At 40.0% G+C, this 144,179-nt stretch overlaps 1 long non-coding RNA gene across 1 annotated transcript; it reads right to left on the reverse strand.

Moving 5' to 3' along the window:
• Positions 1 to 10,824: 10,824 nt before the first annotated feature.
• LOC140905855 (uncharacterized) lies at positions 10,825 to 72,479 on the reverse strand. Its single transcript, XR_012156965.2, has 4 exons — positions 72,436 to 72,479; positions 15,130 to 15,185; positions 14,765 to 14,836; positions 10,825 to 11,193 (listed from the first exon to the last, which is right to left on the reverse strand). It is a non-coding gene; the product is annotated as an uncharacterized LOC140905855 (long non-coding RNA).
• Between the last annotated feature and the right edge of the window lie 71,700 nt (positions 72,480 to 144,179).

A 144,179-nucleotide genomic window follows, 5' to 3' on the forward strand; every position in this document is an offset into this window, starting at 1 on the left:
TATCTGCCCTCTGCTAGACAGCTGTATAAAAGACATAGGAAGGTATTGTTGATGGGGCAAGGCCAGATGGATATAGAAAAGTAGTGGGAGATAGATATATTAGCTCCAGGCTAAACAAATCCCTGGTACCAGGATAAGTGAAATGGCAGCTGCTCCAGGTCAATTAAGACACCTGGGACCAATTAAGAACTTTCCAGAAGGCAGGGAGAATGCTAGGTTGATTGTGATACCTGAAGCCAATCAGGGGCTGGCTGAAACTAGTTAAAAGCCTCCCAGTTAGTCAGGTGGGTGTCCATGTCAGAAGCTGTGGGAGGAAGCCTTGCTGTTGGAGAGACTGAGTAGTACACACCATATCAGGCACAAGGAAGGAGGCCCTGAGGTAAGGGTGAAGTGAAGCTTAAGGAATTGAGGGCTGCTGTGGGGGAAGTAGCCCAGGGAATTGTACATGTCATGTTTCTAAAAGGTCAGCTACCATAGCTGATACTATTAGGGTCCCTGGGCTGGAGCCCAGAGTAGAGGGTGGGCCCCTAACCCTTTGCACCCTGATTAATCACTGAGACTGGGAGACAACAGAGACTGTGCAAGGACAGATAACTTCTCCTCACCTCCCTTGCTGGCTTATGATGAAAATGGCTCAGTAGACTGGGACCCTTGTCTCTAGAGAGAGAAGAGTTACTTGGAGGGTCACAGTGAGCCTCTGAGGCTAGCGAAATCCACCAGGAAACACGGGACCCACGGAGGCAAGGACAGAACTTTGTCACAGTATATAAACAGGTGCTGGAATGAAATAGCACTTCTCAAGTGGCTCTGCAGCCAATTCACAGCTTGCAGGGGAGAATTCCTCTCCTGCTTTCCCTGTACATCTCCCAAGCACTCAGCCTGGCTACTTAGGCTAGACATTCTTTCCTCTGAGAGTGGTATTCCCAGAAACAAGTTTGGGAGGAGACTCTTTGGATTCATTTACCTGCTTAATGCACCACAGAAAATTAATACCAGAGTGAAAAAAGCTACCTCTCAACCAAAACATGACCATTTGTCTATGTCTGTGTTTTCTCAATTAACAGTTTTATACCAGCTCATTTTGTACAGTGAATCTCCATCTCTCTGTCCAATCTATACACTCTAGACAAGAAAAATGACCTACAGTGCACACTGTTGATTTTTGTTTATTTATTTAAAGGGCTTTGTGAATTATGTTGATGTTGTACTGAACAAAGGGTATGGATGAATTTCTGCCATAACTCATTGATTGTTTGGTTTGTGGTGAGATTAGCTTCACGTACAAACAAGCTACACAAAAGGGCAAGCCTGTACTCTTTACTCAGACTCCTCTGAAATTCAGTGGAAGGTTTGGCTGAATAAAGGTGGATGGATAGAATGTTAAATATTATCTTATATAAGAGATTTTAATTTCACCTTCTCATCTTCCAGAACCACTTCAACAAATATGGGGAGCAGTTCATTTCATAATTCTGAAAGATTTGTGGATGGCACATACAGAAATTGATACATTATCTACTGAAATATATCTTGCTATATAAAAAGAATGCACTTCACATTGAAATAGGCTGCATGGTGACTACAATTAATAACAAAGAGTGAAAAATATTCTTTTGAAAAAAAATCACTCATTGGTATATTAACTATTTGTTCTAATTGAAAATGCCTTCACATTTAGAGAGAGTTCATCACGTATGGATGGATCCTGCACCCACTGAAGTCCATTACAAAACTCCCATTGACATCAATAGATGTATGATAAATCCCCGCTCCCCTCAGTGTAGCTGATCACTTACTGAATTAGGCATCATCCTTGTTTAGCATCTGAATAACACCACTACTGGGCTAGAGGCCTTATCCAACTCTTAAATGAAACCAATGGGAAATTTTCTTTTGATTGCAATGGGAGCTGGCTCAGGACTTTAATGCTTTAGAGAGGAAAGACAATATAAGATCAAATTGGAGTGGCTGGGTCCTGAACAGTTTGAAAATTTGGCAAATAGTCTGCTGTCCAAAGAGCTTCCAAATAATCATAGAATCATAGAATATCAGGGTTGGAAGGGACCTCAGGAAGTCATCTAGTCCAACCCCCTGCTCAAAGCAGGACCGATCCCTGACTAAATCATCCCAGCCAGGGCTTTGTCAAGCCTGACCTTAAAAACTTCTAGGGAAGGAGATTCCACCACCTCCCTAGGTAACGCATTCCAGTGTTTCAACACCCTCCTAGTGAAAAAGTTTTTCCTAATATCCAACCTAAATCTCCCCCACTGCAACTTGAGACCGTTACTCCTTGTTCTGTCATCTGCTACCACTGAGAACAGTCTAGAGCCATCCTCTTTGGAACCCCCTTTCAGGTAGTTGAAAGCAGCTATCAAATCCCCCCTCATTCTTCTCTTCTGAAGACTAAACATCCCCAGTTCCCACAGCCTCTCCTCATAAGTCATGTGTTCCAGTCCCCTAATCATTTTTGTTGCCCTCCACTGGACTCTTTCCAATTTTTCCACATCCTTCTTGTAGTGTGGGGCCCAAAACTGGACACAGTACTCCAGATGAGGCCTCACCAATGTCAAATAGAGGGTAACCATCACGTCCCTCGATCTGCTGACAATGCCCTACTTATACAGCCCAAAATTCCATTGGCCTTCTTGGCAACAAGGGCACACTGTTGACTCATATCCAACTTCTTGTCCACTGTAACCCCTAGGTCCTTTTCAGCAGAACTGCTGCCAAGCCATTCGGTCCCTAGTCTGTAGCGGTGCATTGGATTCTTCCGTTTTAAGTGCAGGACTCTGCACTTGTCCTTGTTGAACCTCATCAGATTTCTTTTGACCCAATCCTCCAATTTGGCTAGGTCCCTCTGTATCCTATCCCTACCCTCCAGTGTATCTACCACTCCTCCCAGTTTAGAATCAAATTCTATTACAGAAAATAGTGGGAAATACCATTTCCCTTTCCCATCTCTGCTCACTTGTTTTGTCTGCTCTTTTCTTAGCCCTTTGTCACAAATCTCGATTACACTTGTACTTATCTTCCTCTTATTCCTCCGGTGTCTGTGTTCCTTCTCTTCTTTCTTTCTGTGGCTATAATACATTGTCCCAATAACATTGTCAACAAGTGTTAAAGATCTTGTAATCCTTACATCAAGTTATGTTTACTCTTTCTAAGAGTATACTCCAAAATAAAGTATTTGGGATGCACACATGTATTTGTGGCTGACAGTCTGGGTGTACACTAATGGTTGTATATATCAAACGTGTTTCTTTTTCAGCCATGCTACAGCTGAAAGGCAAGGGTGTGACATGCCTGTTCTTGGACTGACATTCATGCTTCATGATATAAGTGCTGTAACCCTTTGCTAAATTTTGCATAAATTTCTGAAGAAGAGCTCTGAGAAGCTCAAAAGCTTGTTTCTTCCACCAACAGAAGTTGGCCTAATAAAATATATTACCATAGCCATCTTCTCTCCCTCATATTTTGCATACACAGTTTTCATTTTCTTATGTTTTTCTATGTTGTTTATATAAGATGTCTTTTTTTAAAAGACTCATTATGCTTCTTTCAAAATCAAATTCTTAAAGATATTTCTAAATAAGTAATATATATTACAGTTATTTGGAGAAGTGATTATCATTATTGGAATTTTCTCTGTGTTGGCAAGGTAAATATGTACAGGTTTCCTTTAGATTATGAGATTAGGATGATACCTGTCCCAAACTGCCTAAAATAAATTACATAGATCTAAATCTTTGGAGAATTCCCAAACCCACAGAAGTAGCTTGCGTGCTAATGTTTGGAGACATGTATCCAGCCACCTTCCCTGTGGCAACACCTCCAAGGAGGCTACTGTCCATCTGTTACTCTCCCTATAGGCTAGATTAATTCTCTCAATCAAAATGAACTTTTAATGTGAAGTTATTTTATACCTAAGCGAGAACCAGAAGAACATGCATTAGTAGGAAATAGGATAAAAATGTCTCAACTTGTGCAAAACTATGCCTTCCCTCTACCATTCTCCCAATGGGACTATAATTAATTGGGTGCAGTGGTCATTCTTAAAACTTGCCAGTTGCCTTATATAATTAAAGGTACTTTCTGTTCAGACCAGAAGCAGGATTATCATTAATTAACCATATAGGAGAGGACTAGAAATTTCCAAGAAGTACCCCTTGCTACCATAATCCATACAGAGGCGGTTCTAGGGTCAGATGAGCAGGGCAGTCCCTTCCAGGGGCCGCCATTTCACTATGTTGGCTGGCTTCTTCTTTCTTTTCTTTTTTTTCCTTCCCCATCAGATTGGTTGGCTGTTGGTAGGGTTCTTTTTTGTTCCCCTCAGATTGGCCAGCTGTTTCTGCCCTGGGGTGAGGGAACCAAAAACATTTTATATCTGGCCTGCAAAATGGCTAGGGCCACTCGTGGATTAAGAAGTTATTCATTTTGTGCAATAATGATGGTTTGAGATGTATGTGTCTATGAGTGCTCCACTGTAGGTATGCTTGCATCACTGAACTCGTGGGCAGAGAACTTCAGTAACAGTGTGTCCATTAGGCCTATAAATGCGCTGTCTCTCCTCATACCCTGCCATGAGGCTAGTCAGTGTGTGCAGGCTAACCCCCCCCCCCAACCTTCCCCACCCCGTTCTCTACTGCAGAGTCATTGACAAGAAGTCCTCTCAAGTAGACAGGAGAAGGGTGGTTGAGGAGCACCCATAGGGGACACATCTCCAAGAACCATCATTACTCCACAAGGTGAATAACTTCTTCTTCAAGTAATATCCCTATGGATGCTCCACGGTAGGTGAGTCCTGAGCAGTATCCCCTCTGGAAGGATGGGATTTCCGAGTTGGGTCAGTTACAGATGACAGAACTGTGGAGCTAAAGATGGCATTGGAGGTGGAGTCCCCAGCGATGTCATGCATTAGTAGGACCTCAGTTACACGGTGGTCCCTTGAGTGCCAGAATACTGGCAGTGCTGACTAGCTCGGAGCCACGGTGGGTGGAGGAGAGAGGGGGGCAGGATGAAGATCTCGTCCACACCAGTTGTTCAGGTACCAGATGAGGAGTTGGTACAGATGGACTTTGCGTACCGGTGGCACCTGGGAGTGTTTGCTCCCATCCTTTTCCCTAGGTGCCGTTGACTTGGTGCTTATGCCCATAGGGTGGACACAACAGCAGTACCTGCCACTGTAGTCTTCCTTGAGCCATGGTACCAGGCTAGGCCTGTCTCAGTGCCAATGGTATGAAGGATACCAAGCGTGCAGGGGATCATTTGTAAATGGCTCTTGGTTCACTGTGCGAACGTCTCATTTTCTTTTTGATTTGTGAGAGGGGTGAGCATCTGATTTCTTCACCCCCTGGCCCTTGGATATTATGGGCTGTGGGAAGACTCACATCTTCATGGAAACTCTTAGTGTGGGTCCGGAGAAGGTCTGAGAGCTGCCTCCATGAATATAATCTTTTGCCTCAGCTCTCTGTCCTGGAGAGACCAAGGTCTAAGCTGCTGGCAGAGAGTGCACTTTTGAGGAACATGTCCTTTCCTGAGGCAATGAATGTACCGTGACTGCATGTCTGCAAGGGTGATAGCCTCATTGCAGATGAGGCACTTCTTGAAGCCGGGAGAACCAGACTTGCCCTGGTGGAGGGAGGGCGTGAAAGAGCTCACAACGAGAAGGGTAGAAAGAAAGTACACTAAGTATATTTTGTGTTTTATTTTTTGAAATATAAGGATAAAAATAAAAGATACTAGACTAACTACTACTAAAAACTTGGTTCTAGACTTCAAAGAAAGTATGATGCAATAGTTATTAATGTATCACTAATAGTGCCATCTCTAGCCAGGGACAGCTGAAAAGGTAAAGGAGGTGAGCCTGCACACGCTGATTAGCCTCAGGGCAGGGCATGAGGAGAGGCAGCGCATGTGCAGGCCTAACAGACAATGCTATTGAAGCTCTCCAATCAGCAGTGCAGGGACTCAAGCAGCACATCTATAGTGGAGCACCCATAGGGTCACTACTTGAAGAAGAACCATAGTTTGGTCACCTATAGATAGAACTACTTTAATGAGCTCTACACAGGGGCAAAACTTCCATTGACTTCATTGAAATCTGAATTTCACCCTTTCAGTCAATCTGGAAACTTTAGCTACTTCAGAAATTGATGGCTCATGTGGTAAATTGTGTATCCATGGAAGTACAAGATACCAGTTAGAGCTGAGTGAATATTTGCTTTTTAGGTTTGATGGCCAAAACAAAAAATCCACCCCTACCCCGCCTCCAAAACTATTTTCCTCCAGTTTTTCTTGCTGAAACAAACAAACAAAAAACTCATTCTGATGAAACAAAATGTTTTGAATGTTAGTTTGAAATAGCACTTCATTTAGAAAATTCAAAACTAAATGCTGAAATGGTTTGTTTTGACATTTCCAAAACTAACCATTTCGACATTTCTGAAATTTGTTTTCCAGGGGTTTTGTTGTTCTTTTTGGATGAATTCCCTGAATTCAAACCTGAATTTGGCAAACAGGTTTTGTGCCCCTGGAAAATATTTTTTGGCATATTTACTATTTGCCCTCCCAAAAAAGGGTGCTCAGCTCTTATACCAGTTCTCCTGTCTGTAGTGACTGCCTGTTTGTTTCTGGTTCATATATAATGTATTGATTTCTACCTACATAGCACTTGACAGCATAGAGCTCTACTACTTGAGTTAAACGAAAATCAGTGTTAGATGCTAGCGACAGAGGTGGGAGGGTATTAAAATAACTTCTTAGATTTATTTGCTTTTTTAAAAAATCCCCTTTTTTGCATTCCTCTTAGGCTTTGTCCATCTTTCACTTACATTCTGAGAGAAAAATTTTTATTTTTGTGTGAGCTAATGATAATCCTAGTGAGGAAAATCACACAAATATGTATGCTAATGGGATCATAGGTGCTGACTCCATGGGTGTTCAGGGGCTGAAGCACCCTCAAACAAAAAATAGGGGGTGCTCAGCACCTAAAGGACTGGCCAGGGCTGCTGCCCCACCGCCCATCAACTGTTGAGTGGGGCCACCCATTCTTCTCTGCCTCCTCTTCGTCTCAAGGCAGGACGGGGCAAGAAAGGAGCGAGCAGAGGGTGAGAGGTGCTCCGGAGATGGGGAGGAGCTGGTGTGGGGCACCCACCAGCAAAACCAAAAGTTATCACCTATGAATGTGATCCTAACAGAGAAGACTAAAAGAAAGTCACCATAACCTTCAGAGAATATTAATTAGGAAAGTGTTCATTCATATATAAGGCTTTGTTTGTTTTAATAATAAATAACACTTCATACTTATATTGTTTTATGCAGTGTAGTTCTAAGATATTGGTCTCATGATATTAGAGAGAAGAGGTGGGTGAGGCAATATCTTTTGTTGGACCAACTTCTGGTGGTGAGAGAGACAAGCATCCAAGTCACACAGAGCTTTTCTTCAGGTCTAGGAAATGTACTCTGAGGGTCGCAGCTAAATGAAAGATGGAACAGATTATTTAGCATAAATAGTTAGCACAAAATCCAAAGGACCGTTCAAGGTAGAGTGGCCCTTTTAACACCACTGCAGTGTAAGACAAAAAGGGGGTTTAGCGGGTTACAAATTAGTAGGTGGTGGTAGTGGTTGAAGTTGTGGTGGAAATCTATGAGGAAGTTTAAGATGTCTGTCTAGGGGATGAAAATATCATTGATGTATCTCAGGTAGTAGGCATCCTTCAATCTCGAGAGACCATGGGTATCTGCCCCTGAGAGGTAAAGAATTTATTCAGTTGGTTTTATGGCAGCCATGGCTGTGGCTGAAGAGACACACTTGAGAGAGACGATGTCTGCCATATCTGTCACATTTAAAGGTGATGTTTTGACCCTTTGCACTCTGCCTTCTGAGAGCTTTTTTCTCCTCTGTGAGGCTGGACTGCTTCCTCTCATAACTCCAGAGACCTTTGTTAAGCTCTTGTTTCCAAAGGCTGCGGTCTTGAGTGTGACCTTCCCAGTTGTTCACATCCATGTGCATTTCTTTGAGGTCTTGCTTGCACACATCCTTGAAACACAATTTTGGGCATTCTTTGGATCTTTTTCCAGAGGCCAATTCGCAGTAGAGGATGTCCTTTGGGGTGTGCCCATCATTGATTCAGCACACATGCCAAGCCAGCAGAGGCATCTCTGTTTGAGGAGTGCTTGCATGCTGGGTATGCTGGCCCACTTGAGCATCTCAGTATTGGTGACTCTGTCCCTCCATGAGATGCCAAAGATTCGATGAAGGTAACACATATGAAAGCTGTTGAGCCTCTTTTCCTGATGAGTATAAGGTCCATGTCTTGCTCCCATACAAAAGTGTGATAGTAACACATGCACGATACACACAGATCTTTGTGTGTTCTGTCACTTTGTTGCTTTGCCAGACCCTCTTGCTCAGTCTAGATATTGTTATGGTGGCTTTTCCAATGCGGATGTTGAGTTCTGTTTCAAGATTGACTGTGATAGTTGACCCCAGGTATGTGAACTCGTTCACCACTTCAAGTTCCTCAACTCCTTGGCACACTGTTAGACTTATTTAGGTTTATCATAAGCCCGAAGTCTTGGCAGGCTTTGGGAAAACTGTGCATGAGGTTTTGGAGATGAGCTTCTGTGTGTGTTGTCACTGCTGCATCATCAGCAAAGAGGAGGTGTTGCATAAGGGCCTCCTGAGTCTTGGTTTTATATCTGAGTCTTGCAAGATTGAACAGTTTTCTATCAGACCTTGTGTACAAGTAGATTCCCTCAGCTGAGGAACCAAAAGCTTGTTTCAGTAGCAAGGGGAAGAAGATCTCAAACAGAATTAGGGCAAATACACGGCCTTGTTTAACACCTCTATGAATCCGGAAAACCTCGAGACTGAGTTGTTGTATTGAACTGTCCCATATATGTTTTCATAGAAGGATCAAATCATGCTGAAGAGCTTGGGGGGAAGTCCAATCTTTTCTAGACACAAATAGTCCACTTCTACTGATGAGGTCAAAAGCCTTTGTGAGATCGATGAAGGCTATGTAAAGGGGCTTTTTGGTTCTCTTCATTTCTCTTTTAGTTGTCTCAGTGAAATCATGTCAATGATAGACCTTTTTTTTTTGTTGCCTCCATTTTTTTTGTAGTTGTTTGCTAAAAAATTCCAAACATTTTTTGAACCAAACTGAATATTTTCCCTAATTTTTGTTTGCTGGCCAAACCAGAAAACCAGTTATTCACTGAGCTATACTAGTGAGTTTTTCTGGGATCTCTGTAGAATTTTTACTAGTCCCAGGCATATGAATACAACACTCAGATGTCCCTAAAAATACCATTGCTTATTATATTTAACTAAGGGCTTTAGAAGTTGATATACCCCAAAATATTGCTTGGTGCTGAAGTGTGGTGAAGCAGTCTACAGTCCTGAGGTCCTCTAACTACCTTTTAAAAGGTAGGTGAAAAGTCCTTCAGAGTAGCAGCTGCTTTTTAATAATAAGTTACCTGTTTTTATCAATGGCTCAGCTACTTCACTGTTTAGTTCCTTCTGAAGCCTCAGGTGAATATCTCCTGTTACTGATGATTTTTTTGTAATTTAGTTTCTTGAGCTGTTCCATCAGTGGAATTTGTGATACCGCTAACTCTGACAGTAGCTCATCTTCATTGCCTGAACAGTGTAACCCCCAGGTAGATATTTCCTCGTCATTGTCTGTGGAGACAAATGATGTAAACTAAAAATCATAAAGCTCCTCTGCAGTTTCTTTAAACTCTGATTGCTCCCTGTGTTCCACAGTGGTCTAATGAAGATTGATCTATGAGAGGAAAACCACTCCCAGTAGGCTATCAGCATTGTTTTGTGAGGTCATTATGGGATTCTTCCCATTCCTTACAAGCACACTTAGTGCTCAGAGAATTTGCCACTCAACTTACTGTTAATCTGAAGTGGACTGAAAGAAAAACTGATCACAGGAGCACTCTGCCTCTGACACCGAGTAACATGGACTGAAAAATGAAACTTCTTGTTTAAAGGACAAGAGAAAAAAGTACATGATTCTTCACTTCCTGATTCTCCACTCAGCCTCATGCAGGCCTGTCCAGATGACACCAGAGTGGCAATAGTGATCACAATGGAGCTCTCAGACACCAAAACTCTATTTACTGGAGCGTATGTCCAACTGGCATGAGAGACTGGTCAAACAGGAGCAGAATTGGCATGCAGACAGTATATTTAGACCTAACCTCTCTTTCTTTTTAATATGTATTCACACACTTATTCTGTTTCCACTCTGTTGCTGGCTTCACACTTCCTTTGTTCCCTTTTACACTTTTTCTACCTAAATCACTTCCCTCATCCCTCACCAGTAACCTTATCACACCAGTAGAATTACTCTAGAATTCACAACTTTCCATGTCCCAAGATAAAAGCTTGTTTCATTGGTAGGATAATAGGGGAAGAGGAGACATGGGTTGCATTCCTGGTTTGGCTACTGATCCCATGTGTGACCTTGAGCAAAGCAATTCGCTTTATGTACTTCAGTTTCCCCTCCCATTCTTTGCATCACCTATTTAAACCTCTTTGACCGGAGGGAGTGTCTCTTACTATGTGTTTGTACAGGGCCCAGCACAATGACACCCTGATCTTGGTTGCAAGCTCTAGGTAACACTGCATTATAAATAGTAAATAACAACAATAAAGTAAATCCTCGAATAGCAAAAAATAGCAATTCTGAAAAAAAAAAGAAGCTACAAAACACAAACACAGCATTGTTTTTACTTCCCAAATGGAATTCTTTTCAAACCAAACTATTTTAATATGGACTCACTCTGTCACACAGTCTTAGAGCCTTAGATAATAAAATGCATTAAAGAAATTTTAAAAAATTCAGCAGCTGGGATCAATTTTAGAAATATTTTGTGAGGCAGGTTCCCATCCCCAAATCAGCTATTCCTGTTTTCTGCAAGAAATTTAATATGCTTCTCTAAGCTTCAACTATTTTACTCAGAATCATTTTTATCACATGAATTAAAGCTACACTTTGCATAGATATGAATTGTCATTCCACAAGAAATTATTCTGGACAAAATGCTTTGCATTTTCCAAATGCGGAGATTGAGAAGCTTTTAAGTGTAAGCTGCAAGGCAGAAAATGACCTTATGAATCTCTCTATTCAGAACTCCATAACATCCTGAATGAGTTCAACAGCATGCAGATGAGAGCTGTAAAAAAGAGACAGTTGATTACAAAGCTTTTAAAGGTTACCATGAAAAACAAATATATAGTCCATTTATTTTTAAAAGTACATGGGCACTTTCAATGCTGCAGAATGCCTTTCTCTTGTTGTGCTTCATATAGCACTGCTATTCTAGGCAAAACATGTCAGGCTATAGAGTAAAATGCTGAATAAATAAGTTTTGACACTCACTTCAAAATGTGTGGGGAAAATTTATGAAAATCATAGTTGTAGTTATTATTTCACAGTTCAAACCATTTTATTGCCATAATGTAAGTAATTTCTGTCTTTTCCAGAAAAAGATTATGCTTTATTGCAGTTCCACTGTATGTGTGATTATAAGTATGTGATTTGTCTTACAGAACACATTCCAAGGCCAAAAGGGACCACTGTGATCATCTAGTCTGACCTCATATGTAACAGAAGCCATAGGACTTCCCCAGAATAATTCCTACAGCATATATTTTAGAAAAAAAATCCAATCTTGATTTAAAAATTGTCATTGATGGAGAATCCACCATGACCTTTGGTAAGTTGTCCCAATGTTAATTGTCCTCTCAGTTAAAAATGTACACCTTATTTCCATTCTGAATTTATCTAGTTTCAACTTCCAGCCATTGGATCATTTTATACCTTTCTCTGCTACACTAAAGGGCCCATTATTAAATATGTGTTCCTAATATAGGTACTTATAGACTGTAATCAAGTCATCCTTAACCTCTTTGTCAAGTTAAATAGATTGAGCTCTTTGAGTCCATCACAATAAGGCATGTTCTAATGCTTTAATCACTCTCGTGGCTCTTCTCTAAATCTTCTCCAGTTTATCAACATTCTTCTTGAATTGTTGACACCAGAGCTGGACATACTCTTCCAGCAGCAGTTGCACAAGAACCAAAGACAAAAGCAAAATAACCTCTCTTCTCCTACTCAAAATTTACCTGTTTATTCATACAAGGATTGCATTATCCATTTTGGCCACAATATCACACTGAGAGTTCATGTCCACCTGATTCTGACACATACACCCCAATCTTTTACAAAGTTATTACTTCCATGGATTGTGTCCCCCATCCTGTGAGTATGGCCTACATTCTTTGTTCCTAGATGTATTTATTTTCAATATGGCTAAATGTAATGTATTGTTTGCTTGCATTCAACTTGCCAAGTGATACAGATCACTCTATCAGTGGGCTGTTCTCTTCATTATTAACTGCTCCCCCATTTTTTGGATCTTCTTGTACCCAATAGAGATAACTTTTGCATTTATTTTATTTAGCAGCAACAGAAGGAAACTACAGTTCTGTATCCCTCTGAGACATTGTCTTCAGCAGTCACCATAAGGCTTGAGACCTATGAACTTTGGCACAGATAAAAGACACAATGCTCCTAAGTTTTGGGGAACTGGGAATAGAGTTTAAGAGAAGTTTGTACATAATGACAGCAGGCAACCACAGAAATATTAACTACCACCAGCTTTTGGATATTTTAGTATAGAAACATCTGCAGATGTCAGAACACAAGAGTAAGATGGTAACTAATTGATGTATATGATAATAAATTGTGTTCATTAAAATACTAATCTACAGGAGAAGAGCACCCCTACATTAGTAGGGTGAGGAAATACAAATAAGGAAGAGGGGAGAAACTCCTACTTAATAGGCATTAGGCATAATGGTGTCGGTGTAACCTATTATAAAAGTTGTATCCCAGCCTCTGGACTTGAGGAGGGAAAAATATAGCTCAGGGGTGCGGGGCAGGGTGCGTGTGTATGCCAGAATGATGGCTACTGGCATAGGTGATGAGGAAGATAATGGCTAACATTTCAGGCTGTTTTTCAAGGATAGTGTGAGTAATTGGATGTTCAGATGAACATTCTCTACTATCTCTATCTACTTTGCTGGGTTGCAATGTTTGTGACTTTGCTAAACCTATTAATAACACTATTGCAAATACAGAAGGGTTCGCAAAGTGTGAGTGTGGTAACTGTGCACATTGGGTTCCCAACTGAAGAGTAATTTTAATAATACTGGGCCTGCTCTTGGAACAAGAACTTGTCAGACCTCAGAGTAATAACTGGGAATTCTTCCGTGAACAATATAATTGATACACAATCCATAGATCAGGTAACATTCTGACAACTTTACCAGTGATGGTTTTATGTTTTTTTCCAAGTCATTGATAAAAATGTCAAATAGCACAGGTCCAAGCAAACCAATTCCTGTATGAACCCGCTAGAAACATACTCACTCACTGAGTATGCATCCAATTAAGTGAGCTGTAGCTTATGAAAGCTTATGCTCAGATAAATTTGTTAGTCTCTAAGGTGCCACAAGTACTCCTTTTCGTTTCACTCAATGACGATTCCCCATATACAATTATATTGAGACCCATAAATTAGCTAGCTTTTAATCCATTCAGTGTGTTCCATGTTGATTATACACTATTCTAGTTTATCAAAATGTTGTGCTGTACCAAGACAAATGCCTCATAAAAGAAGTCTAAATATGTTATATCAGCACTATTACCTTCATCAGCCAAACTAATCATCTCATAAAAAATATATTAGGTTAGTCTGACATGATCTATTTTCCCTTTTCCCCTCTAACCCAGATAATTTTTTAAACCAATATTGTCATCTTCCTCATTTGTAGGATTGTAACTTTGGAGGCATGTAGTAAAGTGTTGTGAGCTCAGAGCTCACAAAAACTACACCGGACTGTGGCTGGGCTGCTCATGAAAATATTTCCTATGAGTTTTTGTTCTCATTAAAACCAGTTGCCTCACTTCTGTTCATGGTCCTTGTGTTCACTTTTCAGAAATTTCATTCAAGCAATTATCAAACTGGCAGGAATGTTCCGCAACACAGCTAATTGTAAGTGATTAGTACAATATATTCATAGAACGTGAATTTTCAGTATGTAATCATGACTATTTACAGAAATTCTGGTTTTAAATTGACAACATCAACTGGAGTATCAGCTTCTAATCAAAAAATTTTATAGCTGCTTTTGTTAGTAACTCCTAAAATCACCAGAGCAGAAAGACTGTAAATAGTAAATAGTAGATCAGTAAATATATTTTTCTCCATTTTTCCTGTGTAGTTGCATATTTGAAGTCACCTTTTTTCCTGTAGTCAGTTTCACTTTTTTGTTGATGATGAACTACATCCATCTCATGCATTGCTCTAGCAAAACCATCCACATAGACTTCCCTAGGTTCTGACAACTGAAATAAGGTGAAATTTCCTTTTAAAATTTCACAATGTATTGTCGTGTGTTTTTCATATCACCACAAGAGGCACAGATACTAACTTTGATTTGTGATGATGTTTCCTATGTAAGGAATTTTGGTCCGAAGAAAAATTTACTCTCCCCCGCCCACCCAAAAAAAAAAAAAAAATTCTATGTTTACCTCATCTCCTGAGTTAGTTTGTCCATAGTTCAGGAAAGCACTTGCACATGTGTTTAAGATTAATCATGAATTAGGATGATTTCTTGCATCAGGGCACCACTAAGTGAAATAGTCAGCATATATTAAGTTACTCTCTTCTTGCTCACCTCATCATCAAAGAATGATGCTTTCAGATCCACAGTTGTAATTAGTTGTATTTGTGGTTACAAGTAGCCTAACTTGCAGTCAAAGAAATGAAAAATCATTAGAAACAGAGAAGTATATTTTCACAATGTTGCAGATGTGCTATTCCCATTTTAAGAGTATCAGTATTATTTATGAATAATGTTGGTTAATGATTTTATATTTTCCAGTGAGAGAAAAAAGGATTATAGTGACATGAATTGGTCAGTGCTTTTGTGTACTATTGTCCTCAGTTGTTTGTCATATATCCTATATTACTAACATCTGACTTTATTTTTATTTTGTAGCACACTATGCTTTCGTAGCAGCAGAATCAGTTACAACTCACCTGTCACGGTGTAGTTCAGAGCCATGATATGTAGCAGAAAGACAACTGTCAGTTTCCTAAGAGATAAGGATCTGTTTGTTACCAAACATTTAATTTGTAAAATCATGAAGAGAAACTGCATCATTTCAAATACATTCTACATTTTAAAAACTAACCAGATACAAATTTACACTAGCAGCGGTGTTAGTCTGTATTCGCAAAAAGAAAAGGAGTACTAGTGGCACCTTAGACACTAACCAATTTATTTGAGCATAAGCTTTCATGAGCTACAGCTCACTTCATCGGATGCATTCAGTGGAAAATACAGTGAGGAGATTTATATACACATAGAACATGAAAAAATGGGTGTTATCATACACATTGTAAGGAGAGTGATCACTTAAGACTGGGAGTGGATGTGTCATTACACAAAGTATAACTATTTCCCCACGTTTATTCCCCCCCCCCCCCGCCACACTGCTCCTCAGACGTTCCTGTTAACTGCTGGCAATGGCCCACTTTGATTATCACTACAAAAGGTTTTCTACCCCCCACCCCCCTGCTGGTAATAGCTCATCTTAAGTGATCACTCTCCTTACAATGTGTATGGTAACACCCATTTTTTCATGTTCTGTGTGTATATAAATCTCCTCACTGTATTTTCCACTGAATGCATCCGATGAAGTGAGCTGTAGCTCACGAAAGCTTATGCTCAAATAAATTGGTTAGTCTCTAAGGTGCCACTAGTACTCCTTTTCTTTTTAAGTTTACTCTCCCTCTCTCATGCATCTCTATTGAGGAGATCTGGAAGATCTGAAGCTTGTCAGAGAGAACAATGAGTTATACCGTCTAATCAGGCACAGGATTAGCAGGGCTCTATGGGAACCCAGTCCAACTGCTAAATGGAGAATAATTACAATAACAGTATACACTTTTCTAGTGCCTTTTCTCCAGGGACCTCAAGGTCCTTTACAACCATTAGTTAAACATCACAATATGAGTTTGAGGTAAAGTAGATAAGTCCTACCGTACACCTTTTACAGATGGATATACACTAATTGTATGGGCCCCATTACTGTAATATTTGAGCCCATCACAATCTTATTTGATTTAGCCTCACAATACTCTGTGAGGTAGGAGAGTGCTATTATCCACATGGCGATGTGAGTCAGAGAGAGATAAAGAGCTAGATTCACAAAGAAACCTGGGCATGGTGACCCTGTATGTTTCCACATCTAACTTCTAAGTGACTAGAAAATCACTGGGATTCACAAAGTCTGAATTTGGCACTTTGGGTCCAATACAACGTATGGAGAGAGATAGGAACTTCAGAATAGGATTCACAAAAGCCAGCATGCTAAGCAGCTCCTCACTTTAGCTACCCAGTGGGGAGATGCTAAACCAAGGGATGTGCACTCAGCCCCACCCTCTCACAGAAACAGGCAACAAAGACCATTCCACAGGGCAGGTCTGTCCTAAGGATTAATGGGGCCCTATGCAGTATTATTAAACTGGTGCCCCTATGCCTGATGGCAGCCTGGGCTCACGTGTGTATTTTAGATTAGGGTGGTCTTTTGAAAGATTTATTTTAAAAGTATGTCTGAAGATCCAAGCATTTAAGGCTAAAGATGAATACTCAGTTTGTGCATCTAAAAATGTATGCAAGGATTTTTTAGAGATGTGATTTTATAATCTTCAGCAACACACTAATGAAATATTTTTAAAGCAAATTTTAAACTAAGGTTCTGTAGACTAACATGTTCTGAGTAAATATGATAGTAATGCACTGCTGTTTTTGTCAGTAAATTCAGAAACTGACAGTATATACCTGGGGATTGGCAAATGCCTGTTAAATGGCTTCATTGGCTCTTTAACAGTTTCAGTGTTGTTCTAATAGGTCTGGCAGGCTGGAAGCCTTTTTCACTTTTAAGTACTAGATCCCCTCTGGAGGAAGACTTGCCAGGCTGCAGTAGCTAGCTGTGGTGGGAGCCTGCAGGAAGGGTCAGAACAGGGATAGGAAGAGGCGGAAGGGTGGACACTAAGACCCAGGGTTGCCTCAAATTTTCAGGTGCCCGATGCAGCCACATACCTTGTGTATGTCTAAGGAGGGGCCTGCCACAGAGAGGCACCTCCCTCTGTTTGGGATTCTCAGTATCAAACCCTTTCTTGGCATTAGGTGCCTACATCATTCTGGCAAGAAGCTAGGTGCGAGTAGAAGGAAGAGCACCTCCCATATATCTTTTATCCCAATAGTTAGGGTGCTTACCTGGAATATGGGAGACCTGCCCCCCCCCAATTCAATTCCCTCCTCCCACATGAGGGGGAGACAAGATGTGAACGTAGACCTGCCACCTCTCAAGTGAGTGCTCTACCCACAGGGATATGAGATATTCCAATGGCGAATTTAAACAGTTCAAGAATTCAGTCTTCCTGCCCCAGTGGTCTCCACCACCTATGGAAGTGCTCTAACCATCAGGCTACAGAGTCTCATGCTTGCATTATCTCTCTCTCTGATCTAAAGTTTTGTGCATTATTTATCCACTGTGAAACAGCTTCAACAGGAGAAGGGGCTGCAGTGTGCATGCTGAGAGGCAGAAACATAGGTGCCTAGGGAAGTGTTGCTGCAAAAATGTAGGCACCAAGCATCTTTAGGCACCTACAGAATGTGGGAGCAGCTTACTGGGGGCTTTGGGAATCCCATTGAGACCTGATTCTAGGAGTTAGTTGCCTAAAGTTTTTAAGTCACCAAATTAACTTACCCTAGGTTACACAGGAAGTCTGGGGTAGAACAGAGAACTGAATTCAGGTCTTTCACCATGCAGGCTACTATCATAACCACTGGACCATTCCTCCTCCCTAGGATTAAATGAATAAACAGAGATAGAGAGGTTGTACAAAGTCAATGGCAGAGCTAGATAGAAACCAGGAGTACCAGTGCCTTGGTATAAACAGTAGGCCATACTACCTCCTTGGGTAGACCTAAGGTTAGTGTACAGGGTGATGGGATAATTTTATCTATACACAGAGAAAAATAAGCCTAAAAGTCACACATCCAACCTGGAGAGCCTGATGTGCAGGCCCTAGGTTTCATAAACTGACTAGATTCCCCATCTTCCTAGCTGGAAGAGTCACAATTAATGCTTGAATGAACATGGGGAAAGCTGAAATGGAAAGCAATGGAGTGGAGAGCAAAAAAGAGAGACTTTAAATGCTTAAGATTCTATCTTTGGGGATATGATTTCCACAGAATATCAGTTCACAACAAAACCATGAAACAAATCAGAAGAGACAATTTACATTTAAACTAATGCAACCTGAATGTTAGGGATATGGAACAGGTTAATTTCCTTTTTATTTCCATCTGCCAGAATATCTGTGTAAAATTGAATAGTGCCGTCCATCACCATATTATCTGAGCATATTCCACATACAATCAACAGCAATAGTGAAGTCTCCAGTGGGCTTCAAGGAGTCTCTGTCACTTTCCCTTTTGGGGGATAAGAACTCTGCTTGGGGTAGGGATATTCTTTTTGATATTTTAGTGTTTACCTCTTTTGTTCATGATGCTTTGTCAGTGAGAGTAAGAGAACATGAGATTATATGGGTGGAAGGGAAGGAAGGAATAATAATCCCTACCTCTATCCTTCATCTAAATGAAAGTGTTGGTTTGAAGCAACAACTGCTTTCTTATTTTGAGCTAATCTCAGATCATCCTAAATTTGTATTGGAAGTAATGAGTAACAGTCCTTCTTTCTGATTGATTGAGTCATCAATACCTCTCTATTTATTTTTATCATGCTTTTCCAAACACTAACAGCAAACAGATTTTCTCAATCAGAATTTAGAGTAAGAAAAATTATCAAAGCAAGAAAGAACATAAGTAAAAACTCCATGGGGATGTTCCAAAGTGCACTGAAGCCAAGAGAAAGACTCCCATTGACTTCAGTGGGCTTTAGATCAGTAACTATAAGAACACACACTGTATGCAAGTCTCCTGTGGAACAGTAAGTAATAAATTGAACATGAAATCAATACCTGTCTCTCTGTCAAGATTAGCCTAAAGAACTTTAAAAGGTAAAGTATGCAGAAAACAAAGATATAAGAGTTGCATGGCTAAATATACCATACTTTGTGGGATAGCTTGTGTCTGCTTTTGACTTGTGTATTTGACAATCCTAATTAGTGCACTGTATGCTAGAATATTTCCCATAAACTTTTCAGAGTTCTTTATTAGGTTAACAACCTTAAAAATACATCAAAGTAGATATTACAATCCAAAATGGACACAGATGGACAAAGTTCCTATTTAAGGAAATTGTTTGGCAGGTCTTAAAACATATATACTTTAGCTTACCTGAGACGTTTTAGGAAATCAATTTCAGTTCTCTAGGTTTTACTCAAATTACTATAGAATCCTATCTGTTTTATCCCTATTACATTTGATAGAACTTTTCCATAAGTGATATGTAGGTAACATATCACTTGGTAGCTCCCAATATACATTTTAACCTTTAGTCCTCTGTGGTACATTGTTCCTGTATACTATAGACCTCTTTTTTACACTTGAAACAGGTGAACAATTCTCTGAGGTGTCTCAAAGATTGCTATGTTTAGAAATAGAGGACCTTGAAGGGCTCCTGATGTGTCTGTTGCTGAGAATATAAATTCTATATCTTCATAATTGGAATGAGGTTTCAGTACAGATATTTTTCCACACAGTTATACATTGTTTTCCCATAAGGGAGGCATAATGCCATGTGTTATTTTTATGGCTAATGCCATCACCTTCTAGGGTCAAAGGCCAGAGTGGTATATCACTTAATATACAAAAAAGTATGTGAACAAGTAATCTACATGAGTTTATGCATGATATTTTAAGTTCTAAATTATTAAATAGGATATGCTACATAGATGTGTATAAAGCAAGTCTTTAAATCTGTTTATAAAATTTAAGATAATTTATGTTTTTTACAGTTTTTCTCACTGAGAGCCAAATCATGGTACTTACTTCTTTACTACAGTAAAGGACTTCAAATAGAAAAAAAAGGTGAGGAAGACAGGAAAAACAAAAGTGGAAATTTAAAAAAGCACTAAACACAAGGCACATTTCCCAAGAATCCAAACTCAAGTGTTTTAATGACTGCTGCTGGAAAATCCTCCCTTTAAATGACAACTATGCACCCACAAAAATAAAGCAAGGAATACTTCAAGAGATGAGCTCACTTTCAAAAAATAAACTATTAAGAACGAGCTCCTGACTGCAAGTGAATAGCTGGAGATAGGCAGGGATAATGTAGGCATACCAGAAAGGAAAAAGAGAAGGAGTACTAGTGGCACCTTATAAACTAACCAATTTATTTGAGCATAAGCTTTTGTGAGCTACAGCTCATTTCATCGGAAAGTATCTGTTAGGACTGCAAGTGAAAAGAGATTAAAAAACAAATCACATAATGAGTGTTGATTGGCTACATCCCTGCACCCTTCACCATGCCCCAGACTGAGAGGTCTCACAAAGTTCAGAACATTCTCAGCACTTCCTTTTTCTTGTAAAATCCACAGGTTTATCATCTTTAACTCCTGATAGATTTTTTTGTAATAGTAATTGAAAAAGATTCTGTGTATGAGCTAGCAAAGGAAAACTGTAACCAGAAAACAAGATCACCTACTCTTGGTAAAAAGTCCCCAAGTTCAGCGTAGTTCACACTGAACATAGAGTAAAATGCCACTATCCAACCCTCTGGTGCCTTTCCTGAGATGGCAAATTACAAGGGAAGTGCTCTACTTACAGTCACAGTCGGCATCCAACATGATAGCACCCACCAACCGAAAGCAAAGCTGGATAGACAAAATACACAATAAAATATACCCAGCGCATAACCAAAAGTCTCAATAACATTCTAACAGATCTGTGCCTGATGGCATCATTGGCTATACATCTATGGCATGTGAGACCTCAGACCAAGAAGCCTGATTCTGCTCTCACCTGGGTATGAAAGAGGTTTAAGTGAAGAATCAGGCCCAATGGCTTTCAATTTAAAAAGCAAACATACAATAACCAAAAACAGCACTGAAACAGAACAGCTAAACTAAAGACCTGATCCAAAGCCCATGAAAGGCTTCCACTGACTTCAGTAGGCTTTTGACAAGGCCCTAAATCCCAGTTTACAACATGTGATTAATTATGAGTTGGTTGAGTTCAGGATCCTGACGCAGGGAAGAAAGGTAAGCAGCAGGATACAGACCCTGGACTTCAGGAAAGCAGACTTCGACTCCCTCAGGGAACGGATGGCCAGGATCCCCTGGGGGACTAAATTGAAGGGGAAAGGAGTCCAGGAGAGCTGGCTGTATTTCAAGGAATCCCTGTTGAGGTTACAGGGACAAACCATCCCAATGAGTCGAAAGAATAGTAAATATGGCAGGCGACCAGCTTGGCTTAATGGTGAAATCCTAGCGGATCTTAAACATAAAAAAGAAGTTCACAAGAAGTGGAAGGTTGGACATATGACCAGGGAAGAGTATAAAAATATTGCTCGGGCATGTAGGAATGATATCAGGAGGGCCAAATCGCACCTGGAGCTGCAGCTAGCAAGAGATGTCAAGAGTAACAAGAAGGGTTTCTTCAGGTATGTTGGCAACAAGAAGAAAGCCAAGGAAAGTGTGGGCCCCTTACTGAATGAGGGAGGCAACCTAGTGACAGAGGATGTGGAAAAAGCTAATGTACTCAATGCTTTTTTTGCCTCTGTTTTCACTAACAAGGTCAGCTCCCAGACTGCTGCGCTGGGCATCACAAAATGGGGAAGAGATGGCCAGCCCTCGGTGGAGATAGAGGTGGTTAGGGACTATTTAGAAAAGCTGGACATGCACAAGTCCATGGGGCTGGACGAGTTGCATCCGAGAGTGCTGAAGGAATTGGCGGCTGTGATTGCAGAGCCATTGGCCATTATCTTTGAAAACTCGTGGCGAACCGGGGAAGTCCCTGATGACTGGAAAAAGGCTAATGTAGTGCCAATCTTTAAAAAAGGGAAGAAGGAGGATCCTGGGACCTACAGGCCAGTCAGCCTCACCTCAGTCCCTGGAAAAATCATGGAGCAGGTCCTCAAAGAATCAATCCTGATGCACTTGCATGAGAGGAAAGTGATCAGGAAAAGCCAGCATGGATTCACCAAGGGAAGGTCATGCCTGACTAATCTAATCGCCTTTTATGATGAGATTACTGGTTCTGTGGATGAAGGGAAAGCAGTGGATGTATTGTTTCTTGACTTTAGCAAAGCTTTGACACGGTCTCCCACAGTATTCTTGTCAGCAAGTTAAGGAAGTATGGGCTGGATGAATGCACTATAAGGTGGGTAGAAAGCTGGCTAGATTGTCGGGCTCAACGGGTAGTGATCAATGGCTCCATGTCTAGTTGGCAGCCGGTATCAAGTGGAGTCCCCAAGGGTCAGTCCTGGGGCCGGTTTTGTTCAATATCTTCATAAATGATCTGGAGGATGGTGTGGATTGCATTCTCAGCAAATTTGGGGATGATACTAAACTGGGAGGAGTGGTAGATACGCTGGAGGGGAGGGATAGGATACAGAAGGACCTAGACAAATTGGAGGATTGGGCCAAAAGAAATCTGATGAGGTTCAATAAGGATAAGTGCAGGGTCCTGCACTTAGGACGAAAGAATCCAATGCACCGCTACAGACTAGGGACCGAATGGCTAGGCAGCAGTTCTGCAGAAAAGGACCTAGGGGTGACAGTGGACGAGAAGCTGGATATGAGTCAGCAGTGTGCCCTTGTTGCCAAGAAGGCCAATGGCATTTTGGGATGTATAAGTAGGGGCATAGCGAGCAAATCGAGGGACGTGATCGTTCCCCTCTATTCGACATTGGTGAGGCCTCATCTGGAGTACCGTGTCCAGTTTTGGGCCCCACACTACAAGAAGGATGTGGATAAATTGGAGACAGTCCAGCGAAGGGCAACAAAAATGATTAGGGGTCTAGAACATATGAGTTATGAGGAGAAGCTGAGGGAGCTGGGATTGTTTAGCCTGCAGAAGAGAAGAATGAGGGGGGATTTGATAGCTGCTTTCAACTACCTGAAAGGGGGTTCCAAAGAGGATGGCTCTAGACTGTTCTCAATGGTAGCAGATGACAGAACGAGGAGTAATGGTCTCAAGTTGCAGTGGGGGAGGTTTAGATTGGATATTAGGAAAAACTTTTTCACTAAGAGGGTGGTGAAACACTGGAATGCGTTACCTAGGGAGGTGGTAGAATCTCCTTCCTTAGAGGTTTTTAAGGTCAGGCTTGACAAAGCCCTGGCTGGGATGATTTAACTGGGAATTGGTCCTGCTTCGAGCAGGGGGTTGGACTAGATGACCTTCTGGGGTCCCTTCCAACCCTGATATTCTATGATTCTATGATCACTTTGGAGCTAAAAGAGATACCCATATTTGAAAACTGAGGCCAGTTTTAATAATAGGAGTTTTAGCATTTAGAGAGGAATGACTAGTGTACACTGATTCATCTACTGATCTTAACACTACAACTGCTTTAAGGATAATCCTGTGAGACCTATCTCTATCTGACAATGATCAGGCAAATTACACCTGTATCACGTGGTGTAAAAAATATCTGACAACAAAGGGCAAATTGAGCCACCCAAAACCCTCAGTTTGGAAGAGAAACCCACTGGCAAATGAAACCATTGACCATTACGACCTACAGTAGAACTTCAGAGTTACTAACATCTTGGGAATGGAAGTTGTTCGTAACTCTGAACAAGATGTCATGGTTGTTCTTTCAAAAGTTTACAACTGAACATTGACTTAATACAGCTTCGAAACTTTACTATGCAGAAGAAAAATTCTACTTTTCCTTTATTTTTTAATAGTTTATGTTTAACACAGTACTCTACTCTATTTGTTTTGGTTTTTTTGTTTGTTTTTTGTCTCTGCTGCTGCCTGATTGCATACGTCTGGTTCCAAATGAGGTGTGTGATAGGCTGGTCAGTTCGTAATTCTCCTGCTTGTAACTCTGAGGTTCTACTATATGTAATAAGTAAGGCTATGAGTCAGTCATGAGTATTTTTAGTAAAAGTCATGGACAAGAAACAAAATTCATGGGCCCCTGACCTGTCTATGACTTATATTATAAATACCCCTGATTTATACCCTGGGGAGCCGCTGCTCCAGGGGGGTGGGGTCAGTGGCACCTGCTGTTGGGGGCCATCCCAGGATCACCGCCGGGGGCTGCCGAGCAGCAGCTGCTCCAGCCGCCCCCCAGGACCACTGCTGGAGGAGTGAGGGGGGCTACTGATTGGGGTGGGGGACCAGGGAACTGCTGCGGTGGGGGCAAGGCCAGCGGCACCAGATGCCCAGGGCAGCCTCAGGACCACTGCTGGGGGCCGCTGAGCAGCACCTACTCCAGCCACCACCCCCGTCCCCCAGGACCACTGCTGAAGCAGTCCCTGGGGCCAGCTGCACCAGCTGCTGCTTGTGCTGTCCCTGGGGACGTTTAGGTCTGTCACAGTTCTCCAACAAAAAACTTCAAAAACAGACTCCAATGAGAAACTGTAGATTCGGAATTAATTTGTAAACTGGACATCATTAAATTAGGCTTGAATAAAGATTGGGAGTAGATGGGTCATTACACAAAGTACAAACTATTTTCCCATGCTAATTATTTCCCCCTACTGTTACTCACACCTTCTTGTCAACTGTTTGAAATGGGCCATCCTGATTATCACTACAAAAGCTTTTTTTTCTCCCGCTCATAATAGCCCACCTTAATTGATTGGTCTCATTACAGTTGGTATGGCAACACCCATTTTTTCATGTTCTTTGTGTATATCTATCATCCTACTGTATTTTTCACTGCATGGATCTGATGAAGTGGGTTTTAGCCCACGAAAGCTTATGCCCAATTAAATTTGTTAGTCTCTAAGTTGCCACAAGTACTCCTTGGGTTTTTTTGCTGATACAGACTAACACAGCTACCACTCTGAAGTAAGTAATTAGTAAGTAGATGGCACTTCATAGAAATAATATGCCAGCATGAAGCTTTTGAATTATAGCTTTTGAAAACTCTCTTTAAGATATAAAACAAAAAAATCCCCTGAAGAAGAAAAAGTTCAAAAATAAAATATTCCTGTCATTGCATTTAGATAATGTTTTAAATACTTTTTTACTAAATTAACACATTGTAACCATAATGCTACATTTTAATATCAATAACATTCACATCAAACTCTGACAGCCAACACATGTTTTCTTCATGAGATGCTGCTCCTGTCAGAGCAGTCTTTTTTCTTTTGTGAACTACAAAGGAAATATAAATAACATGATACACTCTTGCCTAACAAAGGTGAAAATGAAAGATACTGAAAGTGTTCAAATGTTCTCGTGTGCTAATAATTTGTTTTGAGTCAAAAATAAACAAACACTTTCTATACCATTCACCTGATATATATTTATTACAAAGTTTTGCAGGAGCAATTTCCATTCTGATGTGTTCTTTCACAGATTGTGTTGTCAAAAAGTGAAGGAGAATGGAGAACTGAGGATCAAGAACAGATCATTTACAGATTGAGCAGGATAATCTATTCATAAAGTTAAAGAAACATACCATAACTTTCACAGCTATTATAAGGAGAGACGCTACACTAAGTAGTTTCCATAAGAAGATTCTATGAAATCACATCCACAAACTTTCATCCTTATAAATGCATACAGATTTAAATCAAAAGGAGACAGACAAAAGACTATTTGTATTGGCAAAAGACATGAGGTCTGAAAACACTGGTTAGTTCATACACCGGAAAAAAAAAAGAGTAGTAAATGTCTGAAAATTTATCTAGATCCACCTTAGATGGACAATAGTATACTGCAAACTTCAATCATTTAGCAATTATGCTAACTTTTACTCAAAAAAACAAAAAACAGAGACCCCTTTTCTAAGATATGTTGCTAAAAGCATGGTCAATATATACTACTGAGGATAGATGGGATGGAGAACAGCATTTTTGGAGAAACACACTCACTTTCAGATTCACACATCCATAAATCAAAATAAAGTTTAAGAAATACATTTGGCCTTAAGCATCTACTTGTGAATCATTCAAATATAAATTGTATGTAGCTGAGGCCTGACCTGGCATGACATGAGTAATTAACACATGGAGGGAGACCTCATTTCTTGAAGGATAATATTAGGAAGGTAAACAGATCATTAGTTTGAAAAAAGACAATGTCTGAGCCAGCTAAGATAAGAGGGAGAACATCCAGGTAACCATTTATTGACAAATGGACATGGTAAATTAGGAATGTAGAGATGAGGTAAAGGGTAGGTTGAGCATGGACAGTATATGGACAGAGCATATTGCACAGGGATTGGTACCTGCAAAGTAACCAAGCCAATCCAAAAATTTGTGATTTAATGCATAGTAAATGCAATGAGATGTGTAAATGTATGTAATGGGAGAGGGTTTCTGTATAATTTTGGGTCTGTGGTATGCCTGGCCCCTACACTTGAGTCTGATCAACATAGTGTGGTGTTTCTGTGTGCCAAGTAAAGGAACCCGAGTGATGAAATCTGGAGTCAAACTGAGTTTTTGGATCCCAGAGAACTAGGTGAAATTTTCTCCCAGAACTAGACAAGATGTTCTGGATAAGCCAAGTGGAAGAAGTGTTGGTGGGAACCCCAACAATGTTAACATCCCAAGCACTGGTTTTGGAATGGATGGTAAAACAGGAGTTACCATAACAGGTCCTAATACATGTCCATGCTATTATATAGCATTATTGATATAAAGGTCATTGTGACTTAATATCAGATCCTTTCAAGAAAAGTATTTTTGCACACTGTGGTTATTTAAAAAATGATACTAGGATAGAGATAATTAGGTGCTGGTGGTATTTTTTGTTGTTGTTGTTGTTTGATCATTCATAGTAACACCAAGAAAGAACAGAAATGCCATGCTCTGTAGGTGCTAGTACCAAACAAGCTATTTAAAGGCCTTTCACATGTGAAATATACAGACATAATTCTGGATTCTCCATAAAATACATGCATTAAAAGTTATTGTGCTCTCCATAAATCCCACCATCTCAGGGACATTTTTCCATCACAAGCCCTAATTTGGTATGAGGTTTTATAAGTCCAGTCTTTTAAAGTGTGTGCAGCTGATATGCTGCTTGCAAGTGATCACCCGAGATGTATTTTGTTTGTTTACATGTTACCAAAGCCAGAATGTATTATAGCACATTTATTCACTTGGACAGTATTACAATGCTATAATTCTCCAGGTTTATATTTTTGGTTCTGTGTCAAAACTGGAGGGTCAGGGTATATCTACACTGCAATTAAAAACTCATGGCTGGCCCATGCCAGCTAACACAGGCTAGAGATACGGGACTGTTTACTTGTACTATAGACATTTGGGCTTGGGCTGCAGCCTATGCTCTGGGACCATCCCACCTCACAGAGTCCTAGAGCCCATATTCCAGCCTGATCCTCTACACTGCAATTAAACAGCCCCTCAGCCCTAGGCAGAGTCAGCTGGCAGAGGCCAGCCCTGAGTTTTAACTGCAGTGTGGACATACCCATAAAGCCTGATTTTTTCTCACATCACTTTTACAGTGCTGTAATTCTACTAGTTTCAGTGGAGTTACTCCTGATTAATACTGATATAAATGAGAGGAGAGACACTTCTTTAGAATTTAAGGTGAATTGAGCTCTCTGTATGGGGAGCGGAAGAAGCAATGGAAACTGCCGGCTGCTTGGTAGCGCCAAGCTACCTTTTCTTTCTCAGAGAGGGAGTCAGTTATGCTGCACCTCTTGTAGGAATTCAAAGTTCTGCTCCCCCATTCTGGTATCAAGAGACATAGCGGCGTGCCCTCTTCTGGTCAGTTCTGCACTCAGTGTGCCTGAATGGGATCAGCATGAGCTGGACCAGGCTGTCAGCAGAAAATTGGGCAGTACGGTTTACTGGCCCACTTTGAATCTTGCCCATGTGGTACTTGTCTTCCTTTTGTTCTAGCATTGATCCTAACTGAAAACATGTTGGCTCAGGGAAAGGGTCTAATTTTAAGACAAAGGCCACAGATTTCAGAAGCTTCCAAGGTAGGACATCAGCTTACAGGCATTGAAAACATGAGTAACTACAAGTGGCGACCTCTCCTAAGAAAGGTTTCCTAACTTCCAGGCAATGTTGCTGGCAACTGATTGAATTGAAGCTTTTAACTCTGAGTCACTGGAAAAATGTAGAAGCATTTCTGATTTGGAAGAGGGGGGGAAAGGAAAACACCACAGAACATGACACATTTCTGATGCCCTGATAAAGGAGAACAAGATGTCAACAAAATATAATAGACATTTAAAACCCCCCAAAAGTCCTTGCTGTTTCCTTGAAGATGAACGGATTTTGAAAAACTTGACATTTCTTCCTGTACTTTTACTAAAAATTCAAATGTTTGAGAATCTTGACTCAAAGTTTTTATTTCTATTTTTCACTGATCACTGACACTTGTCTTAGCAACTGCCACATTTTATTTTTCAGAAGGGTTTTGCTGTTTCAAATGGCTCCAGTGAAAATACAAGCAAGAGAGGAAATCCTTGCCCTGTTGAAGTCAATGAGAGTCAGCAATGACTTCAGTGGGGCCATGGTTTCACTCAATGTACCACTTGCAAAGTCTCACATTAAAAATTATTCAAGTGAGACATTCATTTAAAATACTTAGAATTATTGTGAATATCGTGTATGATCTAGGAATAAGTGCATACATTTCATTTTAGACATAGCTGGAAAGCGTATTTCTGAATTACATAAGCGAGTAAATAGATTTGATAAAATTAAGGAACCAGAAGCTATGAATGTCAAAGGCTCCTATCTGGAAAGAGCTGATATGAGGTCATAGTTTCTTAACAGACAATTAATAAGATTTTTTTAACATGCTGATAATGTTCTTCTATTACATAATTTTATTTTAGGAGTTATGTGTTACATACACAAATAATAACGGTGGGTTTCTTTTTCTTTCTGACTTTTTACAAAGCTATTTATTTTTAAATGATTTTAACAAATTCAATCATTTTCACAGTACATGGCTAGTAGAAAACAAGGGCAGGCCACAGAGTTGCAGACACAGATCTGAATTTGACTGATTAAGAGCAAAACATATTTTATTGTCTTTATCAATTCTAAACCCTGAAAAATGGAGAAAGACCCGTATTTGCTTTGTGGCTGCCAATGCCCCCATAAAAACATGCTTAGAAACCAGTGAAATATCACTGAATTTTTGAATACTTCTCATATTAAAAGTAGGAGGTTGTTCAGATTTTTCTGAATCATTTCTTTATCCTTGTATATTCTTAAATAGATAATAACAGAACTTTGTCTCCAAGGATTTTGTCTTAAAATTAAGGGCCAGATGTTTCTGTTCTGAAATTGAACCTGCTGAAAGGGAAAACTCCACTGTAAGTCCTACACTCTACCTCCCCACAAGGTCTCTGCTCCTGCTTTGTAATAGGAGGGATTTGTGGAGACAAGGTAGGGCAGGGCATTGCATTATGTGGATCACTAAGATCCATGAGAGAAGTGGAGGGCTGCCATATGGTTGAGTAAATTCCTGTCCGAGAAGGTCATGCTGGCTGCATGCCAGATGTCAAAACAATTGGTAGGAGGTATGGTCCGGCAGATTTTCTGACAGAAGAAGAAAAATCATTTAGTTAGTCTGTATGGACCCTTCAGGGGGAGGGAAAGTGGTACTGTTCAAAATGTTTTGTCAAAATTAGATTTAGAAGAAGAACAGAGAGGAAATTGATGAAAGTTGTTTTCTGATTAACTCTAAGTGGAACCAAAAACTTGGGCTTAACTGGTGTGTGGTTGGAGGGCTGACTACTTAGGCTGATACAAGAGCTTTTTCAGCTCCTCTGTTCTGTCAGGAATACAGCATTAAGAACATTGCCCCACCAACCACTCGTTGAAGCCAGGGAAAGATTGAAATTAAACTTATCTAAATTAGTAAAAATGGAGCGGTGATGCTGAGTCCTAATGTTAAGATACATATAAATGTGCAATTGTTTATAAGTTATAAGGATTTAATAACTAATAAAGACAGTTTAAAGTGGTCACAGCTAGAAATAACAAGATGGTGGTTGTGGAATAATCCGGCCTATTGAAAACAGGCAGGTTAAGGAGTGATAAAGGTCACTCCAAAACCTGAAGGGAGGGGTCACTCGAGCATGGTGCAGGTTTTCAGTCAGGTTCAGCTTTGATTGACAGAGGAGTTCAGCAGCTGTGATTGGTTCATAAGAACAGACTAATCAAGGAAGGCTTAAAGATGATTGGTGGATGGGTATGCTAATGAAAAGGATTGAGGAAATAACCAATCAGAATAGGTCAAAACTGTATATAAGGCAGAGAACTGACTGGCTTGAGTCAGTCAATATAAGAACAGGTGGAGAAATAGGAGATGAAGAAAAAAGATTAGAAGAGAGCTGAAATAACTGAAGAAGGTAGGAACTGTGGCAGCAGCAACAGCTAAGAAGTGACATGACAGAATAGAAAGACCATTTGACAGAGCAGAGGGAAAAGAAGATGGCAGAGAAGTGAACATCATGGTCACAGTATGAGGAACCAATAGGAAGTATGTGTATGGATGCCTGGGATAATAAAGTTGGATGTTTTTGTGTGTGTGTGTGTGTGTGTGTGTTATTACTAACTGTACAGTTTTAATGTTTAAGAATTTGCTGTCAGCATCCTACATGGGACTGATCATTGTATGTAGAATGGATTCAGAGTAGCAGCCGTGTTCATCTGTATCTGCAAAAAGAAAAGGAGTACTTGTGGCACCTTATAGACTAAGAAATTTATCTGAGCATAAGCTTTTGTGAGCTACAGCTCACTTCACTTCGCATGCATCCTATGAAGTGAGCTGTAGCTCACGAAAGCTTATGATCAAATAAATTTCTTGGTCTCTAAGGTGCCACAAGTACTCCTTTCTTTTTTTGTATGTAGAATGTAACCATTTAAAAGCTATTTCCAACTGTATAGTATTGCAGTATTGGGTATTTTGATATGCATACCTGTTCAAATGGAATTTATATTTGTTTCTTTATATGCTTTTAAGGTTTATTGTATCAGAGAATATTGGAATATTGAATAAAGATTATTTTGTTTTTCAAAGAATTACTGTCTGAGTGTCAATCTTTCAATTACAAAAGTGTATACATGTCCTCCCAAAAGATAACAGAGTTAGTCTATCCTGGGGAAGTTTTCCAAGGGTTAGAGTGAAACACTTAATTAAATTCTGGCAATTCCTCTGGTGTGGCCTATCTTTCACCTACCAAAACAGACAAATTGACAAGTCACTGCTGATATAGACAGGCTTTTGTGAGGGTGTCTTGAGTCTGATTTTGGGGGTCACAAGACCAGTGGTATCAGTCATATCACTCTAAATTTAAATCCCCTACTGATGTTAATGGAACATCCATTATGCATTGTGGGGAGTATATATACCTGCATTTATATAACAGCCCTCAATTGTAATAAAACATGGAATTCAGCCCTATCATTCAAATGAGTTTGAAAACAGATTTAGGTAAAGTGGTCAGTTGTTGCCAGGGAGTTAATGGGTCAAGCTGTGGGATGGACTGCTGATTCCAACTATCTATCAGTACATCCACCCATCCACTTTACAACTGATTACTGCCTAAGAAGGAGCATCACAAATTCTCAAAACAAAAATCTTAGGATTTAAAATATCATATTCAGTTTGTTATCCAACAGAGATTTAGATATCATTTAAGTGCTTAGTATTCCTCTGTGTACTAAAGTGTATCATCTTTATCCTTTCAAGGCAGGTTCTATTCAACTGTTATTATTTTTCAGTATTTGTACATAGCTTACTACTAAAGTTGGAATCAGTAACATCAATAAATAAATATTATTCTTTTCATCTATTTCCCATGGATATGAGAAGACTCACTTATTTTAAATAATAGGATTATTTATAAAATTAACAACTTTACTCAAAAATAAAGTTATTCAAAAATGTTGGTGGAGGCAACTATGACAGGTTCTCCCCCAGGGTGCCAGCTGAAACTGGGGTACCACTGAGCCCCCCAACCAATGAGCCTGGGCTTCCTCTCACGCTGTGCTGCTGTGACAAGCTGCAGACCTGATCCCGGTCCTACACTTCCACCAGGATCCACACAGGTAGGGTCACACCCAACTGCAGTTACATGCAGGCTCTCTGACCAGCCACTGCATGAACCAACAATAGAAAGGCTACAACCAAGATAACGTCCAGCTCCCCAGGCATGCACCCCCTCTGGAGTACCCAAAATTATACTGTCCTTCACTGCACAGGAAACTTTACAGTGTAAGCTCATAGAGTTCACCTCTCCCTCAATGTGGAGAGGAAATACACCAAACCTGTGCTAAATTAAATTGAGATTTTTTTCCTCAGATACCTCACTTAAAGGCACACTAGGTTTAATTTAAAACATAAAACAGGTATATTACGTACAAAAGATAGATTTTAAGTGATTATAAGGGATAGCAAATGGATCAAAGCAGATTACCTTGTAAATAAACAAAGAGGCAAACTAAGTTTAACATACAAGAAAGATAGGAATTGAATTAACAATCTCTCACCCTGATTGATGATGCAAGCAGGCTGAAGATTCTTAAGGGACAAGCTGCACTTGCTTTACAGCTTGGAATCCCCAAGTCTTTCATACTCAGGATAGAAACCCCTTTAGCCTGCGTCCAGCACTTCCCCCAGTTCAGTCCTTGTTCCTCAGGTGTTTCCAGGAGTCCTCTTGTGTGGGGAGTGAAGAACAACAGATGATGTCACACCCTGCCTTATATAGCTTTAGCATATGGTGGGAACCCTTTGTCCCAAACTCAGTGTGTGGAAAAACACTGACATCCCAAGATGGAGTCCAGAATCATGTGGCTTGGTTACATGCCCTTGCATACCTGGCTGAGTCATAGCAGTCATTACTTACAGGCTGTCTGGAATGTTCACAGGAACGTTAAGTTCTTCCAGGGTCCATTGTCTTTGCTGATGGCCCATCAGCACTGTCTGGCTTTTTCACTGTTGTACCAGAAAGGCTAGTTGTGGGTGTCAACCAGAGTAAGCAGGATTGAAATACAGATACACAGTCAATATTCCTAACTTTAGATACAAAAATGATACATGCATACAAATAGGATAATCGTATTTAGCAAATCATAACTTTTCCAAAGACACCTCACATCACCTATTTTGTACAAAATGCATCATCATTATGCCATAATCATATCATAATAATATCCCTATGAAGAATACGGGGTGCAGTGTCACAGAGACAATGAGGGAAGACAGCCAAACTTGAATTTTTCCAAAGCAAGCTGTTGTTATTTAATATTATCAAGGGATCAAAAGTACTGTGTTTGGCAAGGTGGTAAGGCTGCTGATCGCATAGTCATTAAAGGAACTCAAAGCTACCCATATGATATCCTTCCGGGATTTGTTAGGGTGGAACTTCCTTGGGTTGTCTGTATTTGATTTTACTACAAGCAAAATTCCTGTATGGATCAAAGACCAGAGTCCTGATATGTGTGTTAAGCTGTTAGAATTTAAGATTTCTATCTTTTTTTTAAAAATTTCTTCATGAATGTTGGTCTTACTGTTTGATCTTTCCTCCCTCCAGGCTATTTAACTGTTCTAAAACCAACTCCATGCTACAGTTCTATTGGGAATTTTTTTTTTTTTTTGCTGGTAATATCTTTGTTTGATGTTTGTTTGAAGTGCACTCTTGTTGTTGTATTGTCTGTCTGAAAGAATCATTTAATGAATAAATCCCACAGCTAAACCTTTTCAAATTATGCTATTAAAGTAAGTTTTGAAAAGGGAAGAACTCTTCCCCACCCTCCCACTATATTCAAATAAATTTGAGGTTCTTATTCAAATGAATAAGTAAAACAAAGCTTTCAGAGTCAGGTATACTGGTGGAGGCTATGCCATAGGAGACAGGTCTCTGTTAAGGGTGCGCAGAGGTGTACCAGAAAGCAGTGGTTCTCAAACTTTTTTTTCCACGGACCAGCTGAAAATTGCTGAGGTTCTCGGCGGACCACTTAATGATCTTTCCAAATGTCATTTGTACCATTAGCTAACTATTGTAAAGCTTTGAATAGAAGTACTTCATAAAAAAACTTAATAATAATGAACTTTTTTGTTCTACAAATAAAAGCACACAACTGATATTTTAATCTCAGTAGTCTTACCTTTCTAAAGCAATGGATGTGCCCTCTCTCCCCCACCACAGCAGCCACAGAACTGAGGCCAAGGCCACCACCTCACCTTACATGTGTGTCTTCTCCAGGGTACAGGAACCTAATTTGTGGAACCATGACTTTGTGCACCTTAGAGAGAACTATCCACGGAGCACCAGAATGGAACTTGTGGACCACAGTTTGAGAACCTCTGCCATAAGGAAAGCACTGGGGGGCATTCCCTCTGAACTCCCTGGTGTGTTGGGTTGAGTACAACATACTACACCCCTTTAACCAAAGCTTGATAGTACACTGGGAGCTTGGGGGAGAAGGGGCTCTGTTTTTTCTCACCCCTGCTCCGTCCCTTTGGGGAGCATCTCAAGAGTTCTAGTCATCTGAGCACAGGAAATGCAAATCTGATCTCACTAAGGGCAGAGAAGTGCCTTCCTGCCTCGTTTCCTGCTGCACATCTGTATAAGGGCTGGCCAGAATCTAGCCCGAAATCATTCTCTAACAAAAGAGGGGAGATCAGTACAGAAAGCTCTGCCAAGCGATAGTCTAAATAATACTTAGTTCTGACATGAGTGCTGAGGACTGGACTAAATAACCTCTTGGGGTCCATTCTAGTCCTATGATTCTAACTACTGCAACCAATCTGATTTTCTGTCAGAGAGGTTTTAAAAAGTAAAATCGTAGGCCAACCCCCCTGCATTCAACCTCTCAATCACAGGAAGCAGAGACTACATAAACTGCACAAATCCAACATGTATACATGGAAAGAGGGAATGCCACTCCTGAAGCATTATACTTCTCTTTGGGAGGTACTGGGGTGGAGAAAGGAATCCTTCTTGACCCTAGCAGTGATCATTAGCTTGTAATGCTGATGCATGGGAGATGATTATTTCCAACCCTTGTATTGTGATGGACATAGGATATCTTGACTTTAGCAAAGCTTTTGATACGGTCTCCCACAGTATTCTTGCCAGCAAGTTAAAAAAGCATGAATTGGATGATTGGACTATAAGGTGGACAGAAAGCTGGCCAGATCATCGGGCTCAATGGCTAGTGATCAATGGCTCAAAGTCTAGTTGGCAGCTGGTATTAAGTGGAGTGCCCCAGGGGTCAGTCCTTGGGCTGGTTTTGTTCAACATCTTCATTAATGATTTGGATGATGGGATGGATTGCACCCTCAACAAGTTTGCAGATGACACTAAGCTGAGGGGAGAGGTAGATACGCTGGAGGATAGGGATAGGCTCCAGAGTGACCTCGACAAATTGGAGGCAGGGGCGGCGAGTTGTATGGCCTGTGATGCCCAGGTTTGAGCAAATTTACAGCCCAGGGAGCCTGGATCCACCAATGTTCTGGGCCGGGTCTCTCCCCTGGCCCTGCCTGCCGCCCCTCTGCAACTCCTCTGAGCGTCTCTGCCTTCCCTAGGTGCGCTCCCTCACCAGCTGCTGCCCGTTACAAGGGGAGGTGCCAGGGGGCAGGCTGAGGCAGCTGCTGTGCTTGCGGAGGGAGGAGGGAAGGAGGCACAGAGCAGCCCTCCCCCCCCCAGCAGGTGACTCCAAGTCAACTCCGAGGGTGGGGGGCTTATCCTGGCTCGACCTCCTGAGTAGCACCCTGATGCGGGGTGGGGAGGACTTGGGTGAGTGTTGTGCCGTGGGAGGGGAAGGGTCCACCGTCCCCCAAAGCTCGCTGTTGCTGGTGGGGACAGGGCTGGGAGGAGCCCTCCTCTCTGGCCCCCTCGCCAGCTCCGGGGCAGCCTGCCTGCTGCACCCCAAACTCCTTATCCCTGGCCCAAACCTACACCCCCTCCTGCACCCCAACGCTCTGTCCCAGCCCAGAATCTGCATGCAGCACCCAAACCCCCTTCCACACCCCACCCCACACGCCCTCCTGAACCCCAACCTACCGCCCCATCCCAGAGCCTGAACCCCCCCACACCCAAACTCCCTCCCAGAGCCTTAGGCAGGTGCGGGGGCGGGGCAGGACTTGGATCCATTCTGGGCATCACCAAAAATTATACAAACCTGCTGCCCCTGATTGGAGGATTGGGCCAAAAGAAATCTGATGAGGTTCAACAAGGACAAGTGCAGAGTCCTGCACTTAGGACGGAAGAATCCCATGCACCGCTACAGGCTGGGGACCGACTGGCTAAGTGGTAGTTCTGCAGAAAAGGACCTGGGGATTACAGTGGATGAGAAGCTGCATAAGAGTCAAGAGTGTGCCCTTGTTGCCAAGAAGGCTAACACATTTGTGCTGCATTGATAGGAGCATTGCCAGCAGATCGAGGGAAGTGATTATTCCCCTCTGTTCGGCACTAGTGAAGCCACATGTGCAGTATTGTGTCCAGTTTTGGGCCCCCCACTACAGAAAGGATGTGGACAATTTGGAGAGAGTCCAGCAGAAGGTAGCAAAAATGATCAGGGGGCTGGGGCACATGACTTTAGAGGAGAGGTTGAGGGAAATGGGCTTATTTGGTCTGCAGAAGAGAAGAGTGGGGGAGGAGGGAATTTGATAGCAGCCTTCAACTACCTGAAGGGGGTTTCCAAAGAGGATGGAGTTAGGCTTTTCTCAGTCGTGGCAGATGACAGAACAAAGAGCAAGTTGCAGTCGCAGAGGTCTAGGTTGGATATTAGGAAAAACTAATTCACTAGGAGGTGGTGAAGCACTGGAATGCGTTACCTAGGGAGGTGGTGGACCCTCCATCCTTAGAGGTTTTTAGGGCCCAGCTTGACAAAGCCCTGGCTGGGATGATTTAATTGGGGTTGGTCCTGTTTTGAGCAGGGGATTGGACTAGATGACCTCCTGAGGTCTCTTCCAATCCTGATATTCTGTGATTCTATTAAGGTGAATGGCAAAAGTCATATAGACTGACCTGGAGCAGTATCAGGTTCAATATGTAAACCATCCATTGGCAAGACTAAATACAACAGTGAACTGTGCGAGCTGTTAACACTTAGGTGCATTGTAGAGAAATGGCTGTTTGAAGAGAACTGTGCTAATGCAAACTAGGAACCTTTTAGTTCACACCTGCACTATTCACATAAGGGAGTAACAGTGCAGCACTTCTGCGCACACTGCTATTCATACCCCTTTAGTTCAAACTGCAGGGCACTGTAGACAAGACTTAAGAAAGGTTAAGTCCTTGTTTGGTCTAGCTCTCAGAGAGGTTTCATTCTGTCCTCTGTTCTGGTTGTGTTTATTGATATAGATGAATAAATACCATAAACTGAAGTTTCTGATAGCAGCAACTTGCTTGTCTGTGTTTTAAATTAATCTTCTATACAAAGAGACTATAAACAGGCATGCAATGCTATTAATCATGCTGACCTTTCTAAATAGTAATAATAATGGTTTAACCCATTTTTTTTCTTAACACAGGATAGGAGACAGAAAATAATTATTTTTCTACAAGCTTTTCAAAACATTTTGTAACTGTTTCAGTTGATGCTGAAAGGAAAAAAAACATTTATTCTAAATGAAAACAATAGTCCATATATAAGTAGTTGTTCTATGTAAGTGTGGATATATGCACTGAATGCTATGAATTTGTCAAGGAATATTTTCCTTTTCATCCAGTCTTCCAGAATTACAAATTAAAGCCATTGTTAGGTTAAAAATAGTTTGGAGTTTCCCATCTCTGAATAAGATTCACTTATTTCCCATCTGACTAACTTAAAGTGAGCTTAGCTTTATCTTGGATGCCTCCAGTAATGCTTCCCCCAAACCCCATGTTCAAAAATATTTGTTGTTTTCAGTATTGCTGTGTGAATAACTTAAATTATTCCATAAGTACTTGTTTGGATTTTTAAATACATTTGGTCCAAACACCTTTCATATTCACTTTTCTACTTCATAAAGTAAATTTCCAAGCATATGAAAGATTTGAAGAAATCTAATTTTAGAATCACAAACATACACAGGTTCTGTCAGGGAATAGAAACACTAGTATGAGCACGGCTATGGTACTCGCATGGACCCACAGTATGCCAACATTTTTATGGCTGACTTAGAACAACGCTTCCTCAGCTCTCGTCCCCTAACGCCCCTACTCTACTTGCGCTACATTGATGACATCTTCATCATCTGGACACATGGAAAAGAAGCCCTTGAGGAATTCCACCATGATTTCAACAATTTCCATCCCACCATCAACTTCAGCCTGGTCAAGTCCACACAAGAGATCCACTTCCTGGACACTAATAAGCAATGGTCACATAAACACCATCCTATACCGGAAACCTACTGACCGCTATACTTACCTACATCTCTCCAGCTTTCATCCAGACCACATCACACAATTCATTGTCTACAGCCAAGCTTTAAGATACAACCACATTTGCTCCAGTCCCTCAGACAGAGACAAACACCTATGAGATCTCTATCAAGCATTCTTAAAACTACAATACCCACCCGCTGAAGTGAAGAAACAGATTGACAGAGCCAGAAGAATACTCAGATGTCATCTACTCCAGGAAAGGCCCAACAAAGAAAGTAACAGAGCACCACTAGCCATCACCTTCAGCCCCCAACTAAAACCTCTCCAGCACATCATCAAGGATCTACAACCTATCCTGAAGGACGACCCATCACTCTCACAGATCTTGGGAGACAAGCCAGTACTCGCTTACAGACAGCCCCACAACCTGAAGCAAATACTCACCAGCAACCACACACCAACAACAAAAACACTAACCCAGGAACCTATCCTTACAACAAAGCCCGTTGCCAACTCTGTCCATATATCTATTCAAGGGACACCATCATAGGACCTAATCACATCACATCAGCCACACCATCAGAGGCTCGTTCACCTGCACATCTACCAATGTGATATATGCCATCATGTGCCAGCAATGCCCCTCTGCCATGTACATTGGCCAAACCGGACAGTCTCTATGCAAAAGAATAAATGGACACAAATCAGATGTCAAGAATTATAACATTCAAAAACCAGTCGGCCAACACGTCAACCTCCCTGGTCACTCCAATGAGAAATTGCAGAATTGGAATTAATTTGCAAACTGGACACCATTAAATTAGGCTTGAATAAAGGCTGGGAGTGGATGGGTCATTACACAAAGTAAAAACTATTTCCCCATGCTAATTTTCCCCTACTGTTACTCACACCTTCTTGTCAAGTGTTGGAAATGGGCCATCCTGATTATCACTACAAATGTTTTTTTTTCCTCCCGCTGATAATAGCCCACCTTAATTGATTACTCTTTTTATAGTTGGTATGGCAATACCATTTTTTCATGTTCTCTGTATATATATATATATATATATATATATCTTCCTACTGTATTTTCCACTGCATGCATCTGATGAAGTGGGTTTTAGCCCATGAAAGCTTATGCCCAAATAAATATGTTAGTCTCTAAGGTGCCACAAGTACTCCTCATTCTCTTAATATGAGACGTTACTCACCAATCAAAACTAATCAGCACTGTCTGAATGCCCCATAATGAATACTGGGAAAGAAAGTGTTTACAAGCATTTCATGGAGCTAAAAATATTCACAGGTCCCATGTCTTAAAAATCTTATTAGTAATTGCCACACAGCCCTGGTAAATCTCCCCTTCCTGGACACTCACCAGGCTTCTGGGTTTGGATTTCACAATGTTGGGCCCCAAGTGCTTTAAGTTTTCAGAGTCTGCGTGGAGTCCAGGCCCTGCCTCTGGCTGGGGGTTTATAGACAGATCCACTGTCTAGCACCCTTTCCTGAGAGTTAAGATCTTGAAGTCCACAGAACTAGACCCTGATATACCAGTTGCTTTAAATACACTCTTCCCAGAGCTCCAACATTGTGGGCACTCTGGATTACATCTTCAGGGACACTTGATAGGTGTAACTATAGTCTTACAAAGCTTTCTAAACACATTTACTCTGTATTTTGAATAGCACTAAAGAGATAAAGATCCAAACAAAAAATAATAAAACCTACATGCATTTCCCTTACTCAGTTTCCTCACCACTCTTCACTTAGGTCAGAATCCCCTAGGGTGTCCAGGATGATTCTCCTGCAGCTCATGGCTTCTCCTCTGAGTCATGGAGTCAGTCATGTGCCCTTCAACAACCTCCTGTCTCTTTTGTCAGGTTATCAAAGTCCCTCAGCAGGCGATCCATTGCTTAGTTATCTCCCACCTGGAGTTCAGACTTCAAACATTGATTTGCCCCAAGTGGCAGCCATCTCTGTGTCCACGGATGTTCTATTTAATGGACTATCATTAAAGTTTAATAACTCTTCACTTGGCCCTGTTCCAGGAACAAGAATTTCTCCTGCCACATGCTGTAGCTTTAACCAGAATTCACTATCTGTACATAGACAAATCATAAAAATCATCACAGCAATTTAGATAAGGAAATTTGATTTTTAAGAATAATCTATATGACTTTTAACCAAATAGTGTTTTCTAAACTAATCTGCCACCTGATTCTCTTCATTCTTACACCAAGTTAATAACATTGACGTTGGTGTAGTTACTCCAGATTTACACCAATGTGAGACCAAACTAAGCACCGTAATTTGCTTTTTACTAAATTGTTTGGTTACTATTTGCATAGAAACATCCCCTTATTGAGCTTTTCACAAATTTAATGGTCTATGTTATAGATTCATCCAAGGCCAGGAGAGACCATTGTGATCATGTAGTCTGACCTCCGGTATAGTAAGGGCTATAGAACTTCCACAACAATAATTCAGGAAGCATATATTTTAGAAAAACATCCAATCCAAAAAATCCAATGATTTTAAAATTGTCAGTGATGCAGAATCCACCACAACCCTTGGTAAGATGTTCCATTGGTTAATTACTGTCATCATTTACACCAATTACTCTCACTATTTACACCATATTTCCAGTCTGAATTTATCTATCTTCAGCTTTTTCTGCAAGATTGAAGATCCCATTACTAAATATTTATTCCCCATGTAAATACTTATAAATCAAGTCACCGCTTAATCTTCTCTTTGTTAAGCTAAATAGATTGAGCTCTTCAAGTCTATCACTATAAGGCATGTTTTCTAATTTTTTAATCATTCTCATGGCTCTTCTCTGAACCCCCTCCAATTTATCAGTGTCTTTCGACATGATATGATGTCATTGATATGACATGATGCAGACTATGTCAGAAACATTCTAGTCCTACTCCCTTCTAGCTATCAAATCTGAAGTAGACTATGATGAAAGTGAATAATATTAAACTTTTTAAAAAACATAAAATATGGAAAAGTTCTGTTTTATCATAGCTGCAATATTTTGGGCTCTACTGGTCTTGTACTTAACTTACAAATACGCAGCAATATAATGATTCATGTCATATTTGGTCCAGTCTTCACACTCTTACTCAATCCACTGAGGTGAATGCAACTACTTGTATGAACAAGAACTACACATATGAATAGAAGTTTGCAGGATTTTTCCTTTAATATATCTTCTCAATCTTTTCCCTCCCAATCCTACTATTTTACTGGTGAAGGAGGTAATACTATTATAAACTATTATTTCAGTCACTGTCATGTGTAATTTCTATTATATTGCTATGAACTGGGTGGAACCTTGTTATGAGTTGAATGAAAACCCCCACCTAAGAAAAAAGGAGCACATGAACTGCTGTAATAATTGGGCCTACAGATTTTCCTTGCTTGTGAGCTCCACTATAAGAAGTGAGGGGAATTCGTAAGATGACGGAATAACCTGTAATAAAAGTTGATCAGGAAAGGTATAATGCAAGTAAGAAAAACTGAATTAGTCCAAAAAAAAGGCCTACTGATACAACTCAAGGGCAGTGTTAAGGTCATGCGTGTTAAACAAGAAATGTGGATTCAAAAATTAATGAATCAAAACTGGTGTGTCAGAAACTAGGTCTAATTGATGGACAAAATTATGTGGGCATGAGGGATTCCACCCACCACTCCCCTTTGGGGTCCTTAAGGACAGACTTGGGGAGATAAACTGGCTACTGGAGCAAGTTTCACCATCATTGCTGCCACCCCTGTCATCTCCTGGCATCCCAGGCCTTCATCATCCTGATCCTGAGAGATCTCCTGAACAGACTGGGCCAGCGAGAGGGACCCAGATGCCATTGCCACCTCTACTAGCTCTAGCTGAATCCCAAACACCACGTGGGATGAAACTGGATGGGACTTTAACAACAACTGCAACAACAGTTCCAGCCCATCTCAGCTAACGTCTTCTCGTTTCCCCAAAAGGACCATTATTACCACCTTTGATAAGAGACTGTCGAAGGTGTTTTTTTTTTAAATTTTCCCTCTAAAACTAGCTCCAGCTAAAGAGATAGGGAACAAGGGAAATTGTTAAAATGAAAGCCTTACTTAATACTTTACACTTCAAATGCTTGAACTGTTTTTCCATCTTTTCTTTATTTTCAATACAAGGTTAAAAGGATTTTTAATGGTGTGTTTGCCATGTCCCGCAGCAGACTGAGGTCTCTGTATAAAAAACCGTGGACCTTGTTGAACACTGTTTAATGTTGGACAATGACTGGGTTATGGTAACATCTTTGGCCCCTCTAGTCCATGTAAATTAATACAACAGAACCTGCCCATGAGTATGGGATTCAGTAAGTGTATGTGGGAGGGCAGTACAGAAAAAACTGGGAAAGTGAGACAGGGAGAGACAGCCCAAAGGAGCAAGCTGAAAGCACAGTGGCTGACTCTGGAAGAAACCTGGGGACAATTTTTGTGTCAGGATGCAGGCTGCAAAGAGGATTCTTAGCACTGTGAGCAAAAGAAGCTGTTTCTTGCTAATTGATTTCTTCTCTGCTCAGAGGCACAGAACTTTGTACATTCTTTGTAAGTAAACTAAACTGAATCAAAGAAAAATACCAGACTCTATCAATTTCTACTTCTAACTGTAACATCCCCAGGGCTCTGAAACTTTGACCAGCCACTCAGGTCAAAAAGGGGCAAAATTATGCTTCTCAGTGACATTAGATTAATAGATAATTTTATACCTCTTACTGAAGTGGTTCTTATTAACAATGAACTCTTGAGCCTTTTTCTTTGAGCAGTGAAGTTCTTAATGTGCTGTAATTGCTTTGACCTTTAACAAGACATTCTTCAAGAATGCTTTCACTTTTCTGACATTCCTTTAAAATACACAACTTGCAATATGTCTAACTGTATAACTATTCCAGCTTCTGTTTGTACTTCAGAAACATGAATAAAGGCTCAAGAACCTATTTTTTGGCTGAGGCATGTGATACCAATAGAATTACGGACATCTGTAGTAAAATAAATTATGGCAATTGACTTCTTTATTCAATGTTGGTTGATGGATAGGACTGAAGTGGAGATGAGAGACATGAACTGGAAGATTAAGACATCCATTCTAATATTCAGGAGTTATATCTTGGATGGTCGCATAGGCCCTGATTCAATAAAGTACTGAAATATAGTCCTAACTTTAAGCATAGTGAATATCCCACTGACTTCAATGGTCCACTCATGTACCTAAAATTAAGCATGTGCCTCACTAAACTGAGGCTTGATATATTTTCTCATAACTTTATTGCTGGCTTATGCATTTGATATTTGTCCTATTGAATTAGGGATATCTATGGTATACATGTGGAAGTCAGTCAGTTCCAACATATTACAATTCTATCCAGAGAATAAAGTCCCTCTTGTTCCATTTAAATATTTCCTTTCATCCTTGTTAGAGTTATTTTATTATTTACATGCACCTAGGGACAGACTGAACCTGGTCCTTGGCCATGTTATATTAATTTAGATGGAAAAAAGGGATGCAAACAGTCAAAGGGGTTAATATGACCCTGTTCCTGTCCAATATTAAACAGTTTGGTATACAGAGACCTCAGCCTGCTTAGTACCATGGCAAACAGTATTGAAATACTTATAAATGTTTTATTAAAAACACATAAAAGAAAAAGACAGTTAAAACATTTAAGATGTAAATTGTTAAGTATTCGAACAACATTCCTTGTCCCCTTTAGCTGTAGAGAACTTTTAGAAGGCGGGAAAAAACACAACCTTTTCTGACACTGTCTTATATGATAACTGTCGTTTTGGGGAAAAAAGGGGAAGAGTTAGTTGAAACAGCCTGGAGCTGTCATTGTGGCTTTTGTTGTTGAAGTCCAATCCTGTTTTCTAGAAGACAAAACAAACATGCACAGGAAGGGAAAGAAAAGAACAGCAAAGACAGAATATGCAACTTCTCTCTTTGGTGTTCACTCTCACCTGCAACCTCAGGGCTGGCAAAACACATGCACAGCACACAGTCTTATCCGCCACTCCGAAGCCTGGCAAACTTGTATCAGCATCAAGATGTTTGGGCAGCTAAATGCAGTGCCCTTTCTGGTCACCTGATTATGACACTGTTGCAAAATATACAGTCTTGGCCAGCTAAACCAGACACTAAATAGAAGGAAACAGGAGAGAGGCAGGAAAGAAAAGAAATGAGGTAGAAAAGGAAAGGACACATGGAGCAGGGGATGGTTGGGATTTAGCTGGATCCAATACAGGTGGTGGTGTCATATGTGTTCTTTTCTCTGGTCTGGTCTGGTTGGAACATCTCTCAAGATTAGGATGAAGAAGGTGTGGAGAAGTGGCAGTGGTGCAGCTATGAAAAGCTTCCCCTTCTCTTGTCTTTCAGTCAGTCAGTGTCACACTAGCCAGCTTTCCCCACACTCTCTCTTCTTCAGGACCCCAAAAAGGAGTGACAGGCAGAATAGTCCATCTTCTCATGATTTTGTTCCCCAATTAGGCCTAATTTCTGAGGCACCAATTTTGGTTCATTGACATCCAATCCCACCCTTTTTTTTTTTTTTTTTTTTGTTTACCAGGCATGATTTTAACAGTTTTTTAATTATATTAGTAGTATTTTAATTATATTATATTGCTAATTCAGTCTGTCTCCCTTTTCCACTCCCCCACCCTCAGCATTTATTGTTATTGGTTATTGTGACTTTTTAAAAAACTTTTGCTCAGTTTTCACTGTTGAGCTCACAATTAGGGCAAATCTGTAGGCCCAATTACAGCAGCTCTTATGTCACCCACAGAGAAGCCTTGGGCAACTTCAGTCTATGAACACCACCGCTCCCCGTACTCTATTAGCAGCCACTGGCATTAGAATCCCCCACTCCCGCAATGTCTTTCAGAACTGGCTGGCCATGAAAGAATGCATGGTGCACCATGGTAAATATTGTGGGAGAACTCTCACTCTCCCTGTAGAGCAACATATCCCCCTGAGCACAAACCCCAAAGGAGTAGAATTAGTTAGATCTGCATCCAGAAAACATTTATGATTGAGTAATGTGGGGAAATTTATATTGAAACCATGAAATATGAACATGCCTTAAATACTTCAAGGGATTTTGCTTTGTGAAGAGATCGTTTCAAGGGTTATTTTATGCCATGAATTTTTAAGCATTTTCTAGCAGACTTCACAGAGAATTCTGCTTAAAAACAAATTACATGGTATGATCTTCGATGAGTCAATTCCTGGATAAAAAGTATGATTTATATGGACTTTCTCACAACCAATCTATAAAATATTTTCTGGTTTTGTTTTGAATTAACATTATCTTTTTTGCTACTGGATCAGAGATGGGGCAGTGTCAAGAGATTTTGTAATGATATATTTAATTTTATTTTTTTTTTTGTTTTGACACATTTAATAAATGTGGGGCTATTGGAACTTTGTTCAGATCTTTCAGATGGTATTTATCTTTTGTCATTCTGTTGAGAATCTCTTCTTAAGTTTCCCCTTTTTTTCATTGATGCTTCATAGATTATGTAACATTTACTTCAACATCCTGTGTGGCTTTCTATAGAGCCAGTGTATTTATAGTCACTATATTGAACAGCTGATAAAAACAGGCAGTAATGTAACCAAATGGGAATTTCTTCTGTCCTTTGTTCAGTGTCCCGTTGTTCAATAATTTATAATATCTGATATGAAGGAAAACTAAAATATTGGATCAAAGATGTGAGTTAATCATTATGGATTAAAGTAAAATGACAAAATTAAACTACTATATCTGTGCTCCACATATGAAAAGATGTGTAACAAAATGGCTAAAACATTTACAGTAGAAGTACTTCTTTAAGGGGAAGTGTCCTATATGGATTGAAAAGGGAAGCTCTAATTTTGACTCTGAGCAATCTGAATTCTCTCTCTAATCTTAAACCTGCAAGCATACTGGAAAATTTTCTCAGTGTTTTAACATCCATTGCTATATTTCCTTATAATTTGTACTAATAAGACCTAGGGATCAAGGCTTTTGCCTGAAAGGGATATTTAGGCATTTTACAATTTCTGGATGAAATGGGAAGATTTTTTGCAGCATACATTGAACTTAATGATTTTAGTAAAGATTTGAGCTCACATAATAGCCCCAAAAGAGATTAGTGTATACATACTTTTTTTTTCTCTATGCCATTGAAGAGTTACATACAATTTTATTTCAAGAGAAAGTATTGAGTTCTTCTCCTTTTGTCAACAGTATTCAAATTAAATTCAGTGACAGCGGAAAGATGTCAATAAAACAACTGACAACAGGTAGGGAGATCACTTCTCCGTGTTGGGTTTTTATCTCCTCATTCTTTAGATTGAAAGTCTAACTTTAATAGATCCTTACTACAGAGGGAAAAACTAAACTGTGAAGGTCACTTGCATGCCCCAGCAGGGAGAACAATTTTTCTTTAAGTATATGTTGACATTTAGTGCCTGAACTATTTAATTCTTTCAGGCTTCAGGAAACTGTGATTGTGCTTTTCAGAAAGTGTTATCACTAGGATGCGCTGTGGGGATGAGCACCTTGGAAATGCCAGAAAATAAATACAAACGAAAGCACTTTCAAGGACTATTGTGAGCCATCATTGCTAAAAGAGCAGCAAGGTTCTGTTTTATTTTTTAATCCTAACCATGCTTACTTTGATCCTATTATAGACCCATCAACACTTTCATCTCAAGCAGCTGCACATGCAAAAGCAGAATTTTCAGAAACTATTATATTTAGTCAGTACTAGAAAATCATGAAATTTTTTAATTCACCAACAAGTGCAGTTTCAGGGAGATTAAAACTATCATAAATTCAGCTCAAAATTGGCAAATAGTTTTGGCCAAATACAAAATGAGAAAAAGTTCAAAACCCAGGCAAAAAATGGTTCATTTTGACATTTCCTAAATGTAGTGTTTTGACTTTTCATTTTGAAAAGGATTTCAAAAGTTAGCTAGATTTGTTTGAAATTTTGTTTTAAAAGGACAAAATACACATACAAAGTGTAAAGAAATGAAAGGTTGAACAGGTTGAACAAGAGATTTTGTTCAACCGGAAATGTTTTCCTTGTTTGTTTTTTTCCAGCAAGAAAAATTAGAGAATTTCAGTACCAGTTTGAAACAAACACCCCAGGATCTTTCCTGGAAAAATCAGTTATTCACTCAGTTTTAGTCAGTACAAGTAATGCCTAGATATATTAGTTATAAAAGCTATTGCTAGGGTTGAAAGACTTGATTTTTTAAGTTCAGTTTTAGTGTAAGCTGAAGGGGCAATGTCCAGAAAGAAATGTCAGAGAAACAGGCGGAGATGCAGGAGTGGATGGAGGAAGACCATCCTGGGGCACAAAGATAGATTTCAGAGTAACAGCCGTGTTAGTCTGTATTCGCAAAAAGAAAAGGAGTACTTGTGGCACCTTAGAGACTAACCAATTTATTAGAGCATAAGCTTTCGTGAGCTACAGCTCACTTCCTCAGATGCATATCGTGGAAACTGCAGCAGGCTTTATATATACACAGAGAATATGAACCAATACCTCCTCCCACCCCACTGTCCTGCTGGTAATAGCTTATCTAAAGTGATCATCAGGTGGGCCATTTCCAGCACAAATCCAGGTTTTCTCACCCTCCACCCCCCCACACAAATTCACTCTCCTGCTGGTGATAGCCCATCCAAAGTGACAACTCCAATTGTGTTTATCCACAATTTATCCAATTGTGGATAAATTGGAGAGAGTCCAGCGAAGGGCAACAAAAATGATTAGGGGACTGGAACACATGAGTTATGAGGAGAGGCTGAGGGAGCTGGGATTGTTTAGCCTGCAGAAGAGAAGAATGAGGGGGGATTTGATAGCTGCTTTCAACTACCTGAAAGGGGGTTCCAAAGAGGATGGCTCTAGACTGTTCTCAATGGTAGCAGATGACAGAACGAGGAGTAATGGTCTCAAGTTGCAGTGGGGGAGGTTTAGATTGGATATTAGGAAAAACTTTTTCACTAAGAGGGTGGTGAAACACTGGAATGCGTTACCTAGGGAGGTGGTAGAATCTCCTTCCTTAGAGGTTTTTAAGGTCAGGCTTGACAAAGCCCTGGCTGGGATGATTTAACTGGGAATTGGTCCTGCTTTGAGCAGGGGGTTGGACTAGATGACCTTCTGGGGTCCCTTCCAACCCTGATATTCTATGATTCTATGATTCTATGAACTCTTTACACAATGTGCATGACAATCAAGTTGGGCTATTTCCTGCACAAATCCAGGGATGTGAGAAAACCTGGATTTGTGCAGGAAATAGCCCAACTTGATTGTCATGCACATTGTGTAAAGAGTTGTCACTTTGGATGGGCTATCACCAGCAGGAGAGTGAATTTGTGGGGGGGGGGTGGAGGGTGAGAAAACCTGGATTTGTGCTGGAAATGGCCCATCTGATGATCACTTTAGATAAGCTATTACCAGCAGGACAGTGGGGTGGGAGGAGGTATTGGTTCATATTCTCTGTGTATATATAAAGCCTGCTGCAGTTTCCACGATATGCATCTGAGGAAGTGAGCTGTAGCTCACGAAAGCTTATGCTCTAATAAATTGGTTAGTCTCTAAGGTGCCACAAGTACTCCTTTTCTTTTTTTAAAGATAGATTTGTGAGCCATTAACACAAGATGGTAATTGAAGGCAGGTGAACAGATAAGATATCGTATCCTGTGTGCAGACCTGAGAGAGGGGAGGCAGATAACTTACTAAAAAGGATGAACCAGAGAGATAGGAGGAGAGCCAAGAGAAGAAGGAGTCATGAAAGCCTGGGGAAGACAAGATGTCAAGAAGGGAGGTATGACTGATGTGGCCATACTTGGGGTAGAGATCAATGAGAATGGAGTAGTGAATCTTACATTTTAGCAGGAAGGGATGATTGGAGACCCTAGTGGGACAGTTTATTTGGAATGAAAAAGGCAAAAACCAGAAAGAAAGGTGTTAGACGTGGAAACTAAGGCAACAATTGCAGTTGGCTCAATTGAGTCTGGAGATTAGTGTTGGAATTATACATTTTTTTCAAATAAAAAGGCTTTTCCATAGTCAATGACCTTTTTAGAAATACAAAATTATTTTTGTCAAAAACTATTGATATAGACAAAATCTTTCCTTTTCACAAAAGGAAATCATGCCTCACCTCCTCCCACCCACTCCTACCCCCACTATTTATTTTAAAAATATGGGTTTTGGTAAATGAAAAATGTTCAAAATCATTTTAATAACATTCTTAATAATGTTTTCTATAAACACTTCAAATAAAAAAGTGCTTCACAATTACCATGCCCACATATATAAATATATTATTTTATCTCCAGTAAAGCTGGTTGAAAAAATGTGATGGGCAGTAACTAGAACTGCAGTTAGGGTCAGGGGATTGGTTGACTGATTGAGTGATTTATGAATGAGGATGGAGGAGACCTGCTCATGCTTGTATTGTGAGGGACAGTATCAGAAGAGAGTGAGAGATTAAAAGGTAAAGAAAAAGAAGGTCTGTGAGTGGGGCAAGAGGAGTCAGGGTGAGATCACTGAGAGAAGTGAGAGTGTTGGAGAAGGGGAGATGCAAAGTATCAACAGTGGTGAGAAGGGAGAAGGAAGAGGGTGTGTTGGGGAGGAGGAAGTTGCAGCTATATTTCTTTCACGTCTTCTTATTTATCTCACCATTAAACTTCTATAATACGTAGTGTTTTTTACTTTTTCTGAGGGTTACAGTTGCTGTAGAAACCAGTAAGGGTCAAATTTTGAAAGTGCAATTTTCCCCCTTAATAGCAGTTCCGTATTTAACCATTTCAAAAGTTAACAGTATTAACCATTTCAAAAGTTTTTGTAGGATTTATACAGGCATGGATAATTGTAACTTTAGTCATTTCCTAAATAAAACTATTAGTATGGGTAAGACTTTATACTTGGGATTGTGGATGTGGCCACTGTACTTGGTGTCCATGTGTTACTGGAGCCTCTACATTTGAGAAAAGCACTACAGATGATTTTCACCCTGAGCTTGAAACTGTAGCAACAGGAGCTGAACCATTGCAGGTTAACGCAGAATCATTAATTCAGTTCATAGAAAGAAAAGGCTTTAACAGAGAGGTATGCCTGACTAATGCATTGACCTCACATCATGCCTCCCAAAAGTTTCATGGTTTGCACACAAGGGCATCTCCAGTCATGCAGCATATGGAAGCTGAGGGTGCTCAATACTCCTCAGGAGGCACTCAGCATCTCACAGAAATGAGCCTTTTAATGGTATCCGACATGTCTACTTGTGTATGAAGAAGTAACTCCTTCCACACTCATCTAAATCAACCAGTGTAGTAGAAAGCAGTTTTGGTCCCTTGTCAACAGCCCATTCTATTATAAATCTTTCATCGGAAAGCTATTAAATAATGCTTAAGGAGGCTAGTATTTAGAAAACTGGCATCTTCCATATACTGCCTGCTCAATTTTTTTATCTAAATGTGAAGTGTGCACATGGTGCTAGAATGAATTGCTTCAATTTTTTTCCCCAACATATATTATAAAAGAAGAAATCAAAATGATGATATATTCTTCTCTGCTAAAGATAGATGTTGTAATAGCAAGGATCAGATGCAGATTACAGGTAAGACAACATGCTGACAATATAGGGGCACTGTGAAACATGTTAGCCCATTCTAATGTATGTATTTTGGACAAGAATCTCTAATGATTCAGTTAAAACCACATGCAGAAAGAAGTTGAGGATTGAACCAATTTTTTCAGCTTTCAAGTATAATAATCCTCCAGGTTATATACAGAAATAACTTTTTGGGGTGGAGGACTTGGTGACATAGAGCTGTGGTTCTCACACTTCAGCCCATGAGCCACTATTGAGCTACAGAGAACTTCCATGTAGTCTTCTGTCCCACGAGTGAACACTGAGGCTTTCTCCTAGTTGATCCACAGCGTAGTCCTTGTTGTGCATCCAGAGGCCTTTTTACCAACCAAACTGAAATCAAACAAACCAAAGCCACTACTCTGTGTATCTTCCTTTGTTGGGCATTTCTTCTGTGTAAATGTATATGAGGCCAAATTAGCAAATTATATGCAAACTAAAGGTGTACAAACAGGCAGACAGGCATAACCAGACTGCAAAGCAGCCAATAGAGATCAGCACAATGAAAGCTACAGGCAAAGAAGGGGTACTTGATACTAATAAATATAATGCCCGATATCCAGGGAGAGGAAATCACTGAGTTTCTGAGAATTCACCCTCATCTTCACCCTGAATTGGACAAAACACTGGTTAAACCAGCCAACTGTATTAGCATAATTCAATGAAGTACAGATGCTGAAATAAGTAATTTCAACCTATTGGAGGCACCACAGTCACTACTGGCTTACTATCCCATACTCTCTCTTCATTCCCTCACAAACATGTTGACCAAGAGGGATGACAGAACAGAACCCAGCCAGATCCTAGAGGAAGATGAATAACCACTCAACTCCAACTCTGGGTATCATCTCAGAGAAGGAAGAACTATGCCAATGACACTTCAGGGTCATGGTACTGAAAAGCAACTAAGGAATCAGTTGTAGACAATTGGGGCCCAATTCTTTACTGGCATCTTGTATAATCATTTAAAACCTGTGCAAAGTGGATGTAAAATACCACCAAATCAGAGTGCAGCCCACATAGCATATGATGCCCCTAATTTTCCTCTATTGCAGACAGTACATCATCAGCCAACATCTCCAGTGAATGCCAAATACCACATTTGTGATCTGGTGTTTCCATCTTGCCTTAAACCCTATGACTAAACCTTCAACTGACTGGGTTCAAGGAAATCTGAGCTATTGCTAGGGTTGGATGACATCACTTTCTCTTCAACATTCTCTAGAAAGAGGAGAAACTAGAAAAAAACAACTGTTTTGATGCTGGGGTTTTTTTTACTACTTTCTTGCCAAAGGCCTAGGCATTGTTTCTCCCAGAGAAAATGGTTGATCTGACTGAAAAATTTTTACCAAAACATTTTTTAATTGATTTGTTCAGCTACATGGAAATTTTTTGTAGAAAATGTTTGATTGATTTTGGGGGATGGAGTGGGGGAGGTTGAATAAGCATAAACCAGAAAAAATAGTTTTTCAATGAAAACCTGAAAACAAAAAGACAAACATTTTTTGTTTTTACTATCTCTTCCTCCCTGCCCCCCTCCCCGCCCAGGGCAAAAAATAAAATAAGGATTTTCCCAATTCTAGAAACAAGACTCTCCTCATGAAGGCAGAAATTGAAAATACTCAGTATGTATTTATTTATTTATTTTCAACAATGTATTGGGGCTGTACAATATTCAAATATGAGCACAGCTCCTAACCAGAGTTTGGATCCACTGCCTTACCTTTATGTAAGGATGGATATGGGTCCAACTGTTAGTTAGTATAACCTTGAGCTCTTCCAGAATTTGCAGAATCTCACTGAGTGGTACAGGTTGAAACTCTAGCAAATAAGGCCCGATGTTTGTTCATTCCAGAATCAGAGATCTCCTGACACCACCGTTAGTGCTATGACAAGCACTAGAAACAGAAAATTAGCAGGGTAGACTTGCCTTTGCAGGGGAAAAAAGGTGGGTACAAAATTTTCATTGCTGCTTAAGAAAAAAACACCAAGTATTTCTATATCTATACCAATATCTCACATTCTGTACTTGGTCAGCTGGCTGGTTTCATTTCTGTCTATTAGGCCATAGTATGTTAGTATCTTCTCCAATAAAGCTGCACATTTCTTTAGAGATTCTCTGCTTGCTTGAATGATGTTCTTTGTGTGAATGCTCACAGTATTTTACTTGATATTAATTAACATGATGTTTGTGAAAATTAAGCCATACTGGGTCAAATTCTTCAATTCTTAATTGTGTTAAAACTCCAATTAAAAACTAATGGTGGGAAAGAGCCTGCTTGAATAAGGACTGCTGAATGACTCCCGTTGGAATTAAAACTATTAAAGAGTGCGCAAAAAATTACTGCTCTATGAATATTAAAAGTTACAACTGTGCTAATAAGCAGTTTTATTCTAGAAGTCTTAACTAATGTGAACATCAATATAGAAGGTGTGCTGGCATATCCAGTCAATTAATTTAGAATTGGGTTATTGCTGTACTAATGAGTTGACGATTCCACTGCCTTTCTTAATTCCCCACTCTGTTCTTTTAATAATAGATCTTGGGCCTGATCTTTATTCAATGTAAGTCAATGGCAAAGCTCCCATTGGCTTCAGCACAAGTAGAATTGAGCCCACAGTACGGTCTGCTTTTTGTGACAGCATTAGAAAGGGACTGTGAATTTCTCATATATGTATAAACGATTAAAAACCTAACGGCAGGAATTAGAATGCTAATGGGTTTACAAGACATTTCTATTTTAGTACAGTAAAGAGGGAGAGGAGCTGTGGAGAATATAAACAGGTTACATATGACTCCATCAACTACTGTCAACACCCTAAAGAGGTTGACACAGTAACTGGGAGTTACCAGGGCAAAACGGAATTTCCAGCCATTCCCCCTTTGCTGTAGCCCTTGCCTACAGAGTAGCCTTGGGAGGGAATGGCATGAGAGTTGCTATAACATCTCTACACCATTGGAGGATCCTTCTTTGCTGGGATAATTCCCCCATGGCTGGCTAAAGCTTTGGAACCACAACACAGCATCTGCCCCTTCCCATTTTAGGACACTAAACTACTCTACATATTTGGAAACGCAGTACAATTATTATCTAATTAACAATTATATGGTTCCATATTTGTTGCATATTGCTTTTTCTCCCATGTGTATGGAATTTAAAGATATGGGATGAAATCCTGATTTACTGAAGTCAACAGGGGTTCTCCTACTGACTTCAAAGAAACCAGGATTTCACCCATGAACTAAAAAACCTTCACATGCATGGAAGTTCTTCTGTCAGTGCCTACCACTTGTTAAAATATTATAGTTTTGTAAAGTTAACAGAAGTTTTTTATGATATCGCATTGCCTATAACTATCACAAGTAAATGATTTTAGCAATTTCCATCTATCACCAATTACAATCAGGAGTATGAACAAATACTCTATTCCAAGTGATTGCAGAATCCTCTATCGACTCCCATTTTCCCTGTTTAGTCTATCAAAATATTTACAATTGATACATTCTGGTTATGAAACTCCATACTATTTGAGGGAGCAAGGATCTCCCAATACATGAAGACCTAAATAATACTGAGATTCCCACTCAAATCTAGAATACTTTTTGGCTTTCAGTGCAAGAGTTCAAAGACTCCGGGTTTGCCCTCTGAAGGTCAATGGCAAGAAAGGTGGATGGATGCTAACATTCCAAACAAACTTTTCATGATTGACCCAACTGCAAAACCCAATGCTTATTCCCTCCCAAGGAAAATATAATCTACTTTGAACTGTACCCACACATCACATGGCAGATGTGGCTACCTCCTCCATAAAAGAGGTACTGAAACACAATCCTATTTGTGGCTGAAGAAACAGATTTCAAACTGTGGAAAATCTTGTTAACTAATGTTCCAAACAATCATATCCTGGTGGTATGTCTGCCATCCACTCTGCAACACCTGAAGCAATCAATTGGATCACCAGCTTAAACCTGAACATCTAACATTAGTTGTTTTAAGCCATAAGGAATAAGATGAATCTCTTGCTTTTTGAACAATGGCAATAATTGAAACTGGCTGTTGAAGAGGTTATTGAGAGTTCTTTAATGTTTAGCATTCCTATCACATTTTTTCCCATTTCAAATTACAATTCATATTTTTTAGAGTGTTCTCTGCTGTTTTCAGTAACCACGTGGAAATGGTGACTAACCAGATACGAATCTTGCCTTGACTACATTTCTATTCTGTACTATTCTGGTTCTTATACCATGCCTACTCCACATGAAGGGTCAAATCATAGTCCCTTTATACACAATGGGAGCTTTGCCATGGACTGCAGTGGAGACTGCAGGCCCAAATTCTATGAGACAGACACTTTCCAAAGGTCTAGTTAAGATAGGTATATTGTTGTATTTATTACGTTTGCTGACAAATTCATTTAGAATTTGCTAAAATTTTATACAAGAATTTTATTTGTAAGTATTTGTAGCACAGCATACTGTATGTTACTTCTGATGTACTGAATACTGAAACAGTTTGTGAGTGGAGGAAAGTACCACAGATGTGTGTCATTTATTTAGGATCAAAAAGCAATTAGAACAAAAAGGAAAATGTAATTCTCAGAGAGAACACTTGTGGCATAACAAGGATATCACAGAGCTAATAAATGAAAGTAATATAGATTTCCTGCATCCATTCTGGCCCTTTTAAAATATTTGGATGAGACTGCAAAGTCTGAGGCTTATTCAGATACAGCGTGGTTTGAAGGCTTTGCATCTATCTTTTCATATTAAATTGCTCCCTATAGAAATATGCTTAGCATTCTAATTATACAAAGGAGCATGATTTCTCAGCATATAACCAGAATAACTTTAATCCTCTTCTTTCAAACTAACACCCCAAGAATGTTGGGGCAATACATTATTTAAGCTGATGTGTTGGTTTTCATTAAATGTAATCATATAATTTTTGAGGTTTGATGAAAAAGGACACCACATTCAACATGGATCAGAATTTGACCTATGGTGAGAAATGCTGCAGATAACATGGAAATCAAATTTGGAATAAGTATAATTTGAAGAGCAGAATTTTTTATAAAGTGATGAAGAAAAAAAACCACAAACTTGTTCCATAAAAATATCAATTTGTGGTGTGTTTTTCTCTCAACACAAGAAGTTAGACAATACATTTGAGAGATATTGTGTAGTTTTGGTACTTATCTGACTAGTCCTTTCAAAGAGGACAATTGGAAAGTGCTAGTTTACACTCCCTTTACTGATGTACAATGTTTAATCCGAAAGATCCTTTAAGCAAACTAAAGGATTTGTAAACCTTCAAAAAAAAAATCTGCAATATATGTCCCTTTATAACTAGTGAATATTTTTCCTCATTACCATCCTCCCTAAAGCTTCATGTATACTGTGTTACTCACAAGAAGTGAATTATCTTTTGTGAAGTGGGGGGAAAGGGGAAAACAAATGAAAATCACAAATTAATGGCATAAAAAAAAAGACATCCACATGCTAAAATTGACAAGCTGCATGTTATTATTTCAACCCTTCACTTTCTATACCCCTTCCTGAAGCAGTTTGTTATTCTCAATCACTATGTTACATCTACAGTAAAACTAGACTTCAACCCTGCAACTGATAGTATGCAACAAGCCACTGGGGCTCCATGCAGGTGGATTGCTGCACCTGCAGAGATCCCTATTGACTTTCCTAATGCCATCAGTTGCAGGACCCAGGCCTTGCAGAACAGGAGCCAAGTAATGTGAATTTGTTACATCTATTACAGCAGTGTAACAGGGCCCCACTGGACTAAGTGCTGGACAGACTGTATAGAGTGCACAATACTATATGAATAATAATAGTAAATCCAATATGCCATATGCACCAGAGTGCTGAAACTGTGACACTTCTTTACTTAGTATTAATGATTTAAGAAGTCAGAGAAATAACCATATTAATTAAACTACCTGATACGCTTTAGACCCTGACCAAACTGCCCTCAAACCTAGCAAAAGGGCCCACATTTTCAAAAGTCCAGCAGTGTCATGCCCTTCCCCTGGACATCAGTACCAGGTGTGGAACAAGATACTGATATGTAAAATAATTTAAAGTAAATATATTCCCATTATTCAGTGATTTGTCGGCAAAACCTATCTTTAAGCAAAACTAAAGCTTTAAATGATGAATAGCCTGGTTGAAAGCACATTAAAGCCAACGGAAATCTTTCATTGGCTTCATATACTTTGGATCAGGGCCCACAGCAAAAAATTTCATAACAAGGACACATTGTTGCATGCACAGTCCAGTAGAATACATATTATAATGTTGCTCTGGATATTTGGCTGAAACAACATCACAATCCCTTGGATGCTTAATAATAGCTATCCTCTAAAGGTTACTCATGCTACCCTAATTGCCTGTTTTGAATCCATGTTTGCAGTTCTCAGTACTCACTGTGTGGGGTGCATTGCAAAATATAAAAAATCAGGAGACTTGGCCGGCTCTCGCCATGGTGCTGAGTGGTTGCTCTGCATAGAGCTGGATTAGTGGAATCCCCACTGGATTCAGCACAAGCATTTTAACAGCCCTTGTGTTTTAAGTGAATTGTCATTGGACCGGAGTTGCATGCCAAGCAAGTTAGATGTAACAATTCAAACAGCACAGTTTAAAAAGCACAGCAGGCTCTCCTTGGAAAAATATACTGCAACCCCTTCATCCAGTCTACACTGGTACAGGGATGGCAAAAGGGGAGAGTGGCTCCTTTAACAGTCCCCCCATGAGGGACTGGGAGAGAAGGTTCACCCATGGGGTGGGAAAGGCATCACCTGAGTGGGTGGGTGGACCTGTGGGGTTCAGATAAACCATTGACCCCCATGTACGTATGGGAGGGTATGCAAACCCTATCCCTCCAGCCTGAGTCCCCACTCAGATCTTATTAGCAGCTCTCACCCTCCCACCACTGGCATTAGCATAAGACAAGGTTTTGTGGTCTGCTGTGGGAATTGCACTAGTGATCTTTTTAGGGACTGGGAAGGAATTTTTCCCCTCACCATCAGAGTGGCTGGGATGTGGTTGTCTTTTTTAGCTTTCCCCACAGCAGTTCCAGGGCACAGTGGGATAAGTCAGGATATAAGGATGAAAGTTATCAGAGCTTAGCAAGTGGCTAAGTGTCCAGTGCAGGTACTAGTTCCATAGGGTGTCTGATTCCCTGATAAAATGGATTTGGAAGTGGACTTAGAGGAACATCATCTACCAACGCTGGGGAATGGGGTGAGAGCTCCTGATGTCTGATATAGTAAGAAGATAGCCTCATTAGCCCAGCCCTTTAACCATCATATGAAGAGTTCCAAGCAATGGTCTGGTTAGCAGCTGGGGAAGGGTGGGGAGCTGACAGCAGCCCTCCACCAGGTGGAAACAATTAAGAAAGGAATCATAACCAGCATGGAATGCCTTATTGCATTCAATAGTTTTCAACTGAGTTAAATTAATAAAGTCACTGCCCAATTAAGCCACATCCATCATATCTTGTCTTTCTTCCTGAATCTGGCACAATAACACCAGAGGTGAGGGTCACCCTGTTGCAGTGTAAACAATGTTTTTGATTTGTCACCATAGGATACCATCCATAGCACTATAGTATAAAACAGGCATGTGATATTTAATATGGCAAGGTTGGTACTATGGTCTTTTAAGTGTACATGGACAGAGAAATCTTTTGGCCTCAAATCTTTTCCAAGCCACCCAAATGACTAGTAATAGCTACATCTCACACCTTCAGTCATCCACCTTCCAACTTCCAGGGCCAGATCCTTAGCTATTGTAAATCAGCATAGCTCCACTAAAAACAATGACGTTAACTTGATTTACACCAGCTGTGGATCTGATCCACAGAGACTAAGGGAAGCACCATACACAGATACAGGTCACCTGCTGACCTAATTCTGTACCCACAAGATAAATGCTCAATCATATCCTAAGGTGGGTGAGGTAATATTTTTTTATTGGACTAACTTCTGTTGGTGAGAGAGACAAGCTTTAGCGCTTACACAAATCTCTTCTTCAGGTGTGGGACACTTACTCAGGCTATGGCTACTCTAGAGAGTTTACAGTGGCACAGCTGTACTCTGTGTAGCCACTCTATAATTACTCCAGCCCCCACAAATGGCTGTAGCTATGTCGGCGGGAGAAGCTCTCCCACCAACATAGCGCAGTTCACACTGGCGCTTAAATCAGCATACGTTAGATCACTCATGGGGTGGTTAATTCACACATCTGAGTGACATAATTTATGTCAACTAAGCTGTAGTGTAGCGATAGCCTCAGAGTGTCACACCTAAATACAAGGTGGAACAGATTGTTTAGCATAAGTAGTTGTCAAGGTTCCTTCCCCACTCTGAACTCTAGGGTACAGATGTGGGGACCTGCATGAAAGACTCCTAAGCTTATTCTTACCAGCTTAGGTTAAAAACTTCCCCAAGGTACAAACTTTGCCTTGTCCTTGAACCCTGCCACCCATGCTGCCACCACCAAGCGTGTTAAACAAAAAACAGGGAAAGAGCCCACCTGGAGATGTCTTCCCCCAAAATATCCCCCCAAGCCCTACACCGCCTTTCCTTGGGAAGGCTTGATAAAAAATCCTCACTAATTTGTACAGATGAACACAGACCCAAACGCTTGGATCTTAAGAACAATGAAAAATCAATCAGGTTCTTAAAAGAAGAAAGATAAAAGAATCACCTCTGTAAAATCAGAATGGTAAATACCTTACAGGGTAATCAGATTCAAAACAGAGAATCCCTCTAGGCAAAACCTTAAGTTATAAAAAGACAGAAAAACAGGAATATACATTCCATTCAGCACAGCGTATTTTACCAGCCATTAAACAAAAGGAAATCTAACGCATTTCTAGCTAGATTACTTACTAACTTAACAGAGTTTCTGAGACAGGTGCCAGCGAGGTTATCTTAGCTTCTTAACCCTTTACAGATGAAAGGGTTTTGCCTCTGGCCAGGAGGGATTTTATAGCACTGTATACAGAAATGTGGTTACCCTTCCCTTTATTTTTATGACAGTAGTTAACACATATTTCAAGGAACCATTCAAGGTGAAGTGGCCTGTTAACACCCGACCAGTCATAGGAAGAAAAGGATTTTTGTGTAAGCTCAAAAGCTTCTCTCTCTCTCATCAACAGAAGTTGGTCCAATAAAAGGGTATGTCCACACCCACTTGTTTCTCTAATATCCTGGGACTGACATGGCTACAACACCATGGCATACGACCATCTCCTAAAGCATTTTCATATACAGTACCAAAACAGAAAGGTTTGTAGCTGCAAGCAGATATAGTTAGTGGTGGCCTAGGGTAAAGCATGTGCTATATGGTAAGTGCGGTTATGCTACAGGTACTAATTGTCTATTCTTTTTCATCTGTGGAGGGCACATTTTTTCTGCAGGCACAGCTAATTAGCAGCATAATTAATCTCCTATTTAGCATACCTGGCCAGTCTGACCCTTAAATTAAGCCCCCCAAAATGTCCTTGTAGCCATATTTCCTTCCTACCTTATCTTCCTCAGGGAAGCAGGACTCCAGGAAGCCTAAATCTGTATCCCAGAATTAGATACATTTTTTTTCACATTTCAAAATCTGTTTGATGAACTGAGTGTACAGAAAAATGTACATAAGAAAGAAAAAAATAGGAAGACAAGGTTAGAATAATAAGTCCTGTGATAGGGCCACCATGGTAGGAACTTAAGATAAACAGAAGTTGAAGGCAGAGCTGCAAATCAGAAAAGACAGAAATGACATACATCCAACACTCCCAAAGGCACAGGCCAAACAGACTATCCACCATGAGTTGACAAGTGGAGCATCAAATCTGGACTTTGCAACAGTATGAACAAAATCCTAGATACTACAACATGTAACAATTGAGCTCACTGTGCATGCTTTGAGAAATAGCTCCAGTGCATGTGTTTGTGGGTGAAAACCAGCATGTTCTTAATAAAAGAAGGTTAGTCTCTGTCCTCATCCTACTGTAGGAGAGTGGATTCACCTCTTGTGCACCCTCCTCATGACTAGGCATGCCTTTGCAACTCTTTCCTCTCTAGCAATTCCTGCTTACAGTCCCAGGACAGTCTCCTCACAACTCAGCTCTCCAATTGGGACATATTTTAGTTCCTCCCCTTCCAGAGTAACAGAAAGTACAATCTGATGTCCTTACATCTGTTCCTCAGCCTCAATGCTTAGCTCTGTGGGGTCCTAACATCCTTCTCTCAGAAATTTAAACTGTCCTCATCCCCTTCTATTAGGGGGCTTCATGACACCTATCCAGTTGCTGCTATGGGAACGCAGACCCATCCTCTACATTGCTTTCCAGTCCAGGCACCCTATGATGAGCCGCCAAGGTTTGCTCCTTCAGGCACCTTGTCACTACTTTGATGGATGTTTTCCTACTACTAGCCTTTCTTCAGGATTTTTCCCCCAGTTCCTTCCTGGGATCTTTGTAACAATCATGACCTCCCAGGGCTTTGCCGCTGAAGTCCAGTTTCTTCCCTTGCATCAGGATCAGCCACAGGAGCTTGCTCCAACCTGTACCTTCCAAGTACCTTCCTTGCCACAGGTTTCCTTACTGGCCTACAGGAGACTTCCTATTCACCACAGGTCTCTTTACTACCAGGGGAGTAACTAAGGAGTTCTTCCCTCTCTCTGCAGCTCCCTTCTGACCTAGACCTTCTCTCTTTATAGCATCACCCAACTCTTCCCCAGCTGGGCTTCATCTTTAATTGGGGATGGCCCACTCTCCAGGATCATCCAGGTAGGTTAATTGGCCTCAGGCTCACCTTAACCCTTACATCACCTTTGTGAGGTAAATACCTCATCACACATATCGTAATATTTCACTGTATTATGTCCTCCTCTATAACCATGCAGAGGTGTTAACTGTCTGCCATACACTTTCAGTCTCCTCAAAGATTCTCAGACTCATGTAGACAATCTCTAACACCATACGGAAAAAAGTCCCAATCCTGTGAGATTCTGTGTGCCCTCAATTCCCAAATATGCCCACTGGGAACTCACTTTTCAAGGGAATAAATGAGTTCCCAAGATTCAAGGAAATAGAGAATTGAGGCCCAGAAAATGATAAGTTCTCTGTACCTGCGGCCAGGGTATTATGTTAATTTTGAAACCTCCCTAATATTTGTACAGTGTTGCTGGCTTAAAATGTTAAGAAGTAGGCAGAGTTTTTGACAAAAAATAGTTGCACAACATGCTCTTGACATTCAGTGCAAAAGTCACCCTCCTATGCAGTTTCAATAAATGTAATGAAAGTCATGCTGAATATGCAGAGGCATTATTCACAAATATGAAAATATGAATCATACCCTTGTGCTCACAGGCATTATTGCAAGTGAGCTGGAATGAGTAGATATGACATTGTTACCAAGATAATACCTTGAAGTCTAATCTTATTTATGAAAGCTTCATTGTATCAATTAGCAAAACTGAGTTAGCCAAATATAAACCAGCACCTTATGATATACCGTGGAAAGATTATTATAATACATTTCTTTCCTCCTATAATAACAGCATTTTTCCTTTTTAAATAGGCCAGTAAATATTCTTTAAAGGTGGAAATGCTTTGAATGACCCTTCTCCTCCTCCTCGTTGTCCATGCAACATAATATTAATCCACAGATTCCCTGTAAGGAACAAGTCTTAGGCAATATTTATTTAATTTCATCTGGAGGATATTATTACAGTACAATGCTAATGCAAAGTGGATTTATTAACTGGATGCTTTGATTTATTTTGAAGATCAGGTAGTTGGTACAGTGTATGTAACCCATGTGTCTAATAGGGAGATATCTCTTTAAGAGATCTGTAGAGAAAGGGGAAATTGGGAGGGAAAACTATTTTTTTTTATTTTAATTGTATACTCTGAATGTTGTTTGGTTTTAGCCAAACTGTTTTAGTTAACCTGTGGCAACCAGTATGGTTCATCATCTCTTCTCTTATTTAAATGTGATGATGGGGAAAGAGTCATTTATATTTTGCTATGATCAGTTTTTGTGTTTTTCTTGTAACAGTTTTTTTTTTTAAATCTATATACTTAAATTGACTGGTTGGTTAATTAGTTAGCGAACTAGCTAACTAAGTGATTTCAGCAGAGGAGGAAGAGTCTCCATGGATTGCAGTTGGAGGTTTCTACAAGCAAGAGTGTTGCAGTGTTTTTGATGCAACAAACTGTATAGATTTTGCTGATTGAAGACTATAACTCAGACTCAGGTGAACACAACTTAAGCTTTTGGGAACTCTGAGTTACTTCTCACTGTGTTTATGTGGGGACTGACCTATCTAGATTTAATTTATTTTCTTTATGTATGTTCATGTATATGTGTGAAGATAATGTATGTGGATTATTAAGTAGCCATGTGATATTGTAGAAATTATTGTTATTTTTTGTTGTTTCTTTATCTTTATAAAAGTTAATTCCTCTTGTTCTTTTTGGACTTGAATGTGTAGAGGTTAACCTGTGCAATCCTTGCTGAAAATCTTCAATGACTAAATTCTGGGTCTCCTTGTGCTTTTCTATGGAAATTGTTTTTAAGTACTAGGAGAAGGGCAGTAAATTCACTTTAGCCAACCCAAAGTTTCCATGTAAATGGAACCTTTATCCATGGATGGATAAAAAAAATATTTTGGGGGGGCGGAATAAAAATTCAGATAGTATAATTCAACTAACAAAATAAACTTTTTCTTTTTAAAAAATCAGTTTAAAATAAAACCTTAATTTAATACAAAATATATTAAGGTTTAAATTTATTTTAATCTATTAAAACATTTAAATAAAAAAAAATGTTGAATCCACAACTGAAGCTCTACCAAAAACTTTGAGTTAAAGGCTGATTTTCTATATGAAAAAAGAATCAGGGGAAAACATCTAACTATTGAGGTCAAGCTTTATAAATATGGCACAATAGATCATATATTGTATTAAGGGCTTGATCCTGTGGTGGACCCAGAGACTATGCTATTGGGTACAAGAGACTGGCTACATCATCCCAGGCATTGGGACTCAGCCTCTGACTCCAGGAGACACCATCATGTATCTCATCAGGTCATGGACTAAGCACACCCTTGGTGGTCTAGTACTCCTATTTTATACCTTCTCCCTACCTGGGCTCTGATTGGCTCAGTTATCAAATTATGAATATTTATGACTCCATCCACCATGGAAACCTACTCTCCACCTCATGGAAAAACACTGATGTGCTCTGTAACCAGCAGCCCTTGCTTCTGGATGGTTCTGGGCACTTCAGGTAAATAGCCTTGCTCTGTCTCCTTGTATGTGTACACGGACAGAGATACAAACAAACATAAATCTGTTAATTTCTCAACTGCCTCCCTCTCTGTCCCTAAACAAATAAAATGCTGCAGCACAAAAGGCATGCAGATTACACAAGCAAATGCCTTGGGTTGTGAGTTCTTTTGTTTTTCTGGGGATGGGGAAGTTATGTAGCAAGAGAGATGGAACAGAATGTGGAACCAGAAAGGAATAACACTGGTGTCAAAGCAGGACACTGTGGAGGAAGGAACAATATTCTTGAGAGTGGAACCTCTAATATTGACTTCAACAACTGGGAACTGGAGGGGGCATGGCTATAGGTTGTGTTGGGTTTTTCTTAAAGCCCTATTTGAGAATATTTTCAAGAAATTCCTGTACCTCTGAGACAAAAAGGAACACATTAGAAGTATGATCAGTGCAACAAAGAGATTTAAGGCCTGGTTATCAGAATGAAACAACATTATGAAAAATGCTTCTCAAAAGGCAGAGTCTTTGAAGAAGATAATGTGGACATGTCTGAACAATCTGGTTCAACTGGTTAGTGAACTTGGTTTTGCACCATTCTTATGGCCTGCTTACCATGTCACAGTATGCTAGTAAATGATGACTTAGATTATTGTCATAAATTTGTATTTTGGTGGATTACTTATTAATTTCATATTTTTTTCAAAATATCATTATGTTGTGGGAGTATATATCAATTACATTTTTACAGTTACTGCTGAACTTCTGAAATTTTTTTATTGCTCACTATAATCAGACATCCTTGGTGAAGATTTCCTGTTTAAAAGTAAAACTGTATTAAGTATTCATGAATTTTAACATAAAAAGTCAAGCTGTTTGGTATATTGCTAGAGATAAAGTTTTAAATAAATGTATATAATCCTTATGGTTTGTTAATAATTTGCCTTGTGAAACTTGGTTTAGAATAAAATAATACAATGTAAACAGTGGGACAAACAGCTGAAATAAGAGGAATCTTTCGTTTACAATCTCATTTTTTTTAAAGCAGTGCACTGAGTAATGGTGATTCAGAGTGGGGACTTTTTTTTCACAGTCCAGTAAGGGATTCTGAACATCCATCATCTGCAATGCCTTCAGTTTGCTGCCTATTGCTGATGCTATTGAAATTTGGAAAAAAACATCAAGAGACACTGAAGAAATATCAAACAGCAAAGTTAAATTGTGGGCAGTAAAGAAGTGGGTGGATCATTACTCCACTTCATTTTCTTGCCAATATTTCCAACCCAAAGAACCAGGGTAGATGCCTAACTGCTGAAGATGCTGCTGCTGCTGTAGCTGCTATGACATTGGCAACTCATCAATCATACCAACCATAATAAATTTCAGAGCTGGAAGTGAACTATTCGAGCTGTACATGTTTGCTGATGAGGCTTTAAAGAAAGTCACACCACAGTGAATGGGTGGAAGTCACTAGCTAAGCTAAGCATTCTGGAACCTGAGTTTGTTGAAGTGCTAAACCAGCTTTTGACAGCAGTAGCCTCTTCTGCAGGCAAGGAAAGAATATTTCCTTCATTTGGACGACTTCAGTAAAAGTTCAGAAATCATTTGGGAGTTGAAGAAGCAGGAAAACATTTCTTTCTCTTCCTGTCTGTGCATAAAAATGAGGAGGGAGGAGATGAGATCTGTTAGTTTTAAACATTTGAAGGACAGTGTAAGTAACTTAGGAGACCATTGTATCATCTTCAAGAGACTTAAGCAAATAGGAACTTTAAGAGCCAGTCACTTTCACTTAGGCATATTTAAAATTTTTCTCATGCTGACCTGAAATAATCAATGACTAATTGGGCATGGCTGGCAAGACTGGCAGGGAGCTGTTGGTAGGGGAGCCTTGGCCCTCCTACTCCACTGCGTTCTGACCCAGGGCCCTTTGGGGCTACCAGTGATCTGGAACCAAGGATGCTTAAGGCTGCTCTACCTGGGCCACTTCTTATCTCCTCACCCTACTTCCTAGGGCCAGCTCAGTCCCAGACTTTCCCCAGCTGGAGTAGTCCACATCAAGAAAGTAAAAAGGGATTTCCAATGTCCATGGTTCATATGTAGGGGAGAGGGGAATGCTGCCCTCTCTAACTGTTTCTGGGGTGGGTCTTCCCTGCCCTCAGTGAGGGCCCTAGAGATGTCAGCCTTCCTTCTGCTCTGCGCTGCTGGAGCCGCTGGTTGCATGTCTGCTCTCTTCCAGGTCTGCCACCAAATAAGCTGTTTCCCTGTCTTTTAGCCCAGCGGTTCTGAACTCGGGGTACATGTACCCCTGGGGGTATGCAGAGGTCTTCTAGGGGGAACATCAACTGCTTTAGTTATTACCTAGTTTTACAACAGGCTACATAAAAAGCACTAGGAAAGTCAGTACAAACTAAAATTTCATGCCAGACAATTGGTTATTTATACTGATCTATAAACTATACACTGAAATTTTAGTACAATATTTATATTCCAATTGATTTATTTTATAATTATATAGTAAAAATGAGAAAGCAAGCAATTTTTCAGTAATAGTGTTCTGTGACACTTTTGTATTTTTACGTCTTATTTTGTAAGCAAGTAGTTTTTAAGTGAAGTGAAAATCGGGAGTATGCAAGACAAACCAGCCTCCTGAAAGGGGTACAGTAGTCTGACTACAGCCTATGTCAGCAAAACTTATGTTGCTCAGGGATGTGACTATTCCCCTCTTCTCCCCAAGTGACATAAGTTACACTGACTTATGCACTCGTGTGCATGGTGTTACGTCGGTGGGAGAGCTTCTCCTGCCAACATAGCTTCTGCCGTTCACAGAGGTGGGCTTTTTCATGCCGATGGGAGAGCTCTCTCCCGTCTGCATGCAGCATCTTCAGCAGACGCACTGCTGCGACTCCCCTGTATCAGTACAGCTGCGTCACTGCAGCACTGCATATATAGACAGGGCTTTAATTCCTCCACCAGATGAAACCCTGGCTGTAGGTGTGGCAGGACAGTGCTGGCTGGACCCAATGTAATCCCTTAACCTCTTCCTGCCCCATGTGGGGTTTGTATACCCCGTCAAAGTATCCAAAACATTTAAGATTGTTGTGTTTAGCAAGAAAATTATTTGTATATGCTGTTTTGTGTGTTTTATTAAATTCCAGTTACCATGATAATGCACTTGACATGTTAATTATCTAGTAAATAACCCCCAATATATCATTCACCATTTTCTAACATACTAAAATGTACAATTAATAAGAAGCTGAAAATATTAAGCCATATAATTTCTTAAATGTGTATAGTTAAAGTGTACCCCCATAGGTAGCAAAAAATTTACTAAATCTAGTTCAAATGTTGTATTTAGTTGTAAATCAACATGTTTAAATTGTTGTATCAACCAATGAGAATGCACCTTTCTTCAAAAAATAAGCGATGTACAAATGGAAAAGTTGATTAAAACTGATAATTTAAATGAAGGCTTTCCACTTGGTGATTTAAATCACTGATTTAAACTGCCTTGATTTAATCCATTCCACCTGCTATATTCACACATACACACACACACATACACACACACACACAAAGAGATGTTGAAAAATATTAATGACAATGTAGAGTTGACAAAAACAAAGAAATTCAAAAATAAGGCTTACCTAAACCCATTACATCTAGTTATTGCATCTCATATGATATCAGAAGTGACCCAATCAGAGTTCCCATGGAGGTCTGTAGCAATTAAAATATCTTTAATGTTTTCAACTGGAATAGCGTACTTTCACCTGGGGTACTTCATTTTTGGGTAATTGTGTATTTGAGCCAGCTTTGTCATGTAAAAAAAACAAATAAAGTGAATGCGGGTATGCATGCCTCATATTTAAAAGAAAATGAAAATACTGATGTGTGATCCATCTTAAAAGATATGCTTTATTTCCCCACTAGATTGTAGCAGCAGTCATTACATGCAATTTTTTTAATTCCAATTATTAATCATTAATAAACTATTGTAAGTGTAGTCTGCTCTATGGTAAGAGCTCCATCCGAAACTAATAATAGTCTTCTGACCCAATAAGTTTACAATTTAAAGATGCCATGGAAACAGACAAAGAACAAGACAGAGTATACAGAGAATGGCATGAAGAAAAGAGCTCTAATGCGGCACACAAATTGTGGGGGGTTTGCTTTATTTCTTCACAAATTGCAGGTAGAAGGAGTTTGGTGTATATTAGCAGGGGCTTTGGAAGTTATTCCAAGTTAATGAGGCAACAGAAGAGTCTTGAAAAAGTGATCTCGGTGCAAGTTTTCCTGAGCAAGAACTGAGTGAAAACTGGATTCTGGAGCTGCCTGGAAGACAATGCCCATAGTAAGAAGTGCTGTGGAGCCACTTCGGGGTGAGCACTGTTAGGGAGCTTATTCCTTCACCCACTTACTTCCCTGGTCCTTCTCGCATGAACAGAGAGCAACAATACCTGAAGTCCAAAGGTGCAAACAATTCGATGTTTATTGGGGTGAACTTCCAGCAAGCATGATTCCAGTTTCCTTCCTTAGTATCCTCCTTCCCAGCTCTGACACCACAGAGCCTTACACCTGTGTCCCTGTTCCCATTCCTGCCCTTAGCCAAACATGATTCCAGTTTCCCCACTCCCATTCCCTGTTCCCATCTCCCCCTTTAGCAAAACATGATTCCAATTTCCTTACCCGCATTCCCTGTTCCCATCTCCCCCACACACACCCACACACCCACTCCCACTCACTTCCTCATTGACTGCAGGCTATATAGTAAAACTTGAAAAGGAGTACTTGTGGCACCTTAGAGACTAACCAATTTCTTTTTGCGAATACAGACTAACACGGCTGTTACTCTGAAACCAGTAAAACTTGAGTTCTGCTTAGCTATACCTTAACCAATCATTTTCCTGAAATTTAACTAACCAATCCTAACATATTGTAACATGATTATGTAACCAATTATATCCCACCACCTTAAATAGTTTACACCCAGCAAAATTAATTATACAACAGACAGGAACAATCACAGAACCAGACAGAGATTATACAAACAATAGCAAAGTGGGAACTTTAATGACAAGACCATACAGAAGTGAGGATTTCACATCCCAGCTATTGATGAGTGAGTTCTTGCCAGACAGGATGCTATCAAACTAAGTTTCCTTTTGCATTTTCTAGGCACTTCTCTTTCTCTGGAGGCGATAGGCATTATCAGGACAGGATTGTATTCCTAACAGCCCAATAGCACCTGATTTCAATGTGACTAGTTTGGAATGTGAGGATGTGACTGTTTGCTTCCTAGCTTATGGCTGCCTCTGCTGCTTAGCCAAAGGCCTTAGCCTAACCACAGGGCCTCAGACTGTCACAGTAAGAGAAGGCCCTTACACCGGCAGACAGTGATTTTGATTCTTTCTTTTATACGTCTATAACTAGCCAAGTGATAAGAATACACCTACATTCTTAGAGTATAGGCCTTTACAGACAGGCCTGAATATCTATATCCTAACAAGCACCAGGAGACATTTTGCCCTAAGGAGGCAGAATGTCTCCCAATGCTTTTGGAACACAGCTGCAAATGCCCTTATACTGCTTTTCTGTGCATTGGGGAGGGAAGTGTAGCCACTCCATCACTCTGCCTCTACTCCCACCCCACTCATCTTTGTGTCACCAAGACAGAGCACTCTCTGCATCCTCCTGGGAGAAAGCCCTGGAATTCTGATTGACTCTTAGGTAGGTTGCATAGACTTTACTATGCATTGCCCAGCCTCATGAATTGTGCAGATGCCCCTGGTCATGATGCTGATGGTGCCATGCAGTGAATCATACTGGGGGATAAGGAAGTCTATTGCAGGAGGAGCAGAAGAGGAAAAAGAAACACATAAGGAACATTTGGGGCCTGTATGAAACATGGAAAGAATATGAAGGCAGGAGGTTGTTTGGGCAGGGATGGTGGCCTAACATCCACTAAAGTCTTTGATGAGAATCCTGAAAGTAGAAATTATACACTGTACTGACAGGTCCATCTGCTAACAAAAAACTGGCCATAATATGCCTAAATTTGCTCCTATGATTCAGTCATCCAGTCACTTGTATCCATTACTTCCTCACTCCCAGCACACACTTTCCTTGGAGTGGCATCAGTATCATGCCTGTGATCTAAATCTTGAAAAGAGGAGAATGTGTCTGGGGATTAATTAAAATGTTTATAGTCTGAGTTTCTTGTATTGCTTAAAAGGACAACAACAAAGAGCCATCTCTGGGGATAATATTTTGTTTTTCTTTTAAAACATTGCTGTAGATACCAGCTACAATCAACAGAGGCATCCCAAGGGCAGCCACTAATATCTGAATTACTGAATAAGAAAAACGTGCATTTTCCAAATCAGCTCTTTCAATTTGGCTTTTGATTTCTATTGAATTTGTATTGTAGTTCAATTGTATTGAATCAGTATTACTTTTTTTCATCTATTGAGTGCATTCTTATATACGATCATTTAAGTACATTTATGATAAAAGTATTTGCATTTGGGAAGTCACATGAAGACAGTTATCAGACATGAGTATTGATTTTTTTTTAAATTCTGCTATGTAACTATCAATCTTTTTTTCCAGTTGCTTCTGTTCTTTTCTTATTGGTTCTTTTCTCACGTGGCCAGATGCCAGCTCTTGGAGCATAGGTTTTAAATGTGTTCCATCATCTTGAAATTTTCTTCTCCATTGTTCTTGTCACAATGAAGTATATTATAGCTACAATTGTGCAGATTTTAGTGGGAAACTCTCAGGTGTTCCTTATTTATTACTTTGAAAGGGACCAGTCTCCTGCTAAAGTGCTTCTTAAAAAAACGTTTATCCCTTCTTAAAACAATCAAGGGCCTGATTTGCAACCCCTTTTACTTGGAACTGCTCTGACAGGGAAAGGGAAGGGTGATATTGTAGTTCGGAGCCCTCGGTTCAGTTTCCTGCTCTACCACAGATTTCCTTTTTTACTTTAGGCAAATCACTTACGATTTTCAGAGATTTTTAAATAATTTAGTCACTTAAAGATGCAGATAGCACATTTGAAAATCCCATTAGATGCCTTAAGTGCCTATATTCCTTTGAAAATATGGCCCTTTAAAGACTGAGTCAATGGAGTTGGATCAAGCTATTAAACTCTGTGCTTCAGTTCCCTATCTGTAAAATGGGAACAACAGCATTTCCTTACTTCACAGTGGTGTTGTGAGAATACATTTGTCAATATTTGTGAGGCACTCTGATTATTGGGAAGAAACAAGTGTAGTTCGTAGTTTAAGTAATATAGTAATAATCAGTGATTTCAGTGGGGTTATGCTGATTTACATCGACTGGGAATATGGATTTAATTAATGACTATGTCTTGTCCAGTGCAATTTCACTTGCTTTCATTGTAAGCAGAATTAAAACTTGAGCATCAGACTGATGGTGCGGGATCCGAAGTTCAATACTGTTGTTCCATCAAGCAGAATTAATGGTTACTAGTTTAATCACATGGATAGCGCCAGACTAAGGAACATTGAAGTCAAAATGAAACAGTGCTGAGTCACACCCTTCTGTATCCACTAGATTAAAATCTGCACTCTCTCACACCACTTTCCCCTCTCCTCCTGCCCAGAGGCATCTTCAGCAGTATTGTAACAGACCACGAGATATGTGACACAAGTAACCGTATGCTAGAAGTAATAGCATGTGCTTTACAATAGTTTACAATTTAGAGTTAGTCCAGTGCAAAGTCAACGGATGCAAAGTCAGCTACAAATACCTGCCCTCCCCCCTCTCCCCCCCCTACACTAGCATAACATTTTAGGTCTGAAGCAACAAGGTAATAATTAGTAATATTTCCACCTACTTTAGGAACAAATACAGTAATATGGCAGCTTCCGTCACTCTAATGGGGCAGTGTGGGTGGCAGCTGCTTTCACTAGAGGAAAGGCTCTCCCCACCTCATTTTTGGCCCTCAGGGTAAGATGACAGATCCTTCTGACTGAAGTTAACCATAAACTAGGAACATCAATGAAATTACTTGGCATCTTCACCATAGCAACCAAGGGCAAAGTCTAAATCACAGGTTTTTGAAACTGAGGCCAAATAAATAAAAGCAGAAGTTTTCTGGGGCTTCAGAGTATCAGACCCCAGCAGCTAGTGGTCAATGGTAGGAATGAGTTATTTAGCACAACTCTCTTGCCTCCTGGAACGAACCGCTTAGTGTCTGCCAGCCCCCTTCCTGCTGGATTTATGTACTGGAATCCAGGGCCTATTAGCAGTTAGCCAGGAAAACTTTCCTTGTGGGATGCTGACATTTGTAATTGCTAGTTGCTGTTGTGAGGTCTCAGGATGCCTGAGAGACAGTTTTAATATTCAGCTTTTCTAGCACCATATGTAGGACCATCCAGATTGCCACAGTCCCCTCAGAGCCCAAGCATAGCGTCTTCTTGTGACTGTGAGTTTTATCCAGGCCTAAGCCAGTCAGGTCTGTCATGTTGTAACAATTTTGTGCAGCTAAATCATGACTCTTGGATCATGCTCTGAGAGTGCTCAACCATTGTGCTATTAAAAAAACAAGAGATGGAATTTTAAGTAGAAATCTATTGACCCAGTTCTGCAACCCAATTCATCGGAATATTTACTAACACAAACAATTCCACTGAAGTCAATGGAACTGTGAGTAACAGCTGCAGCATCAGGGTCATGATACATATTATCTATTTGTTTATAAAAATCACGGGATCGGAGTGCCAGTACAGAGTATTAGCTTTTCCAACTCAGGGTTATTTTGCCAAAGCAGGGCAGTCTAAAACAGATTAAACCAAATGTCCTCAGGAAATCTTAATTTAGTAATAATTGGTATCCCTCAGAGCTGATTCTCGTTATAATAACCCTATCTTCCTTAACAATTAGAAACAGTGCCACTTAAGTAGGATCCCTTGAAGATCATGCTTTCATTTATGTATTGCTTCTGTAAACCCAAAGTGCATAACAGTGCATTTCAGTGGATAAATACGTAGTCCTTGGGTGTTTCCTGTATCCTAGTGCAAAAAAATATTGAAAAGGCTTGATGTGCTTTTGTTGTTGTTGTTTTTTCATTATCACACTCTTTCAGACACCTAGCAACTGGAATCTCTGAGCTGAAAAAGCTTCTCATTAAAACACTCCTAGATTTTTTTTCAAGGCTCCTTCATGGAGGGTATTTTTTGAGTTTTGATCTTTTCTCCCAGCAGGTTGTCTACACTCGCTTGCTTCCTCCCTTTTTTTATTTCCCCTTCTCTACTTTTAATTCCCATCTGATTTGCTCTAGCTGGTGCAGCACCCCATTCCCTCTCTAGCAATTAACAAACAAGCCTTAATTTGTTGTTTTTTATTTTTTTGCTACATAGGGACATTCATTAGCCTTTCCTTTCTGAGGGTATTATAACAATTTTTGAAAGAAAATAAGAAAGGAATTACATCAGTTAGGGGCCAGACTACATATTATGCACGTGCACCATAGTAAGGAATAGTGCATAAATGCACGATCCCAGGCACAACCCCTCCTAAGGCCCCCCATTGCACTGGGAGGAAAGGGAGGATAAATTATCACTGCCATTTAAAGTGTGTGGCATACTCCCCTATACACTCTGCACAGCATCAGTTATATCAGCTGGCTGGTGCATAGACAGCACCACCCTACTCCACCCTACTCACTCTCCACTGAGCTGCTTCTCTAGGTCTCAGAGCTGTAGTTGTCCCTTGTTCTCATGCTGACTGTGTGTGGAGGAGTCTCCTCTAGCTTCTGCACTGCTGCATCAGGCTTAGGTACAATATTAGCCTTAAATAAATAAATAGAAATTGCTATAATAATGCTAATTAAACCATCATCATCCATGGAGCTTTACTGAAAAATCTTCTGGAACTATCCAAACATTAAAATGAACATGATTATTCGAGATACCATAATATTTTGTATTGCTAGCTGACTGTCCACAGACTACACCATAAAGTTATAATTAGCACTGATCTTGCAGATTGTACTGCACTGACCCACAGTATCAGTACCTAACAGGCTCTGCCTTGAATAATTCAGCTTTTTCTGGACACTCAGAAATGCCTATGGGCAATAGCTTTTCATGAGACTTCTTGTCCTTCATCCCTTGGACACAGGTTATGTGTCAGCTGCCTTGTACTGAGAGAACTAAGGAGATTATTGCTAGGACAAGTATAGTCAGAATTAAGAGGTGGAAAAAAACCTAACATTCTATTAGTACACTGCAGTATTGAATGACATAAGTCCTTTGAACTTCTTGGGATACTCACACTATTCAAACAACAGGTGAGAGGAGGTGAAAGCCTTTTTCTATAGCTTTGTATGTTTCTGTTTTGTGGTACATTTAACAGGACATAGTAGGTGGCTTATGCACTAATGAAAAATAGAGATCAGATGCTTTGCAAAGTTTAGAAGAAAAATGTCAGTACAGTAAGTACTGACAAGATACCTTGTAAGATCTGAACATGGGGCTTTCACATTTCAGCCACGAGTACGGTTGAAAAGCAGAGATATGCACCACATAAACTACTGAAAATTAGATTTTATAGGGAATCATTTATGTCTGTTTCCATCACACACCAGCCAGTGTGCACTAGCAGATGTGCTATTGTATTCCTTCCAGGTATTCTACTACTTGTATTTAAAAGGTTGTTCTCACTATAGCTAGAGAGGCGGGGGTAGATCTGTTGACTACAACAGACGTAAGGACTAGTGTAATTCTAGTCACTTCACTCTACTAAAATCAAATGGAGATACACAGTGTACATGAGACCTGAATCAGACCCCAGGAGTTATTGTGGGCTCTGACTGGCTCTCCTTTCTTAAAGTCACAAACAATTTCAACTTCTTTAGTTTTAAAGGGAAAAGCCTTCCAACTATCTAATTGGGGGGAAAGGAGCTTTCTTATTCTAACAAACAATTGTTTTGTTTTATAGCTGTTGTTTCCCTATCCATTAAACAGAATATGTGCATATCCAGTAATTAATTGGATGCAATTAGACAGTTCATTGAGGTTCTAGAGATGTTACCATTTGTAGTGATATTTCCATTTTAGCAACAGGAAATATCTCTGAGACCCATAATCTCTCTAAAAGTGGACATTTTAATATATCCTCCATATAAACATTCACACCAGCACAATGACTGCCTAAAACTCCTCCCTAGTTTAGTGGTCTTCGTTTACAGAGAGCATCTGAAAAGGAAATATTCCTAAACTATAGTCTGATTCCCATCATGATATATGGAATCAGAGCTCTTCTTAAACAGGAAGTGCTTATTAATGAAAACTAGAAACTGTAAACACATACAAATAGACTTAGAGCTTGTCTACGCTGCCCCACAGTTCAGACTACAGGGAGGTGAAAAGCAGTATGAATATATTGTTGCTCTGTAACTCCCCCATATACATGTTGTGGGAACAAACAAAAAGGTTCCTAGTTCACTTTAACAGAGTCTTCTTGACACAAGACTACATTAGTGCAAACTAGGAACCTTTTAGTTCACATCCACAGCGTTCACATAGGGGAATTACAGCACAGCACTTCAGCACTGCTATTTGCACTTGCATAGTCTGAACTGCAGGACAGTGTAGACATGGCCTTATACACAGCCCGAGTTCCAGCATTCTCTCCCTTTTTTACCAGGGACTCTGTGCATCACAAAAAGACATTTAGTGGCTGAAGAATATATATTATTGCATATTATGCATATACTTACCCATCTCCACCATTTATTTTCTATTCCTTGCAGTGAGGTTGGTGTCTTTGGCTCTCCAGTCTAAGGTAGTAGTACCAGTCACATCAAAAATATAGGGTAGTATAGAAACCCTCAGAAAAGTATTTTAAATTTCCGAGAACCAGCTCTCTGAATAGAGAAATTTAATTTAATTTAATTCATAGCATATTTTCTCTATGGGTGAAGTTTACCCCAGTGTACAGGCCCTATGCAATACAATAAAGGCCAAAGTATTTAGGGGCCTAGAGATGCAGCTAGGTATCCTGTGGGGAGAGAAAGAGGAATAAAAACATGTTGTTTTTTGTAAATTTTCCATTTTGGTTTTGATTTGATTCAGTCTTGTTCTTTGCTATGGACCCATTCAGTGATTTATAGCAAAGAACATGACTGAATCAAATCAAAACCAAAATGGAAAATTAGGGAAAATGGGTCCCTAATCCCTTGGATACTGGACTAACTTAATTTCTGATTTATCTCCATTGATTTCAATGGAATTATTGCAGGGATTATTTCTGCCCAGTTCGTTGTCACATACGCTTGCCGTTTTGCCTGTTTGCCAAAATTGTCACCAGCAACCGAAGTAGCTTACAGTGAGGGGAGGGGAGCGGGGGCAAGAACAAGCTCTTTTCCCCCCTACCTTCCGTACTTAAGTGGAATGCACTAGGGAAAAACCATTTTTAGTTTCAGCCGAGGGCAGCAGAAAAGGTTAAACCACCGCTGCTGACCGTACTTCAGTGGGAGTTGCCTTTGTGCTAGATCTTCTTACAGTTCCAAGTTTGGCATGTAGCTGTAGCCACCGGATGCTGCTGTTCAGTTTTGCAGAAAGGTGGATGGCTTTTTGTATCAGGTTTTAGCATTATGTGCTACACATATGCCACACAGGATTTTACTGGAAAATAATAAATAAAAATGTTTGCTCTTTCCTAGATCACCTGAGGAATTTGTTGGGAATATGCTGTAAGAAATATTATAATGACTGTTTTGCATAGCTATAAATACTCTTATTCTGTTGTCTTTATTTATTGAAATTCTTTAGATTTAATTGGAAGGGTCTATTCTAGCTCCAGGCAGTTTTAAAACAACTAAAAAGTTCTATAATTCAAACCGCAGAAAGTATCAATGCATCCTTAGTCACCATGCAGAACAACGATAATATTCTCCTGCAATAATCATCATTTCTCTCCATTCTCTTCCGTCTACACCTCACTCCATCGTCTCCTCAACCACCGCCAGCATGCACTGCAGCATGCCCTGAAAGTCCAGCACTATGAGCCAGGGTGGAGCAAGTATTCTCAAAGAACGCTCTGCCTCCGCCCTTCTTCCTTTTAAATCAGGGAGCGGTTAGCTTGAACATTTCTGCTTATTAGAACCGGAGTAGTACTGGCTGGGGAGAAGAGCGGTCTGTCAGCTAGGCCGGTTCCAACCAATGAGAGCCTTAAGCTAACACCTGGAAGCTGCAGTGAGTGTAGATTACTGAGCACAGGTGTACTGTGCTCTCTATGGGGGACAGTCACCCCTGTGCAAAGGACCAGCAGAGGATCCCTGCCTTTCATAAGTCCCTACAGTAACAATCTAATAAGATTCCCACACCAAAAACCTAGCTAGAAATGGTGGGTGACTCCTCTTGGCCAGAAGCATCGATATATTTTTGCCAGCACTTTAGTTTTGAAAATTTGAGTGACATGTAGAAGTATTTCACTTTCTGTGCCTCCAGATATTAAAGACAGCATCAAGTTAGCACAGTGCTGGAGGTCTTCTAGATGCATAAAATCAATATAATTTTATTGGATGTTAAGTGTTCCATTTTCAGACTCTGAGGATAACCATAGTTACAATACCTTTCTGCCAATCCACTAGGGTGTTGTCAGCTCCAAAGATCACAGAAAATCTTTATCTGTGATCTTATTTTTTCCTTTGCTCCATTGTTCCTTTTAGCCTTTGAATTTTGTGCTCCAGCACTTGCCAAGAGTGAAACCTTTAAAGATAGGAGCAAGTTTTTGAACAGTGTGGCAGCAGGATATACATTATACATACAAAGAGTCCTATGGATGCTGTTTTGGGAGATAGACTCTGACTCCTTGTAGTGCACTATAAAGTGGCAGTTTAAAATATTTTTGTTTGTTTTTAAGGTCAGCAAGGATTTCACTGTTAAGCCAAAGTTCCCAGTTCCCTCAGCCTCTCCTCGTAAGTTATGTGTTCCAGTCCCCTAATCATTTTTGTTGCCCTCCACGGGACGCTTTCCAGTTTTTTCACATCCTTCTTGTAGCGTGGGGCCCAAAACTGGACACAGTACTCCAGATGAGGCCTCACCAATGCCGAATAGAGGGGAACGATCACGTCCCTCGATCTGCTGGCAATGCCCCTACTTATACAGCCCAAAATGCCATTGGCCTTCTTGGCAACAACGGCACACTGTTGACTCATATCCAACTTCTTTCCCACTGTAACCCCTAGGACCTTTTCTGCAGAACTGCTGCCTAGCCATTCGGTCCCTAGTCTGTAGCAGTGCATGGGATTCTTCCATCCTAAGTGCAGGACTCTGCACTTGTCCTTGTTCAACCTCATCAGATTTCTTTTGGCCCAATACTCTAATTTATTTAGGTCCCTCTGTATCCTATCCCTACCCTCCAGCGTATCTACCACTCCTCGCAGTTTAGTGTCATCTGCAAACTTGCTGAGGGTGCAATCCACACCATCCTCCAGATCATTAATGAAGATATTGAACAAAATTGGCACCAGGACCGACCCTTGGGGCACTCCACTTGATACTGGCTGCCAACTAGACATGGAGCCATTGATCACTACCTGTTGAGCCTGACAATCTAGCCAGCTTTCTGTCCACCTTATAGTCCATTCATCCATCCCATACTTCTTTAACTTGCTGGCAAGAATACTGTGGGAGACGGTGTCAAAAGCTTTGCTAAAGTCAAGGAATAACACGTCCACAGCTTTCCCCCATCCACAGAGCCAGTTATCTTGTCATAGAAGACAATTAGATTAGTCAGCCATGACTTGCCCATGGTGAATCCATGCTGACTGTTCCTGATCACTTTCCTCTCCTCTAAGTGCTTCAGAATTGATTCCTTGAGGACCTGTTCCATGATTTTTCCAGGAATTGAGGTGAGGCTGACTGGCCTGTAGTTCCCCGGATCCTCCTTCTTCCCTTTTTTTAAAGATGGGCACTATATTAGCATTTTTCCAGTCATCCGGGACCTCCCCCCATAGACATGAGTTTTCAAAGATAATGGCCAATGGCTCTGCAATCACATCCGCCAACTCCTTTAGCACTCTTGGATGCAGCGCATCCGGCCCCATGGACTTTTGCATGTCCAGCTTTTCTAAATAGTCCCAAACCACTTCTTTCTCCACAGAGGGCTGGTCACCTCCTCCCCATGCTGTGCTGCCCAGTGCAGTAGTCTGGAAGCTGACCTTGTTTGTGAAGACAGAGGCAAAAAAAGCATTGAGTACATTAGCTTTTTCCACATCCTCTGTCACTAGGTTGCCTCCCTCAGTCAGTAAGGGGCCCACACTTTCCTTGACTTTCTTCTTGTTGCTATTATATTTGAAGAAACCCTTCTTGTTACTCTTAACATCTCTTGCTAGCTGCAACTCCAAGTGTGATTTGGCCTTCTTGATTTCACTCCTGCATGCCTGAGCAATATTTTTATACTCTTCCCTGGTCATTTGTCCAATCTTCCACTTCTTGTAAGCTTCTTTTTTGTTTTTAAGATCAGCAAGGATTTCAGTGTTAAGCCAAGCTGGTCGCTTGTCATATTTACTATTCTTTCTATACATTGGGATGGTTTGTCCCTGTAACTTCAATAAGGATTCTTTAAAATACAGCCAGCTCTCCTGGGCTCCTTTACCCCTACATCTGGAGTACTGTGTCCAGTTTTCCGCCCCACACTACTAGAAGGATGTGGAAAAATTGGAAAGCGTGCAGCGGAGGACAACAAAAATTATTAGGGGACTGGAACACATGACTTTCAAGGTGAGGCTGAGGGAACTGGGCTTATTTAGTCTTCAGAAGAGAAGAGTGGGGGGGGCGGAATTTGATAGCAACCTTCAACTACCTGAAGGTGGGTTCCAAAGAGGATGGAGTTAGGCTGTTCTCAGTGGTGGAAGATTACAGAACAAGGAGTAATGGTCTCAAGTTGCAGTGGGGGATTTTTAAGTTGGATATTAGGAAAAACTTTTTCACTAGGCAGGTAGTGAAGCATCGGAATGCGTTACCTAGGGAGGTGGTGGAATCTCCTTCCTTTGAGGTTTTTAAGGTTAGGCTTGACAAAGCCCTAGCTGGGATGACTTAGTTCGGGATTAGTCCTGCTTTGAGCAGGGGGTTGGACCTCCTGAGGTCCCTTCCAACCCTGATATTCTATGATTCTATAATTAACTGTCTCAGTCAACACAAAACTTGTAAAATGAATGGAAACAGTAAGAGATGCCTAGAGTTTTGTTCCTATTACGATCTCCATGTAACAAACTCATTCTTCCAGACAAAGCTGTAACACGTGTCTTGGAAACATCCCAGATCTGGCCACTGGCATCAACTGGATCTTATCATCACAAGGCATGCCAACCTTAACAGCATCCTCATTACCCACAGTTATCAAAGTACTGTTTGTGACACAGACCACACTCTGTGGTATGCAGCAAGGTCAAACTTCAACCAAAGAAAATACACAGATCTAAAGTAAAGGGATGTCCTCGTATTAACATCAGTGCCATAGTGGACCAAGAAAAGTCACAGCAGTACAAGAACATACTACAACAAGCCCTTGACTCCAAAAGGCTAAGAGCAGAAGAAAAGAATTCAGTGTACAGACAAAGTGATCAGAGTGATAGTCGGCAAATATTTTAGTAGTTCCATTGTTTTTAGACCTTTGTTGGTGACTTAAAAACAAACAACAACAACAGAAATCCCACTTGCCTTCTTCTGTTTACTTAAGGTTTTTCCTTTCAACTGTCCCACCACTGACTGGGAGAGACATGCAGCCTTCAAATACTCAAAAGGCTGCCATAAAAAAGTTGGAGAAAAGTTGTTCTCTCTTCCCAGCAAGGGCAGGACAAGAAGCAATGGGATCAAACTGCAGAATAGCAGATTTACAGTAAATCTGAGGACAAACTTCCTAACTGTAAAAACAGTAGGACAATGGAAAAGACTTCCTAGGGAGGTTGAGGAAGCTCCGTCACTGGAGGTTTTCAAAAGGAGGCTGGATAGCCATCTGTCTTGGTTGGTTTAGACACAAAAAATCCTGCACTTTGGCAGGGGGTTAGATTAGATGACCCTTGCAGTCACTTCTAACCATATGATTCTATGAGTTTATGACATTTATTGTCAACCCTTGAGCAAGAGGAAGGTGACTGTTCCTTGTAAAGAAATTTCTTCCCCTGAGGTTTTAATACCTGCTACAAACATGGCTATAATGATTTAACAACAGAGGTATTTCGTTCTATAGCATTTATCTTTCATTAATAAGTTATTTACCAATTTTTCACAGTTTTTTTAAAGATAAGTGATTTTAATTATAAAAGTCGCTGGTCGGAAACCTGGCACTACATGTTACACTTTTTTAAAAAGAAAGACAATAAAAGCTTGCATGATTTCATGCCATTTTAGTATGTATGAATGTATTCTGTAACTCCTACAGAGCAGATTAAGTTTAGTATTGACCACACACAGTGTTAATGTCTATTCCATTAATGTTCACTTTAATTATAACTACCATGAATTCAGACAAGATTTAATCAGTTTTACTGAGAGAGTCTAAGCGGGATATAAAGATTTGCTTCTGTCAAGGTAAAGAAATAAGTTAGGAGATAAAAGTGACCAAGTATATACAATTTATGTGGGATTTCTTAAAGCTTTTATAAGGTTCTTCAGAAGATATTAAGAGAAGAAGTAACTAACTGTGGGTAAGACACAAAGTGCTTGCCTGGATTAAATACAGAACTATGAATCAAAGAGTCGCAATAAATAATTGCTTTTCACAATGATGTAAATTAAATAATAAGATAACTGAAGTCAGTGGGATAGACCATCTTACACCCTCAGTCAAATCTATAGGAAGAGGCTCTGGTGATCCTGTGACATCATCCCATTGGAGTTTGCCAGAGGAAATGGGTGTGAGTCCTCCCCCCACATTGGGTAAATCTCCCAGGGGATGTGGAAAAACTGAGAAGTGAACAGAAAGAGGCAGAGAGAAAATATAGGGTTAAAGAAGGGGGTAGAGTGACAAGACAAAGGGAGAGTGAGTGGTGTGGGTGGAAGAGGAAAAATAGTGAGAAAAATTCTAATAAAAAGGCCACATTACATACATTGTATGGGACAGTATGTATGGCCGCTTGTGCCAATCTAACTTTTAGTGGATGGGTGTGGGAAATCCCAGGGAAAACTCTTATCAAACCTGCAAAAATACTGCAAAGTGTTTCCAAAAACTAAGACTCTAACGAACCCATTCCTAATTATTATTGATAATCTGTATAGTGCCTCCATGTGAATGAAACTTTGTAACTATTAGGCTCTTAAATATGGTACACAGGAATTCAAGGGGACAAAGCAGTGAACAAGTAAAAGAAAAGAAGCACAAGTTACCCTTGCAGACAAGAATACAAAATAGGGCTGGAGGAATGGTTTTGGGGGAAAACAATAATTCAGGTTTAGCAAACATAGCATTGTGACATGTGACACTGACATCAGCAACTGCAATTGTGTGGTACCAGTGTTTGAGAAGAGCTATAAGACAGGAGCTATATGTAACTTATGAGGTGACATAAAAATCAACCTGGACTCAATTTCTTTATAACACCAGAGCTCATGATCATGAGCCTTCTGAGTGAACCTGGTCTGATCTGTGTCCAGCTTCAACACCTTATTGCCATGAAGCCAAGTGAAATGCAGAAGTGCCAGCTGAGTTTTGGGATTCATTAGAACGCTAGTCTCAGAGCAATCCCCCATGAAACAAATCCAAAATATTGTTTTGCATGAACCACAGATGACAAAGCCTGACAACTTTTGCACAATGCTATTTGGAACAGGGGAAAAGTTTGGATTTACCACCTTTAGCGGATGAAATTCAAACCCAGATATCATCAGGTTCAGCCATACTCCAAGTGATATGCAGAATTAAAATAGTCTTGAACTTGTGTCTCTTCATTCGTTATACTTCAGCACAATGATCACCATTAAATAATTGCAGGAACTAAGAAACACCAAGTATAATTAAACACTATGAAAAGTCATTTACCTCCAAATCATTTAGTATATGTCTCTCTAGTTATGAAAAATTGGGAACATTCAGTGTTCACACTCTCACTATTATACTGTACTTCAGTGAACTAGAAAAATCCTTGAAGTGTACACAAACAAGAGTAGTGGATGAATCTAGACTTTGAGTAAAAAAACCTGTCCTTTGTTATAAAGATATGGTATTTATCTTCAATTTATAAATATTTCAGTAAGCAGGCAACCTATGCATGATAGTTAAAATGTAACATAATGGTCCCTGTGTTCCCCCCAGTTTGATGCCAAACAGGTATGGCACAAGCAGAGGAAGAGCAGATTTCTTTATACTAACCCTGTACTTCAGTTCTGACTTGGAGGAAATACATCTAGTGTTAGGACAGATCAGTGTCTACCAATGGTGTTCTTGGAAATGCTGCTGAGAGTGAAAATAAAATATTCTAATAGGATGAACTTGAGCTCTAGTTTGGAGTTCTTACGAGGAACCTGAGTCTTGCACAAGGTGACTCTACGCTGAAGTGACTTTCATATCTTGGTTTTGTGAAATGGACATCTGCCAACACAAACAAGTGTTAATTATAGAAGTGTTAATATATATTATAGCCTGAAGAATCTTACATACTCTTTAGACTCTCTCACTGCTGAAAGAACTCAGGATGGAGGAGGCAGGGAGGATAGCAATAGTGAAAAATAAAATTTAAAAAGTTACAATGTTGGGTTAAATTCATGCCTGGTTAAACAGTAGTTCCACCAAAGATGACTTTAACCCATTATCCACAAAAACACAGACTTGCAGTATTTCTTCATCCCGTGGCTCTCTGATACCCTAAGGCATATCCCTGCTAGCCCTAGCCAATTAGAGAAAGGCATTAGTGTAGATATGTAATCACACATGGAATGTACCACCTGTATCAGCTCAGTTCGAGCCCTATCAGCAATCCATTTCAAACAACATAGCTACCAAACAGCCTGGTAGTGGTAATGGTAATGACTTTGGTCAATAATAAACTAAGCCAAATTGGAGCAAGTTTCCCGGTGATATAACATTCCTCAATCCATTGCCAATAATATAAACTATCCACTCCACAATATCATTTATATTTACAGGAGTCTGATTAGGGGTCTGGAACACATGACTTATGAGGAGAGGCTGAGGGAGCTGGGATTGTTTAGCCTGCAGAAGAGAAGAGTGAGGGGGGATTTGATAGCTGCTTTCAACTACCTGAAAGGGGGTTCCAAAGAGGATGGCTCTAGACTGTTCTCAATGGTAGTAGATGACAGAACGAGGAGTAATGGTCTCAAGTTGCAGTGGGGGAGGTTTAGATTGGATATTAGGAAAAACTTTTTCACTAGGAGGGTGGTGAAACACTGGAATGTGTTACCTAGGGAGGTGGTAGAATCTCCTTCCTTAGAGGTTTTTAAGGTCAGGCTTGACAAAGCCCTGGCTGGGATGATTTAACTGGGAATTGGTCCTGCTTTGAGCAGGGGGTTGGACTAGATGACCTTCTGGGGTCCCTTCCAACCCTGATATTCTATGATTCTATGATTCTATGAGTGCAACTGTTATATATCTAGCTTCAACATAAGTCAATCAGTGGACCCCTATCTCCCACACTTGTGCATGCATGAGCAAGACCCCCTAAGTAAAAAGTAGGTATCAAATACGGCAGGGCCTAGAGGCCCCAATCAGAATCAGGGCCCCATTGTGCTTTTCACTGTACAAAGATGATAGTAAGACAGTCACTCCCCCAAAGACCTGACAGGTAGAATTTTTCAGAAATGCTCAGCGTTAGCATAACTGCTCCCACTGACATCAGTGGAGTTTGACCATTGACATTAATGGGAGCAGAGTTACACTGACATTGAACGCTTTTGAAAATCCCACCCTACAAATTTAAAACAAGATGCACCCCGTGATGGTAACAAAAAAAGAATCAAAGGGAATGGTGTTGGGGGAGGAGAACAAGAGCAACAAGGATGGCAATATGTGGTTAGGTAGTCTAGCCATGTGCCCAACTGGAAGATTTGAGTAGTCGATTCACCCACATGATAAGAAATATTAGTGTTCTCAGTAATCTCTAATAGTGATCTGGCTAGTCCTATATAGCTGTTCTTTCCTCTAACTTTGTTATTTGTTCGGGGGGAGAGGTGAGAGAGAGAAATGCTTTCTTTTGGCCTAGGAGCTTGTATACCAATCTTCAATCTCATTTATGGCCAATTTAACAAGCAAATGCTGGCAAACACTTATTTACTTATTTACTCTGCAGTGGTGTGACTGTGCCACTCTAATCAACTTTTTGTCTTCTTGGCATTATCTTCAATAAATAGGAGTAGGGATGCTTTGTGTTTTTGTGAATAGAAGTTACATTTTAAGTAGTTTACAATTTTCCTTTTGACAAATGAAAATGGTTGTGACCTATAAAGTATTTTTTAAATGAAGTCTCATCTAGCATGCTGGGATTCACTTGAAAACTGATTGCAATAAGCCAGGAAATTAATACAAGAATCTGAATCTTAAACTACTTCACCATTCCGCCTTTCATCAATACATTTCTATAATCCACCATAGCATGTATCATTAAAGGTAAGGAAAATGCAACTACAATTCAAATGGCTTAAAGTACTCTCACAATCACCATTTTCATTTGGGATATCACATTTAATGATCTCTAGAATAACTGAAATGTCCTGTTGATATTCGATATGGTAAGTGATTGGACACTTATCTAAAAATAAATTTGTTGAACCAAACGAAATGATAAAGCAATCAAAAAAGGACATGTTAAATTGTAATTACAGTATGATAGGCATTTGCTTAACTGTATTGAATAGCTGAATAAACAGAGGTTTTTATGGCCAATAAGTGGTCAGCTTTCATGCATACAGAGTAAAAGAATAAAATTAAGAAAGTTATACTCTGCTGCTGAAACTCATGTAGTAACCTCATGGTAAATGATAAAGTACAGACAATCTGGATACAGACTTGATTTTCACGACCAGGTGAACTTCCAAAGTCTGAAACCACATGAGAGGAGGCTCTATGTAGTGACCACAGTATCTACAATAAGAAATGTGCTATGTAGGTTGTTTGGTCATGATTTAAAGCTGCAGACTGCAAAAGTTTCTGGAGACACAAATGTTTCAGAACATCTAACAGTGATCCAATACAGCATAAATCTCAATCTTACTCATGGTGCTTAAAATAAAGAAAAAAAAATGCTGTAGCAAAATATAACCTTACTGTAAATTCAAGAAATGTCACAGTTCTGCAAGAAAGTGCACTGGAAATCTGCCCTTTAACTAAAAAAAAAAATGACATTTTCAGGTTGGGGAAAATAATTTTTGAGGTGCTTTTTGACACATTGCTAAAACATGGTGCCATTTAATTCTCTAGCCATTACTAAACTATGTACTCTTCAGTGTAGAGCAATGTCTTTCTGGGGACAGCGATTCAGTGACGACACAAAGAATACAGTCACATTTACCTTTAGACCACAAGGGGACTGGTGCTAGTCTGAAAGGATCCATCTGTCTTCCAAAATCTTCAGAGCAGATCTTTTATCCTGATGTGACATCAGATAAATCTTTCGGCAAGATTTTTTTGGCTTGAAATAAGTTTTCATGAGGAAATTGTCTATGTTTGCCAAAGAGTTATACCTTTAGTGTGATGACCATGGACAGATCATAACTCCTCTTGTAGTGCTAACTAGAGTTAAACTGTAAGCAGCACTGCACCTATTGTGAGGTCTCAGATATCTATGGTCAATTGCTCTCCTGTAGTTCCATCATTATGTTTCACAGGTGAGCCAAAACCATTTTAATCACATTTATAGAAACCAATCCCATCCAGTACAGGAAATAATCACAAGAATCTAAATTGAGTCTGTGAAGAGTTGTTTTCATGACAAAAGAAGTATTTCAGCTACTATGGTGGGTCCCAATGTATATTAGTTTTACACCAGTATTCCCAAAATACAGTAATTATACTATCACATGGCAGACCACTTTTTAAAAAGAAGCCCATTTTGAATCCCATAGGGCACTGCACAGTGTGGTCGTATTTTCAAAGTGAGGCACGGCAAGGACCAGAAAAGGTTTAGTTGTATCTTGTAGAAGCTACACAATCCCTTGGACTCAGTGCATCACCTCGGTATGAAGTGAAAGAGAAAATACAAGACAATAATGATCCTGCACCGTACACCTTGTAGGGTGCTTGGTAAATCCTACCAAACCAGAAGGATAATTTTTGCTCATTTTGCACAAGAGTAAGTGATGACATCATGAGTGCAAAACAGCCATTCAGATCTGGAAGCATTTAACAATATCACCCATTGTTCACAGGGTGAGTGACTGAACGAGGTACAAGGCAGAGAGAACTAGGCCCAGAATTTTCAATATGAGTGGCCATAGAAGGGGCAGAGGAATAGAAATATCTCCTGGGTTTGGGTTGTGACACTCTTTGACCAAAAGTATTTGGTCAGTCATTCTCACCCCCAACAACCCTATTTCATTGTGTTTGTATTACTTAATGCTTGCCTGCACACAAAAGTGTGTAGTTCTACACCAGGATAGTTAAAGTGTAACAACATGCCTAGAATGGATGCTATATAAAAGGGGTTTATACTAGCTTATTCCAGTAAGACACGGGTGGGGATCCTTTTTTCTATCACAGGCCATTGGCCCACAGAAAAAAATCAATCGTGGGCCACACACAAGTAAAAAGCAACTTAATTTAGGGGTTTTTTGAGAGAGAAATATAAAACATTCAACTCATCCACCTGGGCGGGCGCCAAGGCTTGGGGCTTCCTGCGCTCACAGCTCCAGGCCCATGGGGTGGGGCAAGGCTCGGGGCTTCCCGTGGCAGGGTGAGCCAGCGCTTGCGGCTCCATCCTCACAAGCGTGTGCCAAGACTTGCCGGGGGCCAGATGAAATTAAGCAATTAACAGGATCTGACCCGGGAATTGTACATTCACCACCTCTGCTGTTGGAGAAGGTAAATAATCCGTACTAGCACAGAAACCTTTATACCAGTAAAACTACACCACATTGGGGGGGGGGGTTGTACGGTTATAATTATATCAGCTTGGAAAACAAACATATACTTGTACAGTACAAAACTGTCTGTAGACAAGGCTTTAGTACTCAACTGTTCAAGGTACAAGTGAGTTCCTACAAGTTTAAGACGCTTGGCAGCTTGCAGGATTAATTCCTTGAAGAACTGCAGCAAGCACCAGATGTGTGCTTTACAGAGAACCCAGGGGCATTGTTTACTTGCACACGGACCCTAGAGGAGGGTAAAACAAATTCAGCAATGTTCAGAGCTAACAGTCTTTGAAGCTACGCCCATGTTTATGTCTGATATAGGCAGGTTTAGATAGGGACATCTCACTATGGGGTGGGGTGGCTCTGCACTGCTCCGGGAGAAGTTCTAAGAGAGGTTTTCCCTTAGGAAGCATAATCTGTCCCAGAGCTCCAGGTGCACCTGGAGAGCACACATGCTGCATCCCTCTGTACACCCAATCAGCTCCACAGCTGGATGCAGAAGTGGAGGCGCCACGGCACCACATGCCCACAGTCGAGCCTTGTAAAGGGAAATTAACATCCCCACGAGCACACAGACACAGCAATCCTGGGCTCCCCAGAGTATAGCTATCATAATGAGTCGCACCATAACTCCCAATCACTGCAGCCACCACTGAGAAATGGAGCAGGAAATGAAGGGAGAGGGGTAAATTTCATCCCCCAGAGATTGTTAATAGGTTCAATAAATTTAACCAAACAAATACTGAAGAAAAACTTCAGACAGAATCTGGGGATTCGGAATATACATTAATAACCCATCTCAGACTTGAGCCTGAACACCATGCTAGGATTCTACTCTCATGAAAAGGGCCATGGTATCTTTGATGAGCACAGTGGTTCAGGAACTCATATTTTAGGTCTCATTCAAAACCCCAGCATCATGCTGAGGCAATGGTTTAATCTATTAAATCATTGCCTATTTAATCAAAAACATTTTCTGAATCTCCCTTTGTTCCACTGGAGCTCAGCCATAAGCAGGCTTAACACAAGGTAACAGTTTGTATCTTTTCTTAAGATTTGGCTTCAAAGAGCTTCATATCCTTCAGTGTTCTACACCAGACATCGACACTTGATTGAAAATGATGAACAGAATACCCTATTGATGTATTTCTAAGACATCACCTGAATTATTTTATGCACCCTGGATTCACTATAAATATAGTGTAGAGCAAAATTATATTAAATACCAAACCCCACATGCCTATTGACTGAGAGACACTGAATATGCCATGTGACCATTTTCCACTCATTTTCCCCCATTTTCCCCTCACTACCCCCATTTTCCACTCTGGAAAGATCGCTCTATCCTGATTAATTATAATTTTAATTAAATGAGATCTAAAATGGTTGAGACAGGATCACTGGGGTGCAGCCTGGGACTGCTGTGCCCCCTTAACTCTCCAACCCGGGCTGTCTGTCACAATGTTTTGCTAAACCCTCCAGGCACAGTGATCACTCAGCACTACAACTTGTGGAGCCCCACACCCAGCTAGATTGCATGAATGCTCTCAGAGCCACTCATGAATCACACAGAAAAAGGCACCAGCCAAATCTCCCCAGCTCCCAACCTTGTACCTTAGGAATATACCACCTTGCACTGCTCAAGACGAGCAGTGCAATTTTGTTAATTGGTTCATCACTTCATCAATGGAAAATGGATATACACTAGCCTTTGTAAACCTGAGCAGATTCACAAAACATTTCAGGCAAACTCACTGGTAAAGATAAACAGTTAAACAAAAGATTGACCATAAAAGATAGATTTTAAGTGATTATAAGTGATAGGCAAAAAGTCAGAGTGCTTACCAAATTAAAATAAAATATAAGCACGCAGTCTAAACTCTCAACCCTATTAGACTGGGTAACATCTAGATTAAGCAGTTTTTCCCACCCCACTGGATATTGCAGTTCATAGTTCACAGATTTCACCCTTGAAACCTGGCACAGTCCCCTCTGTTGGAGTCTTCAGTCTTCTGAGTGTCCTTGTTGCTTGCAGTTCAGGTGGGGAAAGGAGAAAGGCCAAGCAATGAGCCCTGGTGTCCTATTTTATACCAGGAATCCATGTGCTTGGAGAACACAAGTCCAGGCATTTCTGGAGGGCATTGCTGAGTCACAAGATGAATCAGTACCCCTGGGTGTCTCCTGTGAGTGAGTCATTGAATTGTAATTCCTCTGCTGGACAATGACTGGTGATGTCTGTTCAGCACCCATCCAGGCGTTGGTTACCTCTTCCCTTTTCATTGTCTCTGGAGAGCTAGTATCTGGGTGCTTCCCAAACCCACAGACAGTTTAGTGAAAACCATACAACACAATTCTTTAATTTCATATGCAATGATGATATACATATTTAGATAGAAAAATGACTTTCAGCACATCTTAACTTTCCCCTGATACCTTACATGACATGCTTTATATGCACGATCACAATTATATATCAATGAGAAATATGGGGGTTACAGAGCTCTCCCCTGAGGTATAGCGTGTCACAATGGTAATCTAAAAACATTCATGGGTAGTGTAGACAAGTGGCGTCCTCACAATGCCCCCTAGTGGTCTCAAGGCAGCCCTGCACACAGCCCCTCACTTCAGTTTCCCTTCTTGGATCTCCAAATCAACACCGCATAGGGTTTTTCCAGTCCAGTCACAACAGCCCTCCTTAGGGTCTGATCTATTAACTTAAAGTTCAGAAATGAAAATAAAAATCTTCCCTCCAGCCAGCTACAGCCCAAACTCCCCTGGTCTGGTTATAGTCCTTACTGCCCTAGCGGACTACCCCCCACCCTTCCTATCTGGAGCAATTCCTCTCGTGTTGGGGTCTTGCCTATAGGCACTAATCTCATCACAACCACTTCCCATCTTGCTACAGTTATCTTCTCCTCTTCATAGGAAATTGTCTGATTCCCCTCAGGTAGGGCTCATTCTGTAATCAGGGTTGACTTGGTCCAGGCTCTTCAGCTCACCCTGTTACAAGTAGATCTGACCTTATGGATGCAATTCTGAATCCTGACCATTACCCTTTATTTACCAGTGTCATAGCTTCAATGAATCTCTTGAGGTTTGGGGGTTTTTTTTAGTTTTTATATCTAAGCAACAGATATCTATCTGAAAGAAAAAAGTCTAAAAATATACAAACAGAAGAATTTCAATTATTAGATATCAATGGGCAACACCAAATATGCTTTGATAATCAGGAGTTGAGGTAATTGGGTGCAGCAGACAGGGAGTAAACAGAAAAAGGAGAAGAGGCATTTCATTAGAAAGGGAAGTTTGGCTGCTGGGATTAAAAATAGGGGTTAGATAATTGGGTCTTTAAGGGTACTTTCCTGTTCAAATACTGTAATATCAATTAAAACCCTTACAAACCCAAGAAAAAATGGATGAAATACCAATTAAAATGTACAGTGCACTTCTATTTACACCATAGAAAATACTTATTCCCAAATTAAAAATCTGAATATGTAGGGACAGAAAATCAAAATAGTAAACATCAGTTCTCAGAATTTAGCATGTAAAATATATATTTCCTGTTTGCTTTAATACTATTAAGTGTGCTGAGAGGATCACTTCAAATAACTATCATCCCTCTATGCTAAAATGATTTCTAGAAGCTAAAGCAAGTAGCTGTAGGGATAAACTCAACAACATGCAAAATTCTCAGAATAGGTTAATGTATTCCAAATTCCCTAACATGCTAAAATAAGTCTCCTTCTCCTTTGCTGGTTAAGTCTCAAAGGTACTTGAGCTGTAGGTGTCACTGAACCACTCATGCTTTAAAGAAGTAAGTACTGTGCCAAGAGAACTTGATGCCAGATCCAGGATACTTTTAAGAATATCTCATCTATTCTAAAATAAGTTGTGTTGCTGTATGAAAAGGAAGATGACCATTTATATCATTGTTGCTACCACTGTTCCACAAGTCCACTAAATGCAAAGTATGTTGTGTAAGGTATCAATGGAAAAGTTGTGATCTGCTAACTATGACATCACATTTATATACATGTATCATCTTTGTATATGAAGTTTTGAATATTTGATATGTAACCTCAAACATGTTTTGTTCTTGGGTGATACCCACAAAGTAGATTTACATCTAGTCTAGCCCGTCACAGAATCATAGAATATCAGGGTTGGAAGGGACCTCAGGAGGTCATCTAGTCCAACCCCCTGCTCAAAGCAGGACCAGTCCCCAATTTTTGCCCCAGATCCCTAAATGGCCCCCTCAAGGATTGAACTCAGAACCCTGGGTTTAGCAGGCCAATGCTCAAACCACTGAGCTATCCTTCCCCCAAGTCCTGTGTTGATGGGCCATTCAAGGGAATCAACTATTCAATGAGCTCTTCCTGAAGATGCCTCAGACAGCATGGAGCCAATGGTTCTCCCTATGATTCAACAAAACATGTAAGGATGTGTGATGTGGACATGTGACCTAAGACTCCATCTTTGCCAGTAACTTACCATGCACATGGGCTGCAGGCATTTTTTCGGTCAGTAACTTTCCAGGCACATGTGAGAGTATAAGTTGTAGCTGAAATGTCTCCATTTTCCTGCACCAGTTCTCTGGATTGTGCATTTCTAACAAAAGGAGTTTTTTGAACAATGGACTGAGGACTTTCCAATATTTTGGAAGTTTCCAGAGAGATATTTGCAGACCAGCAGACTCATCCATCACTGCTAAAAATCTGATTTAAGGACTTTGCAATCATTTACAATGTATATGATCTTTTATCCATTCAATAACTGCCTTCTTTTCTTTTTTTATTATTAAAAAATTATTAGTTACTTTACTAAGGCTGATTGTGTGATGTTTGGATCTGAAATATATATTGTCCTAGGGGCAAATATCTGATCCTTTGGGATTGGTAGAACCTCACATAGAGTGAATAGGGTTTTCAGTAACCTTTCACTATACTAGACCAATTTGTCTGGATGAGAATCAGGGCCTGGAATGCCTAAAGGGGATTGTATTTTGGCTTCTTGTTAACTAGTGTGGTGCTTCAGAAGCTCATTTTGTTACTGGTTTGGTGAATCTAGTTTTTGGGGTGTGCCTGCCCTGTTTCTTGAAGTCTGCCCTGAGTGTGGCATCTCATTGTGGTCCATTCTAGGCACCAGTCACATAAAGAATAGAAACTCTCTCCATTGACACCTTCTTGAATGTGGAGAATTACTATTCTGTGAACCCATTATAGCCAAATACCCATCTGCATTTGTTGGCAACCCTGACAATAAAGGGAATAACAATGGTTTATTAGAGAAATTGAACATATATTTTCTTATAATTTCTTAGGAATTCCTAACAGTTTTTAAATGTAGGACAAGACTGCAGCTATTATATCTTGACATGTCTTTCCTTTCAGATTTGCCTTTGAATTTTCTCAGTTTAAAATTATCCAAGATCTTTTTCATGTAAGCTTCATTTATCTATGTTTTATTCCTAATGTCACTGTATCTTTTCATCTCTCTTCTTGCGCTATCCATATCAGTGGACGTGAGCTACCTATGATTCATTACTGCTCATGACAAATCTGTGCAGCATGTTCTGTATCAGGGGCTCCAATTGCACATAAATATGACCAGGCATATTGTACCATAAAACAGGCCAGCATCCTTCCCTCAGCGCTGGCTGATTCTCCATACATTGGAACTGATGCGGCTATTGCACCATCCCTGCTCTTTCCGCTGTGTGTCCATGCTCCTTACTTCCGTTCCCCTTCTCCTCCCCACGAAAGAAGGACTTAGAGCTAAAGGGCTCCCTCCTCCCCCCCTCCCAGCCTATGAAAAAATGGATCAGCACAGCTGCTCATTCCCTTGTGCCCTCTGCACCTGAAAACTATTGTCAACTCCCCTTGGAAGCTTCACTCCTTCCCTCATAGGCCTCTGCTCCTGGGAAGTTTCCAGAGGCTTGAGTTTTGCTGAACTCGACATTCTGGAAGGGCACAAGATGTCACTGGGCAGCCTTCATGCTAAAAACCAATTCCTTTTTTTGTCAGTACATTTATAAATGAAAAGTACAATAAATCTGCTTTTTTTAAAATGAAAGCTGAGATTTCCTTTCCCGTGGCCCAAAGACCCTCTTGTGAACACTCTGAACAATACTCCAGTTTGTCAGTGGACTGTATGAAAATGGATCGGGCAGAGTTAAAGATGTCTGCAAATGACCTTAAGTCTGTCAGAAATGTTGATAGCACACACTGTTCCTGAAGCTGTTGCTATGGTAACTTTTCTTCTTGAAACAGTTGAAATAGTAAGTACTCCTGACTTCTGCATGACTTTCTCACTTTGAGAAAGAGTCTGATATATCAGCATGGAGTCCTCCCACCTGAAACCGCAGGGCTTCCAAAGGCATTTCAGCAGTGTACTTTTACAGCATTAATGACTGGTGTTTGCTGCAGTCTCAGTGCCTCTGAGTGATTGATATTAGAAAAAAAGAATATGGGACTAGCTTTTCCCCCCTTCCATGCTGCTCTCATATTTATTCTTTTCTGTCAGAATGAATACGGAGCCCTACAAAGAATGAGTCCAGTAACTAGAGAACTTCTCTTAATTTCTATCAAGACAAATTCTGTCTAATATAACAAAGTTATTTAATGTTTTTCAGCCTAACCTACATATGATTCCTGCAAGTTTGGCTACAGAGTGTCTACAGAACCTCACTCAACAGTCTCTTGGAACTTCTCCCAGGAAGTTATGCTGCTGACCAGAGCAAGGAAAGATGTCAGGACTGTCCACCGGCTCAGATATGGAATTTGGTCAAACACTAAAGATGTCAAATGAGCAAGCTTAGACTGCAATGACATCCAAACGTGTAGCAGAGGGCACTCAGGACTGAACAGATAATGGGTCCCACAGGTCATAGAGTTTTAATTAGCGCTGGTCAGGAATTTTTCAATAAAATGCATCTTTTCTCAGAAAATGCAGATACATCAAAACCAGGACTTGTAGTGGCAGTGTATTTGTATTGACACAAAATTCATCAGTAAGGACAAGGATGGAATTTCTGCTCAAAACCACAGAGATTCATAACCCAAAGGTACTTTAGATTTTTCCTAAGCAATCACAATTTCCCAGATAGCAACATTGACTTGTACTCCATTTTTTCCATATATGGTTAACTAATAGAGTGGTTCTGTTCTTTGGTGATTTGACCTCAACATAGTCAGAATGCCTACATCCTACTTCTTCAAGACCAATCTTTCACATGCAATACAGCTTGTTGGGACACCACAAACTGTAATGGATATAGACTTGATAATCATGCTACCCTTTGTAGCCAGACAGCCAGCCCCCCCCCCCCCCCCCCTCTCAGACCAGCATTGCTGGAAACACAGGAGGAAGCCGGAACAGGGCACTTAACATATATTCCAGCACAGCCTTTGAAGCTGTGAAAGCACAAGTGTGCTGCTACAATGTGCCTCTGGGAACAGATAGGACGATTAAGCTCACAGCAGGCAGAGGCCCTGTGACAGACATGGCTCTTAGCCCCTACTAAATAGCGTGATGCACACACACCAACATCCTAGGTGGGAAAATATTTACCCTAATAAAAGAAATGTCCAGTAGTCGACACTTATTGTTTCTCTCCCTTGCAAGTGTAAACTACTCTTGCGAAAGCTGGCGGCACCCCGACAGACCAGCCTCAATTTGGCATAAGAAAGGAGAAAGAGAATAAAGGAGTACAGAGGTATAAGTAGGGGACCTACAGCACCATGATTTTTGAGTGCTTTTCACTATCTATCTGCTGGTCAGATAAGTGACAGCCTCCCAAGGCTTCTGCAGCTAAGAGGGTCCCTAAGCCTTGTCCCTTATTCGTCTTTCCGCGGAATTGAGTGACCGATCCTGGCTTGGCACCGCTGGAATCGAGAGATGCAAGGAGGGTAAGAAGCACCCACACCTGATCTCCTATCTTTAAAAGTGTACACATATTTTGAAATAGAGCTCTATACTTTGTTTTCTTTCTTTGGGATTGTGGCTTCAGTTTTGTAACTTGTTTGTGTGTGTAACATCTCTACATTTAAATAAGTAGGCACTAGCAATTTTGTAACCACATGATTAGAATCTAGCTTAATAAATTTTGGTAACCATTTGTGCATAAGCCTGACTTGTTTTCTCTGGTTTACTGTAAAGCAGCCAACACAATTAAAGAACTTCAGCCGTTTTGGCTCTAAAGCCTGGCCATAAGGTGAGAGTACTTAGAGCCTAGCGTTGAGTTGTGCTGCCTCCACGGGGCAAACTCTTGGGGCACCTGTCAGTCAACCCTGGCTGCCCGCTGTGAAGGAGCTCTGAGCTCTAGCAGTTAAAGTCACGGGTGTGGAGAGGCTCTTAGTGCTGCCATTGGGGCACCTGTCAGTCAGTATTGACTGCCCGCTGCGAAGGAGCTCTGAGTTCTAGCAGTTAAAGTCACGGGTGGTTAGGACCTTGGGGCATCCGTCAGCCTAGCCCGGGCTGCCCGCCGCGAAGGGACAGTGCGTCCTAGCGGTTAAAGTCACGGATGGTATAAACGGGCATAGCTGGCACCTCACCAAACATCCTTGGCCGTCGGCTAACACCCTTCATCTCTGAATTTGGCCCATTCACATAACACAAAGTCCTAGAAAGATGATTGGAAAACCAATCCACCCCCTTCTGGGTTTATTGACAAGATTCACGAGAAAACATAAAAACGCCTGCCCAGCCTTCCTAGGTAGATCTCAAACCTTGCGGCCGGGTTCTTAGTCATCTCCTCACGGAGGCTTTTCTCTAGCAGACTTGCTATCCACACTACAGCCTTCCTAGCTTGCACTGCCAAGCCCTCTACCTGGGACCTAGAAGGAGATTCTCTGTATAGACTCTATGTCTTTCTCTCCTCTCCACCAAATAACAACTCCTAGGTGTTCATGCCTAGAGTCAGTCTCTCTCTCTCCCCAGACTTCTCTTTTCTCCTTCCCCTCCCCCAGCCTGATTTAGCCATATAGTCCATCTGTCACATCACTTTGCTCATTTTCTCCACCTGTGGAGGTGCACTGTGCATGTAACAACTGGGGCTGGATACATCTTCCCTTAAAGGGGCAAGTCACGCTGTTATACCCTAAGTATTAAAAAAAAAGCCATTTATCCAAATCTCTATCATAGAAGACATTATTAAGATTAGTAATTTTCTCCTTAGGTAAGACTTCCCAAAAATGTTCATGTCATTTGTCCACTATAGAAGCACTAGACTTTTTTTACAGCCAGCAGGACTGGAAATCTGATAAGCAAAGAGACAAATCATCAACAGCGGGTAAAATTAATGTAGGTAATAATATGAACTTGAAATTTCTGCCATTTTCTTCTAATAATTGTCCAATATTACTTAGAAAACTGGGATGTATCTTTTAGTTTTAAATGGAGAATTGATATTGGGTAATTTCATAAGGATATTAGAGATAGCCAGAGTACCTTGATGATTAAGTTACATAAATAATATACATCCTTAGTCATATAAAATTGGAAATGGTTATTTTCTATATAAAATGCAGTTGATAACAGAAACATGAAACTGTAAAACTGTATTTTAATTTCAAATTTTGTATGCATTGTGTCCTAGTATAATGTCTCACATTGTCTCAAATTTTAAATTATGTGAAACAATCTAAAACACAATTTATTATGACTAGTACAATGGAAGTTATTAACTGCAGCTAGAAAATATATATGCAAATAGTGAGGATTAGATTGCATACAATACATGAAGAAAGAATATTAAAGCTCTGCCACACCTCTGATATAATAGCCTTGTGCAAAATAATTCTTAAGCCAAACTGCATACAAATGTATATCTTATGAATTTAATATATACCAGTCTACTGAATTAGGCCCATGATAAAACCTAACGTTATTGTATCAAGATTGTGCCTGGCCTTTTGTTGGACATTTCTATTAATGTTTAATTCTATCTTGAGAACTAACTACTGCACTAGGAAATTGAATGAAAAAGAACAAAACTAGGACACATTGCAAACACCATTTTGGGGATGTAAAAGCGGCAAAGAGTCCTGTGGTACCTTATCGACTAACAGACGTATTGGAGCATAAGCTTTCGTGGGTGAATACCCACTTCGTCAGATGCACGTAGTGGAAATTTCCAGAGGCAGGTATAAATATGCAAGCAAGAATCAGGCTAGGGATAACGAGGTTGGTTCAATCAGGGAGGAAGAGACACCTCAACTGCTAAAAGAGGGCCTCATCCTCCCTGATTGAACTAACCTCGTTATCCCTAGCCTGATTCTTGCTTGTACATTTATACCTGCCTCCGTAAATTTCCACTACGTACTTCTGACGAAGTGGGTATTCACCCACGAAAGCTTATGCTCCAATACATCTGTTAGTCTATAAGGTGCCACAGGACTCTTTGCCACTTTTACAGATCCAGACTAACACAGCTACCACTCTGATACTTGACATTTTGGGGATGATATTTGAGACTAGCTATTTCATGTCTATATCAAGCTGTTGAGATACTTGGGTATGATTGTTCTGTCATTTTGATAGGTTAGTACCAGCATCATATCAGCTGATGCTATTATTTTAATAATCTGTCACTTGAAAAGATACCATTTTATTTTTATTATCACTAAATAACAGCATATGTCTCTGAATGCTCTTCCTTTCCTGAGCACGTCCTAGAACTGAGATATGTAGCACATTACAAAAACTCTACCTTGTGAAACCATTTTTAAAGTAGAAATGTGAAGACAACTACAAAGAATTGCCACTAGCAACATGCTAGCTGAAAACAATATTTTACCAGAACCAAGATTAAAAAAAAAACCAAAAACAGCTATTGAGAAGCAGGCTAATGATTTGAACATGGTGCTTACTATATGCCCCAAAAGCATTGAGACAGGATGTTATATAATATAAATGGTGTTTGCAGATAGTCTTAAAACTTACATGTGAACATGGCTGTTTCTCCTTTTTAACGTTTCTTCCTCTTTCAGGATAATGTTTTTATGCAACTATATGGATCACATTCTACCACATTTTTCACGCTGAGTAGTTACAGTTTGAGGCTCAGTAACTAATTTAATGTGCAGTCATCAGCAAATGACTTCACACTACTATTCCTTGGTTTCTCCAATTATTAAATAAGAGTAATAATAAGTAGAGCTGGACAAATTTTTTTTTGCTGAAAAATGCAGATTTGGCTTGCCAAAAATATTTTCTGAATTTGTGTCCATTTTGATTAACTATTTCAGTTGAAACAAAAAAGGAAGTGTTGAAATGATTCCCTTCTACGTTATCAAAATGAAGCATTTTGGTTTTTTGGGCTAGATTCACTAGGGGATTTAGGTATCATTCACAAAGCCAAAGGGGAAGGTGCTAATATCCCCCACTACCACCCCATCCATACCCTATTTGTCAGTGGTTAGAGCACCCACTTGGCTGTGGGAGATTCAGATTTGAATCTCTGCTCTGCAAAGGGACTTGAAAACAGGTCTCCCCCTTCCAGAGGTGAAAGTAAGCTGGTACTCCCCGGTATGGCATACCGGCAAGAGCCAGTACACCTTACCTGACCAGCTTCCTGGGGCTTCCAGCAGCTGGAGCCCCAGGCCCTTTAAATTGCCACCAGAGCCCTGCTGCTGGAGCCCCCAGGTAGAATAGAATATCAGGGTTGGAAGGGACCTCAGGAGGTCATCTAGTCCAACCCCCTGCTCAAAGCAGGACCAATCCCCAATTTTTGCCCCACATCCCTAAATCGACCCCTCAAGGATTGAACTCACAACCCTGGGTTTAGCAGGCTAATGCTCAAACCACTGAGGTGGCTGGAACCCCCGGGGCTCCGGGGGTGATTTAAAGAGCCCGGCGCTCTGCTGCAGTAGCGGCGGCTGGAGCCCCCATCCCTTTAAATCACCGCCAGAACCCCACTGCCGCTACTCCAGGGCTCCGGCAGCAGAGCTCAGGTGGCCATTTAAAGGGCCTGGGGTTCTAGAAGCCCCGCCTCTTCTGGTTGAGGTCACGGGCCCTTCCGGTCGAGGCCCCACCTCCTGCTCAGAACACTGGAGTACCATTAAGTCCTTTAAGTTACTTTCACCTCTGCCCCCTTCCTAGAGCCCTGACCACTAGGCTATTGGGCAGGGTGTCTCTCTCAACTGAACTGCAATGAAATTTTTCTAACTTTTTCTGTTAACTGAAAAAAAAAACAGTTTCAGTTTGACCCCCCAAAAAGATCTCCCCACCCCAGAACTGCTCGTGAATCTAAAAATCAGTTATTTGCACAGCTCTAATAAAATGTAACAGATGTGCTGTCACTGCTGTGAAGCTGAAATTATATTTGTAAAGGACATTGAGCTCCTTAAATGAACGTTGATAAAAAAGGGCACAACATTTATTACTTCCAACATAGTATTACATTTTCTTTTCCTCAGTATCATCCCCTCACTTATAAAACAGATGTAACATCTAAATCCTTCTTCTCCTTATAGTCTCAGAGCATAATGTAGTAAAATCTCATTTCGTGGACAAGATAGTGATAGAAAGCTAAGGGAGGTGTCATTTGATTAATAAACATCTACAGAATCATAATTTCAATGGTTTCACTGTCTGTAGCACAGCAGAGTGGACTTGCTGCCCACTCCCAGCTCCAGGTCCTCCGGTTGGTAGAAATTTTGATAATACAATGTTGGCAGAAATGGTTTGAGTTGGATAACATTCCCAAGCACACTCTCTCTCTCTCTCTCTCTGAAACACAGTGGTACCAGGCATGACAAGCCTAGAACAATTGTGTAGATATATATTCAAGAAAATGTTTTAAAAAATCAACTTTTTAAAAAAATATATACTTTAACCCAAGGAGGCATTTCTTACATCAAAAAGACGTTGATCTTGGCTAATCCTAGTGAAGTAGCCTTGACATGTAGGATAGAAAACATGTATTCATCAAAGTCATCGTCAGTGTCATTTCCATCTAGGGCCCTACTATGCCACACATTGTCACACTGCTCCTCATTTGCATGCACTCACACATCTCCATACAAGGCAGGGTGCTGGCCAAATGTTTGCAGAGTGGTGAGCATCTGGTCTTTGCATGAGCATTTGATTAACTGAAGAATTGATCTGGGAGTGCATAGTATTTCATACACAACTGGTATGAAGACTCCATCCTCTAAGACCCATCCATGTCTGATAGGGGAGGGTAGTTTTCATAAGTGCTGGAATTACGGGTTCTGGGGTGCTACTGCACCCCCTGACTTGAAGAAGTTTCCATCATATACAGGTTTTGCAGTTTGGTTCAATGGCTCTCCGCACCCCCACTGTACAAATCATTCAAGCACCCCTGGTAGTTTTGGATACAAACTATCATCCTAGAATCATTTCATTGCTTGGTAGTTTGCTATCTTGACAGCAGGAATATTTTTTTCTCCATTTATCTGCTTCTTGAAAAGATCCACAAGCGTAGCTCTGCAAGTGTTGTAATGTTGGTCTTCAAATGGTAAACTTAGCATATGAACTCCTCCAGTGCATTTATGACCTCATTAGTGACTGTCTCAGCTGTTCCAAGCAATCAGAGTGAGGAGTCTTCAGAGGTTGAATCAAATGCCTTCATTGGTCTTTCCAGACAACTTTACAGTAGCTTCAGAGCCTGAAAGGGAATGGAAACCTGATCCAAGTGTGAGGAACAGGTCCTGAAATGGGGACTATACAGCAATTCTGTTCCCCAGTACCAGGCAGAAAAACAAAATCTTACCGAATTCTTGAGTAGCATCTAAGAGAAAGTACTAGAACGTCTGTGTTTTGTGCAAAAATCCTGAGTTTAGTAGTACCTCTCTCTGTGGCACTGATAGCACGCAAGGTAATTTTAGTCTCAGCCTCTTCATCTGTATTATGAAGAAACACCACTGAACAATGCAAGACAGCAGCTTCATTAAACCATGTGACAATGAAATTCTTTGGGCAACTCTTTGCATGCTGCAACATTTTTCCTGAAAAGTATGAGGTTAATTCGTCCTTCTTGTGAGAATGAGACAGTAGCTTCTGCACTATGACATTGTTGATGTTGAAGTACATGACACCTAATCTTCACTCCTTAGTTGTTTGGGTAAAACTGCTAAATATAAATAAGATTATTTTAGGTCTAAATTTTCTAAAGGAGCTTGTGATTTTGGGTTTCTTTGTATTGGGGTGTCCACCTTGCCACATCTTAAAGAAGAATCATGTTCAGAAAGCGCCCACACTCTGAAAAATCACATATTCTTTTAATTTCTCTCTCACGAGTTGGACACCCCAAAATGCATAGATCATGAGGCCCGAAAAGACCATTGAAATCATCTTATCTGACCTGCTATCTAACCCAGGCCATAAATGTTCCTGAATTAAAATTAATTTAAATTGAGACACCCCAAATGACTAACCATTTAGGAAAGATGGTAAACATTTTCCAACTTCACAACTCACTTCACTGATTTAGTAATTTTTTTATTGTTCTTCTCCAAGTTCTCTCTAATTTACCAACAAAACTCTGGAATAGAGATATACAGAACTGAAAGTTTTATACTAGTTGTAGTCTTCTCATTGTCTTATAGAGATACGCTATGAACTGTGAAGCTGTGACAGAATTGTAAATGAAAAATCTCATTGACTTCAGTTGGCTTTGAATCAGGCCTTTTATAAGGGCTAAATAGTACTTAATACCTCTTGTATTTGCATACAATTGCATATATTACCTGTTACCCTGTCGTTCTCTCTTTCATTCATATGAATGAAAAAACTTTATGAAGATATCACAATATATACACTTACAAGTATAATACTTATTAAATTAATACACATTAATCTATAATCTCTCTCTGTGTGTATATACACACCTCTTACCCTGTCATTGTTCTCTCTTTGAATGAAAGAGAGAACAATGACAGGGTAAGAGGGACAGGGTAAGAGGTGTGTATATACACACAGAGAGAGATTATAGATTAATGTGTATTAATTTAATAAGTGTTATACTTGTAAGTGTATATATTGTGATATCTTCATAAAGTTTTTACTATAATTCCTCCATTCCTTTAATAAAATAATGCTACTGGGTGAAATATTTAAACCTTAATTATTAACATTTGCATCACTTCACATTTTACATTAATAGGGGTGGTTAATAGACCTACTCAGCAGTTAAAAAAGATATACCCTATGTTTTTGCAAATCTACCCCAAAAGAGTCAAAATTGTTATTTTTTCCTTACAGGAGATAGCTAGGGGAACAGAATGTGAAGAACTGTGAGCATTTTGTTTCCTTCTAATTTTTCTGTCTGGTAGTTTTTCAAAAAGAAAAAAAATGGTTTCCTGGAGTCCTGAATTTTGTTTCTGTCTAATTTACCGAAAGAAAAATTGTTTTCAAGATTTTGGGCAGTTTGTTTCTACAATGTATATACATAATTATTATTTTCCTCTTAGAACCGCATACTTTGCTCACTTTACATTATTTTAGTCTTCAATGTTTTTTAATCAAGGAATTCTGTCCGCGCTGGTTAATCTGTTCACTCTGTCTGCAACCAACTGTCTGTCCCATTCCTTTTGACCTTGAAAAGTTTGTACTGATTTAGAAGATAGTTACTGTACTCTAACTGTAAAATCTGCTCAACATGTCATGGAACTGCTGCAGTCATTTTTTTCTTCTGAAGACAAGGTTGTGAGTGAAATATCTTTTATATAGTATTAAAAATATTCTTATTAAGTAACAAATATTATGAGGTCTTTTCAGCTCACATAATTAGCAGACAGTGGCATTCAGAGGCCAAGAACAAGGAACATTTTTATTTTGTTTTTAAATATGTTGTGTGGTCATTAGATGACAAATGGAAAATAATAAATAAAAGTTCATTTATGCTGATTCAAACATTTACATTTTTTTTGCAAGCCACTGTTTAAAAGGAAAGCATCCCTTTTGCTCTCTTGTGCCTTCTCTCTGCTTGGAGTCTTACCATTCATTTAGGGACTTCTTTTTAACTCATTAAAAGACTTATCTGCAATAATGTACTTTTTAAGTCTTTATTGTGACCTTTTGAAATTTTTGCATATTATGGATTTCCAACTATTTCAGTGGGTTTGTGCTCTGAGTGGAATTTTGCCCTGCATAAATACCAAACTATGATAATAAAAGAGGGATTATGATGGTCACACAAAAGTCAGTGATCCAAATATGGTTATGAAGATTCCCATTTTTTGATCACATAAGGCTCTCATGCTGAACTCAGTCAGAGTACTCACATAAATACTGCTCAATGCAAGTTGAGCCCAAAATGCTGCCAGGAAGTATGTATTCTGTATATTATTTCTGTAATGATATATTGTGAACAGAGAAAGTCATTACAGAGAGTGACATTTCAAGTAAATCTCCTGAAGTATTCATTACCCATTTTCAGTACACAGCATAACTAGGATAGCAAGTGATATGATCAAATCCGCAAGATAGAAGCTTCATAGCCCAAAATCCTAACTATTCTCACTTCTAAGGCCCACCAAGCTTTTCATCATGTTTCTCTTTGACAGAGTAAAGGAAGAGGACATTTATCTCTCTAAGAACTAGAGATCTAAATATATATATATATCTCTAAGAACTAGAGATCTAAATACATATATATATATATATATATATATATATATATATGTATATATATATACACAGACTTATGGCTAATGTTTAGGATTCTCAGATTAGTGAGAATAGATAAAGTTGAAGGATCCCATTATGTGGGGAAAAGCATTCACATTGAAATGGTTTCAGGCATTTTATATCAAACCCAAGTGCCTGACAGAGTAGAATACCGAAGGAGCTTGAATTTTGTGGGTTTAAAATAGGGCTGTCAAGTGATTAAAAAAATTAATTGCGAATAATCACGCTGTGAAACAATAATAGAATACTATTTATATAAGTGTTTTTGGATATTTTCCACATTTTCAAATATATTTATTTCAATTACAACACAGAATACAAAGTGTACAGTGCTCACTTTATATTTATTTTTTATTATAAATATTTGCCCTGTAAAAAAGAAATGTATTAAGTGTATTGAAAAAATACTAAGTACTGTAGTGCAATCTCTTTATCATGAAAGTTCAACTTACAAATGTAGAATTGTGTAAAAAAATACATTAAAAAATAAAACAATGTAAAACTTTGTAGACCTACAAGTCCACTCAGTCCTACTTCTTATTCAGCCAGTTGCTCAAACAAACAAGTTTGTTTACATTTGCAGGAGCTAATGCTATCTGCTTCTTGTTTATAATGTTACTTGAAAGTGAGAACAGGCATTCTCATGGCACTGTTGTAGCCGGTGTTGCAAGATATTTACGTGCCACATGCGCTAAAGATTCATATGTCCTTTCATGTTTCAACCACCATTCCAGAGGACATGCGTCCATGCTGATGATGGGTTCTGCTCAATAACAATTCAAAGCAGTGCAGACCAACGCATGTTCATTTTCATCATCTGAGTCAGATGCCACCAGTAGGTTGATTTTCTCTTTTGGTGGGTCAGGTTCTGTAATTTCCACATCGGAGTATTGCTCTTTTAAGACTTCTGAAAGCATGCTCCATTCACCCCACTCCTCTCAGTTTTTGGAAGGCCTTTCAGATTCTTAAACTTTGGGTCGAGTGCTGTAACTATCTTTAGAAATCTCACATTGGTACCTTCTTTGCATTTTGTGAAATCTGCACTGAAAGTGTTCTTAAAATGAACAACATGCTGGGTCATTAACTGAGACTGCTATAGCATGAAATATATGGCAGAATGCAGGTAAAACAGAGCAGTAGACATACAATTCTCCCCCCAGGAATTCAGTCAAAAATTTAATTAACACATTATTTTTTTAACGAGCGTCATCAGCACGGAAGCATGTCCTCTGGAATGGTGGCAGTAGCATGAAGGGGCATGCGAATGTTTAGCATATTTGGCATATAAGTACCTTGCAATGCCAGCCTCAAAAGTGCCACACAAACATCTGTTCTGACTTTCAGGTGACATTGTAAATAAGAAGTAGGCAGCATTATCTCCTGTAAATGTAAACAAACTTGTTTCTCTTAGCAATTTGCTGAACAAGAAGTAGGACTGAGTGGATTTGTAGGCTCTGAAGTTTTATAATTGTGTTGTTTTTAGTGCAGATATGTAACAAAAAAAATCTACTTTTGTAAGTTGTGTTTTTACAATAAAGAGATTGCCTTATAGTACTTGTGTGAGGTGAATTGAAAAATACTATTACTTTTGATTATTATTTTTACAGAGCAAATATCTGAAATAAAAATAATATAAAGTGAGTACTGTAAAGTTTATATTCTGTGTTGTAATTGAAATCACTATATTTGAAAATATAGAAAAACGTCAAAAATATTTAATAAATTTCAATTGGTATTCTGTTGCTTAAGAGTGCGATGAATCGTGATTAATTTTTTAAATCGTGATTAATTTTTTTAAGTTAATCAGATGCGTTAACTGTGATTAATCGACAGCCCTAGTTTTAAAATGTCCTTCAAACACAGCATGTAAATATTCAGGAAAAATCCAGTTAGGTTGAAAAATTGGGCAAGTATAGAGCAACTATGGAAAAGAAGCAATGAAGGGGAAAGAGAAAAAATTGTAATGGGAATAAAAATAGATACATAGGGCCAAAACATCTAGTCTGGCCATACTGTATGTTGTGCAAGACCAGAGGATGGGCACCAAAGATGGGTAACCTTTGGAGCCTCTGAATCCTTGGGCCAATTCGAAAGAACAAAAGTCAGCAGCCTAAGCAGCTAATTAGAACACAAGTTGGAGTGGGTCTAACTTGTTCATAGTGCAAAGTAGTCCCAAAGGGACTAAAATTCATTATATGTACACCATACACAGGGCACCCACTTGTGCCACACTCTTCTATGTCAATTGAAAGTATACCAGAGACTTCACTTTAGCTAGAAAAAACATGATTGGTTTGAATGTTGGTGTGATTAAATCACCCTTAAAAAGGAAGATTTACATTACAGATGAAAAGGTTTGTGAATTCAAGCTCATTTTGTAAACCTGATGAATCTCAAAACAATTTGAGCGATTCACAGATCTTTGAAGTCCATGAGGTTCACGCATCCCTAGCATCTTTGGTACTTAGGATAACAGTCATACAAAATAAGGATGTTTGCCAAGCTACCAAAATACAGATATTGGAGCACAGTCTGTTCTCATTTACAACACTATAAATCCGAATAACTCAACTAAAATTAGTGTAGTTACTCCACATTTACACCAGTTTCCTGCAGAAGTGAGCAAAACCTTGGACATTAACTATAATCTGCGTCTAAAATAAATACAAGCATGAACAGTTGTAACTGACTTTATTAAATATTATTCTGCTGCCAAACCTTTTTGAAAACAAACGTACAGGAAGCAGGTGTATCTACTGCCCTGTTTTACTTCTGAACTGCTCTCAGCAAATAGATATTAAACATTTGGTATGGTATAGTTACAATATATTTTCCATTCTACCAGGACAGGCAGCAGACTCACAAAGGCATATTTTTATATTTAATTGTAATTGAAGGAAAACATCAAAATATACTGAAACTCTCTCTCTTTCTCTGTGTCTATATTATATATTCCCAAGTATTTCCTCTCTTGGCACACAGAGCCAATGTAGAGTATGACTGTGTGTGTATGTTTCTCTTGCTTCACCTCTGGCTTGCCTCATAGAAACACTGATGCTTACACAGTTATCATGGTGAACTCTTCCCCAGTATTTCTCTACATTAGGCTAGTGAGAATATATAGATGAGCTCTCCCAGGGCTTTGGCTTCATTGACTTCAATGGAGCTAATTCTAATTTACACTAGTGTAAAATAATATCTTCACCTCAAAGTTAGCTTGGGCTCTCAGTGTTTCCCCAAGCCCCATCCAACTGCACACAGAAACCTCTCACCCAAGTTTAGCTGTGCTTTCAACCCAGGCTAGCTGGCATGGCTAGGACATAGATTAGAGCCTGGATTCTGCTTTCACTTGGGATGGTAACCAGCTGACTTTGCAGTGAGGATGCAGGCTAAATCACTCAAATGCTGACAGTTTTCCAATGCCTTCCCACAATTCCTTGTATCCCCAGAAGGACAGACAAGTTAAGCAGCTGGCTTCCATCATATTCTCCAGACAGTTCAGAAGTGGCAGTTGGCAGTCATGCAGTTTTGTTTGAACTTGTGTTTGACTGTTAGTCACTAGCTGCCAGATGTCTTTGAAGAGCAGGAGAGAAGTAACTAAGGTTGGTTACACAGGAACAGCTAGTAATCCACAGGAGTTAATCATTCTCAATAAACAGGTTCAGCCCATGCCAAAAACATTTGTCCAAAATATTTTAATGGGACATAATATAGTCCCAAGTCTTGGAAATTGCTTCCAAAGAAAAATGCATTTCATAATGTGACACTCCTAATTCAGGGGTTGGTTGGTCAGGTAGTGTTGCCTAGTGGTCAGGGCTAAGGCCTGAGACCTGCAGTGGGGTTGTTGGTAGATGAGCCTAGGCCCTCCCACTCCACCAACTCAGGGCCTTTTGAAGGCTATTCGTGATCTGACAGCTGAGGCTGCTTAAGGCTGCCCTTCCTGGGCCACCTCCTGTCTCCACCCCCCTTGTAATTGTCCCAATAGTCACCATCCTGGCTGAGGTGGTGCAAAGGGTGCCCGCTCACCATTGGCACCTTCTGGTGGTGGTGTGCAGCATGGTAGCTCCCTTTCTCAGATGGCAACTGCCTCCTCCTGTGGTATGGCCCAGCCTCCTGGGCCAATTCAGTTCAAGGGCTTTCCTCCAGTGCAGGAGACGAGTCCAAACAAAAAATAGAGGGGATTACCAAAGTCCAGAGTTCAGATGAGGGGGAGAAGGTAATGCTTCCCTCTTGGGTTGTCTCTGTGGCAGCCCCTCCCCTCCCTCAGGGAGGGACCTTTGGGCAGTTGTCTTAAGGCAGTGGTTCTCAACCTGCAGCCTGTGGGCACAGTTGCCAACTTTCACGCAGTAAATAAGCACCCCGACTTTCACAATAAGCCCAAAATCAAGCTAATCCCATCTCAAATCAAGCCAATCCCTACGAACCCCAACACTCTACGTGACTAGATCCCCACAGCATGCAGTCTGGGAGTGTGGTGGGTCCACTGTGCACCCCTGACTGTCTCCCCTCCTTTGTCCCTGCTTGCCCCTTGCCCCTGCTTGCCAGGAGATGATCAAATAAAAGAAGCAACAAGGGACAAGTCAAACAAGCAACAAGCTACAAGCCAAAAACTAGCCAACAAGCAACCCCCAAGCCAATTAAGCTAAAAACAAGACCAATTTCTGTGTTTTTCTTTCATGAGTTTGGCATGTCTGCCTGTGAGCCGCTTGCGGCCCAATCAGCACACACGTGTGGCCCCTGTGACATTCTCAGGGCCATACAGATAGTATATATATATATATATATATATATATATATATATATATATATATACATATATATAGTGCGGATGTGGCCCTCATAACACGTAGAGAGATGCATATGCAGCTCAAAATGGTAAATAGGTTGAGAACCACAGTCTTAGGGAAAGATTTCTGCCTTCCCTCAGCTCCCCTCTGCTGGTTGCAGGCCTGCTCTCTTCCCTGGGCTGCCACCAAATGAGCTGCTCCTCTGCCTTTAACTCCTCCTCCAGTTGTAGCATTTCCTACAGGTGTGGTACCGTGGGGCTGGCTGGGCCCAGAGTAGTTCCTTAATACCATGTTGCTCACAGTGGGGTTTGTCCATTCTATCACACATAAGTATAACAGCTGAGAGGCTTCTGTAATCCCCAAAGGTGAGTAAATATTTTTGTTTTTATATTGTATCTTATCAATAGAGGTCACAAAAGCAACTTGCACATAGCAAGTTCTAAGAATGGATCACCATTAGCTCATACACCATTAAGCATATCTGCAAACAGATGTTAAATTTGTATATTCTAAGTCACAGTACTTACTTAATCTTTCAGCTGTTTGGGGAAAAGAACATTATTTTAATTGTGTGTGTGTGTGTGTCTGTCTGTCTGTCTGTCTGTGTGTGTGCAAGGCCTAGAGAAATGGGGTCCTGAATCCAGATTGAGTAGTACCTGGAGACTTCAATGCCCATAAATAATCAATAAAGCTTACTGCTTCTAATCAAGATGGAAAAGTTGCAAAACTAGTCATTACTACTGTACAGTATTACAGTACCACATGTTTCCACCTGGCTAGGCCCAGAAGCAAAGGCTTGGAAAATAAGGGAAAGAAAAAGTCAACTGACTATTTCCGAGCTTTCTAAAATTTTGGTTCACTTTAGCAGATTAGTAGATATTTGTGTGGCAAGGGCGGTCTTAAATTTTTTGCACTGGTTCACCAACTGCCAATTCTGAGTACCCCTAGAGCCCATCTCAGCATTATCATCATTCGGCTGCACAGGTGGTTTACTGAGATGGTATCTGATGATGTGAGTACTCTCTCAGAAGTCCTGTGTCCCTTGAATGACAACTGCCAGCCTGAAAATGTAAGAATCTTTAATATCTCCCAGAATCTTGTACTTCAAAAATAAGGTCACAGATGCATGAGGTTTAGATCACTAATGCACAATGCATCCTTCACAGGTGACCTTTTCTTTTTATGAGGTTAAGAATTCCGAGGACGAGATGCTAAGTCATATAATTCCTATATTAATAAGCTTTTTGGACATTAACTATCTTTTTGGCAGAAAGCTCCTTTAGCTCTGTATGCTAAGAAAAATCACATGTTGATACTATGAATTCTGCCTAAGAAGTCAGATCTTCTTTACCCTGGAAAGGAATCTACAAAGCTGGTATGTTAGAAGCTGTGTCCTGAAAGCATTAAGCTTCCTTGGGGGCAGAGTGCTGTGAATACACAGAAAAGAGCTCTGCCCTGGAGGCAGTGCTTGTTTTTGCAAGCAAAGCAAAGATTAGAATTTAATCTTGGAGGCTAAATTACATCATGGTGATGAAGAGGATTCTTCCAAGAAGGTGGTTCCTGCATCACGGGTGAAGTTGATATCTGGAATTCCACCATAAAACAAAGCTACAACACCTCAATATAAAGATAATTTTTTTCAAAAGTATACTTTTAGGAACCTGTTTATTTTAAAGCATTGTCAGAACACCCTTATCCTGTAAAAATGTTATATTGGATACTTGGTATCTAAAACAATTCAGGTACCAGAGTTAAACCATGAGCAAAATATATTATCATTCCATTTCAGTTCAGATGTGTATTGTACTCTTGGCACATCTGTAATTACCATGCTGGGAATCCTTCCCTGCCAAACAGTGCTCTATTATTGTGATGGTAGGTATTCTACCTAGAAAAAATTATTTACCTTGAAAAAAAGCTAGGTTATTGATGCCTATGAACTCTACCCAAGAAACAAAAGACTGTGTATTTCTACAACAATGAAGATTAGGTCAAGAAAGCATCTCCTCCTTGGGAGGTAAAGCTATTTAATGTTAGGTTAAGAATTCTACCCAGGAAACAATTATATCAGCAACATGATGAAAGACAGAATTAAATCTTCCCACTGAAGGAAACTGTATTTGGAAAGCCAAACTGCATCCATACATTTCTGTGAAGGTTGCCCTGGAATGGATCCTATATCATTATAATAATGGGACTTCAGCCCTGGAGGTAAAAATATATCATTGTGATGGTTTCAGTTTTGCTTTGGAGACAGTTCTACATAGTATTGTTGCCCTCTACCTGATATACAAGTCACACTTTCCCTTATGTAGCTCCAATAAGAGCAGTTTAAGTTCACATTGAAAGTTGAAACACAAAAGGACACATCGTTATAACACTGAATAATCGCTGATATTATCAACAATATTTATCTGAAGTACATAATTAAAAGGTATGTTGAAATATGTTCAGCTTCAGTTAAGCATTAATTACTAAAATAGCTCTTCAGACCTAAGGCGGTCCTTTACAGCAAAGTTATGAAATCTTTCATACTATCTCTTTGGAGATATCAAAAGAATGAAATTAATTATTCACTACATTTATTAAAGGAAACTGTGTAGAAGTACAGAGGAGTATTAAAGCTGCTCTTTCTCTTGAGCTAGCAATACTGCTGAGGAGCTTAGTTAAAAACATGCATGGAAAATATGATTGTGCCTACTAGGCGTTTTTTCTAGAAATCAAGTATTTCAGCACCCAAGCCAGACTATGACAGAATTACAAGGGTGAGCGTGAGGATTTTCTCTGCTGAAGATGATCAGTCTTCTTTATTATGTTTAAAAATACCTTCCTTGGGAAAAAGTAAATGAGGCATCCCTATCTATCTTAGTTACCAGTAAAGGGCCAGATTCCAACAGACTTATTCACTTTGAAGGACAGGTTGACTTCAGTGGAAGTGCTCCTGGAGTAATGAGACTATTCCTGGAGCAAGATGAAATTCAGTGTGTGTAAGAGAATAAGAATCTGCCCTGAAAAGAAGAACTGAGCATCAGAACCCTTCCATTAAACAATTATTTTTTCTTCACTACCCCTGTTTTCTGCTGGGCTTAGTTTAGAACAATATTAACTTGTCCAACTAGAGCTGGCTGTCTCTCTCTCCAACTGCATCCTTAGTCATTTTAGTGCTAAAAGAGGTTTTAAATAGCAATGCACTAGAGGCCAGATGTGTATAAATTCTTAGTTCTTTCAGATAATACTCAACCTTCGTGCCAGGTGTATCTTCAAGAAGCAGCACGGTAGAGCTAACTCTTTAGATCAAAGACTAAAACGTTATCACATTTTAACGCTCTTATTATGAGATCTTTCTTCCCAGTTTCATAATCTGATACTATGCTGCCTATGTTTACGGCTGTATCTGTGAAAAAAGTTATTGGGATGTCAGAGAAAAAGTACACACATTTAATCACAGAGGTCTAAATTCATCCCTGGTGGAACTTCAAAGACGACACTAGAGTTCTGCCAAGGATTAATTTAGTCCAGTTTTATTGGATGTGATGACTGGTTTGTGTGTGTTGCCTTCCTGCGTATTGCTTCCTTTTCTCTTACCCTGTTTGTTTTCTGGTTCCTGAACTTAGTGTTTGAGTGTGTGTGTATATAGCATTGGGTGTGTACAGTTACTCAGGGCTTGTTGCTACTTTTGGACTGTTATGTTTTGTTCAGCCGGTGACTAACTTAACTAGTTCATGTGTTGTTATATGTTTTGATTGACCATCTACCAGCCTGTCTTGCTTCAATTTCCTTGTGTTTTGGGATTGCTGTTCTGGGATGCATCTAGAGTGACCAGACATCCCGATATAAGCGACTTTGTCTTGTATATGCAACTATACCCTGCCCTCCAGAAAAAAAAGTGTTCTGATTTTTCACATTTCCTACCTGGTCACCCTAGGTGCATCAGAACTAACAAAGGACTATCCATTACAAGGCTAGAGCTACTTTTGGAAGGCTTTGCCGGTGTAGCTGCATTGATCTACTCTACTGGCAGAGCGCCCCTAGAGTGGATGCAATTTATTCCAGCAGAACTGTGCTTTTGCCATTATTGTTTATTCCAGCCCCTCCGAGCAAAATAAGCTATACCAGCAAAAACACAGTTTTGCCAGTATAATTGCATCTACACTAGGAGCTTTTGCTGGCACAGCTATGTCGGTCACAAATTACACCTTGTCAAGACTCCTTCCCCACTCTGAACGCTAGGGTACAGATGTGGGGACCTGCATGAAAAACCTTATCTTTACCAGCTTAGGTCAAAACTTCCCCAAGGTATAAAATATTCCACCCTTTGTCCTTGGATTGGCCGCTACCACCACCAAACTAATACTGCTTACTGGGGAAGAGCTGTTTGGAAATGTCTTTCCCCCCAAAATACTTCCCAAAACCTTGCACCCCACTTCCTGGACAAGGTTTGGTAAAAAGCCTCACCAATTTGCCTTGGTGCCTACAGACCCAGACCCTTGGATCTTAAGAACAATGAACAATCCTCCCAACACTTGCACCCCCCCTTTCCTGGTAAATGTTGGATAAAAAGCCTCACCAATTTGCATAGGTGACCACAGACCCAAACCCTTGGATCTGAGAACAATGAAAAAGCATTCAGTTTTCTTACAAGAAGACTTTTAATAGAAATAGAAGTAAATAGAAGTAAAGAAATCACCTCTGTAAAATCAGGATGGTAGATACCTTACAGGGTAATTAGATTCAAAACATAGAGAACCCCTCTAAGCAAAACCTTAAGTTACAAAAAAGATACACAGACAGAAATAGTTATTCTATTCAGCACAATTCTTTTCTCAGCCATTTAAAGAAATCATAATCTAACGCATACCTAGCTAGATTACTTACTAAAAGTTCTAAGACTCCATTCCTGGTCTATCCCCGGCAGAAACAGCATATAGACAGACAGAGACCCTTTGTTTCTCTCCCTCCTCCCAGCTTTTGAAAGTATCTTGTCTCCTCATTGGTCATTTTGGTCAGGTGCCAGCGAGGTTACCTTTAGCTTCTTAACCCTTTACAGGTGAGAGGAGTTTTTCCTCTGGCCAGGAGGGATTTCAAAGGGGTTTACCCTTCCCTTTATATTTATGACACACCTTATGACTCCTTTGGCCAACATAGCAGCTATGCTGGCACGAGTTTGTAGTGTAGACCTGCCCTAAGTGCTCTGGAGCAATGTATTTGCACAGTGGGAAAATGTATTGAAACCAGAGTGCATATTCATGCATAAACAGGGAGTGAGGGAAAGGAAGAGGCATTGTTTTCAAGCTCCATTGCAGACACTGTATGGACTCTGTAGCTGGCAATTACAGTCATTCTTCCTAAGGGCTAGATTTTCTTTACCTTTGTGCAGCAGTGCTGGGTGGGAGGGAGGGATCAAAGATGTTGTATTAGCCAGTGAGTGGGGGAAAAGCAGATGCATAATTACAGCAAACATACCAAATGAATTGTAAAAAATGGCTGTGCTGTAATTAAAAATCCTCTAAATCATCTATGTATATATTTTTCTTTGACATCAGACAAAAAGCACAACTGCCAGTTTAGTGATATCAGAAGATTTTTTATTTAAAATGGTATTCCCTCCTTGACTGAAAAACTGAAACTTTCTTACTATTGTACAGGTTTCAGAGTAGCAGCCGTGTTAGTCTGTATTCACAAAAAGAAAAGGAGTACTTGTGGCACCTTAGAGACTAACCAATTTATTTGTGCCACTAGTACTCCTTTTCTTTTTACTGTTGTACAGAAGATTTCAAGAGGATTTAATACTGCTATGGACAGTTCTGGAGATGGCATTGCCCCAAGCAATGGAGAAAACAGGCACCCCTATACTGCCCTGTCAGGAATTGGTTTACAATATTAATTTGCTTCTCCTGTAAGAACTGTAGTGGATCCACATTACTGGGCATCGTCTAGAAATTATTTTTCTAGAAGGGTTGATGATCAGTTACAGTTTCTGATAATATTCATAAAGCTCACCTTTCACAATTGGAAAGTAACAGGTTTCTATTTAAGACCAAATTCTGCCACACTTAAATGTTTGAAGTTAATGGGACAACATCTGGAGGAAAGTAGTGCTCAATATGCATAAGGATAACATAATCTGAGTTTAATATCACAAATTTAAGCACTCAGAAGTCAGGAAATGCAAAATTTAAACTGCATAACTCTGTCCCAGGATGCATAAGCATTATGATAGTCTTTCATTATATGATCACATACTTTTTCCTTTCTCCAATGATATAAACTAATATTTTTTCCACTTAAATATATGTGTAATATCTTGTATTTTGTGTCATATCTGTCCAAAATATCTTTATTGGCTCAGCTCTTTCTACCATTTAGAAGTTATCTCTCTTTCTAACTCTCTATAATAACCCTGGACAAGAATATATTTTGCCCTACATGCCCGTGAAAACCTTGACCATTATCGGCAATTATGGTCTATAGATTTAGGACTAAAATATCACTTTGCAGTCTGCCTGAGTAAGGGGCAGTGAGTATCTATAAGCTATATGAGCAGACCAAGGAGAAAATATGATTCTGAGTCACAATCCTCTTCATTTCTCCCCTTCCTCCTGCCCCGCCCCCGCCACACACATACTAGTAGAGAATTGATTTGCTTATCAACGTGATTTGAGATCAATTCGTGAGGAGTCCAAATGTAATTAGTTATTATTAAAGAAGAGTTATAGAATTCAGATAATTATGAAGGCCAGTGCTGTAGCGCCATTGTGAGTCACGCACTGCATCCTTCTTAACAGTGCACTTAGTGAGTTTAGGAAAAAGAAAAATGTACATGTTTCTGTACTTGATTTTCAAATATTCTTAACTCTATCAAGTTAAAAAAGCATTCCTCCAGGACAAGGCCATACATTGATACTTCCAAGTCTTAGCTGTTTGGTGGTCTGTAGGACTTTCAAAGTTTGCAAGGTTTTCTTTTGGTGGGGAGGGGAGGCACGGGAAGGGTTTGCCTCCCAAAGAGAGAAGTGTATTTTTATTTTCCCTTCTCACTGAAAAACAACTGAAGTGTTTCTTCATATCCTTTCCAAAAATACTGTCTTCAGACAGAGGCTAAGCTTGGAAACTTTCAGACAGAAGGATGAATATTTCAAAAGGTATGAGTGATTAAATATGGGATTTTAATTGAATTGAATTGGCCTCGTTAGCACTGATCCCCCACTTGGTAAGGCAACTCCCATTTTTTCATGTGCTGTATATTTATACCTGCTACTGTATTTTCCACTCCATGCATCTGATGAAGTGGGCTATAGCCCATGAAAGGTTATACCCAAATAAATGTGTAGGTCTCTAAGGTACCACAAGGACTCCTTGTTGACTTTTTAAGTAGATCAGCAAGTTGATACAGCAGTTTCTACCAGCAAGCTCCCTCCGTCCTGAGCCCTGTTGTGTCCACCCCCCCCGGCTCTGTAGAATGGGGTAAAGGAGCAGGGGGGTCAGGAGCAGGGGGAGGGGGACACCCTGACATTAGCACCCCTCTTTTCCCCCTCCCCCCGCCCTTCTGCACAGGAAGCAGGAGGCTCCTCGGTGCAGCTCCAAGGCAGACGGCAGGAGCAGCACACAGCAGTGCAGGGAGGGACACCTGAACTGCACAGCAATTGATAGCCTGCTGGGTGGCTGCCACACAGGGAACTTAGGGGAGCTGATAGGGGGGCTCCTGGCCCACCCTGGTTCAAAGCCCCCACCAGCTAGCTCCAACAGGCTGCTCTTTCTGCACACAGTGGACAAAGCAGGTAGCTTCCAAACAACATTATAAGGGAGCTTTGCTCAAATTTAAACGAGCATGTTCTCTAATTGATTAGCAACGTAACAGCAAAACAATGTTAACTAGGATGACATTATCTGTACTGGGAAACAACCAGGAGTTACTGTACTGGGAAACAACCACCCAGCTGTTGATCAGCGATTGTACAGCATTCCAGGTCTCTCATTGGTTATGTCAAATCTAGTCAGAATTACTTCTTCCTTCTGCATTAATTATGTCCTAGTCCAATAAACACCTGCATTTGGCTTGGAGCTTGTTTAACTCAGTGATAAATCATTTATTACATGACCCGTCAAAGACCTCCAGAGGTAGAGGCCCCAGATGTAACAAAAAAGAAGCCAGGATCCAACCTATGCGAGGAGAGGGGAGAAGCTACTCCAAGTAGCAAGCACCAGGGAGCAGGCTTGAGTCACACTTCGGGGGAGAGCCTACAGTTATATGTTGGGGATGCCTGTGAGAAGGAGGACAATTTGTGGGAACCAGTTGGTGCTTACACCTGGTTTCATCTAGCTTTGAGGTTTGATGTGAATCTTTCACACAGTCTTCTGTTACTATGTAAATAGGAATCTTCCCTCCAGTTGTCATAAAAATGTTTATTTTAAATATGTACTACATATGTATTTCAGGCCAAAAACTAGTATTACTTCAACATTAAGGTGTTTATGCTCTCACAAGTCAGGAAATGCAAAGTTGAACTGCAGTACTAGATTGTGAAAATGGGAGGGCTCAACAGGTCAGCTTCCTATGTGTATTCACAGTCATCTCTGCTTCATTTAACCATTAAAAGAAAATGTCAACTCTGCAGACACAGTGCAACTCTGGGAGAATAGATTGATCTCTTTTGGCTTGTGCATAATCAACATATTTTTTAATTAAGTTCAAATTCCAGGGCCATCTTTAAAGCCTGTTTTCTGTAAATTAGGCCCTTGATTATACCTGTTCAGCACCCTAGGCAATAGAGTTCCACTGGTGAGGACAGTTGACACCTGCGCAGAGTTTGACTTGCAGACAGTTTTTTATTTGTGAGGATGCTTGAGCCAGAAAGGTCATAGCTTTGCTTTAAGACCTCGGGCTGAATCTGCAAGGTTGGCAGATAGAAATAAACACATTTTCTTTATAAAATTAGTGAGTCAGCTATGTAAATTATTTAAATATCATAATTATAGAGCCTCATCCATCATTTGTACAAACTCCCTTTTTTTAAATAGAAACTGTCCATTTGGATTGAACTGAAAAAGATACTATGTGATTTGTTGTACAAATTATTTAAAACAAAAACAAACAAACGAAAACCTGAAAGAGCAAGAGGAAAGTAACATTTAAATGACCTTTACCAAATGATCACACAGGCTAAAATAGTTCAGATTTAAAGTAAATGGGATGATCTCTGAAAAAAATTCAAGTCTTACATCTACAACAGGGTCATAGCTTAGTTCTGAATTTAAAACAATACAACAACATTCAAAGTATATCACTTCTTACTGAGGCCTTCCCACCAGTACGCTGCCTATGAATCATGAAGTGTAGCTGAAATGTTCCAATATTTCCAACTTTGCAGATCATAAACCAAAAATACCATTGAAGTAACTTATTGTTTGGTTATTCTCTCTAAGCCTTGGATGATCTTTTATCAGCCCACAAAATCTTATATCTTTTGTATTTTTAATGCAACACGTAGCTCAAGTAACATTTATGATGAGGAAAAAAGAACAGTCAGGCTAACTTAGCATTCACATTCAGTTGATGAACAGTAGCAAGGAATTGCTACTGTTGAAAATGTCTGATTGTTCTGCAAGCCAAAACAATATGTTATTGCACAGGACTGAAACATCTCAGTAAGAAGACAGCTTTATTCAATGGTGGACTTCATGAAGAAAGATCATGTATGTGTTGCATTAGCACTTTCTTCCACACCAGTGGAGTCCATGTGTATACCCAGTGGACACATTCAGACCCTTAGGATTGTGTTAGCTGCTCTGCTTAACTACATCCCACCAGTAGTTGGCACATCCCCTTTATTAAAAAGGGAGGCATCAACCCAACAAAGGACTCAGTGCGGAACAGATCACAGCGGCGCCACACCATAGACCAAGCCACAGCTCATTTTGAAAAGAACAGACATGCTCATGAGGCAGAGAAGCGACAAAGGAGGCAAGAAAGGGCACAACAGTCCAGCCAACAAGTGTGTTTCCTCCAAGATTGCACGTGTCACATCTGTGGGAAAATCTGCAGAGCACAAATTGGGCTTCTCAGCCATTTAAAAACCCACCAATGAATCCCCTTGGAAGACATCATCCTCGCATCAAAGGATAGCTGAAGAGCTGACACCACTATCATAGTATGTCACCATCCTAATTGGTACTATCATACATTGAGGCTTAATGTTCAGAAATCTGGAGATTTTATGCAAAGGATTTGTGGCGATAGCTTTTTTTATTAATGTGCATTGCATTATTTACAGCAGTGACATAAACACTAAAAATCATGGACTTAACAAAGACAATGGTTTTGTGGCCCATTACAACTACTTGTAACACCTTCTGCTGCCTCCATTGTCCTATGCCTACTGTCCCCATCACAGGTCATTTGGTTGTGTAAACAATTTTTTCCTTATTTTTTAACCCCTTGACTTGGATGATGGCTGTAACTAAACTTTAATAATTTTCCTAAGCTAAACAAACTTCACATTTAGATTAAAAATGGGGGATGGGAACTGTAGTATAACAAGGGAAATCTCAAAATGGCTGTGTTGTCCCATTCTTGTACAGCTCCCCAGATCAGACTTTAGATTTAGAAATGAGTTATTTGGGTCCATCTTTATCTTTCTCGTTTGGTCAGTCCAAAGCCATTGTGAGTCAACCTCAGTATCTTCAGGACGTCTTTGATAGTTTTTGCCTCCAGTCACTTTGACCGCTATACCTCTGCGGTGGCCCTTCTTAATTCTGCCAATTATACAAGAATAATGAGATCATCTGTCCTAGTTTTTGCTGGGACAGTCACAATTTTTCATACTATGTCTGAAGACAACAACCACCCCTTATATGCATGGTCGGAGGGCAGGGATGCACAAGGAAACTTCTCACCCATGAAAACCGTGTCATACTTGTCTTCCTTGTTCAGAAGGGAGTGTGCATGCCCTATGCATGATATTCCCTAAGTGGGAAGGATAGAGAGCAGGCATGGCCAGCGCTCCACCACTCTTCTACATCAGCCTACATCAGGGACAGGCTCACAAACGATGAACTATCCTACAAAAGGCAGAAGTGCTTTATTACTGGCATATATCAATCACTGTCTGTGTTTCAGTCTACTGTTGTATTTATTGATGGCAGATGATACTGAGGACTTAGTGGGGCTAAGCCCCACCACTTGAACCACTTTTCCTATATTTTATTTAAACAAACAAAACTCCTTTGTGGCAGAGCAGGACAGTGGAAAGTGCAGTTGGGGTGGGGTGTGAGGAAGAAGGAAAGGAGGGATTGGAGTGCTGGCAGCATCTCGCCTCTTCGAAATAAGGCTCTAGCATGAAGTCAGGCCAGCAGATGTCTATAGTGCTGACCAAGATGTACCTGAAACCCATATACTTTTTTGCAACAATAGAACAAAAATCTCCTGGTGGTTACCCAGGTGTAAACTTGAAGTGACTTCATTGATTTCAGTGTCTCTTCACAATCAAGATTAAACACTTGGAAACATTCAAAACTTCCCTCCAAAGTAATGAGAGACATCTGTCCACTAGTAATCTGAAAAAAATGTATTTTATTTTTAAATAGAATGTATAGTTCAGTTTGGCAAGAAAGCATATTTTAAAATTGATTAAAATAGATTGTTGTTTTATTTTAAAAGTACCTAAAGTAATGGGAACCTTTTTAAAGAGAAAAAGTTCATCCTCTGAACTTGTCTGAGTTTCAGTCCAATGAGTTATAGAACTTCCAAAGAACTGTATTACAACCCTTTGAAATATATCATTAAATGTGTAATGGAAACTTGACAGATCCTTGTGTCCAGTGCAGGCAAACTGTTTGATGCTACTAAAATAATCCCAGTTTAACAGCTGCCCTTAACAATATGGTTTTACTGTTATTGGTCGTATATCTTCTATGTAATACTCAGTTCAGATGAAAAATCTTTTCATGTCCTTCATAGCATGATGATGGCAAGGCCAGAAGCACTGTATCTCATCAAAAAGGAAAGCTCCAAAGAGAGTGGCTTTTTTCCTGAAAGCAGATGTTGGTACATAGAGCCACACTGGCTCCAACTATAAAATGGAAACAGTATTTTCATAGGGCCAAATGTAGCTGCTTCATAAGAAGAACTTATACTGATATTAATGTTGTTCAAGAACAGTGAATGGTCATGAAAACGCTCCATCTGATAAACAATAATCCATGATAATGTCCAGATATTTTCCAGTGTGCTATGTGCAGGATAAGATACAAATAAAAACTTGGTCCCTTGTCCACAAGAACTTGTACATTCAAAAGACAAAGATCAGAGAAGAACACACTCATGAACATAGGCCCAGATTTTCTGGACTAGCTCAGCTATAGGATGTGAGGAAAGGGCAAAAGGTGGGTGAAAGGTATATCTGTCACTTTTGATCTTAGGGCTGGTTTGGCTCCTAGTGAAGTATAGGACTCAGAGATGGTGCAGATTGTACTCTTCCACGGCAGGCTGGGGAACTGGAGAAAGGATTGTGCCTTTTGATATACAATCCCTCCCTGTATTCACCCTGAGATTGTGTCTCCATTCCTCCCAATGCATGCTTGTGCCTTAAAGACAGAGACCAGCCATGTACGTATTTCAAAACGGATTTTTAAAATATGTGTAATTACTTCCCACCTCTTATATCTCTTTAGTCTGTGATATCTTTGGGAAAGAATCTTGTACCCTCTGATTGTAAAAAGCCAACCAGAATGGGGCCCTGATCTGTTCTGGTGCCTCTAGTCACTACCATAGTACAAATAATGTTTTTTCCTGAGATATTGCAATAATTTATGATTAGCACTAGTGTCTCTAAGTGGGAGCTGACATTTGGTCACTGCTTCATAGGCAGGAACATCATGCTGAAATGTAGGTTAACACACCAAAAATGCATTTTACCAATTGAATATCAGAAATTTTCAAACTTTTTGTAATTAATTTTAAGGCGATTAATAGACTGGATCAGACTTTATCCTCCTTCCCCCCGTACCTCTGGAAAATTTGAACTTTTTGTCGAAAAAATGAGGTTTTGGCAAAAAAAAATCCAAATTTTTATTCTGAATTTTTGAATTGAAACACTTTGGCTTTTCTTAATGGGAAAATTTCTTTTTGTTTTGTGGAATCAATTTGCATGATTTCATTTTGGGTCAGTTCAGTGTTAAACTGTGTCATCCTGAACAACTGTGTTGCCCCAGAGGCAGTGTCGTTCAGGTACCTCCTGCCCCAAGACTACTTTATGGGCCAGGCTTTGTTTTCAAATGCTCATTTTTTTCCCAACAAAACTAGAAGTTTTCTATGAAAAGAGGATAATTTTCATTAAGAATGTCATTCCATTTTCTGTCAAAAACAGTTTCAATGAAAAAATATGTTGACTAATCCTAGAAATTCTTTATAACTATGTATGTTACAAATTTAGTGGGGTCGGGACCATATCTTATAGCTTGGGGAGATGCAGTTCTTACATCTGCAAAGTCAATATATGTGTGAATATAAAGATGGTAACCTTGAATTAGTATGTCAAAAAAGTAGCTTCTGATTTTATTAATTTTATTGTAGTGAACCCATGTAGGGTTTTTAAGCAATTATTTATAATTAGATGTTATTGAATTTTTTTATAATATGTCACAAGTTGAGTGTCACTTCCCCCATGACAAATGTAGCCCAGGGAATGAGTACAGGGAGCATGTGACTCTTTTTCTAAAGAGGAACACAGCTCTGCTGTTTGGCTGCATGTTTCCCCCTGCTACAGCTCCAGTACACTAGAGCAGTAGCGTACAGGAACCATAACGACTCCTGAGCCAGCTGAGGGATAATTCCCCCAGAATAAGGCATTATGCAAGATGGTTGTAGGCTGTACTGTGCAGGTCCCCAGAAAGCCCTTGCATAGGGGAGGTGCTGGGGCTGGGACAGTGGCAGCCTATTACTCTATGCACTGTGTGGGATTCTGGGCAGTCCTGGGTATGTTGCCTTAATTTAGAGCAACTCCTGGGCTCTATCAGAAACACTGGGGGAATATTTTGGCTCACAGATCAACTCATAATTAGGAGGACACAGAGAAGCTTAAAGCCTGCAGGAGGTGCAACTCAGATTCTAACCCAGCATGTATAAGGGAGTGGCATGGTCTGATATCGATATATGCTACCAGTAGGGATAATGTCATTCATTATTAATTATGTTGGGCTAATGGCATAAGCTTCACTGGATGCCTTATACTTTTTCTGAATTCTCTGTGCACTACTCTCCCCTCTACTCCATTATTTTGTGACTAGTGAATGATATAACACCCAGACATTGCTTGTGCAAAGTAGTATTTCTTGCTATATGACTTGAATACTGATGATTGATCTTAATTGAGGTCTGAAACACAGTGTCAGTTTCAAATATTTGAGGTTGGTGAAGATACTCAAAATTTCAAAGAAAAACAATTAAGTACAACATAGTAATAGGACATACCAGTGACCTTTCCCTCCATGTGACTTCTATTGTCAAGACTCCCTCTGGAAAGAGTTGCCATCAACATTCACATTCGATAAGTTAGATGTCTTCAAGTCAGCAAGGCCTGGTGAAATGCATCCTAGAATACTCACGGAGCTGACTGAGGAGATATCTGAACCATTAGTAATTATCTTCAAAAACTCATGGAAGACGGGAGAGATTCCAGAGGACTGGAAGAGAGGAAATATAGTGCCAATCTATTAAAAGGGGAGTAAGGACAACTCTGGGAATTACAGACCAGTCATCTTAACTGCAGTATGCAGAGAGATAATGGAACATAATCAAGCAATCAATCCGGAAACACTGAGAAGATAATAAGGTGATTAGTAACAGTCAACGTGGATTTGTCAAGAACAAATCATATCAAACTAACCAAATAGCTTTCTTTGACAAGCCTTGTGGATAGGGGGGAAGTGGTAGATGTGCTATATCTGGACTTGAGTAAGGTTTTTGATACTATCTTGCATGACCTTCTCAAAAACAAACTAGGGAAATATAGCTAGACAGACTTACTGTAAGGTGCATAAGTCATTGGAAAACCATTCCCAGAGAGTAGTTATCAGTCAAGCTGGAAGGGCATATTGAGTGGGGTCCCCAGGGATTGGTCCTGATTGTGTGACTGCCTAGAAAGGAGTACTGAGGAAAGGGAACTGGGGGTTACAGTGGATCACAAGCTAAATGTGAGGCAACAGTGAAACACAATCATTGTGGGATTTATCAGCTGGAGCGTTGTAAGCAAGACACGAGAAGTAATCCTTCCACTCTACTCCACACTGATAAGGCCTCAGCTGGAGTATTGTATACATCAGTGGTTCCCAAACTTGTTCCACTGCTTATGGAGGGAAAGCCCCTGGCGGGCCGTGCCAATTAGTTTACCTGCTGTGTCCTCAGGTTCGGCTGATCGCAGCTCCCAGTGGCCACGGTTTGCTGCTCCAGGCCAATGGGAGCTGCTGGAAGTGGTGCGGGCTGAGGGGCATACTGGCCGCCACTTCCAGCAGCTCCCATTGGCCTGGAGCAGTGAACCACGGTCACTGGGAGCCACGATTCGCCGAACCTGCAGACGCAGCAGGTAAACAAACCGGCGCGGCCCACCAGGGGCTTTCCTTGCAAAAGAGGCGGAACAAGTTTGGGAACCACTGGTGTACATTTCAGGAAAGATGTGGACAAATTGGAGAAAGTCCAGAAAAGAGCAACAAAAATGATTAAAACATGACCTATGAGGAAAGATTGAAAAAAAATGGGTTTGTTTAGTCTGGAGAAGAGAAGGGGACATGATAATAGTTTTCAAATATATAAAATGTTGCAACAAGGAGGAGGAAGAAAAATTGTTCTTGTTAACCTCTGAGGATAGGATGAGAAGCAATGGACTTAAATTGTGCAAGGGCATTTTAGATTGGACATTAGGAAAAACTTCCTATCAGAGTAATTAAGCACTGGAATAAATTGCCTAGGGAGGTTGTGGAATCTCCCACATTGGAGATTTTTAAGAACAGGTTAGACAAACACCTGTCAGGAGTTGTCTAATTATTGCATAGCCCTGTCTTGAGTCCGGGGACTGGACTAGATGACCGAATGAAGTCCCTTCCAGTCTGACACTTCTATGATTCAATGCACTTTGTATACATTAAAATATGATAGTGTACTAATCAGCCACTTTATTATTAATGGTTATACTGATTCCAGTCCATTTTACTTATTAATATTGTTCTTGGCACATAGCAAATCCCAACTGTTCCTAATGAATTCAGTCTAAGAGCTCAGCCCTCTGTGCTTTTAGTATGACAGTGAGCATGGCACATGTCGGCAACTCCCTCTCCAGCTATGTTCAGCTAAATACAAAATAGATAGAAAAAAGTATGTAGCAACATGCTTTATATTGCTAATGCATTTTGGCCAGTCCTGTGCATTGTGTAAAGCATTTTAATTGTCATTAATGCAAATAGTTTGTCCTTTCCTAATGTCTGATATATATTACTGGCCAGTCATTCTGAGGTGTATTTGCATATGCTTGTATTTCATAGTATCTTTGCTTTGGTTGTCTGCTAGTGGCGGCCTTGATAGCATCTGGAACGTCTTTATAGCATGGATCGTCTCTTAATAGAATGATTGTGTCATAGACACTTCCCTTCCCATTCACAGCTTTGCAGACCACTTCCTCTCTCTCTCTGATGGCTGAACCCAATCTCTGTGGCAATTACAAGTAATTGCTTATATAAAAAAGGAACATTTGAACAGTATTAATGAATGTGTAACTTCTTTTAAGTTGATTTAGCAGCTGGAAATAACAGGCCTGGCTGTGATACAAACTTAGGTTCCTTTACACTTCAGACCAGTGAAACACTTTACACTACATTTTAATGTAAATGAAATGCCCGTCCCGTTCTCCATGTACTACCAGAAAGTGTTTCACACAAGCACAAGCCACCATGGAAACCACTGGTTTATGCTTTCTGCAGCAAGTACTAAGTGGGGAAATTCTTATAATCAGATCATCTTTCACTATCATCATGGTCCAAATCATAAAAGTAAAGGACTGGCAATCATGAGATTTGTGTTCTCTCCTTGCTATACTATTAATTTGCTGTGTACAAGGGCAGTTATTTGACCATCATGTGCCTTGGTTCCCCATTTGTAAGACTGGGAATAATATTTAGTTACCTCACGAGAACTGTGAGGACTTACTTCATTAATGTTTGTAAAGTGTTTGGAGAGTCTCACATGGAGGGCACTATAAAAGTCCAAACATCAAAATCCTCCAGAGGAGAAAATGCTGTATTGGAACATCAAACAGGGTTCTTGTCTTTTATTAAGGTAGCAGTTGTTTATGATCAAAATCAGACAATAAATCTAATTTACAGAGTGAAAACATGAGATTTTGCCTCCTACTCCCCAAGTTAGACTCATTCTCATCCTGTTCCTATCTGCACCCAACATTAGAACAAAAAGCCACTACAATAGAAAGTGATGTTGGTCATACCTCAGTGATCATGTAAGCACATACATATACTGATGAGTCTGGAAATCTCAAAGAAATCTGACAACTCAGTTTTACATGTAATAGCTTCTTAGGTGTCTCAGTGACAACCCATTGGTTTCAGGGTATTTCACTATGCCCATGTTCTCAGTTCTGTCACTCAGCTCATTGTCTTCAAGGGCATTACATTTAATTCAGATCATGTCCATCTTCTTCGTATAGCTGCATCAATCAGTTTTAACTGAATGAGTGACTGTTATGCATGTCTGTATTATGTTATAAATAATACAATAGTGATTTTAGGTCTACTGCAAATGATTTAATGCAAGCTTTGTGTCTAGTCCATCTTTGGACTCTCTCATCTTAATTTTCCTCCATTCTAAAAATAAAATCACACCCTGCTGGTATGGTATAAGGACTTATTTAGAATATAATGGTACAGTAGTTCAACAAAAGCTGGAACTCTACATTAGCAGTGTGATCACAGAAGCAAAGAGATTTAATTGTGGCAATTATATTAGATATTCTTTGCACTGTTTTAAAAACTAATGGCCCTCTGCATGGGATCAATTAATCAGATAATCCTGTTTTCTGTTGTAATTAGCGTTTCCTGTAACCAAGGGTAAAAATGTTGACTCACTGCAGGCATGTCCCAAGGTGGCTAAGCATGGCATGGCAACTCTTTCCTCATCTAGTACCATAGGCGTAGTTTGACTTTTATGTCTTGGGAGGACAGCTCCAGTCAGGCCAAGGGGGCCATGCATGGGGGGCGGGGGAATTCCATGCCTGCCCTAGGCTTGCAGTTTGGGGGACAACACCCCTTAACCCCCCCCACCCATGCTACATCTATGTCTAGTGGCCCTTGTCAACAGTCACTCAAGTCCTGTAGTGGTCTCTCTTCTTCTGACTTGTCCATCTGGCCAAGTCATGCTTTAGTCCTATCCCTTCCAGGGGGACAGGAAGTCCAATGTCCTTACACAAAATTCTTCATACCCAACTCTGGGCTTTGCTGTCCCCACAAAGTTCTCTCAGGGTTTTCAGTTGTCCTTATCCACTTCTCTGGGGCCTTATTCCACTTTCCTCAACTCCTGGTAGAGAAACCCAGGCCCTCCCATTACACTGGGTTCCAGTCCAGAGGCCCTATAACCAGCACCATCAGACTCCTTGCTGCTGCATTGCTGGACTTCTTCCTGTCATAACCTTTTTCACACCTTCTTTCCATGGCATCTCTAAGTTCACCCTCTTCTGTCATGTCTAGGGTTCACAAGACTTTCCCCTGGAGCCCTCCAAACTAAATGTATACACTAACCCACTTCTGCCCTCCATGGGCTTGACCTTTCATCCCTCTCTGTTCCTCAGCTGAATGCCCCAGGAGGTCCAGATCCTGCCCAATTATCAGGGATCACCACTAGTGCTTGCTCCTCCCCAGTGGCTGCTCTATATGTTTCGTGGCCTCTTGCCAGACTCTGCTATTCAGCAGAGGCTCACCAGGCCAACTATCTCCCCAGGCTTCCTCTTTGACACTAACAGTCTCTCCACTTTCTAACACCAAGAGAGGGACAGCAGCATTCTTCCCTCTCTCCCCACAGCCTCCTTCTAATCTATGCTTCCTTTGTTTATAGTCACCACCCAGGTCCTTCCCCAGAAGAACTTTATCTATAATTAAGCCTGTCCCACCTTCCAGGGGTGTAGCTAAGTAGTATATTGTCTTCTGAGGCCCACATTAACGCTTTCATTGCCTGTGTGGGATATACACCTCATCACAGAAAGCTATTTAAGAGTAAATTAGAAGGGGGGGGTGATACTTTCCTCATCATCAGATTCAACCTCGTTCTTGCATAATGTTGTAATTGGCTGAAAAATCTAATATAATTATTTAAAAAATATAATTTCAATATAATTAAACACAGGGATGATGTATATTTTCTGACATGGCAATGCACACTGGTTTATCAGTAGATACAGTCCTTTGTACTTCAATTGAATGAGGGTGTCTGATTTGTTCAAACTCTGTGCTCTAACTAGTAACTTCCATCAAAAATCCCCATGCACATGTACGCAGCGAGTCTGGCTCCTGTAGTATAACTGGGGAATCCCCAGTTATATTATTACAGATCTTACAAGTGCTGTTTCATAGACTATATAGGCAGTTGCATCTTGGAGAGGTGATTCTTGTCAGTTGTGGTGCAGATCTTTCTGAACACACTGTTTGCAGACACCAGTAAAAGTTGGTTCTGTCATCCCAAAATCATCTCAGGTGCATGGCTGATGGGATATTCACAAGCAAAAAAACATTACAAAGTATCAAAATCAGGACTACCTCCTTAACAATGGCATTAAATTTAACACATAAATGGCAGAACTGGATATGAAGGGGAAATCAAGGCAAAGTTTTTCAAATAAACCTGCTCCCAGCAGCACTAAGCTCCAGCTACCAGAGAGTGTAATGTGCATTCTCACTAATTAATTCTCACTCTTATAAGAAGTACTATAATCACATAAACCAGAATCTACACAACCCATTGAGAACTGGAGGATTAGAGTCCTTCATCCCATTAGAAAAAGTTGTACTCTGCACTTCCTTTTATGTCCCCCAGCTTTCTCACTTCCCTTCTTCCAGTCTATCCTGGTGCTCTCCTTTCCTTTTCCCACTCTACCACAGCTCTACTTTGTTATTGCTGCCCTCCAGCTAGGCCTGATCTGATCCCCTGAAGTCAGTCTCACTGGTCAAATAGGAGATCTTTGTCTGAACTAACTAGATGAAAAAGGGGAGCTTGGGCTCCAGTTGAGAGGTAACTGATAGGTGCAAGAGGCCCCCAAGGAACCCAGAGATGCCCTACCATGGTCTGAGCATAGCAGCATCTCAACCTCCTTCAATTTTGTAACAGCCCCAAATGTTACTTGGCACCAGGTGCCAAGAATAGGAATAATCCCAGCCAAACAGGGATTGTTGGAAGTTATATTAATCCCAAATACTAACCACATTTGAATTTTAAAGAGACTTTTTCTTATTATTCTAAGATCTTCAGCTTGAAATATATTTTGCCCAGGATATTTATTAGCTAACAGAAGGCACATTAAAATTGCCCTCTATGTAAGCTCTTTTATGAGATTGGATTTATTATAAAGGAACATGCTAAGTAGGCCTAAATATTACCCAAGAAACATTGCCTAAAAATAATCATAATGTAAAGTTGTCCTTGTCTCTACTTGGGTTTATCTCTAAAGGACCAAAGTGAAACACAAAATCCTAACACTCTTGGGGAAGTTTGGATTAGAATCTAATTCCACATCCAAAATTCACATCTTGGGTTTATCTCCTCTCTAATAGCTACATAGTGGCACTAAGCCACTTCCCTTTGAACTGCGTGGTATGAAGCTGCCCCATGCCAGCAGGAGCAATGGAGAGACTCAGGCAGCTCCAGGAGCATGGGAGTGGAGGTAAGAGTGGGGCCCTGCTTCCCCCTTGTCACCTTCTAATCATCCTGCCCCCTTTAGCACAGTTGGAAAAGTGGATCTCACAATCTCACACTAAATATGGCCCTTCTTAAAAGCACGTGATTCTTTCTGTATTCCTCCCTGACTCTAATCTGTCACAATGTAACTTTCTATAAATACAGTGCCCTCCATTGTTAGAAAAAAAAATCAATATCCTCAGCTGACTCACCCAAGATTTCAAGAAAAGCCTTAGGGTTCACCTTTTCAAATGGTTTATCCTTCAAGTATGCCACTTTTATTTTAAATTAGTGTTTTAGCTTCTTTCTATACCAAACCCCTTTATGCTTGCAAAGTAAAAGTTATTGTAAACAGACCCTTTGTACGTCCTAACCTAATTTATTATCCAAAAAAACAAGTGCTGGGGGGGGGCGAAATGTAAATGGGCTCTCATGAGTTTCTTAGCCTATTATTCCTGTCCAATTTCTTCAATTAAGTGAAGTAAAAAAGACCTAGTACCTAGTTTAAAGTTTTATAGAAGTGAGAAAAATGGTAGACAATTTGGACATCAAATTCTTAGTGTATCAGGTTCCATTTGAAAAACTTCAGGGAACCTATTAAACTTTCCAAAATTAATTTTTAGGACCACTCAACCTCTTTTTCAAAATGGCTGAAAGGTTTTCTTTTAAAGGTTATCACAGCTTTTACTACTGACAAGGCTCACAGGTGTTCTTTCAGGTGTTCTTTCATCAAAAATAAAATCAGAAAAAGAGACCCACTTCAACTGGTCAATTATTTCAAAATTGTTTGTAAATACTGTTAAAAATTCAACAGAAGTTCCACTTCCTTTATTACACAGGTTTTGGGGATAATGAAAAGGAGTAATAAAATTAAAAGTTAGTAAATGTCAATGGTAAATTAGGATGTTTTAATTCCCATAATTTTAATGGCTTTAACATTAACCTCTGCTTCCTCAACAGGCCAATCACCTTTTCAAGTGATGACTGAAAGAACAAAAAAATTATCTAAACTCCTCATATGACAAACCAATGACACTCAAATAAGGAAGTTAACATGAATACACACCTGCAGTCCTTGCACAATCATTTACATAAGGTACAGTGGTATAGAGCTGTTAGAATTGTAAAAATCTAGACAAAAGGCAAAAGGCCTAATTTAACAAAGGGAAAAGAAGTGGCGAGGGGGGCAGGGGGGAGAGCTAACTGTAAGATTTATAACCAGGTAATGCTCTCTTAATATAATGTAGCAGAGCATGATTGGTCCCACAGGTGATTAAACCATATGGCAGAAATTTATTTGTATATAAAATTGAAGTCACTGTTAACAAACAAGATATAAATAAGTTTGATCATGTTAATTATAGTTGTATCGGGAAAAGATCTGTCCTCAAAGCTGTCAAGCAATCTTGCAAAGGCCAAAAATGCATCCCAAACCATGGTTGAGGCACTGCTCCTAAGTATCAGTCTCAATAGTGTGATCACCTGGCTGAAACTTTTCCTTCGGGCCTGGAGCTGAGCAAGAATTTACACGCTCCATATATAAAACAAAAAGACCTTGTTGGAAGCAGCAAGCAAGATGGAATTACTATTTAAGTTCACAGTAGTTAAACACCATCTATGCAACCTGATGCAGTGGTGACATCAGCAGCTGGAAATATACCCAATCTAAAGGAACTTTTCTAACTAAAGTATGGAACAAAGTGACTCTCTCTGCTTGAATTAATGAGACTGTACTGGTAACACCCAGTATGTCTGTGCATGCTGATTTTTACTGAATGGGCATTCATATTGGGAAAAGAAAAGGAGTACTTGTGGCACTTTAGAGACTAACCAATTTATTTAAGCATAAGCTTTCGTGAGCTACAGCTCACTTCATCGGATGCACACTGTGGAAAGTATGCATCCGATGAAATGAGCTGTAGCTCACGAAAGCTTATGCTCAAATAAATTGGTTAGTCTCTAAGGTGCCACAAGTACTCCTTTTCTTTTTGCGAACACAGACTAACACGGCTGTTACTCTGAAACCTGTCATATTGGGAAAGGGAACAAGCTGTTATGTAATATGTGGTGGTTCAGGGTAAAGGTAAAAAGCCCCCAGAAAATTCTGAAAGTATAATCAAGTTAAAGGATAGAAAATGGCCCCACCTTGTTATCAAGACTGGGAAGTGGTCTCAGAGCTATATTAATGCCAGGTATTTTAATTAGTAATGGTGCCATTTATTTATGCTTCAGTTGTTTCATATTTTTCACGTCAAAATATAATAAAATGTATTGTGTTTTCAAGGTAGCAGTCTTCTACTTCATTCTTCTTGTGGATAAAAGTTTACCCTATCAGTCACAAGTTGGAAAAATGGCTAGCGTAAAGGTAAGAATTATTTGTTCAATTTGTGGTGAGTGTGTTAGACACAGTCACTGCAACTCTAAAGGATTTAAAATTTTTAATATTATTAGAGAACAACAGTTAGTAAATTGGTGATTTGCAAAATGCTCCCAGAAAGTTGGAGAAGAAAACCTAGATGCCTTGCCATTTTATATATATGTACAGACACATATACATACACATACCCACACACCATTTGGGATAAGAGTCTGGGATCTGTGGCTGCTCACCTAATAACCCTAATTCATGTTATTTAAAGGAACGTTGTGCTGCATTCAGTCCTTTGTATGTGTCATTCACTGCTTCATTGTCAATATTTAACCCTGACAGACTCATTTAACAAATATGCTTCTGACCAAATCGTAGGTCAGCTCAAAGACGACATCTTGAAGGAGCAACTGAACTTGCCTCCCCTGGCAGGATATCAACCTGACACCCAAATGTGGAGAACATTGAATACCACCTGTTGCTCTGTGAGGGACTATCAGTTTGTATGCAGATGTGATGTGTTGGAGGTGATCACTCCTGTGTGCAGTCAGGTGACCAGGAATGACCAGTAAAATTAGTTAGAAGGGCCAGCTGCCCTTTCTAATATGTACAGTGCAGTTAAAGTAAAAGGTACGAGCAAAAGAGGAACCTATAACATGGATGGACAGTACTGCATAGTAACTAATTGAACAAGCTATAATTGTTGAGGAAACTAGAGGTGCTATTATTTGAAACCTTTACTAAAAACTAAGATTGGGCAGACAGTTGTCACTCCAGTTTCCGCTTTTGAGAACATTGCCATAATTAATAGTCATTCAGTTTATCAAAACGTGACTATAAATTTAATTCCTCAGTTGTTTGTGCCAGATGGCCCATTAGTTCTTTTATTCTTAAGCAATCAACAAAACAAAATGATAGCTCTGTGTGTGGGTGGAATTAGGAAAAGGTGTATAAAAGATGTTATTAACCTCAGAATCCCAACAGGCTGGATCACCACATCTTTTACACATCTTTTCCTATTCCACCCACACATGTCCAGGACCATATGTGATAAAGTTTCAGCATTTAACCACACGTGGTATTCCAGCTAACCACAGTTAAACTTCTGACCTCTGGCACAAGCCATTTGTGTCAATAAATCATGTATATCAATGTAGTCTAATTGTCTAGCTACACAATTGAAAAAAGGTCCCCAAGAACTCCTTACGTCAAAAATAACTGGAAAGATTGCATGTACCTGTTAGTTTGTGATCACTCTGAGAACACAGGATGTGTGACCTGGGATTAAAGCCTGTGGCCTATTTCAGCCACCTCTGCTCACTCCTACCACAATCTATTATTTTTAGTCTTTAATAGCTTTTAACATTGCCTTCTTTAATACAGCAAACCCTAACAAGCCTATTATTCATGTTTTCCTATTTGCTGTGACATTTTAAATAACTTCCATTATTATTTCTACAAGCGTGCTTAGCAAATAAATGATGTTTTGCAGAAAACTATATACCCTCCAAGATCAGGTCAGGGATTAATGGTCAACACTGGACAAAACCACCAATCTGCCATCGCTCAGGCCTGCAACCTGGGCAACATCTTTTACTCCAACATCTCTCTAGGTCCTCACATCTAGGCCATAGGTAAGTCTTGCCAGTTCTTTCTGCATAACATATCTAAGAAGTGGTCTTCCATAGCTATCCACAGCTAAAACTTTCATTCAGGCTCTTATCTCACATTTTGATCTACAGCAACAACCTTTATTCCAGCACCACTCTTATCCATTCAGAATGCTGCTATACAGATTATTTTCCTAGCCTGTTGCTTTGAGCTTGTCACCCTTCTCTCTGCATCCCTTCACTGACTCCCTTTGCTCTGTTGTATCAAACATAAGCTACTTGTGTTCAGTTGCAAGGTCAATCATCACCCTACCTAGTTTTCTCTCATTCAGCTTTGAAATTCGATAGGGTGGATTCCCGTATCTGATTGGCCCGTGATGCCAGCCACAAATGCCCACTTCTTAAATTTTCAAACAAGCTCCCATGCTCTCTCCCATGTTGTCCTGCACACTGGGGAGGAACTCCCGGTACACATCTGCAGAACTAACTCAAATCCTCCTTAAAACTCTGCCAAGATGCTTTAAAAAAAACTGGACAACAGCTGGGATGCTGGTGTGCTGATAGTACTACTTATCATGCTGTCTCATTGTTTCCTTGTGCTCCCCCATCTATCTCCATCCATCCATCGTCTTTTATCTTGACTTATACTTAAATTATGAGTTGTTTGGGCAGGGACCCTCTTTTTGTTCTGTTTATGCAATACCTAGCACAATGAGGTCCTGGTCCATGACTGGGGCTCTTAGACACTATGATAACACAAACAACAACCCTCACCCCGGTGGCCATCTTCAAAAAACTTTTCCAGGAGCTAATAATAAATTCTAATCTAATTTCTCCAACCACGGAGTTGCAGTTCAGCCTGGCTTTGTTTCTTTTAGTACCTTTAAAATTATAAATCATTATTCCCTGCTCCCCCACATCCCACACTATTTCTTTCTTCCTAAACACACTTACAAAGTCCCTTTTAACTCTTGATAGAAAGTCCTTTGTTATTGTGTTTGTGCAAATAGATAGATAGATAATTCAATTAAGAAGTTTTAAATTACAAATATCAAATAGTAAAGAGGGCAAATAATTCTCAGCAAGTCATTTATTCAGCATATTTTGCCTTTTTATGAACCATCAGCGCACAATTTAGGATTTATTTGTTATTTAAAATTCTTTGCTAGATAACTTCTGAGACAGATTCTGTTATGTTCAATGGGACTACTCATAACAGTCTATTGCAAAAGTCTTTGCAGGACTGAGGTCCAAGGATTACTCAAAGGGCTAGATTCTACTCTCACCCATGTTATATATCTTACGTCTTAGTCATATGGAATTGAGTAGGGTCACTCACAGTGACTAAAAATTCAGTTGGACAACTTGCATGCATAAAGTTAAGCACATTCATAAGTCTTCGAGGATCAGGGCCTTTAGTCTGTCATTCATTCATCAGCCATTTATTGTAAGTGCTGAATATTCAAAAATCAAGCTGTGCCAATTAGATTTGACTGGACATTGCCATCATATGGTATGTTTCTGTTCCATGATTGTTGAGTGTTACTCTTAGAATCAGGCCTGTGGTGAGTATACTTGTGTTTATGAATTCAAGTTTTGCTTTCCTTGACAATTACCATTATTAAACACATTTACTGTCCCAACTCCTTTACTTTCTGTTATGGTTTTTGTTATAATAGTCTCAGAAAGCATTCATGAGAGTGATGCAAACACAATTTAAACAAATTTAAAAATTAAAAAGGATTTTTTCAGAAGTTTTTTGACTCTTTGTCCAACTTATTAGAATTCTCATAGCTACATCATAATTTTCTATTACATAGCTGCTTATCTATTTTTCTTACTAAACATATCATAAAGTAGAATTAACTGACACCAACACTTCTAATTCAGTGTTATGCAAGAATGACATTTCACTTTTTTGGAAAAGTATATTCTATTGCAAAGACATATTGAATCTTGCATGTGCAAAAAAATGTCATACCTAGACAAGACTGCTGTGGAATTACCATAGTTATCTTTATAATTGGAATTGAGAGAGCATAAAATATATTCTTTCTTTTAACTGACACATACATCCACAGGCTGGTATCTACTTCCCAGATTCTTCCCTTACATGTACCAAAGAATGAAAACTGGAGACATCTTTACATCCATTCAGCTGTTGTTTCAACAGGATCAAATTAGGAGCTTGTACTAATAACCTTAGGATTATAGAATCATATTAGAAACACAACTTGCTGCCCATTTAAGACACTATAATCAAAAGCAACTTGATTTTAACAAGCTGTGATCTAAACTGCAGACTCAAAATGCCAATTTATTTAATGCATTTGACAGACTTATCAAGGTACTGTCATGACAAAATGCTTATAAAGCATTCAATGAGACTGACAGCTGGGTTAGTACAGAACTGAGTCCACTTGATACCTCGTATACACATATGTAGACAAATAGGCTAGCATCTGCTCAGGCTTTTCTTCATCTCCTTGCTAAAATTTCCGTACATCATACTGTGGGGGTGGCAATGAAGAAAATTTTCTTTCCTAAGTAGGAAGTTGCTCTTATGCCGTAGCTTAAAGCAAAATTCTTCGGGTTACCACCACACACAGCAGGCCAGCATCTCCCTTCTTTCCCTCCGTGTCTTGCACTCTAAGTGTTAAGATGTACAGGGTTGCTGCACTCAGTCAATTGTACAGATTTAAGGGAAAAGTATTTCAATGAGCTAGAAATAGATATGACTACATTACAAGGTAACCACAACAAGGGTGTAAACTAGCAACCTTCTTCGTCAGCCTGGGAATTATCAGCCATTCCCAAATCAGTTTTTGGCCCTTACCTCCTCAGAACATTTATTGTCCAAATAATCAGTGAACTCACCAGAGAAAAGACAGCTAGGGCTCTCTACCCAACCACAACTCTCAAGGCTTCCCACCTTGAGTCTCCCTTCTCCAAGTACTATTATGTGAAACTGTACTATACCATACTTCCCTTCTTCTATCTTCCCCTTCCTCTTTATAGGAAACAACTATCCCTTCCTCAGCTGTACCTGATTAGTGAGCAGGGCTGGCTGGTCCCTGGCCTCTGCCCTGAAAGGAGCAATTCAACCTGTCACACAGGGTTTGAACACCTTGAAGACACATCTTAATACTTTGTGGGTTGTATGTTCGCTCTGCACATATGCAGGATAACCACAGTATTCCGCCCCCTGACCCCAAAAAAGAGTTGGCAAACCAAAGGCAAGGGGGGGAATGAACACAGAAGAACTGGATGATAGAACACAATGAGAAGGCAAATGAGGGTCTAGACAGACAATAGGGACAATAAGATAAAAACTCACTATCAGCACTGTGGTGATTTTAGTTATGAGTGTCAGTATATTGCAAAATGTAAAAAGTAAATCTAAAAGAAAATATTAGACTGTCGCTCTTAATGTTATACTATCTAGGAAGAAGAGAAGATAGGGGAATACTAGCCGGCAAACCATACAATCTACTTAAAAAAGCCAATTGCATCCCTAGTGCAACTCTATAGTCTTTAGTGGAGTTACACAGAGATGAATTTGCCCTATGATTTTTGAGTTAACAAATAGAGAGATATTACTTATAATGGGTTCCAGAAACAACCAACAGCCTTTAAAATAAACAACAAACAACAACAAAACCATGACTATCTTCTATTGAAATGGCATTTGGTACAGCAGGAGAAAAAGAAGTTGTTCCCCCAAATGCTCAAATTAACAAAGCAGGATGGATGGGAAAGGAGAAGTGTCCTGTAGAAAGCTATAAGTCTCTAATATTTTTAAGGTACAATTTTGACTAGCTGTATTACAACTCTACACAAGGTAATCATTAGCAAATGCAAACCGATAGTTATAAAAAAAAAGTGTTGGTGGTTGTAGTCTCTTTCTCACACACACACACACACTCATGCAGAGTTGTACGCATAGGAACATCAGAATGTCCTTTTACAACTAAATCCTTTCTCATAATTACTTACTACTTCCTAATCATTACTAGTTTTATTAGCCCATTTATGTAGCACTATAAATATACTGGTTGCTTCTCTGAAGCGCTTACAGTCCAACACAGACAATATAGAACAGGGGAGGGCAAACTATGGCTGCATCTGGCCCTCCAGACATTTTAACCCATCCCTCAAGCTCCTGCTGGGGAGTGGGGTCTGGGGCTTGCCTCGCTCCGCACAGCTCCCAGAAGCAGTGGTATGTCCCCCCTCTGGCTCCTATGTTTAGGAGCAGCCAAGGGGCTCTGCACACTGCCCCTGCAGCTCCCATTGGCCGGGAACCACAGCTGGAGCGGTGACAGAAGCTGGAGCGGGGACATGCTGCTGCTTCTGGGAGCTGCTTGAGGTAAGCGCCACCGAAAGCCTGCACCACTGACCACCTCCTGTACCCCTGCCCCAGCCCTGATCCCCCTCCCACCCTCTGAATCCCTCCTTCCCAGCCCAGAGCACCCTCCTGCATCCCCAACCCCTCATCCCCACCCAAGAGCCTGCCCCCCGGGCCGGAGCCCCCCTACCCCCCCAATCCCCAATTTTGTGAGTTTTCATGGCCCGCCATACAATTTCCATACCCAGATGTGGCCCTCGGGCCAAAAAGTTTGCCCACCCCGATATAGAACATGAGACATATAAGACCAAGATGAGAGAAATGTACAGGTAAGGAGATATATAGGTAAGGTCGTTAGAGGTATGTGTACAATGTTGTCCAGCATACAGATAAACTGTATGAGATCACTAATCAGGAGAAGAATTTACGGTGGAAGCAGATTTTAAGGAGGGATTTGAAGGACAACAGGGAGTGCTTGGCAGCCGAGGAGACTGTTGTACTTAGGCAGCAGATAAAAGAACACAAAGCTGAGTGGGAGAAGTAAGGAGAGGGGAATAGGAAGAACACAGGGAGCAAGAGGCAGGCAAGGAAGCAGGATCTCACCCCGAGCTCTGTGGGGGTGGGGAGGACAGCTCTACTGTGCCTCCAATGCAGCGCTGTGTTTTTAAAGCACAGTCTAGCCCATAGAAATGACATAAAGGTGTAGAAGCCGAGTACAAAATTATAAATCAGATCTAGCTATCTGTCACACCACTATAATAGCAAAGAAAGAAAACAAACACAATGATTTTATACATCATGTCTGCTTTGGTATTCTTTCAGAGGGAATTTGTTCAGCAGACATGGGAGGAGAGGAAGGTATTTATAGATAAACTAAGTGTTTGATTAGAAATGGCAAACTGTAGGATTTTGTTATTTCATGAACTGGATATTTTAAGATCATCCTGCTTTTCAGGAACTATTCTTTAGAAAGAATGATTTTAATGTCAGTCTACAGAATACTTTTTAAAAGAAAACTAGAATAGCTTCTATGTAGTGCAGAATAATCCCACAGATAAAATTAGTGTTCTGGTAGTAAGGTTCACTTTAAATTTACAACACTTCAACATATGTAGACACCCACTAAGGCCTTGCCTAAACAATCTAAGTTTATACACCCACGTGAATGCTACCTGCTTTTTTATCATCACCAACAAGAGCCAGACAACAGAGAACATGTTCTTATCCTGGGTTGCTATTGATTTCAAATGATGAAGTACACTATGAAGCAGAAAGAATGATGCTTTGCCATAACCTAAGTTGGAACAAATGCTGTAAAAACAACAAAGTGCTTTAACATGCAAATTGAGCAAACGTAATATGAAACTATGCAAGGTCTGTGAATACATCTAGCATTGCCATTTAGAAATGTTATTAAAAGTGATTTTTTCACAATGGAGGGGATTCAGATCTACTACTTTTATGTTTTAACCCCTAAAACTCGTATTTCTTCTTTTGAACTGTAGAAAGAACAGTCAGTCAACTTTCAGGGCTTTGTCTTATAAAATTTTAAAATGACTTCCAGTTATTTCTGTCTGTAGGACTTCTAAGTTGCAATTCCATATTTCGTCTTACTATCTTATATGTTTTTAGCGTGGCATCTTCAGTGCATACCCTACTAATAATTAACGTGAAAGAAAATTTTGTCCACAGCCAAGAAACTGAGAAGTTAGCTGACAAAGCCAGATTCAATAAAAATTCTGCCTTACATAGTGCCATGGATTGTTACTGCCAAAGTTATCAAAAATCAAAAAGAAATTGCTATACAAATCAAAGTTCATGGATGTGCAATTTACTGTGATGGCAAAAACTAAAAAGACTATAAAAGGGGAATGAATGGCAACCAAACTAAATATAATATTTCACTATAAATGTCAAGTAAAGTTATTTTGAAAAAAGTCATTGAACAATTAGATGGAAATGATTCCAACTATTATGCACTATATGAAGTTCACTTTTAATACAGAGAACAAGGGGATCAGTTCTACCATCACTTCATGAAAGGGTCTTTAAATAGCTCTTTTATAACCTCAGTTTTAAGGAGGATTTATTTGGCTATAAAACTTGTCCAAAGATATTTAAATTTTGATTTACAAGGTCTCAGTCTGGAAGCAATTATATTTCAAATTTGGTTTCAGACAAAAAATTGGCTTGGACTTATTAAAGATAATGGAATAGAAATAAATCAATAAATGTTTTAAGGTACCTCTTTTATTCCTTTACTGTAGGCATTGTAAATGTCTTTGTTCACAAATTCAATTGCTATTAGATTATTGTATATTTACTACAATTTTGCAGATCATGGATATTTTGGATACTTATGTGCTTTTTATTTAAGGCCAAATCCTGCTTCAATTAAAGGCCCTGCAATGAGTGCAATATGGATAGTTCCCTATATCAACAGACATACTGATGTCAGTACAGCTTTGTGTAGGGACAATGTATGGTCAGTCTGCATGGTAGTCATTGCAGATTATGGGCCTATGGCCTCAGTTCGGGAAGCACTCTTACAAATGCTTAAATTCAAACACTTAAGTAGTTCCATGGATTTCAATAGGACAACACAACATGCTTAGAGTTAAGGACGTCCACAAGCATTTGGAGGATTGGAGCCTAAGTCAGTTGGAGTTTTAAAAGGAGAAATATTGGGCCTATAAAAGCAGTTTACTGTGAACTGCTATTAAATGAGCCTTTTGCAGAATATTTCATAGGGGTTGTGTGTGTAAATTCAAGCCCCAGTTCAGCAAGGTGTATTTCAGCATGTGTATAACTTTAGTATGTATTTACCTTAATGGGAATTATCACATGTTTTAAATTATGCACATGCTTAAGTACACTTTAATAAGTGTCTTGCTGAATTAGGGCCTTGGTCTCGAGTGTAACATGCAAATCTGTAAATGCCAAAGTTCTTGTCTAGTCACTGAAGCAATATACTCTAATAGCTGTAAGTCAATGGAGTAAAATTATGTTGCATTAAAAAGAGTCCCTAAACATTTTTGAAAGGGACAAGTTCCTCAACAGGGATTAGCACAAAGAAAAGCTTTTTTTTAAAGTTGCCTGCTCTATCATGCATTTCCATGACAAAATAGTTACTCTTCTTTAAAACAAAGGAAGACAATAATAATGGGGGATTTCAACTATCCCCATATTGACTGGGTACATATCACCTCAGGACAGGATGCAGATGACTGCTTCTTGGAGCAGCTACTCCTGGAACCCACTAGAGGAGAGGCAATTCTTGATTTAGTCCTAAATGGAGCACAGGATCAGGTCCAAGAGGTGAATATAACTGGACAACTTGGTAATAGTGACCATAATATAATTAAATTTAATATCCCCGTGATGGGGAAAACACTACAGCGACCCAACACTGTAGCATTTAATTTCAGAAAGGGGAACTACATAAAATGAGAAGGTTAATTAAACAAAAATTAAAAGGTACAACACCAAAAGTAAAAACCCTGGAAGCTGAATGGAAACTTTTTAAAGATACCATAATAGAGGCTCAACTTAAATGTATACTCCAAATTAAAAAACATAGTAAGAGAACCAAAAAAACCCAACAAAGTACAAGAAGCAGTGAGAGGCAAAAAGGCATCCTTTAAAAAGTGGAAGTTAAATCCTAATGAGGAAAATAGAAAGGAGTATAAACTCTGGCAAATGAAGTGTAAAAATATGATTAGGAAGGCCAAAAAATAATTTGAAGAACAGCTAGCAAAAGATTCAAAAAGTAATAGCAAAAACATTTTTAAGTACATCAGAAGCAGGAAGCCTGCTAAACAACCAGTGGGGCCACTGGATGATCGAGATGCTAAAGGAGCACTCAAGGACTATAAGGCCATTGCGGAGAAACTGAATGAATTCTTTGCATCGGTCTTCACGTTTGAGATTGGGAGGGAGATTCCCAAACCTGAGCTATTCTTTTTAGATGACAAATCTGAGGAACTGTCCCAGATTTAGGTATTGTTAGAGGAGGTTTTGGAACAAATTGATAAGCTAAACAGTAATAAGTCACCAGGACCAGATGGCATTCACCCAAGAGGTCTAAAGGAGCTCAAATGTGAAATTGCAGGACTACTAACTGTAGCCTGTAACCTATCATTTAAATCAGCTTCTGTACCAAACGACTGGACGACAGCTAATGTGATGCCAATTTTTAAAAAGGGCTCCAGAGATGATGCCAGCAATTACAGGCCAGTAAGCCTGACTTCAGTACCAGGCAAACTGGTTGAAACTATAGTAGAGAACAAAATTGTCAGACACATAGATAAACATAATTTGTTGGGGAATAGTCAACATGGTTTTTGTAAAGAGAAATTATGCTTCACCAATCTACTAGAATTCTTTGTGGGGGTCATTGAGCATGTGGACAAGGGGGATCCAGTGGATATAGTGTATTTAGATTTTCAGAAAGCCATTGACAAGGTCCCTCACCAAAGGCTATTAAGCAAAGTAAGCTGTTGTGGGATAACAGGGAAGGTCCTCTTATGAATTGGTAACTGGTTAAAAGATAGGAAATAAAGGGTAGGAATAAATGGTCAGTTTTCAGAATGGAGAGAGGTAAATAGTGGTGTCCCTTAGGGGTCTGTACTGGGATCAGTTCTATTCAACATATTCATAAATGATCTGGAAAAAGGGGTGGCAAAATTTGCAGATGATACAAAACTACTCAAGATAGTTAAGTCCCAGGCAGACTGCGAAGAGCTACGAAAGGATCTCTCAAAACTGGGTGACTGGGCAACAAAATGGCAGATGAAATTCAATGTTGATAAATGCAAAGTAATGCACATTGGAAAACATAATTCCAACTAT

Source organism: Lepidochelys kempii, chromosome 2, assembly GCF_965140285.1.
Source record: "Lepidochelys kempii isolate rLepKem1 chromosome 2, rLepKem1.hap1, whole genome shotgun sequence".
Taxonomy (NCBI): domain Eukaryota; kingdom Metazoa; phylum Chordata; order Testudines; family Cheloniidae; genus Lepidochelys; species Lepidochelys kempii.